This window comes from Panicum virgatum, chromosome 2K, assembly GCF_016808335.1.
Source record: "Panicum virgatum strain AP13 chromosome 2K, P.virgatum_v5, whole genome shotgun sequence".
In the NCBI taxonomy this organism is placed as follows: domain Eukaryota; kingdom Viridiplantae; phylum Streptophyta; class Magnoliopsida; order Poales; family Poaceae; genus Panicum; species Panicum virgatum.
Genome location: NC_053137.1, coordinates 2,519,753 through 2,661,816, shown reverse-complemented (window position 1 = coordinate 2,661,816; position 142,064 = coordinate 2,519,753). Strand labels below are relative to the sequence as shown.

The 142,064-nt window shown below is 46.5% G+C and overlaps 11 protein-coding genes, 2 long non-coding RNA genes, 1 other non-coding gene and 4 pseudogenes across 14 annotated transcripts; 8 read left to right on the top strand and 10 right to left on the bottom strand.

Annotated features, from left to right (window-relative positions):
- Nucleotides 1-1,586: 1,586 nt before the first annotated feature.
- LOC120661012 (bisdemethoxycurcumin synthase-like) lies at nt 1,587-3,077 on the bottom strand. The gene is made up of 2 exons (XM_039939698.1): nt 2,833-3,077; nt 1,587-2,658 (listed from the first exon to the last, which is right to left on the bottom strand). Exons 1-2 carry the CDS (start codon nt 3,011-3,013, stop codon nt 1,664-1,666), a joined length of 1,176 nt encoding a protein of 391 aa, XP_039795632.1. The 5' UTR covers nt 3,014-3,077; the 3' UTR covers nt 1,587-1,663.
- A 1,018-nt stretch (nt 3,078-4,095) lies between these two features.
- LOC120661002 (probable carboxylesterase 5) lies at nt 4,096-5,624 on the top strand. Its single transcript, XM_039939685.1, has one exon. The coding sequence runs from the start codon at nt 4,191-4,193 to the stop codon at nt 5,445-5,447; it is 1,257 nt and encodes a 418-aa protein (XP_039795619.1). The 5' UTR covers nt 4,096-4,190; the 3' UTR covers nt 5,448-5,624.
- Nucleotides 5,625-10,115: 4,491 nt separating this feature from the next.
- On the bottom strand, nt 10,116-11,606 carry LOC120660997 (bisdemethoxycurcumin synthase-like). The gene is made up of 2 exons (XM_039939675.1): nt 11,362-11,606; nt 10,116-11,187 (listed from the first exon to the last, which is right to left on the bottom strand). Exons 1-2 carry the CDS (start codon nt 11,540-11,542, stop codon nt 10,193-10,195), a joined length of 1,176 nt encoding a protein of 391 aa, XP_039795609.1. The 5' UTR covers nt 11,543-11,606; the 3' UTR covers nt 10,116-10,192.
- A 10,995-nt stretch (nt 11,607-22,601) lies between these two features.
- Nucleotides 22,602-24,137, top strand: LOC120695836 (annotated as a pseudogene).
- Nucleotides 24,138-29,401: 5,264 nt separating this feature from the next.
- On the bottom strand, nt 29,402-30,923 carry LOC120660974 (bisdemethoxycurcumin synthase-like). The gene is made up of 2 exons (XM_039939646.1): nt 30,678-30,923; nt 29,402-30,502 (listed from the first exon to the last, which is right to left on the bottom strand). Exons 1-2 carry the CDS (start codon nt 30,859-30,861, stop codon nt 29,508-29,510), a joined length of 1,179 nt encoding a protein of 392 aa, XP_039795580.1. The 5' UTR covers nt 30,862-30,923; the 3' UTR covers nt 29,402-29,507.
- A 996-nt stretch (nt 30,924-31,919) lies between these two features.
- LOC120660967 (probable carboxylesterase 5) lies at nt 31,920-33,716 on the top strand. Its single transcript, XM_039939635.1, has one exon. It carries the CDS (start codon nt 32,015-32,017, stop codon nt 33,269-33,271), a length of 1,257 nt encoding a protein of 418 aa, XP_039795569.1. The 5' UTR covers nt 31,920-32,014; the 3' UTR covers nt 33,272-33,716.
- A 3,744-nt stretch (nt 33,717-37,460) lies between these two features.
- Nucleotides 37,461-38,966, bottom strand: LOC120660990 (bisdemethoxycurcumin synthase-like). Its single transcript, XM_039939665.1, has 2 exons — nt 38,704-38,966; nt 37,461-38,529 (listed from the first exon to the last, which is right to left on the bottom strand). Exons 1-2 carry the CDS (start codon nt 38,882-38,884, stop codon nt 37,535-37,537), a joined length of 1,176 nt encoding a protein of 391 aa, XP_039795599.1. The 5' UTR covers nt 38,885-38,966; the 3' UTR covers nt 37,461-37,534.
- A 2,450-nt stretch (nt 38,967-41,416) lies between these two features.
- Nucleotides 41,417-42,876, top strand: LOC120660950 (probable carboxylesterase 5). The gene has a single exon (XM_039939613.1). The coding sequence runs from the start codon at nt 41,508-41,510 to the stop codon at nt 42,762-42,764; it is 1,257 nt and encodes a 418-aa protein (XP_039795547.1). The 5' UTR covers nt 41,417-41,507; the 3' UTR covers nt 42,765-42,876.
- A 6,437-nt stretch (nt 42,877-49,313) lies between these two features.
- On the bottom strand, nt 49,314-50,831 carry LOC120660982 (bisdemethoxycurcumin synthase-like). Its single transcript, XM_039939655.1, has 2 exons — nt 50,570-50,831; nt 49,314-50,395 (listed from the first exon to the last, which is right to left on the bottom strand). The coding sequence occupies exons 1-2, from the start codon at nt 50,748-50,750 to the stop codon at nt 49,401-49,403; spliced, it is 1,176 nt and encodes a 391-aa protein (XP_039795589.1). The 5' UTR covers nt 50,751-50,831; the 3' UTR covers nt 49,314-49,400.
- A 1,584-nt stretch (nt 50,832-52,415) lies between these two features.
- On the top strand, nt 52,416-53,876 carry LOC120660959 (probable carboxylesterase 5). Its single transcript, XM_039939624.1, has one exon. It carries the CDS (start codon nt 52,508-52,510, stop codon nt 53,762-53,764), a length of 1,257 nt encoding a protein of 418 aa, XP_039795558.1. The 5' UTR covers nt 52,416-52,507; the 3' UTR covers nt 53,765-53,876.
- Nucleotides 53,877-62,134: 8,258 nt separating this feature from the next.
- On the bottom strand, nt 62,135-62,635 carry LOC120695835. The gene is made up of 3 exons (XR_005683916.1): nt 62,531-62,635; nt 62,339-62,449; nt 62,135-62,254 (listed from the first exon to the last, which is right to left on the bottom strand). It is a non-coding gene; the product is annotated as an uncharacterized LOC120695835 (long non-coding RNA).
- An 8,269-nt stretch (nt 62,636-70,904) lies between these two features.
- LOC120696323 lies at nt 70,905-71,011 on the bottom strand. The gene has a single exon (XR_005684100.1). It is a non-coding gene; the product is annotated as a small nucleolar RNA R71 (small nucleolar RNA).
- Nucleotides 71,012-76,574: 5,563 nt separating this feature from the next.
- LOC120695834 lies at nt 76,575-77,635 on the top strand. The gene is made up of 2 exons (XR_005683915.1): nt 76,575-77,261; nt 77,347-77,635. It is a non-coding gene; the product is annotated as an uncharacterized LOC120695834 (long non-coding RNA).
- Nucleotides 77,636-82,538: 4,903 nt separating this feature from the next.
- On the top strand, nt 82,539-84,112 carry LOC120695833 (annotated as a pseudogene).
- A 4,456-nt stretch (nt 84,113-88,568) lies between these two features.
- On the bottom strand, nt 88,569-107,279 carry LOC120659505 (annotated as a pseudogene).
- A 508-nt stretch (nt 107,280-107,787) lies between these two features.
- Nucleotides 107,788-109,012, top strand: LOC120660941 (noroxomaritidine/norcraugsodine reductase-like). The gene is made up of 2 exons (XM_039939606.1): nt 107,788-107,932; nt 108,061-109,012. The coding sequence occupies exons 1-2, from the start codon at nt 107,847-107,849 to the stop codon at nt 108,803-108,805; spliced, it is 831 nt and encodes a 276-aa protein (XP_039795540.1). The 5' UTR covers nt 107,788-107,846; the 3' UTR covers nt 108,806-109,012.
- Nucleotides 109,013-111,795: 2,783 nt separating this feature from the next.
- On the bottom strand, nt 111,796-113,203 carry LOC120695832 (probable carboxylesterase 5). Its single transcript, XM_039979061.1, has one exon. It carries the CDS (start codon nt 113,131-113,133, stop codon nt 111,880-111,882), a length of 1,254 nt encoding a protein of 417 aa, XP_039834995.1. The 5' UTR covers nt 113,134-113,203; the 3' UTR covers nt 111,796-111,879.
- Nucleotides 113,204-124,810: 11,607 nt separating this feature from the next.
- Nucleotides 124,811-126,355, bottom strand: LOC120660931 (annotated as a pseudogene).
- Nucleotides 126,356-142,064: the final 15,709 nt, after the last annotated feature.

Below are 142,064 nucleotides of genomic sequence, written 5' to 3'. Positions count from 1 at the left end.
GGACCGTCCAGTCCAGAGGGGCGGACCGTCCGCCGTACAAGCTCGGGATGAGTTCCAAAAACGACTCGGTTCTGTGGGAATTTCGAATTGAATTGCGGACCGTACGGGTGTGGATAGCAGATTGTCCGCCATACAAATTCTGGGGACGTGTTTTTGGGCAGAGGCTCGGTGTTGGAGGCCACGACTCGCGGACTGTCCGACTGTAGGTTGCGGACCATCCGCTCGTCGGCCGAGGGTCACCAGTGAGGTCGCTGGCGGAGGCTGTAGCAACGGTTTCGAGTGCGGTTTGTTTCTATGGATTCCTAAGGACATCAAGAACTTGTTCTGGCTAGAAGATTTGACATGCATGGAGTCTACAAAGATCTATGTCATCAATGGAGAGATGCCATGAATGAGCTAGGGATCTTGGATGAGGGCACAAGAGTGAAAGGGAACAGTGAGAGGAGCTCACAGTGATGAGTAGAGCACAAGCGAAGGGCCACTTGTTGGAGTAGAGCGGCGTCGGTGTATATCGAGTCGAGTTCATACTTGAGAGCTTGGGGAAGATGATGGAGAAGCTTGGGGATGGCCTTCTCCTAGGTCTTCAACACGGAAGAGATGGTCGAGATGGTGGTGAAGCTCGTCAGCATCGTCCTTGATTGGTCTTCCGTCAAACTCCGATGAGGATGTGTTGGATTTGGTAGGTTTGGATGGGTTTCTCCTCCATGGCTAGGTTGAGGAAGAGCAAAGGGAAGGAACATGGGTGTTCTCTGTGAGGAAGAGCAGCAAGAAGGGGAGGAGAGGCACTGGCTGGGGTGGAGGTTAGATTGGGGCGTGGACGCGTGGTGGGGATACATGGCACAACTTCTGTACAGAGGCAACACGCACACAAGAGCTTCTTGCGGACAATCCGGAGAACAAAATGCCGTAACATGGGTGTTGCGTGCACAAACTCTTCTCTTTGCTCCAATCTTCAAAACTGATCTTCCAAGCCTCCAAAAATCACACCAATTTTTATGTTGATACTTGAAATCAAGAGCAGCCTATTTTGCTTGGAATTGGTAGAAAAGCTTTTGTAGGTTTTGAAATGAAAATTCTTCCCAGAATGCTATTTTTGAGTTTTCAGCTAAGTTGCTGTTTGGCTTCAAGATGGTTTCCTAAAATCCGGAAAAACCCACCTAAATTCAAGTTTTTCAAAGTAGTATTTTATCAAAATAGCTCCCAACATAAGTCATATAATGAAAATGCAAGTTGTTTCTCAAAGCATGAGTTCCAAATGCATCAACAATTCAAAATTAAATTCATATGCGTTCAAGTCAAGCACAATTCTTTTTTGAATGCTAACAAGAATGCCCATTATGCAATGCTTGACATGATACATACATTTGGGTCATTACACTCGCCATCCGTTTCAAATCATGGTCACATTACAATACAAAAGATGATCAACAACTAATTCCTGTACTAATTCAAGTCTAGTCTTGTTTATGGCAATCTTTATCACGTATAGGAGCATGTCAAAGTGTTGTTAATTACCTTATTTTGAGTCTAATAAAGAAGTGCATGCGTCCGGCTAAGTGAGTAGTTCCAAACTTCCAATCAATCACTCACGTGTAAAATGTTCACTTTATTTATTTCTCAATTAAAACATGCAAAATAATCGTACAATTTCCAACTTCAACACCTAGTACTTTGTAGCGTGTAGCACCATGGTCTCAACAGTGAATCCCGGTCCAAAGCCCACCATCATCCCCCACTCTGCAACCTCATCACCTTCCTCGTCCATTCGCCGGCGCAGCTCTTCGAGCACGAATATCACCGTTGCGGAGAGCATGTTCCCGTAGTCTTTCACCACAGTTCGGCTCGCCGCTAGCTTCTTGGGCTCCAGCCCGAGAGCCGACTCGACGCGGTCCAGAATCCCGCGGCTGCCCGGATGGAGTGCCCAGAAGAGGTCGTTCCACTTACACTCGACGCCATTAAGGGCGAGCGCCCCAGACGCATCAAGCAGGCAGCGCTCGAGATTCTGCGCGACAAACTTCGGCAGGTTGAAGGAGATGTCGATGTCGATCCCGACTTCCCCGAGCCGCACGTTGAGCTGCTTCTCCGACCCAGGTATCACGGCCTGCGAGGCGGACACAATCTCGAAGAGCGGGCGCTCGGCGGGTTGCACGGCGTCGGCGCCGACGATGACAGCGCCCGCGCCGTCGCCGAACAGCGCCTGCGGAATGAGGGTGCCGAAGCTATCCCCTTCGTGTGGGGCTCGGAATGTGGTGATGGTGAGCTCGACGCAGACCACGAGCACGCGCGCGCCGCGGTTGTTCTCGGCGTGGTCCTTGGCCAGGCGAAGGGCGGCGCAGCCGGCCGAGCAGCCGTTGAGCTGGAGCACGGTCCGGCAGACGTCGGGGCGGAGGCCTAGGAGTGTGGCCAGCCCGAGGTCCGCACCCGGTGAGCGGGCTTCGGAGTTGGTGCTTACGATGAGGTGGGTGATGTCGGTGGCCGGGCGGCCCCATCTCGCGATGGCCTTGGCGGCGGCCGACGCGGCGAGCTCTGGAGCAGCCTTGGCGACGACGTCGAGCCGCGAGTCTAGAGCCGAGGACGTCCCCTGAAGCAAGCCCGGGTGGGAGTTGAGCACTTGCTCCGTGTGGTGAAAGAAGCGTTTCTCCAGCCCCGCGATCCGACCTAATTAATAATAGTTCAATTAGTTGAAGAATGATCGCCGTTAATGTATCACTTGATCAAATTTGCAAATTTTCCAGAGTTCTAAACAATCAAACTTTGCAAAGAAAAAGAGCTGCGATTTGGAAGAAAATAACAGAGTAATAACAAGTAGCTAGTACGTATTGACATGCTTACATAGTTTCTTGAATGTATCTTTGAGGTCCGTGAGGTGCTCCTTGTTTGTGACACGAAAATAGTAATCGGGGAACTCCTCCTGAGACACGCAGTTGGCTGGATTTGCGGTGCCAATACTGAGCATAGCTGCTGGGCCATCAGAACGCTGCGCACGCCGGATCTCACGTACTGTGGTTGCCATCGTCTCTAACTATGGGAGTATTGTAGTTGTAGCTAGAAAGGCAATACGGTAGGTATTGAGGGAGGACTGGTTGTGAGCATAGTGGAGATGGGTGGTGGACTATATATAGTGTCAGGAGACACATGCTTCGTTGGTGTACCTCAACGATGATGACACATTAGCACCTATACTAATTCAAGTCTTGTCATTTGTTTGGTGCTGCACTTTGTCACGTATAGGAGCTTGGTCAAAGTATTGTCCCCACCAACCACGCACGTACTACACATGCAACAACTAATTATTCAATGAGACCATGCACGATCGTCCAGTCTTCCCTGTCTAGTCTTCACATCCAAGAATTTTCGGCTCATTATTCAAAGTCAACTAAATCGGTCAAGCCTATCTCTTGCAACGAGCAGGTGTAAATGATGATCGATCGAACTACTTCTATATCCATTAAGGTGTGGAACTCGTGATGTAAATATGAACAGTATGATTGATGCCATTTTGTTCTAAAAATCTAGCTCATTTTCGCCTTCCTATTCTATATATAGACATATTTTTTTTATAATAATCTTATTAGGATAAATTTTATATAGCCCACTTGAACCGTATTTGTTGGATCTGCACAAGTACCAATGGTACCGATCGAGTTGGCTGGCGGCTAAGGTCTCAAAAGTGAAAATGCCAACTAATTTGGCACGGTCAGTACGTCATGCGTTCAACTAAGATCAGCTCTCATCAGGGCAAGTTGTGCAAGTTGCTTTTGATTGACAACGGCTCAACACGTGGTCGATCGGTTGGTCATTTGTTTCATTCCAAGTCACGCACATGCATCATGAGGATGCACTGTACCTACGGGTTGTTTCCTGGTGTGTTCCGTTGGTGTTACACCACGCACGTACTACACATGCAACAACTAAGTATTCAATGACACCAAGCATCGATCGTCCAGTCTTCCCTAGCTAGTCTTCATCCAATAATTTTTGGCTAATTATTCAATATATATACTGATCAGTCAACTAAATCGGGTAAGCCTATCTTGCAACGAGCAGGTGTAAATGATGATCGAACTTCTTCTATAAATGCCCAACACGGCCACAAGCAGCAACCCCACAAGCTAGCCTACAACACGTACAGCACAACAAAGAGGTGCAAACACATACAGATACTGAGAATCAAAAGATCACCACGCACTATGCATGCAAGCAAGATCTTTGGGGAGGATGCTGTCGCTGAAGTCGACTTTGACTTCTCCCCGTTCCTAAAACGGTACAAGGATGGCCGAATCGAGCGGTTGCTGAGGAGTCCTCCCGTGGCTGCGTCGGAGAACCCGAGAGCCAACCGCGGGGTGGCAACGAGAGATGTGGTCATCGACCACAGCACCGGTGTGTCGGCACGGCTGTTCCTCCCCTCCCGGGCCGCCAAGGCTGCCGGCAACAGGAGGCTCCCCCTCGTGGTGTACATCCACGGCGGCTCCTTCTGCACGGAGAGCGCCTTCTGCCGGACCTACCACGGCTATGCCACTTCACTCGCCGCGAGCGCCGGGGCGCTCGTCGTCTCGGTGGAGTACCGCCTCGCGCCGGAGCACCCCATACCTGCGGCCTACGACGACGCATGGTCTGCGCTCAAGTGGGTGGCGTCCTTCGCTGACCCCTGGCTCGCCGACTACGCAGATCCCGCGCGCACGTTCCTTGCCGGCGACAGTGCAGGCGGGAACATCGCCTACCACACAGCGGTACGGGCAAGCCAAGACGACGGATTGGAATTGGGCGTCGACATCGAGGGGATGGCCATCGTGCACCCCTACTTCTGGGGAGCCGAGCGGCTGCCTTCCGAGGAGGTCTGGGATGGCGCAGCGGTGTTTCCAGCGTACGGGGTGGACTGGCTCTGGCCGTTCGTGACCGCGGGCCAGGCCAGCAACGATGACCCTCGGCTCAACCCTCCTGAGGAGGAGATCGCGTCGCTGACGTGCCGGCGGGTCCTCGTGGCCGTGGCCGAGAAGGACACCCTGCGGGAACGCGGGTGCCGCCTCCTCGACCGCTTCAGCGACTACTATGCGCGCACTGCCACCGGCGGCGAGGCAACGCTGGTGGAGTCGGAGGGCGAGGACCACGGCTTCCACCTCTACAGCCCGCTGCGCGCCACCAGCAGGAGGCTCATGGAGAACATCGTGCGCTTCATCAACCAGCCTCCAAAGCCTATGATACTAGGTGTCCCTCGCCGGCCGTTTATGGACGTATTTGACTATGGGATGAACATGAAACGTCGTTGCAGTGACTCGACGACGACGACCTGCAGCATGGCGTATGCAACGTCAAAAATTGGAGGACCCAAGAAAAACTACGGGCTCTTTTCGGGCGCCGTGTGGCCTACTAACAAGCAGGCCTACAAGGGGCCAGCAGCAGCAGCCGCCTTCGCCGGAACTCGTCATCTTATCAAGAACATGTGGTAATAATAGCTATAGGGGCTGTCGTCTTCACCAAAATGTGATGTGGATCGTGTTGTGTTGTATAATCTCTCATCATTAACTAATATAGATGTACTATTGGACACATTTTAACACATATTACCCCTTAGCACGAGAAACGTATGTAGTTTTATACATTTATACAAAACACAACCTTGTGAACCTTTGAAAATTTCATTGAGAAATCATTACCTAATTTTCTTTGTGTCCTTTTTACTTATTTATTTATTTACTCTCCTTTAAGTATAGACCATATACAGCTAGGCACTCTACTGTTCCGATTGCCCTAGGCCCCTAGTAGAAGATGGTCATCTCCTGCACAGAGATAGATTAATCACTACTTATCCCAAAGTATGGTAGAACCTGGGCAGTTCAAAAATCCATCAAGCTGAGTTAATTTGCTAACGTTGGTATCTTGCAGGGCTGATGCATTGAAATGTTCAGCATTGAAATTTCGTGTAAGCCACCAACCACCATGCATGCTCAGCTCTCAGGTCGTCGGGTGGCACGAGCTGGACGAGCTATGTTGACCGGGCGCAACTTCACGGGTCTTTCCGCAAGAGGCACTGGAGCGTGCCCTTGGTCCACGCCGCGATTCAAATTATATATTGGTTCCTTTTGGTGCCAATCAAGGGCAGGCTCAGGAAATAGTATAAAAAAAAAATTTGACAGCTCAAAGTACATATTAGTAGCGCATAATTGAGTACCGATTGTACATATATTGTTCATAATTTGACATTGTTCACCATATAGATAATAGAAATATCCAAAGTAAATAGTGGATAAAATTCGAAAACACAAATAGTGAGAGAGAAAAGGCCCGAGTGGGCTGTTTTTGGGGCTGTTTGTCCCATTTCGAGAAATAATGTGGGCTGGGTGATATTTTTCCAATTTTTTCAATATATATACATGTATATGATGGACTATATATATTTGATTTTTTTAAACAAAATTATTGATATTCCATGAATACCCTTGAATACCATGTGCGCCCGCCCCTGGTGCCAATCTTTATCACGTGTAGGAGCCGGCTTTTGCATTATTGTATTGTAGTAGCCTTCCTCTAATAATATTTTTTGGCGCAGCAGCCAGAGGGTACGTATAGCGCCTATAGTAGTAGAATCAAAATTACAATAACTATCTAGTTCATGTACTAATCTTTATCACGTATATATAGGAGCGGGTCAATGTGTTGCTAGTTTGTTTGGAGGAGGACATGTGCATGCGTCCGGCCATTTTTTTTTTGGGCTTTTTCCCCTACACGTGCGTATGCATGCAACAATTATGCAATGAGGCCAATCACCGATCGTCCCAAGCCTTGGTCAAATGTTTGGCTATATATACTGCTAGTGATTAGTCAACTAAATTGGTCAAAGACTATCTCATGCAACGAGCAGGTGTAAATGATGATCGAACTATTTTATATTCGTTATTACGGCGTGGAACTTGTATCGCATAAAAAAGGTGCGGGGCTGGTATCACATCCATTATTTTATTATTTGGCCAACAAAAGAAGCCTCCACATTCACTCTGAAGACATAAAAATTCTCACTTTAATCGAAAAAAAGAAAAGAAATAAAATTACCCACCACTGCCATTACGATAAAATTTGCCCATAATACCCTTATGCCTAATTAAAATTAACCCACCACTACCATTAAAAAAATAATCTAAAATACTCATCGCTGAGTGTTCATCTTGACCAAGTTATAGCTTAGCCGGATATGGGACACCAGAGTCGCAACTAGCAGGAGCAGTAGTCCATGACGGCTGAGTTGGCCCGGAAGAGTAATAAATAGTGTTGTTATCAGGCTTGAAGACGGTAATCACATGTAGTTGAGAGACGGGCGACTGGGCGAAGTAACATGTTGAGCAAGACGATCGAGAGTTCGAGATAGCGTGCGGCGGCAGCGATACAAGATATGATAATGAAGATGGAAAAAATTGCAAATCCTTTATTAAGCAAGCGTTCAGAGGTGCGCCCTGCCTCCCCGAGACCTGGCCCACTTACATCTGGCTACTTACTAGGACATAGACTGCCCTCACAGACCAACACTAGTCTTTTCTGCACACTTTGTCCTCACTCGTGCGCACCCGGGAAGAACTTCTCGGTCGGTCACCCATCCCCAAATTTCTCCGAGCCAAGCACGCTTAACCTCGGAGTTCTTTGGAGATTAGCTTCCAGAAAAGAAGTTGCAACTTGGTGGTATGAGTATCCTATTAATCCTATTATGCCATGGGTCGGGATGTCACATGCCCAATACACAGTGGAGAAGTACTGCGAAAGAGAATCAAGCGAGATAAAAAGTCATTTTCTATTTTCCCAATCTTTATTGCTAACACACTTGCTTCATTATGCATATTCGGTCTCAAGACATATAAATAATCATGCTAATAGAAAATAAATAAAAAATATTGACCACTATAATTATGATAATATTAGCCATAAATATTGCTATGCCTAACGAAAATAACTAATCATTGATGTTATGAAAACATTAATAAAAAATACCTTTAGCTACCTTCTTTGCAAAGATAGCTCAAGTTATGTATAAATTATCAACTTATATTATTGATTAAAAAATAAATCCAACCAAAGTTATTTAGTTAGAATAGGAACAAGTTAAAAGAAAAGAGAGATAGACCAATGGAGATAGTAATAGAGCCCTAACAAAAAAACTTATGACAATATATCTACATTTAAATTACTTTTAAGAACTAGACATATAGTGCGATACTAAAAGAACAACATAAAGGAAAAGTATAAATTTAATAATAATAATGATGATACCAATATATATATATAAACATTTAGATTCTCGATACTAGCCGCGCAAATACGCGGGCCATCTCACTAGTTAAAAAAAGGTGTGAAACTTGTGATGTAAATACTATCATTGTGATGGGACTTATTCTGAAAAACATCTCCCCAAAAGATGATGTACCGTGAACTTCATTATTCAACCAAAGCGTAGGAAAAGTTGTGATGCTGGATTAGCGATAGAGAGCATACAACCTGTTCTGTTATATGAACAGACCAGCCAATCTGTACCTAAACAGTACCCGCGGACCGTCCAGTCCAGAGGGGCGGACCGTCCGCCGTACAAGCTCGGGATGAGTTCCAAAAACTGACTCGGTTCTGTGGGAATTTCGAATTGAATTGCGGACCGTACGGGTGTGGATAGCAGATTGTCCGCCATACAAATTCTGGGGACGTGTTTTTGGGCAGAGGCTCGGTGTTGGAGGCCACGACTCGCGGACTGTCCGACTGTAGGTTGCGGACCATCCGCTCGTCGGCCGAGGGTCACCAGTGAGGTCGCTGGCGGAGGCTGTAGCAACGGTTTCGAGTGCGGTTTGTTTCTATGGATTCCTAAGGACATCAAGAACTTGTTCTGGCTAGAAGATTTGACATGCATGGAGTCTACAAAGATCTATGTCATCAATGGAGAGATGCCATGAATGAGCTAGGGATCTTGGATGAGGGCACAAGAGTGAAAGGGAACAGTGAGAGGAGCTCACAGTGATGAGTAGAGCACAAGCGAAGGGCCACTTGTTGGAGTAGAGCGGCGTCGGTGTATATCGAGTCGAGTTCATACTTGAGAGCTTGGGGAAGATGATGGAGAAGCTTGGGGATGGCCTTCTCCTAGGTCTTCAACACGGAAGAGATGGTCGAGATGGTGGTGAAGCTCGTCAGCATCGTCCTTGATTGGTCTTCCGTCAAACTCCGATGAGGATGTGTTGGATTTGGTAGGTTTGGATGGGTTTCTCCTCCATGGCTAGGTTGAGGAAGAGCAAAGGGAAGGAACATGGGTGTTCTCTGTGAGGAAGAGCAGCAAGAAGGGGAGGAGAGGCACTGGTTGGGGTGGAGGTTAGATGGGGCGTGGACGCGTGGTGGGGATACATGGCACAACTTCTGTACAGAGGCAACACGCACACAAGAGCTTCTTGCGGACAATCCGGAGAACAAAATGCCGTAACATGGGTGTTGCGTGCACAAACTCTTCTCTTTGCTCTAATCTTCAAAACTGATCTTCCAAGCCTCCAAAAATCACACCAATTTTTATGTTGATACTTGAAATCAAGAGCAGCCTATTTTGCTTGGAATTGGTAGAAAAGCTTTTGTAGGTTTTGAAATGAAAATTCTTCCCAGAATGCTATTTTTGAGTTTTCAGCTAAGTTGCTGTTTGGCTTCAAGATGGTTTCCTAAAATCCGGAAAAACCCACCTAAATTCAAGTTTTTCAAAGTAGTATTTTATCAAAATAGCTCCCAACATAAGTCATATAATGAAAATGCAAGTTGTTTCTCAAAGCATGAGTTCCAAATGCATCAACAATTCAAAATTAAATTCATATGCGTTCAAGTCAAGCACAATTCTTTTTTGAATGCTAACAAGAATGCCCATTATGCAATGCTTGACATGATACATACATTTGGGTCATTACACTCGCCATCCGTTTCAAATCATGGTCACATTACAATACAAAAGATGATCAACAACTAATTCCTGTACTAATTCAAGTCTAGTCTTGTTTATGGCAATCTTTATCACGTATAGGAGCAAGTCAAAGTGTTGTTAATTACCTTATTTTGAGTCTAATAAAGAAGTGCATGCGTCCGGCTAAGTGAGTAGTTCCAAACTTCCAATCAATCACTCACGTGTAAAATGTTCACTTTATTTATTTCTCAATTAAAACATGCAAAATAATCGTACAATTTCCAACTTCAACACCTAGTACTTTGTAGCGTGTAGCACCATGGTCTCAACAGTGAATCCCGGTCCAAAGCCCACCATCATCCCCCACTCTGCAACCTCATCACCTTCCTCGTCCATTCGCCGGCGCAGCTCTTCGAGCACGAATATCACCGTTGCGGAGAGCATGTTCCCGTAGTCTTTCACCACAGTTCGGCTCGCCGCTAGCTTCTTTGGCTCCAGCCCGAGAGCCGACTCGACGCGGTCCAGAATCCCGCGGCTGCCCGGATGGAGTGCCCAGAAGAGGTCGTTCCACTTACACTCGACGCCATTAAGGGCGAGCGCCCCAGACGCATCAAGCAGGCAGCGCTCGAGATTCTGCGCGACAAACTTCGGCAGGTTGAAGGAGATGTCGATGTCGATCCCGACTTCCCCGAGCCGCACGTTGAGCTGCTTCTCCGACCCAGGTATCACGGCCTGCGAGGCGGACACAATCTCGAAGAGCGGGCGCTCGGCGGGTTGCACGGCGTCGGCGCCGACGATGACAGCGCCCGCGCCGTCGCCGAACAGCGCCTGCGGAATGAGGGTGCCGAAGCTATCCCCTTCGTGTGGGGCTCGGAATGTGGTGATGGTGAGCTCGACGCAGACCACGAGCACGCGCGCGCCGCGGTTGTTCTCGGCGTGGTCCTTGGCCAGGCGAAGGGCGGCGCAGCCGGCCGAGCAGCCGTTGAGCTGGAGCACGGTCCGGCAGACGTCGGGGCGGAGGCCTAGGAGTGTGGCCAGCCCGAGGTCCGCACCCGGTGAGCGGGCTTCGGAGTTGGTGCTTACGATGAGGTGGGTGATGTCGGTGGCCGGGCGGCCCCATCTCGCGATGGCCTTGGCGGCGGCCGACGCGGCGAGCTCTGGAGCAGCCTTGGCGACGACGTCGAGCCGCGAGTCTAGAGCCGAGGACGTCCCCTGAAGCAAGCCCGGGTGGGAGTTGAGCACTTGCTCCGTGTGGTGAAAGAAGCGTTTCTCCAGCCCCGCGATCCGACCTAATTAATAATAGTTCAATTAGTTGAAGAATGATCGCCGTTAATGTATCACTTGATCAAATTTGCAAATTTTCCAGAGTTCTAAACAATCAAACTTTGCAAAGAAAAAGACCTGCGATTTGGAAGAAAATAACAGAGTAATAACAAGTAGCTAGTACGTATTGACATGCTTACATAGTTTCTTGAATGTATCTTTGAGGTCCGTGAGGTGCTCCTTGTTTGTGACACGAAAATAGTAATCGGGGAACTCCTCCTGAGACACGCAGTTGGCTGGATTTGCGGTGCCAATACTGAGCATAGCTGCTGGGCCATCAGAACGCTGCGCACGCCGGATCTCACGTACTGTGGTTGCCATCGTCTCTAACTATGGGAGTATTGTAGTTGTAGCTAGAAAGGCAATACGGTAGGTATTGAGGGAGGACTGGTTGTGAGCATAGTGGAGATGGGTGGTGGACTATATATAGTGTCAGGAGACACATGCTTCGTTGGTGTACCTCAACGATGATGACACATTAGCACCTATACTAATTCAAGTCTTGTCATTTGTTAGGTGCCGCACTTTGTCACGTAAGGGAGGTTGGTCAAAGTATTGTTACACCGCTACTAGAAAACAGGCCAAAGGTCCTGGCCAAAGGTACCAGCTACTTTTGCAGTCGGTACTGATGCCACATCAGTACCGGCTGCAAAAGGAGCTGGTACCTTTGGCCAGCGGCAATCAAAGGTAAGGGGTTTGGTACCGGGTTAAAGCATCACCCGGTACCAAAACTTCAATATAGGAACCGGTTAGTGCCACCAACCGGTACCAAAAGCACAAAGTGGAATAGGTACCAGTTGGTAGAACCAACCGGTGCCTAAAGGGTGGACAATGGCACCGGGTTTTGCCATGGCCCGGTGCCGCCACGTGCCCACAACAAAGGCACCGGTTGGTAACATCAACCAGTGCCTATGCCTTTTGTTTGGCACCGGTTGTTGAGCACCAACCGGTGCCTTTGAGCCACGCCTATAAATACCCCAACCCCTCCCCCCTCCATATTGCCGTGAACTCACTGTTCATGGCAGCTGAGTGAGGGGAGGGGAGGCGAATTTTTGTTTTTTTTTTCAAAAAAGGTTTGTTATTTTTCTCCATAACTTAGCAATTGGTTTTTAGAAGCAGTTATCATTTAATTTATTTGATAAGTGAATAGTATCTATTTATTATAGTTATATGCATTATCAATTATATATTTGAATTCAAATTTATTATAGTATGAATGAACTATTTGTACACTACAATGATGTATATAAATGTATTGTGGACCTAGATGAGTCGGCAATGGATGTACATGGCCGATCGGCGTTCAAAGGAGTTCATTGATGGCGTGCATGAATTCATAGAAGCGGCCGAGAAACACAAGTATGGCGGTTTCGTTCGTTGTCCATGCAAATTCTGTAAGAATGAGAAGGATTACTCATCATCAAGAACCATCCATAGTCACTTGTTCAATAGTGGTTTCATGCCGAACTACTATGTTTGGACCAAGCATGACGAAAGTGGAATTGTGCTGGATAATAATGTAGAAGAAGAGGACAGGATTCCTGACTTTGCAGCCAATTATAATTCATTTTTCAACGACACTGCAATGGGTGAGGCTGAAGAAGATACTGAAGGATACGTTGTAGAAGATGATCTTGGTCAGATGCTGCGCGAAGCTGAGGAAGGTTGCGAAACATAAAAGGAATCGAGAGATCTGAAGCGTATGTTGGAGGACTATAGAACATTGTTGTACCCTGATTGCAAACAAGACCAAAAGAAATTGGGTACCACATTGGAATTATTGCAATGGAAGGCATCAAATGGTTTGTCTGACAAGGGATTCGAGGAGTTGCTGAAACTTATAAAAAGCTTACTCCCTGAGGGTAACACCTTGCCGGAGACAACATACGAGGCAAAAAAAGTTGTTTGTCCTTTAGGATTAGAGGCACAGAAGATATATGCTTGTCCTAATGACTGCATCCTATATCGAGGTGAGTATGAAAATTTGGATTCATGCCCTGTATGCAACTCATGCCGGTATAAGATCCCTCGAGATGATCCAGACGACGTTGAGGGGATGCGTGTCAAGAAGAGAGTGCCTGCCAAGGTGATGTGGTATTTTCCTCTAATACCACGTCTGAAACGTTTGTTCATGAACAAAACGAATGCTAAATTGATGCGATGGCACAAAGAAAAACGTAAGCAAGACAATATGTTGAGACACCCCGCTGATGGGTCGCAGTGGAGAAAAGTGGACAGAACATTCCCAACATTTGCAAATGAAGCGAGGAATATAAGGTCCGGCTTAAGTATGGATGGCATGAATCCTTTCGGTGAGCAGAGCAGTGGTCATAGTATCTGGCCTGTAACACTCTGTATATACAACCTTCCTCCCTGGTTGTGTATGAAGCGGAAATTCATTATGATGCCGGTGCTTATCCCCGGCCCGAAGCAACCTGGTAACGATATAGATGTGTATCTGAAACCACTGAATGAGGATCTTCTATTGTTGTGGAAAGATGAGGGTGTTCGTATGTGGGATGCGCACGCAGAGGATCATTTTAACCTGCGTGCATTGCTTTTCGTAACGACCAACGATTGGCCAGCACTAAGTAACCTCTCCGGACAATCCAATAAGGGTTATAGGGCAGGCACCCATTGTTTAGAAGAAACCGACAGCATGTACCTCAAGCACTATAGGAAGATCGTGTATATGGGTCATCGTCGATTTCTTCCGATCAAGCACCCATTAAGGAGGAGGCATGCTCACTACGATGGAAAGGCAGATCATTGTACCAAGCCTAGGCACCATTGTGGGAAAATGGTGTTTGAAATGGTCAAAGATATAAAAGTAGTATTCGGAAAAGGACCCAACAGCAAATCAGTGCAGAGTGATGACGGACGTGCACCTATGTGGAAGAAGAAGAGTATTTTTTGGGAGTTACCTTATTGGGAAGTCTTAGACGTCCGCCATGCAATTGATGTGATGCACCTAACAAAAAATCTTTGTGTGAACCTTCTAGGGTTCCTTGGTGTCTACGGTAAGGCAAAGGATACATTGGAAGCGCGGCAAGATCTTCAACGTATGAAACAACGAGCCGCCCTACATCCAGAAAAAAAGGATAAAGGACGTCATTATCTAGGTCCTGCGTGCTACACTCTTAGTAAGGAAGAGAAGCAAAGTATGTTCGACTGTTTGAACAATATCAAGGTCCCATCAGGCTACTCTTCGAATATAAAGAGGCTACTGAACTTGAAAGAGAAGAAACTCACACATGTAAAGTCCCATGACTGTCACGTGTTATTGACGCAATTGATTCCAATTGCACTTAGAGGTATTCTACCAGCTAATGTTCGAGCAACAATCATAAAGCTATGCGCATTTCTCAACACAATTTCTCAGAAGGCAATCGATCCATCGAGTTTAAGCAGGCTACAAGAGGATGTTGTCCAAAGTTTAGTCAGTCTTGAAATGATATTTCCTCCATCATTCTTCAATATTATGATGCATCTTCTAGCTCACCTTGTCAAAGAGATTGGTATTCTCGGTCCTGTTTTCCTTCATAATATGTTCCCTTTTGAATGATACTTTGCAGTACTAAAGAAATACGTTAGTAATCGGGCTCGTCCAGAAGGAAGCATTGCGAAGGGTTACGTCACAGAGGAGGTCATTGAATTTTGTGTTGACTATGTGGAAGAACTCTGCCCAATTGGGATTCCAGTATCACGTCATGAGGGGCGGCTGATTGGAAAGGGCACACTTGGAAGAAAAATCAGTAAATGCCACAGATCATGCCACGTTGAGCAAAGCACATCTCACAGTTCTGCAACAATCAGCCTTGGTGGCTCCATACATGGAGGAGTACATGCAAATTGTGCGAAGTATATACCCTTTGAAGTCTGAGACATGAATTACAAAACATCATAACGATACATTCGCCACCTGGTTGCAGAAGGAAGTCATGGCCAACGATCAAATTCATGAGCAGCTAGCTTGGCTGGCCAGGGGTCCGGCAAATTCAATCCTGATGTACCAAGGATATGAAATTAATGGTTACACATTTTATACAAGAGCCCAAGATAATAAGAGCACCAATCAAAATAGTGGTGTCCGTATAGATGCCACCAACTCTAGTGGCCAAACGAACTCATATTTTGGTTACATTGAAGAGATCTGGGAACTCGACTATGGGCCGTTGAAGATACCTCTATTTCGTTGTCAATGGGTTAAACTCACAGGAAAAGGTGTCGATATCGACGAGTACGGAATGACAACGGTAGACCTCAAAGAGCTTGGCTATCGAGACGAACCATTCGTCCTAGCTAAAGATGTCACTCAAGTTTTCTATGTGCAGGACATGTCTATCAAAACGAGAAAGGACAAGTCCAGGAATAAATCAAGTTTTGTAGGTGCCGGAGATGAGGCAAAGCGTCATATTGTTCTGGCAGGAAAAAGAAAAATTGTGGGAGTCGACGATGTCACAGATGAAGAAGAATACAATAAGGTTGAAGATATGATTCCGTTCGCAGTGGAGGTTGACACAAGTATTCTTTTAGCCGAAGAGGAGGCTCCGGACGCACGTCATGATCATAATGAAGGGACGATTGTAAAGCGAACCATCGTTAATATTCCCTTAGTTGAATGATTATGTCTTGTAATATTTTCTGTGAATATTATTAGATTTCTTATGCAATGAATTGATTTATTGGACAATTAAATGATTTATTATGCAATTATTTGATTTATTATGCAATTAAAATGATTAGGTATGCACCTAAATGATTTATTATGTAGTAATTAGAATTATTTTGCATTTAAATAATTTATTATGCAATTATTTGATTTATTATGTAATTAAAATAATTAGTTATGCACCTAAATGATTTATTATGTAGTAATTAAAATTATTGTACATTTAAATGATTTATTATTGTGCACCTAAAACCATAGTTAATATTTTCTTAGTTGAATGATTTACTAGGCAGTTAATAAATTTATTGAGCAAATAACAAATTTATTAGACAATTATTTTAACTATTAGACAATTATTTAAATTATTAGATAATTATCAGATTTTCTAGGCAATTATCAGATTTATTATGAAAATATCAGATTTATTACGAATTATGAGGCAATTAATAGATTTACAAGAGAAAAAGAAAGGGGAAAAGAAAAGATAACCTTTGGTACCGGTTGGAAAATCCAACCGGTACCTTAGGGTCCTATTTGGGTAAAAAAAAAGTGGGGCGTCGCGCGGGAGTCGAACCGTGGCCGCGAAGCCCAAATTTCCGCGAGTTACCATTGAGATACTGACGAATTCCGTTCAAAGGGGGTCAAAGAAGAGTGAAAAGTGAACTTCAAAAGGCCCAAGGTATCGGTTTTGTTAATCCACCCGGTACCATAGGGGCTTTTCATTTCCCGCCCGTTGGGCCCTAAGGCACCGGGTGTGCGGAGAACCGGTACCTAAGGCCTCGCCTAAGGCACCGGTTGGAGATACAACTGGTACCTAAGGCCTACATAGGTACCGGCTGAATTTTTGACCCGGTACCCTTGGCCAGGGGTATAAAACCGTTGCCTTCTTTCTCCCAATTCTCCACTGCTCCTCAATTCCTCCGGTCGACCGCTGGCGAGCCCCGCCGCCGCCCCGCGCGCCCAGTCGATCCCAGCCGCCCGATCCTCAGCCCACGGACGAGATTAGATCACATCCGGATCTAATCTGAGCCGGGGGATCGTGATCCAACGGATCAGATCCGCGCGTACCCCTTCAGCCTGGACATTTTGCTAAAGAGCCCCTGCACTTTCTGAGTATCAACCCGCGCTCCTGTCCTATTCAAAAGTATTTGCAGTTCAGCCCAAAATCTTGCACGGACCCCCCTGAACTTTCCAGTAATAGAACCCGCCGTCCAGCCCTTGTAGTTTTGCGAGTTATTTACATTTAGGTCCTCGGTTTTTGCAGAAAACCCCAAAAAACTCTGTTTTTCTTACAGTTAAGCCCCTAGATCTTGTTTTAAGCCTAGTTTTCGCGTTCTAGCTCTGTTTTAGGCATTCTTTATGTCCACGTGATCGTTGTAACGCGTAGAATAGTTCTAGCATAGTTTTGGTTGCTGTTTTCATGTATTGTTGTACTGTTTCTTAGTTTTTGCTATTGTTTGCATGTATGTTTATGTTGTGTATTGTTTTTGGCCATGTGTTCGTGAGTAGACGTTGATCCATCTGAGTAGCCCCAGTACCAGTACCCGGAGCAGCTATCTTCTGAGCAGTTTGAGCAGCAGGAGCAGTTTGAGGAAGACAAGTATTTATGTATTTACTGTACGCCTATAAGGACTTTCCTAGCCACTTTATATCCTTTATATATAGTGTATAATTTAGTTATAGAATTTAGTTATTAGAGAGACTTTATTTAATCTTGTATTTAAATAGAGAGTGAATAATGCTTGTATTTATGTATTTATCATGTATTTCTATAACTCATGTATTTATCATGTAACTCGTGTAACGACGACGAGTAACGACGATGAGTAACGACGAGTAACGACGACGAGTAATTTCGTATTCGCTCTCTAACTCGCAACTCCGTTCCTCGACCCGGTTCCTCGACCCCGTTCCACGACACACACACACACACTCACTAACTCTCTATATTTCTCTGTCCCTCTAACATACACACACACACTCTCTCTCAAACATGCATATTCGTTCAAAGAATTGAATTCTCCTGCTTCATTTAAGGATGGACACATACTCTAACACATTTTTACGGTTTCACTTAAGGATGGACCCCTTCGGTGATGAGTAGGCTGCCGGGCAATACATGTTGGACGCAATAAACGATGATACGAGGGCTAACACCACCCAGCCAATCGCTGAAGAAGATGCTCGGACAGCTGATTCGTTCCTGAATATGTCTGGAGATGCCGATGAAGAAGATGATGACTTTGCGCCGCCGTCCAATCAACAGCAGCATGTTCCAGTACGAATCTAAAAACTATATGTATGGTGACTTCGGTAGATTAGTTTTGCGATTAACATATTTTTTCTGTAATTTAGTCGACCTCCGCATCGACTTCATTGAGCCAGTCAAAAGGGAGACGCCGGCCAACCAAGAAAATGGAGGGAAGACAGGTCGTCAGAGAAGTGGACGCAGAGGGCTGTCCAAGTGCTCCAGAGGATGCTAGCACAAAATTTGTCAACCAATGTGGGGTTATTGTTCGGGCAAGAATTCTGATCACCACAAGACTATGGAAAACGACCAAACCCGAAGAACAGCAACACGCCGTGCCTGCACATCAGAAGGAAATGCTATGGGCAGAACTCAAGGATATGTTCACTCTTTCTGAAGGAGTTGACCAAGAACTTGTGAAGAAATGTGCCTTGAGAAAGATGGCCCTTGCCTTTGCAACTTTCAAGAAGAAGTTGTACACCAATTACATCAAGAAGGATAAGGAGCCGAACTGGGACGATCTTCCTCAGGTTAAACCATACTGTGAGGAGTTCAAACAATACAAACTATCAGAGGAAGCCCAAAAAAATCCGAACAAGCCAAGGTGAATGCAGCAAATAAGAAGTACAGCCACCACCTTGGGGCTGGCGGGTACAAGAAGTCAGTTAAAAAATGGCAGAAGATGGAGCAGGACCTTATAGATAGAGGCATCAGGCCGATGACTTGGGATTGGCCGGATAGATCCAAGTGGTGGTTATTTGCTAATGGCGTGATACTAAACAAGTTTGATGGAAGTTTGGTCGTGCCTGAGCATATGCAAGAAGTGTCCCGCGATCTAGTCGCTGCAATAGATGAGAGTCAACAAGGAACATTCCATCCTCAAAGGGAGAATGATGAGCTGACAAGGGCATTAAAGAATCCGGAACACCCTGGACGAGCCCGCGGCATCGGCGTGGTCCCATGAAAAGTTGCTTGGGCCGGAGATCCCTCTTACAAGACTCACCGAAAGAGCAAAGCCGAACAGAAAGAGAAACTTCATGCCATAGAAGAAAAGATGAACAAGAAGGTTGCGTCCTTGGAATCTCAGATGGACGCCAGGGTCAATGAGGCGGTGCAGCTAGCTCTGAGCCAAAGGGGCACTGCTGGGTCGCACCCGGATGTTGTGATAAGCCCGGCCTCTTAGCGACGCAGCAGCTGTGCATCCACGGCGGCGCCCGACGTACAAGCGGAACAGCAACCGTCTCCGCCGGCGCAAAGGGCCACGAGTACTCCAACTCCTCCTACACTAGAAAAGGGAAAGAAAAAGACAGCATCCCTCCCTGCGGCTGGACCCTCAAAGAAGAAGCAGAAAACGGTCGAAAGACAATTAACCTACGAGAAAACCGCTGAGGAGTTGGAAGAGGAGAACGCTCGATATATAAAAGAACAATTGAAGCCTAAAGTCCCCCCGCCGAGGGAAAAGGTACCTCTAGAACTAGGGAAAAAGCTTCTCGCAAACATAGACAACCCACCAAAACCGAAAAGCTTACCCTCGGACTATGATCGTACTCTGACAAAGGCACACAAGGTGAGAAATCTGAAGAAAAAATGTGGCAAGACCATTCCTCAGCTTGGCACACAACAAAAAGAACTCGAGCCCCTCCGGGTGCCAGGGTTGCCACTCCTACACCCGACGGACGTACAACTCCAGGCGGACCTACAGGCCGCAATATTTCTTTCTGAAATTGGATTAACGCTAGAGGCGGCAACAGGGCATGTGGAGGCAAAAATCCCTGTCGCTCGCACTATTACTCCATTCCAGCATGGAAAACCGTTTGTCACTGAGGAAGAGGAGAAAAGTCTAGGCACGTAGATGTTCAATTTGCATAGATGGTACCTGCGAATGGCGAAAGACGAAGGAAAAATGTTTGGAGTCAAGTATCGTGACCATGATTTCTTCCGCGGGGAGGACAACTTCTGGGTGTACTTCCAAAATTTATATCACATTTACCATCGACAAGCCCTCGACGCCTCTATCATCACCATTTGGGTTTTGTAAGTATCACTTACCTCTACATTAATACTTTTTGTTAACAAGAACATAATTATATGTGTGCATTATAAAATTTCTATTGCATCATTTAGACAGGAGATCCAAAGAATCCGAAAACATGGATGGCACCATCAGATCGGCTTCATGTCTCCTTTGCTAGTCAACCAGAAATTGATCAACGAAAGTTACAAGGAAACGTGCGAAAACATGTACGATTCGTTGACTAGGCAAAGTTACAAATCCTATATATTCATACCATACAACTTTGGGTAAACCTTGATCGACTCAAACCTCTGTTATATTACTAAATAAATACTAAGTTGTCTAATATATTTATGTATATATCCTATCTATATCTGCAGTTATCATTGGATTTTACTCATACTTTCCGTAGAGATCGGCAATCTTATAGTCTTTGACTCAATGAGAAATCCAAAGTCCGCAATCCAACATATCATAGACCCCTTGAACAGGTAAGTTCAGTTTGCACAATCAAATCTTTTTTCTGTTAATAACAATTCCTGAATATCAAACTTAACTTTGAGCGCAGGGTTTGGAAAAAATTTGTGAAAAATAACAAAGGACATGGTCAATGGAGGCCCGAACTGAACGTTAACATGGATTATCCGGTATGTTCATTCATAAAGATTTGTCTAGTTAAGTATATAATCCCAAATTGTTCTAAATTGAGTAATTTATTTGTTTCTCCTTAAGTGTGCGAGACAACAACAAGGAACTGATTGGTGCGGGTACTACGTATGCGACTACTTGCACATCATGACTCCATGCGGGAAGGCTACTGATGAAGAAACGAGAGTACGTCCAAACCGTTCACTAGTATATTTTCATAATTGTACTAACGCACATAATGTTAATGCTTTTTTCCTAAATGATAGATGTCTCAAATGGGGGATGAATATTACTCTACTGATCGGATCAACGCCGTGTGCGAGTAGCTCGCCGGATTCATTTTGAACGAGATCTTGGATCCTAGAGGCGAGTTCTACCATGACGGTCACATCTATAGAGGACTTCCATCGACATCCTGAGGGGACTAGTAGTTGGACGGCTAACATGACTTGTACATTTGTAAATATTTTTAAACATTATGCCATGATATTTGTAAATTTGTAAATATATTAGTTCATCTAATTAGCTTAATTATATGCTCGCATTTCACTATTAGTTAGTTTTAAATATTCTATGAAAACGAACACGAACAACCAATGAACGTAGAGTACTATAGAGCTTGAGTGCGTTTAGCAATTATAAAAGAATAAACAGTAATAAATATAACAAACAAAACTGAATTTGGGAAAAAAAGGAAAATGTCATTGGTACCGGTTGGAAATACCAACCGGTACCAAAGGGGCTGCCACCTTACGTCAGCGTGGAAGCCTCTTTGGTACCGGCTGGTATTTCCAACCGGTACCAATGGAAGCCTAAGGCACCGGTTGAAAAACCCGGTGTCTTAAGTAGAGGCCAATGGTCGCGGTTGCAGGGCACCGGTTGGGAAACCGGTGCCTTTGGACTTTCTCAGCCGGTGCACAAGGCCTGTTTTCTAGTAGTGCACCTTGTAGGGAAGTGCATGCATCTGGCCAACTTTGTCCCCACCACGCACGTGCTACACACGCAACATCTAATTATTCAATGAGACCAAGCAAGTCTTCCCTGTCTAGTCTTCACATTCAAGAATTTTCGGCTCATTATTCAAAGTCAACTAAATCGGTCAAGCCTATCTCTTGCAACGAAAAGGTGTAAATGATGATCGATCGAACTACTTCTATATCCATTAAGGTGTGGAACTCGTGATGTAAATATGAACAGTATGATTGTTGCCATTTTGTTCTAAAAATCTAGCTCATTTTCGCCTTCCTATTCTATATATAGACATATTTTTTTTAATAATAATCTTATTAGGATAAATTTTATATAGCCCACTTGAACCGTATTTGTTGGATCTGCACAAGTACCAATGGTACCGATCGAGTTGGGTGGCGGCTAAAGGTCTCAAAAGTGAAAATGCCAACTAATTTGGCACGGTCAGTACGTCATGCGTTCAACTAAGGTCAGCTCTCATCAGGGCAAGTTGTGCAAGTTGCTTTTGATTGACAACGGCTCAACACATGGTCGATCGATTGGTCATTTGTTTCATTCCAAGTCACGCACATGCATCATGAGGATGCACTGTACCTACGGGTTGTTTCCTCGTGTGTTCCATTGGTGTTACACCACGCACGTACTACACATGCAACAACTAAGTATTCAATGACACCAAGCATCGATCGTCCAGTCTTCCCTAGCTAGTCTTCATCCAATATTTTTTGGCTAATTATTCAATATATATACTGATCGGTCAACTAAATCGGGTAAGCCTATCTTGCAACGAGCAGGTGTAAATGATGATCGAACTTCTTCTATAAATGCCCAACACGGCCACAAGCAGCAACCCCACAAGCTAGCCTACAACACGTACAGCACAACAAAGAGGTGCAAACACATACAGATACTGAGAATCAAAATATCACCACGCACTATGCATGCAAGCAAGAACTTTGTGGAGGATGCTGTCGCAGAAGTCGACTTTGACTTCTCCCCGTTCCTAAAACGGTACAAGGATGGCCGAATCGAGTGGTTGCTGAGGAGTCCTCCCGTGGCTGCGTCGGAGATCCCGAGAGCCAACCGCGGGGTGGCAACGAGAGATGTGGTCATTGACCACAGCACCGGTGTGTCGGCACGGCTGTTCCTCCCCTCCCGAGCCGCCAAGGCTGCCGGCAACAGGAGGCTCCCCCGTGTGGTGTACATCCACGGCGGCTCCTTCTGCACGGAGAGCGCATTCTACCGGTCCTACCACGGCTACGCCAGCTCCCTCGCCGCGAGCGCCGGGGCGCTCGTCGTCTCGGTGGAGTACCGCCTCGCGCCGGAGCACCCCATACCTGCGGCCTACGACGACGCATGGTCTGCGCTCAAGTGGGTGGCGTCCTTCGCTGACCATTGGCTCGCCGACTACGCAGACCCCGCGCGCACATTCCTCGCCGGCGACAGCGCAGGCGGGAACATCGCCTACCACACAGCGGTACGTGCCAGCCAAGACGACGGATTGGAATTGGGCGTCGACATCGAGGGGATGGTCATCGTGCATCCCTAATTCTGGGGAGCCAAGCGGCTGCCTTCTGAGGAGGTCTGGGATGGCGCAGTGGTGTTTCCGGCGTACGGGGTGGACTGGCCCTGGCCATTCGTGACCGCGGGCCAGGCCGGCAACGATGACCCTCGTCTCATCCCTCCTGACGAGGAGATCGCGTCGCTGACGTGCCGGCGGGTCCTGGTGGCCGTGGCCGAGAAGGACACCCTGCTGGAACGTGGGTGCCGCCTCCTCGACCGCTTCAGCGACTACTACGAGCGCACTGCCACTGGCGGCGAGGCGACACTGGTGGAGTCGGAGGGCGAGGACCACGTCTTCCACCTGTACAGCCCGCTGCACGCCACCAGCAGGAGTCTCATGGAGAACATCGTGCACTTCATCAACCAGACTCCAAAGCCTATGATACTAGGTGTGCCTCGCCGGCCGTTTATGGACGTATTTGACTATGGGATGAACATGAAACGTCGTTGCAGTGACTCGACGACGACCTGCAGCATAGCGTATGCAACGTCAAAAATTGGAGGACCCAAGAAAAACTACGGGCTCTTTTCGGGCGCGGAGCGGCCTACTAATAAGCAGGCCTACAAGGGGCCAGCAGCAGCAGCCGCCTTCCCCGGAACTCGTCATCTTATCAAGAACATGTGGTAATAATAGCTATAGGGGATGTCGTCTTCACCAAAATGTGATGTGGATCGTGTTGTGTTGTAATAATATAATCTCTCATCATTAACTAATATACATGTACTATTGGACACATTTTAACACATATTACCCCTTAGAAGGTAGCACGAGAAATGTATGTAGTTTTATACATTCATACAAAACACAACCTTGTGAACCTTTGAAAATTTCATTGAGAAATCATTACCTAATTTTCTTTGTGTCCTTTTTAGTTTTTTCATTTATTTACTCTCCTTTAAGTATAGACCATATACAGCTAGGCACTCTACTGTTCCGATTGCCCTAGCAGAAGATGGTCATCTCCAGCACAGAGATAGATTAATCACTACTTGTAACACCCCAGGTGTTAATCCCTTGTAATTAAGGATAAGCCCGCGATTAACATGATTATTAGCCTTAAAGACGCATGAACAAGATCGCTAAATAAAATTTTTGCTAGCAAGTTAACTTATGCGAGAAGGAAATAACTTTTAAAATGATTTTCAATAACGGTTCGAGCCACGTTTGAAATCCAAATCGACCCAATATCAATTTTTCTCCTTGGAATCAACCTGTGCCCGGATAGTCCGAGTATTAGCCCGAATAGTCCGGACTAACGTCCGGATACTCCAAACACCCGTCCGGATACTCCGGATCAGCCGATCGGATGTCCGATTGTCTTCTCCGGGGACAGTCCGCTAGGGGGCGCGGACAGTCCGTCATCTATTTGAAAACGGTCTGTCCGGTATTGTCCGGATACTCCGGACGGTCATCCGGATACTCCAGACCTGAATTTTTCTATTTCATTTTATTTTATCCTCTGATCCCCACAACCGTTAAATATCTCACTCTCTCACTCATAGTTCACTCTCTCACTCTCTCCCTCTCGTTTCCTCCTCCTCCTCCTCGACTCAAGCTGAGCTGAGCTCGCTCACGCCGGCGCCACGGCCATCTCCGGCCGCCGTTCGTCGACCCCTTCCATGAGAGCCCTCCCAACCACACCTCGCACCTTCTCCACACCTCCATGAGAGCACCGTCTGAGCTCTGCCCTTTTTCGTCGATCCGCTTCCTCGGTCCTCCTCCGCCCAAATCGACCGCACAAATGGGTTCGTGGTGAGTTCCTCCACCTTCCCCACCCTTTCCCCGGCCCTTTTTCCCTGCCGTGCGTCGCTCGCGTCGCCGGCCACCATGGCGTGCACAGTCGTTGGCCTTTTGTTTAGGTTTGCCCGGAAACTCTGGATATAAGTCCGGAATCTCCGGATTAGGGGTTCCGGAAACTCCGGATGAGCGTCCGGAAATTCCGGACATTGTGTCTGGAGAATCTGGGGTAAAACCCGGAGTCTCCGGTGGTTGGTTTTTTTTATTTTTATTATTTCATCGAAAACTTGCAGGTTGCCTAATAAATCAAGGAAAAATGGTAAAAATACAAAGTTAGTTTGGTTAGATTGGTTACGTCTGTATCTACAAGGGAAAAATGTTTGTTCTTGCAAAATGTTCTTTTTGCCCATAGTAGAGTTTAAGTGGTGTTTAGACTCATTTAATTAGTTTCAGCAAAATCTACAAGGGAATATATATATATATATATATATATATATATATATATATATATATATATATATATATATATATATTACTTGTGCATTAGGTTTATGAATTGTTTGGAACCCTAGTTGCATGATCCCTAGGTTTTCTTGAGTTTATACTAGCATGTATAGGACGATAGAAATGCTATGCTTAATAATTCTCAGTAGAAGCCGAGTGATTTCTTGTCACTCGCGAGATATAGGATATTTAGAAGTCAAGTAATTTCCGGTTACTCGCGAGAATTATGATATATTTATATTCCAGTACATGAGATATTGAAGTTGATATGGAAATTGAAAACCGGACGGGAATGGTGATGATATATAGGTATGGCAGCAGGACAGGGTTCCTAGTTGTCTTAGTCCCGTCTGTGTCGATTAAGGACCGGCCGTTGTCGGCAGTGCTGATCGGGGATTGAATTGTACTAACCGCATGCCGGGAGTAGGAGGTAGTCGAAACCGGTAAGCCTAATGCTGCCTTTCTTCGAAAGTACAGGACTCCATCTCACCTACTGGGGTAGTCGAGTAGTCGCAGAGAAAAGGGGATGCATGTATTACTTTTGGTGGTCTCATGTTGAGCTCGGCTGACCATATGATGGCGGGGAGGGGAAGGGTTGGTGCGTGTGGTCCGACAGGTCTTATACGTGCCGTGTTGGTTAGGTCCACCTTGCAAGGTTAAATCGAATCGATTTGCCGTGTCTCGCAGTTATGAGAGCCCGGATCTCTTTGTCACATCGTAGTCTTATGATGGAAATGATAATTATAGATGATGAATACAATGAATTATTATTGATTGCACCACCAAGTTTGCTATAGTTGGTTCATGCAAATATTATGGTAGAGTTAATTTATATAGAACCTGAATAAAAGTAAGGAATTACTTTAGTCGCTTTTCTGCAAAATAACCACCAGCCAAATGCCTTGCATGTCTAGGTATGTGGGCTAAGTTATATCCACTGGTCGGGTAAGTCTTGCTGAGTATTAGTTGCTCAGGGTTTGTTGTTTACCCTATTTCAGGTGTAGGAACTAACTAGGTTTCACATCGGTGGGCTCGATGTGGCGCCTTGTCTTCACGTCTTAGTAGTTCTCAACTTATTTAGTTTGTTTTATTTATTCTCTAGTAAAAATGTTCTGTAAGTTAGATTCTCTTCCGCTGCTATCTTTTCTTTCGTAAGTTTTAAATTTGAAGCTATTTTGTAAAAGCCTTAATATTATTTAATATTTTTGTAATATTTTATCATGCTTCATGCTGATACCTTCTGCGCTCGCCTTCGTACGAGATTTCTGGTGTGTTTCGATCGGCCTGTGGGTTGGAAACAGCCTGTCAAGTTACACTTAATTAAGCTAATGCGCCTGATGTGTTCAAATAATGGCGGTTACGCTTAATTAAGCATTTTAACTCGACGGTTCTGTCACACTACTTATCCCAAAGTATGGTAGAACCTGGCAATTCAAAAATCCATCACGCTGAGTTTGCTAACGTTGGTATCTTGCAGGGCCGATGCATTGAAATGTTCAGCATTGAAATTTCGTGTAAGCCACCAACCACCATGCATGCTCAGCTGTAGACCTTCGCCGACCTCTCTGCACGGGTGTGGACGTGTCGTCGTCTTTGACATCGACAGCCCTCAGGTCGTCGGGTGGCACGACCTGGACGAGCTATGTTGACCGGGCGCAACTTCACGGGTCTTTCCGCCAGAGGCACTGGAGCGAACCCTTGGTCCACGCCGCGATTCAAATTATATATTAGTTCCGTTTGGTGCCAATCAAGTGCAGGCCCACGAAGTAGTATAAGAAAAAATTGACAGCTCAAAGTACATATTATTAGTAGCGCATAATTGAGTACCGATTGTACATATTGTTCATAATTTGACATTGTTCACCATATAGATAACAGAAATATCCCAAATAAATAGTGGATAAAATTCTAAAACACAAATAGTGAGAGAGAAGAGGCCCGAGTGGGCTGTCTTTGGGGGCTGTTTGTCCCATTTCGAGAAATAATGTGGGCTGGGTGATATTTTTCCAATTTTTTCAATATATATACATGTATATGATGGACTATATATATTTGATTTTTTTAAACAAAATTATTGATATTCCATGAATACCCTTGAATACCATGTGCGCCCGTCCCTGGTGCCAATCTTTATCACGTGTAGGAGCCGGCTTTTGCATTATTGTATTGTAGTAGCCTTCCTCTAATAATATTTTTTTGGCGCAGCAGCCAGAGGGTACGTATAGCGCCTATAGTAGTAGAATCAGAATTACAATAACTAGCTAGTTCATGTACTAATCCAAGTCTTGTCTTTGGTTTGGTGCCAATCTTTATCACGTATATATAGGAGCAGGTCAAAGTGTTGCTAGCTTGTTTGGAGGAGTACATGTGCATGCGTCAGGCCAACTTTTTTTTTCTTGGCTTTTAATTTTCCCCTACACGTGCGTATGCATGCAACAATTATTCAATCAGGCCAATCACCGATCGTCCCAAGCCTTGGTCAAATGTTTGGCTAATTAATATATATACTAGTCATTAGTCAGATCAACTAATCGGTCAAAGCCTATCACATGCAAAGAGCAGGTGTAAATGATGATCGAATTATTTTATATTCGTTATTAAGGCGTGGAACTTGTATCGCATAAAAAAGGTGCGGGACTTGTATCGCATTAAAAAAAGGTGTGGAACTTGTGATGTAAATACTATCATTGTGATGGGACTTATTCTGAAAACATCTCCCCAAAAGATGATGTACCGGGAACTGCATTATTCAACCAAAGCGCAGGAAAACTTGTTATGCTGGATTACCGACAGAGAGCATGGAACCTGTTCTGTTTTATATGAATTATGCAAGATGCATGCTATGCACAAACCAGCCAATCTGTACATATACAGTACCTGTGGACCGTCCGGTCCGGAGGGACAGACCGTCCGCCGTACAAGCTCGGGATGAGCTCCAGAAACGACCCGGTTCTATGTAGAATTTGGAATTAAACTGCGGACCATACAGTTGTGGATAGCGGACTGTCCGCCATATAAAATTCTAGGGTCATGTTTTTAGGCAGTGGCTCGATGTTAGAGGCCACGACTCACGGACTCTAAGACAGTGTTGGTGGGGATACATGGCACAACATCTGTACAGAGGCAACACGCACACAAGAGCTTCTTGCGGACAATCCGGAGAACAAAATCACGTAACATGGGTGTTGTTTACACAAACTCTTCTCTTTGCTCCAATCTTCAAAACTGTTCTTCCAAGCCTCCAAAAATCACACCAATTTTTATGTTGATACTAGAAATCAAGAGCAGCCTATTTTGCTTGGAATTGGTAGAAAAGCTTTTGTAGGTTTGAAATGAAAATTCTTCCCAGAATGCTATTTTTGGGTTTTCAGCTAAGTTGTTGTTTGGCTTCAAGATGGTTTCCTAAAATAGGGGAAAAACCACGTAATTTCAAGTTTTTCAAAGTAGTATTTTATCAAAATAGCTCCCAACATAAGTCATATATTGAAAATGCAAGTTGTTTCTCAAAGCATGAGTTCCAAATGCATCAACAATTCAAAATTAAATTCATATGGGTTCAAGTCAAGCACAATTTTTTTTTTGAATGCTAACAAGAATGCCCATTATGCAATGCTTAACATGATACATACATTTGGGTCGTTACACTCGCCATCCGTTTCAAATCATGGTCACATTACAATACAAAAGATGATCAACAACTAATTCCTGCACTAATTCAAGTCTAGTCTTGTTTATTCCAAACTTTATCACGTATAGGAGCATGTCAAAGTGTTGTTAATTACCTTATTTTGAGTCTAATAAAGAAGTGCATGCGGCCGGCTAAGTGAGTAGTTCCAAACTTCCAATCAATCACTCACGAATAAAATGTTCACTTTATTTGTTTCTGAATCAAAACATGCAAATTAATCGTACAGTTTCTAACTTCAACAGCTAGTACTTTGTAGCGTGTAGCACCATGGTCTCAACAGTGAATCCCGGTCCAAAGCCCACCATCATCCCCCACTCTGCAACCTCATCACCTTCCTCGTCCATTCGCCGGCGCAGCTCTTCGAGCACGAATATCACCGTTGCGGAGAGCATGTTCCCGTAGTCTTTCACCACAGTTCGGCTCGCCGCTAGCTTCTTGGGCTCCAGCCCGAGAGCCGACTCGACGCGGTCCAGAATCCCGCGGCTGCCCGGATGGAGTGCCCAGAAGAGGTCGTTCCACTTAAACTCGACGCCATTAAGGGCGAGCGCCCCAGACGCATCAAGCAGGCAGCGCTCGAGATTCTGCGCGACAAACTTCGGCAGGTTGAAGGAGATGTCGATGTCGATCCCGACTTCCCCGAGCCGCACGTTGAGCTGCTTCTCCGACCCAGGTATCACGGCCTGCGAGGCGGACACAATCTCGAAGAGCGGGCGCTCGGCGGGTTGCACGGCGTCGGCGCCGACGATGACAGCGCCCGCGCCGTCGCCGAACAGCGCCTGCGGAATGAGGGTGCCGAAGCTATCCCCTTCGTGTGGGGCTCGGAATGTGGTGATGGTGAGCTCGACGCAGACCACGAGCACGCGCGCGCCGCGGTTGTTCTCGGCGTGGTCCTTGGCCAGGCGAAGGGCGGCGCAGCCGGCCGAGCAGCCGTTGAGCTGGAGCACGGTCCGGCAGACGTCGGGGCGGAGGCCTAGGAGTGTGGCCAGCCCGAGGTCCGCACCCGGTGAGCGGGCTTCGGAGTTGGTGCTTACGATGAGGTGGGTGATGTCGGTGGCCGGGCGGCCCCATCTCGCGATGGCCTTGGCGGCGGCCGACGCGGCGAGCTCGGGAGCAGCCTTGGCGACGACGTCGAGCCGCGAGTCTAGAGCCGAGGACGTCCCCTGAAGCAAGCCCGGGTGGGAGTTGAGCACTTGTTCCGTGTGGTGAAAGAAACGTTTCTCCAGCCCCGCAATCCGACCTAATTAATAATAGTTCAATTAGTTGAAGAATGATCGAAGTTAATGTGTCACTCGATCAAATTTGCAAATTTTCCAGAGTTCTAAATAAATCAAACTCTGCAAAGAAAAAGACCTGCGATTTGGAAGGAAAAAACAGAGTAATAACAAGTAGCTAGTACGTATTGACAAACTTACATAGTTTCTTGAATGTATCTTTGAGGTCCGTGAGGTGCTCCTTGTTTGTGACACGAAAATAGTAATCGGGGAACTCCTCCTGAGACACGCAGTTGGCTGGATTTGCGGTGCCAATACTGAGCATAGCTGCTGGGCCATCAGAACGCTGCGCACGCCGGATCTCACGTACTGTGGTTGCCATCATCTCTAACTATGGGAGTATTGTAGTTGTAGCTAGAAAGGCAATACGGTAGGTATTGAGGGAGGACTGATTGTGAGCATAGTGGAGATGGGTGGTGGACTATATATAGTGTCAGGAGACACATGCTTCGTTGGTGTACCTCAACGATGATGACACATTAGCACCTATACTAATTCAAGTCTTGTCATTTGTTAGACGCCGCACTTTGTCACGTAAGGGAGCTTGGTCAAAGTATTGTTACACCTTGTAGGGAAGTGCATGCATCTGGCCAACTTTGTCCCCACCACGCACGTGCTACACACGCAACAACTAATTATTCAATGAGACCAAGCAAGTCTTCCCTGTCTAGTCTTCACATCCAAGAATTTTCGTCTCATTATTCAAAGTCAACTAAATCGGTCAAGCCTATCTCTTGCAACGAGCAGGTGTAAATGATGATCGATCGAACTACTTCTATATCCATTAAGGTGTGGAACTCGTGATGTAAATATGAACAGTATGATTGATGCCATTTTGTTCTAAAAATCTAGCTAATTTTCGCCTTCCTATTCTATATATAGACATTTTTTTATAATAATCTTATTAGGATTGTTGGATCTGCACAAGTACCAATGGTACCGATCGAGTTGGGTGGCGGCTAAGGTCTCAAAAGTGAAAATGCCAACTAATTTGGCACGGTCAGTACGTCATGCGTTCAACTAAGGTCAGCTCTCATCAGGGCAAGTTGTGCAAGTTGATTTTGATTGACAACGGCTCAACACATGGTCGATCGGTTGGTCATTTGTTTCATTCCAAGTCACGCACATGCATCATGAGGATGCACTGTACCTACGGGTTGTTTCCTGGTGTGTTCCGTTGGTGTTACACCACGCACGTACTAAGTATTCAATGACACCAAGCATCGATCGTCCAGTCCTCCCTAGCTAGTCTTCATCCAATAATTTTTGGCTAATTATTCAATATATATACTGATCAGTCAACTAAATCGGGTAAGCCTTTCTTGCAACGAGCAGGTGTAAATGATGATCGAACTTCTTCTATAAATGCCCAACACGGCCACAAGCAGCAACCCCACAAGCTAGCCTACAACACGTACAGCACAACAAAGAGGTGCAAACACATACAGATACTGAGAATCAAAAGATCACCACGCACTATGCATGCAAGCAAGAACTTTGTGGAGGATGCTGTCGCTGAAGTCGATTTTGACTTCTCCCCGTTCCTAAAACGGTACAAGGATGGCCGAATCGAGCGGTTGCTGAGGAGTCCTCCCGTGGCTGTGTCGGAGAACCCGAGAGCCAACCGCGGGGTGGCAACGAGAGATGTGGTCATCGACCACAGCACCGGTGTGTCGGCACGGCTGTTCCTCCCCTCCCGGGCCGCCAAGGCTGCCGGCAACAGGAGGCTCCCCATCGTGGTGTACATCCACGGCGGCTCCTTCTGCACGGAGAGCGCCTTCTGCCGGACCTACCACGGCTACGCCACCTCCCTCGCTGCGAGCGCCGGGGCGCTCGTCGTCTCGGTGGAGTACCGCCTCGCGCCGGAGCACCCCATACCTGCGGCCTACGACGACGCATGGTCTGCGCTCAAGTGGGTGGCATCCTTCGCTGACCCCTGGCTCGCCGACTACGCAGATCCCGCGCGCACGTTCCTTGCCGGCGACAGTGCAGGCGGGAACATCGCCTACCACACAGCGGTACGGGCCAGCCAAGACGACGGATTGGAATTGGGCATCGACATCGAGGGGATGGCCATCGTGCACCCCTACTTCTGGGGAGCCGAGCGGCTGCCTTCCGAGGAGGTCTGGGATGGCGCAGCGGTGTTTCCAGCCTACGGGGTGGACTGGCTCTGGCCGTTCGTGACCGCGGGCCAGGCCAGCAACGATGACCCTCGGCTCAACCCTCCTGAGGAGGAGATCGCGTCGCTGACGTGCCGGCGGGTCCTCGTGGCTGTGGCCGAGAAGGACACCCTGCGGGAACGCGGGTGCCGCCTCCTCGACCGCTTCAGCGACTACTACGCGCGCACTGCCACCAGCGGCGAGGCAACGCTGGTGGAGTCGGAGGGCGAGGACCACGGCTTCCACCTCTACAGCCCGCTGCGCGCCACCAGCAGGAGGCTCATGGAGAACATCGTGCGCTTCATCAACCAGCCTCCAAAGCCTATGATACTAGGTGTCCCTCGCCGGCCGTTTATGGACGTATTTGACTATGGGATGAACATGAAACGTCGTTGCAGTGACTCGACGACGACGACCTGCAGCATGGCGTATGCAACGTCAAAAATTGGAGGACCCAAGAAAAACTACGGGCTCTTTTCGGGCGCCGTGTGGCCTACTAACAAGCAGGCCTACAAGGGGCCAGCAGCAGCAGCCGCCTTCGCCGGAACTCGTCATCTTATCAAGAACATGTGGTAATAATAGCTATAGGGGCTGTGGTCTTCACCAAAATGTGATGTGGATCGTGTTGTGTTGTATAATCTCTCATCATTAACTAATATAGATGTACTATTGGACACATTTTAACACATATTACCCCTTAGCACGAGAAACGTATGTAGTTTTATACATTTATACAAAACACAACCTTGTGAACCTTTGAAAATTTCATTGAGAAATCATTACCTAATTTTCTTTGTGTCCTTTTTACTTATTTATTTATTTACTCTCCTTTAAGTATAGACCATATACAGCTAGGCACTCTACTGTTCCGATTGCCCTAGGCCCCTAGTAGAAGATGGTCATCTCCAGCACAGAGATAGATTAATCACTACTTATCCCAAATTAGTATGGTAGAACCTGGGCAGTTCAAAAATCCATCAAGCTGAGTTAATTTGCTAACGTTGGTATCTTGCAGGGCTGATGCATTGAAATGTTCAGCATTGAAATTTCGTGTAAGCCACCAACCACCATGCATGCTCAGCTGTATACCTTCGCCGACCTCTCTGCACGGGCGTGGACGTGTGGTCGTACTTCTTTGACATACATCGTCGGGTGGCACGAGCTATGTTGACCGGGCGCAACTTCACGGGTCTTTCCGCAAGAGGCACTGGAGCGTGCCCTTGGTCCACGCCGCGATTCAAATTATATATTGGTTCCTTTTGGTGCCAATCAAGGGCAGGCTCAGGAAATAGTATAAAAAAAAATTTGACAGCTCAAAGTACATATTAGTAGCGCATAATTGAGTACCGATTCTACATATATTGTTCATAATTTGACATTGTTCACCATATAGATAATAGAAATATCCGAAGTAAATAGTGGATAAAATTCGAAAACACAAATAGTGAGAGAGAAAAGGCCCGAGTGGGCTGTTTTTGGGGCTGTTTGTCCCATTTCGAGAAATAATGTGGGCTGGGTGATATTTTTCCAATTTTTTCAATATATATACATGTATATGATGGACTATATATATTTGATTTTTTTAAACAAAATTATTGATATTCCATGAATACCCTTGAATACCATGTGCGCCCGCCCCTGGTGCCAATCTTTATCACGTGTAGGAGCCGGCTTTTGCATTATTGTATTGTAGTAGCCTTCCTCTAATAATATTTTTTGGCGCAGCAGCCAGAGGGTACGTATAGCGCCTATAGTAGTAGAATCAAAATTACAATAACTATCTAGTTCATGTACTAATCTTTATCACGTATATATAGGAGCGGGTCAATGTGTTGCTAGTTTGTTTGGAGGAGGACATGTGCATGCGTCCGGCCATTTTTTTTTTGGGCTTTTTCCCCTACACGTGCGTATGCATGCAACAATTATGCAATGAGGCCAATCACCGATCGTCCCAAGCCTTGGTCAAATGTTTGGCTATATATACTGCTAGTGATTAGTCAACTAAATTGGTCAAAGACTATCTCATGCAACGAGCAGGTGTAAATGATGATCGAACTATTTTATATTCGTTATTAAGGCGTGGAACTTGTATCGCATAAAAAAGGCGCGGGGCTTGTATCACATGCATTATCTTATTATTTGGCCAACAAAAGGAGCCTCCATTTCTTCTGCGGAGTGTGGCTGCACTAGCCGCTTTATCAAAATCACCGACACTAATTTTAAATAGCAACTTTTTTATCCATTTCTTCTGCTCATATTTTAATGATTTTCTTTTATTTGCAGGAACAGATCTGCCATTACAAATTATTTCGCACACACCAGAGACGTCCGCCGAGGGCACCTGTGCGTTTGCTCCGGCGTCAGGGTGGTCCAGCGCCGCAACCCGTGCCCCTCGATTCAGCGTCGCCGCTCATGTTGTTGGTGAGTTCGCTCTGCGTTTGTGTCTTTTTGCGCCGTTTCATTTCATTCTTCTGCTGACTCCTCCATCCTGTCTACTTTTGCATCGCCCCCTCTGTGGACCCAGATCTTTGTGGATGTTCTCTTCCGTGCTGTCTCTACGTCGGCAGAATTCGGGCGAGGATTTGGGCTGCTTGCTTCGGAGGACCTGTTTCTTGCTGCCTGTGCTCAGGTGTGCTCTGCTGCTCATGTCCTTTTCCCCTTTATTTCTCTCACCCTGAAATTCTGTCCACTATTCCTTTGTTGGTTCTCGATTCACTTTTGGCAACCATGATAACTGTTGAAGTTTTGTTCGTTCCATCTCCCCATCTAGGATAATTGGTTGATCTATTTACTGTAGGTTAAGCATCCCACTGCTGTCCAATGGCTGGGTGATAGTAACCGAGAAGAATGACACTTGAATGCTTTTAGCACAAGCACGGTAGTATAAATTTAATAATAATAATAATGATACCAATATATATAAACATTTAGATTCTCGATACTAGCCGCGCAAATGCGTGGGCCATCTCACTAGTTAAAAAAAGGTGTGAAACTTGTGATATAAATACTATCATTGTGATGGGACTTATTCTGAAAAACATCTCCCCAAAAGATGATGTACGGTGAACTGCATTATTCAACCAAAGCGTAGGAAAAGTTGTGATGCTGGATTAGCGATAGAGAGCATACAACCTGTTCTGTTATATAAACAGACCAGCCAATCTGTACCTAAACAGTACCCGCGGACCGTCTAGTCCAGAGGGGCGGACCGTCCGCCGTACAAGCTCGGGATGAGTTCCAAAAACGACTCGGTTCTGTGTGGAATTTTGAATTGAATTGCGGATCGTATGAGTGTGGATAGCAGATTGTCTGCCATACAAATTCTGGGGACGTGTTTTTGGGCAGAGGCTCGGTGTTGGAGGCCACGACTCGCGGACTGTCCGACTGTAGGTTGCGGACCATCCGCTCGTTGGTCGAGGGTCACCAGTGAGGTCACTGGCGGAGGCTGTAGCAACGGTTTCGAGTGCGGTTTGTTTCTATGGATTCCTAAGGACATCAAGAACTTGTTTTGGCTAGTAGATTTGACATGTATGGAGTCTACAAAGATCTAGGTCATCAATGGCGAGATGCCATGAATGAGCTAGGGATCTTGGATGAGGGCACAAGAGTGAAAGGGAACAGTGAGAGGAGCTCACAGCGATGAGTAGAGCACAAGCGAAGGGCCACTTGTTGGAGTAGAGCGGTGTCGGTGTAGATCCAGTCGAGTTCATGCTTGAAAGCTTGGGGAAGATAAAGGAGAAGCTTGGGGATGGCCTTCTCCTAGGTCTTCGGCAAGGAAGAGATGGTCGAGATGCTGGTGAAGCTCGTCAGCATCGTCCTTGATTGGTCTTCCGTCAAACTCCGACGAGGATGTGGTGGATTTGGTAGGTTTGGATGGGTTTCTCCTCCATGGCTTGGTTGAGGAAGAGCAAAGGGAAGGAACATGAGTGTTCTCTATGAAGAAGAGCAGCGGGAAGGGGAGGAGAGGCACTGGTTGGGGTGGAGGTCAGATGGGGCATGGACGCGTGGTGGGGATACATGGCACAATTTTTGTACAGAGGCAACATGCGCACAAGAGCTTCTCGCGGACAGTCCAGAGAACAAAATGACATAACATGAGTGTTGCGTACACAAACTCTTCTCTTTGCTCCAATCTTCAAAACTGATCTTTCAAGCCTCCAAAAATCACACCAATTTTTGTGTTGATACTAGAAGTCCAGCCTATTTTCTTGGAATTGTTAGAAAAGCTTGTGTAGATTTGAAATGAAAATTCTTCCCGGAATGCTATTTTTAGGTTTTCAGCTAAGTTTTTGTTTGGCTTTAAGATGGTTTTCTAAAATCCGGGAAAAATCACCTAAATTCAAGGTTTTCAATGTAGTATTTTATCAAAAGAGCTCCCAACATAAGTCATATAATGAAAATGCAAGTTGTTTCTCAAAGCATGAGTTCCAAATGCATCAACAATTCAAAATTAAATTCATATGCATTCAAGTCAAGCAAAAAAATTTTATGAATGCAAACAAGAATGCCCATTATGCAAGGTTTAACATGATACATACATTTGGGTCGTTACACTCGCCATCCGTGTCAAATCATGGTCACATTACAATACAAAAGATGATCAACAACTAATTCCTGCACTAATTCAAGTCTAGTCTTGTTTATGCCAAACTTTCTCACGTATAGGAGCATGTCAAAGTGTTGTTAATTACCTTATTTTGAGTCTAATAAAGAAGTGCATGCGGCCGGCTAAGTGAGTAGTTCCAAACTTCCAATCAGTCACTCACGAATAAAATGTTCACTTTATTTATTTCTGAATCAAAACACGCAAATGAATAGTACAATTTCCAACTTCAACAGCTAGTACTTTGTAGCATGTAGCACCATGGTCTCGACAGTGAATCCCGGGCCAAATCCCACCATCATCCCCCACTCTGCAGCCTCATCACCTTCCTCGTCCATTCGCCGGCGCAGCTCTTCGAGCACGAATATCACCGTTGCGGAGAGCATGTTCCCGTAGTCTTTCACCACAGTTCGGCTCGCCGCTAGCTTCTTGGGCTCCAGCCCGAGAGCCGACTCGATGCGGTCCAGAATCCCGCGGCTGCCCGGATGGAGTGCCCAGAAGAGGTCGTTCCACTTACACTCGACGCCATTAAGGGCGAGCGCCCCAGACGCATCAAGCAGGCAGCGCTCGAGATTCTGCGCGACAAACTTCGGCAGGTTGAAGGAGATGTCGATGTCGATCCCGACTTCCCCGAGCCGCACGTTGAGCTGCTTCTCCGACCCAGGTATCACGGCCTGCGAGGCGGACACAATCTCGAAGAGCGGGCGCTCGGCGGGTTGCACGGCGTCGGCGCCGACGATGACAGCGCCCGCGCCGTCGCCGAACAACGCCTGCGGAATGAGGGTGCCGAAGTTATCGCCTTCGTGTGGGGCCCGAAAGGTGGTGATGGTGAGCTCGACGCAGACCACGAGCACGCGCGCGCCGCGGTTGTTCTCGGCATGGTCCTTGGCCAGGCGAAGGGCGGCGCAGCCGGCCGAGCAGCCGTTGAGCTGGAGCACGGTCCGGCAGACGTCGGGGCGGAGGCCTAGGAGTGTGGCCAGCCCGAGGTCCGCACCCGGTGAGCGGGCTTCGGAGTTGGTGCTTACGATGAGGTGGGTGATGTCGGTGGCCGGGCGGCCCCATCTCGCGATGGCCTTGGCGGCGGCCGACGCGGCGAGCTCTGGAGCAGCCTTGGCGACGACGTGGAGCCGCGAGTCCAGAGCCGAGGACGTCCCCTGAAGCAAGCCCGGGTGGGAGTTGAGCACTTGCTCCGTGTGGTGAAAGAAGCGTTTCTCCAGCCCCGCGATCCGACCTAATTAATAATAGTTCAATTAGTTGAAGAATGATCGCCGTTAATGTATCACTCGATCAAATTTGCAAATTTTCCAGAGTTCTAAACAATCAAACTTTGCAAAGAAAAAGACCTGCGATTTGGAAGAAAATAACAGAGTAATAACAAGTAGCTAGTACGTATTGACAAACTTACATAGTTTCTTGAATGTATCTTTGAGGTCCGTGAGGTGCTCCTTGTTTGTGACACGAAAATAGTAATCGGGGAACTCCTCCTGAGACACGCAGTTGGCTGGATTTGCGGTGCCAATACTGAGCATAGCTGCTGGGCCATCAGAACGCTGCGCACGCCGGATCTCACGTACTGTGGTTGCCATCGTCTCTAACTATGGGAGTATTGTAGTTGTAGAAGGCAACGGTAGGTATTGAGGGAGGACTGATTGTGAGCATAGGTGGAGATGGGTGGTGGACTATATATAGTGTCAGGAGACACATGCTTCGTTGGTGTACCTTAACGATGATGATTGATGCGATTTTATTCCAAAAATCTTGTCCCCACAATATGATGCAGTGTGAACTATTGATTTCAATAAAAGCATAGCGAAATTCGTTAACAAAATAAAAGAGGTTGTCAAGAAGTGAATTTATTTTCCTTTTGGCGTTGCAAAACTTTGGAAACATCCCCTTAGATTAATTCATTACTAGATTCACTTTGAGGAGGCAAATATTGTCAAAATTAAAGGTCATATATCATACCATCTAATTTTTCGTAGGTTTGTAGGATGGTAACTTGATACATATTTGTTGTTCTTTAAACAAACTGCGAGTCTATCTCACATGAGTTTAAACGTAGAAATAATTTATCATAGTTATTTCTCATATTTTCCATATATATTCATCATAGACTTTTTACTAAACAAAGTACAGACACAGGAATTAACAAACACGTAGGCACACTTTCCCCCTGAATACAGACACAACCCTACCGCTATCATGCCGTGTTTAGTTTGTTTGGCGTAAATTTTTTGAAAGAGAATCTTGCTATTTGGAGTACTAAATAAAATATATTTATAAAACTTTTTGTACGGATGGGTTGTAAATCGCGAGATGAATTTAATGAGCCTAATTAATCTATAATTAGTGAATAGTTATTGTAGCATCACTGTTGCAAATCATAAATTAAGTAGACTCATTAGATTCGTCTCGCGATTTATAACTCATCTGTGTAAAAAGTTTCGTAATCAGATTTTATTTAATACTCCATGCATGTGTCAAAATATTCGATGTGACGGGTTTTAGGATAAATTTTTTGGATCTAAACACGGCCTAGTGCAGCTATTAGATATGCAGTGCCATTATTAATTGCTCTGTAACATGCACATGCAGTGAAGCGTATTCGCGGGCTGTGTCTGTGTGTAATATAAAGTTCACTTACAAACTTTGTCTGTTAGACTTTGGTAAGTAATTGAAGTACTGCAAATTAAACCCAGTTGTGTCTGCCCACTTGAACCGTATTTGTTGGATCTGCACAAGTATCAATGGTACCGATCGAGTTGGGTGGCGGCCAAGGGCGGGCCGCATTGAATTCAATGGTATTCAGTTGAATACCAATTATTTTTAAACAAAAATTTTATACATTTAGTGTGTACTATGTATATAACTCAAAGAAATGAAAAATACAACAAAACTAGACTACTCATCTTTATTTTGGGCCAAAATCCCCAGCAGCCCAACTACCTTCCCCCACCGGCGGCCCACGCACCCCCACATGGCCCAAAATGTGTAATTAGCCCAACTCCCCCCAACGGCCCAGCGCCCGCCCAGCCCTCACACTCTCCCCACCTCTGGAACCCCGCGCTGCCAGGCCTGTGCGACGCCCCGAGCCCCCGATGGTGCCCTGCCGGTCGCCGCCGCCGCCGCCCGCCTGGTGCTGCCTCGCCGCCGGGCGCCGCCGGGACTTGCGCGCGCAGATCCGCAGGGCGTGGGGCCGCAGGCAGCAGCGCAGCGCCCAACCGACCGCCGCAACGGCAAGGGCAGGGGCCAGGGGCTACCTCCGCGCGCCCTGTTGTGCGCAGGCAGGCCGGCCGGCGCCCGGCGGCCGCGCCCCTGCGCCTGCGCGGCTCCGCGCGCCCCGCACAACGCGCTGCTGCCTGCCGCAGTGGGCAGGGGGCAATCAGGCCTGGGGGGCAGCCGGTCCGCGGTCCAGCACGGCGCCACTGCGCACAGGCGCACGCCAGTCGACCGAGGCAAGCCAAGTGTGAATCAATCAACCAAGGTGAGCAGTAGAGCACATGATTGAAATTATGAACAATTTGTGTGGTCGGTACTTAATTATGCGCTACTAATATATATGTCGTGCTGTTAATTTTTTTTTGCACTACTTTGAGTTTTGAATACCAACGTTCCAAATCCTGGGCCCGCCCCTGTGGCGGATAAGGTCTCAAGTAAAAATGCCAACGAATTTGGCACGGTCAGTACGTCATGCGTTCAACTAATTTGGCAAGTTGTGCAAGTTGCTTTTGATTGACAACGGCTCAAAACATGGTCGATCGGTTGGTGATTTGTTTCATTCATAGTCACGCACATGCATCATGAGGATGCACTGTACCTACGGGATGTTTCCTGGTGTCTTCCGTTGGTGTACTAATAGGAGCTTGGTCAAAGTATTGTTACACACCTTGCACGGAGAGGTGCATGCATCTGGCCAACTTTGTCCCCTCCACACACGTACTACACATGCAACAAATAATTATTCAATGAGACCAAGCATCGATCGTCCAGTCTTCCCTAGCTAGTCTTCATCCAATAATTTTTGGCTAATTATTCAATATATATACTAATCAGTCAACTAAATTTGATGTAAATGATGATCGAACTTCTTCTATAAATGCCCAACACGGCCACAAGCAGCAACCCCACAAGCTAGCCTACAACACGTACAGCACAACAAAGAGGTGCAAACACATACAGATACTGAGAATCAAAACATCACCACGCACTATGCATGCAAGCAAGAACTTTGTGGAGGATGCTGTCGCTGAAGTCGACTTTGACTTCTCCCCATTCCTAAAACGGTACAAGGATGGCCGAATCGAGCGGTTGCTGAGGAGTCCTCCCGTGCCTGCGTCGGAGAACCCGAGAGCCAACCGCGGGGTGGCAACGAGAGATGTGGTCATCGACCACAGCACCGGTGTGTCGGCACGGCTGTTCCTCCCCTCCCGGGCCGCCAAGGCTGCCGGCAGCAGGAGGCTCCCCCTCGTGGTGTACAACCACGGCGGCTCCTTCTGCACGGAGAGCGCCTTCTGCCGGACCTACCACGGCTACGCCACCTCCCTCGCTGCGAGCGCCGGGGCGCTCGTCGTCTCGGTGGAGTACCGCCTCGCGCCGGAGCACCCCATACCTGCGGCCTACGACGACGCATGGTCTGCGCTCAAGTGGGTGGCGTCCTTCGCTGACCCCTGGCTCGCCGACTACGCAGATCCCGCGCGCACGTTCCTTGCCGGCGACAGTGCAGGCGGGAACATCGCCTACCACACAGCGGTACGGGCCAGCCAAGACGACGGATTGGAATTGGGCGTCGACATCGAGGGGATGGCCATCGTGCACCCCTACTTCTGGGGAGCCGAGCGGCTGCCTTCCGAGGAGGTCTGGGATGGCGCAGCGGTGTTTCCAGCGTACGGGGTGGACTGGCTCTGGCCGTTCGTGACCGCGGGCCAGGCCAGCAACGATGACCCTCGGCTCAACCCTCCTGAGGAGGAGATCGCGTCGCTGACGTGCCGGCGGGTCCTCGTGGCCGTGGCCGAGAAGGACACCCTGCGGGAACGCGGGTGCCGCCTCCTCGACCGCTTCAGCGACTACAACGCGCGCACTGCCACCGGCGGCGAGGCAACGCTGGTGGAGTCGGAGGGCGAGGACCACGGCTTCCACCTCTACAGCCCACTGCGCGCCACCAGCAGGAGGCTCATGGAGAACATCGTGCGCTTCATCAACCAGCCTCCAAAGCCTATGATACTAGGTGTCCCTCGCCGGCCGTTTATGGACGTATTTGACTATGGGATGAACATGAAACGTCGTTGCAGTGACTCGACGACGACGACCTGCAGCATGGCGTATGCAACGTCAAAAATTGGAGGACCCAAGAAAAACTACGGGCTCTTTTCGGGCGCCGTGTGGCCTACTAACAAGCAGGCCTACAAGGGGCCAGCAGCAGCAGCCGCCTTCGCCGGAACTCGTCATCTTATCAAGAACATGTGGTAATAATAGCTATAGGGGCTGTCGTCTTCACCAAAATGTGATGTGGATCGTGTTGTGTTGTATAATCTCTCATCATTAACTAATATAGATGTACTATTGGACACATTTTAACACATGTTACCCCTTAGCACGAGAAACGTATGTAGTTTTATACATTCAGACAAAACACAACCTTGTGAACCTTTGAAAATTTCATTAGCTAATTTTCTTTGTGTCCTTTTTTCTTTTTTATTTATTTACTCTCCTTTAAGTATAGACCATATACAGCTAGGCACTCTACTGTTCCGATTGCCCTAGGCCCCTAGTAGAAGATGGTCATCTCCAGCACAGAGATAGATTAATCACTACTTATCCCAAATTAGTATGGTAGAACCTGGGCAGTTCAAAAATCCATCAAGCTGAGTTAATTTGCTAACGTTGGTATCTTGCAGGGCTGATGCATTGAAATGTTCAGCATTGAAATTTCGTGTAAGCCACCAACCACCATGCATGCTCAGCTGTAGACCTTCGCCGACCTCTCTGCACGGGTGTGGACGTGTCGTCGTCTTTGACATCGACAGCCCTCAGGTCGTCGGGTGGCACGACCTGGACGAGCTATGTTGACCGCCAGAGGCACTGGAGCGAGCCCTTGGTCCACGCCTCGATTCAAATTATATATTGGTTCCGTTTGGTGCCAATCAAGTGCAGGCCCAGGAAGTAGTATAAGAAAAAATTGACAGCTCAAAGTACATATTATTAGTAGCGCATAATTGAGTACCGATTGTACATATATTGTTCATAATTTGACATTGTTCACCATATAGATAATAGAAATATCCGAAGTAAATAGTGGATAAAATTCGAAAGCACAAATAGTGAGAGAGAAAAGGCCCGAGTGGGCTGTTTTTGGGGCTGTTTGTCCCATTTCGAGAAATAATGTGGGCTGGGTGATATTTTTCCAATTTTTTCAATATATATACATGTATATGATGGACTATATATATTTGATTTTTTTAAACAAAATTATTGATATTCCTTGAATACCCTTGAATACCATGTGCGCCCGCCCCTGGTGCCAATCTTTATCACGTGTAGGAGCCGGCTTTTGCATTATTGTATTGTAGTAGCCTTCCTCTAATAATATTTTTTGGCGCAGCAGCCTGAGGGTACGTATAGCGCCTATAGTAGTAGAATCAAAATTACAATAACTAGCTAGTTCATGTACTAATCCAAGTCTTGTCTTTGGTTTGGTGCCAATCTTTATCACGTATATATAGGAGCAGGTCAAAGTGTTGCTAGCTTGTTTGGAGGAGTACATGTGCATGCGTCAGACCAACTTTTTTTTTCTTGGCTTTTAATTTCCCCCTGCACGTGCGTATGCATGCAACAATTATGCAATGAGGCCAATCACCGATCGTCCCAAGCCTTGGTCAAATGTTTGGCTATATATACTGCTAGTCATTAGTCAACTAAATTGGTCAAAGACTATCTCATGCAACGAGCAGGTGTAAATGATGATCGAACTATTTTATATTCGTTATTAAGGCGTGGAACTTGTATCGCATAAAAAAGGCGCTGGGCTTGTATCACATCCATTATCTTATTATTTGGCCAACAAAAAGAGCCTCCACATTCACTCTCAAGGCATAAAAATTCTCACGTTAATAAAAAAAAGAAATAAAATTACACACCACTGCCATTACGATAAAATTTGCCCAAAATACCCTTATGCCTAATTAAAATTAACCCACCACTGCCATTAAAAAAATAATCTAAAATACTCATCGTTGAGTGTTCATCTTGACCAAGTTATAGCTTAGCCGGATATGGGACACCAGAGTCGCAACTAGCAGGAGCAGTAGTCCATGACGGCTGAGTTGGCCCGGAAGACTAATAAATAGTGTTGTTATCAGGCTTGAAGACGGTAATCACATGTAGTTGAGAGACGGGCGACTGGGCGAAGTAACATGTTGAGCAAGACGATCGAGAGTTCGAGACAGCGTGCGGCGGCAGCGATACAAGATATGATAACGAAGATGGAAAAAATCACAAATCCTTTATTAAGCAAGCGTTCAGAGGTGCGCTGTAACGTCCCGCCACCCCGAGGCCAGGCCCGCTTACATCTGGCTAATTTCTAGGACATAGACTGCCCTCACAGACCAACACCGGTCTTTTCTGCACACTTTGTCCTCACTCGTGCGCACCCGGGAAGAACTTCCTGGTCGGTCACCCATCCCCAAATTTCTCCAAGCCAAGCACGCTTAACCTCGGAGTTCTTTGAAAATAGTAATCGGGGAACTCCTCCTGAGACACGCAGTTGGCTGGATTTGCGGTGCCAATACTGAGCATAGCTGCTGGGCCATCAGAACGCTGCGCACGCCGGATCTCACGTACTGTGGTTGCCATCGTCTCTAACTATGGGAGTATTGTAGTTGTAGAAGGCAACGGTAGGTATTGATGGAGGACTGATTGTGAGCATAGGTGGAGATGGGTGGTGGACTATATATAGTGTCAGGAGACACATGCTTCGTTGGTGTACCTCAACGATGATGACACATTAGCACCTATACTAATTCAAGTCTTGTCATTTGTTAGGGGCCGCACTTTGTCACGTAAGGGAGCTTGGTCAAAGTATTGTTACACCTTGTAGGGAAGTGGAGGCATCTGGCCAACTTTGTCCCCACCACGCACGTGCTACACACGCAACAACTAATTATTCAATGAGACCAAGCAAGTCTTCCCTGTCTAGTCTTCACATCCAAGAATTTTCGTCTCATTATTCAAAGTCAAGTAAATCGGTCAAGCCTATCTCTTGCAACGAGCAGGTGTAAATGATGAACGAACTACTTCTGTAGCCATTAATGTGTGGATTGATGCGATTTTGTCTTGTCCCCACAATATGATGCAGTGTGAACTATTGATTTCAATAAAAGCATAGGGAAACTCGTCACCAAAATATATAAGAGGTTGTAAATAAAGAGGTGAATTCATTTTCCTTTTGGCATTTTCCTTGCAAAACTTTGGAAAACTAAAAAGGGTGGTTATCTTTAATTGGTATCTAAAAAACTCCCTCTTTATAGAAATGGACCATCGATAGAAATGGATTTACACTACCAGAGACCACATTGTTGCTGAGTGTCAACGGGTTTGGCGAGCGCAGTATCTCGCGCACTCGGCAAACAAGCAATATACCGTGTGTAATAAAAAAGACACTCGGCAAAATAAAAACACTCGGCAAATATCCTATTTGCCGAGTGCACCACAGAAGGCACACGGCAAAACTGTATTTTGCCGAGTGTTGACCGCCGGGCACTCTGCAAAGATGGCACGTGCCCCCCATGTGACCCCTGCCGCGCTCGATGCCGTAACGGAGATTAGCTTTGCCGTGAGCCTGCTGTGGAGCACTCGGCAAATATTCTATTTGCCGAGTGTTAGAATTCTGACACTCGGCAAAGTATTCATTTGCCGAGTGTTATATAGTGGCACTCGGCAAAGTACAAAAAAAAAATTCTTCTTCTGCCCTCGAAACTTTTTTGTCTGTACTTATAATACAAGATGCCTAATTAAAATTAACCCACCACTGCCATTAAAAAAATAATCTAAAATACTCATCGTTGAGTGTTCATCTTGACCAAGTTATAGCTTAGCCGGATATGGGACACCAGAGTCGCAACTAGCAGGAGCAGTAGTCCATGACGGCTGAGTTGGCCCGGAAGACTAATAAATAGTGTTGTTATCAGGCTTGAAGACGGTAATCACATGTAGTTGAGAGACGGGCGACTGGGCGAAGTAACATGTTGAGCAAGACGATCGAGAGTTCGAGACAGCGTGCGGCGGCAGCGATACAAGATATGATAACGAAGATGGAAAAAATCACAAATCCTTTATTAAGCAAGCGTTCAGAGGTGCGCTGTAACGTCCCGCCACCCCGAGGCCAGGCCCGCTCACATCTGGCTAATTTCTAGGACATAGACTGCCCTCACAGACCAACACCGGTCTTTTCTGCACACTTTGTCCTCACTCGTGCGCACCCGGGAAGAACTTCCCGGTCGGTCACCCATTCCCAAATTTCTCCAAGCCAAGCACGCTTAACCTCGGAGTTCTTTGGAGATCAGCTTCCAGAAAAGAAGTTGCAACTTGTTGGTATGAGTATCCTATTAATCTTATTATGGCATGGGTCGGGATGTCACATGCGTAATACACGGTGGAGAAGTTCTGCAAAAGAGAATCAAGTGAGATAAAAAGTCATTTTCTATTTTCCCAATCTCTATTGCTAACACACTTGCTTCATTATGTATATTCGGTCTCAAGACATATAAATAATCATGCTAACAGAAAATAAATAAAAAATATTGACCACTATAATTATGATAATATTAGCTATAAATATTGCTATGCCTAACGAAAATAACTAATCATTGCTGTTATGAAAACATTAATAAAAAATACCTTTAGCTACCTTCTTTGCAAAGATACCTCAAGTTATGTATAAATTATCAACTTATATTATTGATTAAAAAATAAATCCAGCAAAAGTTATTTAGTTAGAATAGGAACAAGTTAAAAGAAATGAGAGATCGGCCAATGGAGATAGTAATAGAGCCCTAACAAAAAAAACTTATGACAATATATCTACATTTAAATTACTTTTAAGAACTAGACATAGAGTGCGATACTAAAACAACAACATAAAGGAAAAGTATAAATTTTATAATAATAATAATAATGATACCAATATATATAAACATTTAGATTCTCGATACTAGCCGCGCAAATGCGTGGGCCATCTCACTAGTTAAAAAAAGGTGTGAAACTTGTGACGTAAATACTATCATTGTGATGGGACTTATTCTGAAAAACATCTCCCCAAAAGATGATGTACGGTGAACTGCATTATTCAACCAAAGCGTAGGAAAAGTTGTGATGCTGGATTAGCGATAGAAAGCATACGACCTGTTCTGTTATATGAACAGACCAGCCAATCTGTACCTAAACAGTACCCGCGGACCGTCTAGTCCAGAGGGGCGGACCGTCCGCCGTACAAGCTCGGGATGTGTTCCAAAAACGACTCGGTTCTGTGTGGAATTTTGAATTGAATTGCGGATCGTACGAGTGTGGATAGCAGATTGTCTGCCATACAAATTCTGGGGACGTGTTTTGGGGCAGAGGCTCAGTGTTGGAGGCCACGACTCGCGTACTGTCCGACTGTAGGTTGCGGACCATCCGCTCGTTGACCGAGGGTCACCAGTGAGGTCACTGGTGGAGGCTGTAGTAACGGTTTCGAGTGCGGTTTGTTTCTCTGGATTCCTAAGGACATCAAGAACTTGTTTTGGCTAGTAGATTTGACATGCATGGAGTCTACAAAGATCTAGGTCATCAATGGAGAGATGCCATGAATGAGCTAGGGATCTTGGATGAGGGCACAAGAGTGAAAGGGAACAGTGAGAGGAGCTCACAGCGATGAGTAGAGCACAAGCGAAGGGCCACTTGTTGGAGTAGAGCGGTGTGAGTGTAGATCGAGTCGAGTTCATACTTCAAAGCTTGGGGAAGATAAAGGAGAAGCTTGGGGATGGCCTTCTCCTAGGTCTTCGGCAAGGAAGAGATGGTCGAGATGGTGCTGAAGCTCGTCAGCATCGTCCTTGATTGGTCTTCCGTCAAACTCCGATGAGGATGTGGTGGATTTGGTAGGTTTGGATGGGTTTCTCCTCCATGGCTTGGTTGAGGAAGAGCAAAGGGAAGGAACATGAGTGTTCACTGTGAGGTAGAGCAGCAGGAAGGGGAGGAGAGGCACTGGTTGGGGTGGAGGTCAGACGGGGCATGGACGCGTGGTGGTGATACATGGCACAACTTTTGTACAGAGGCAACACGCGCACAAGAGCTTCTCGCGGACAGTCCGGAGAACAAAATGACGTAACATGGGTGTTGCGTACACAAAGTCTTCTCTTTGCTCCAATCTTCAAAACTGATCTTTCAAGCCTCCAAAAATCACACCAATTTTTGTGTTTATACTAGAAGTCCACCCTATTTTCTTGGAATTGTTAGAAAAGCTTGTGTAGGTTTGAAATGAAAATTCTTCCCGGAATGCTATTTTTAGGTTTTCAGCTAAGTTTTTGTTTGGCTTTAAGATGGTTTTCTAAAATCCGGGAAAAATCACCTAAATTCAAGGTTTTCAAAGTAGTATTTTATCAAAAGAGCTCCCAACATAAGTCATATAATGAAAATGCAAGTTGTTTCTCAAAGCATGAGTTCCAAATGCATCAACAATTCAAAATTAAATTCATATGCATTCAAGTCAAGCAAAAAAATTTTATGAATGCAAACAAGAATGCCCATTATGCAAGGCTTAACATGATACATACATTTGGGTCGTTACACTCGCCATCCGTGTCAAATCATGGTCACATTACAATACAAAAGATGATCAACAACTAATTCCTGCACTAATTCAAGTCTAGTCTTGTTTATGCCAAACTTTCTCAAGTATAGGAGCATGTCAAAGTGTTGTTAATTACCTTATTTTGAGTCTAATAAAGAAGTGCATGCGGCCGGCTAAGTGAGTAGTTCCAAACTTCCAATCAGTCACTCACGAATAAAATGTTCACTTTATTTATTTCTGAATCAAAACATGCAAATTAATTGTACAGTTTCTAACTTCAACAGCTAGTACTTTGTAGCGTGTAGCACCATGGTCTCAACAGTGAATCCCGGTCCAAAGCCCACCATCATCCCCCACTCTGCAGCCTCATTACCTTCCTCATCCATTCGCCGGCGCAGCTCTTCGAGCACGAATATCACCGTTGCGGATAGCATGTTCCCGTAGTCTTTCACCACAGTTCGGCTTGCCGCTAGCTTCTTGGCCTCCAGCCCGAGAGCCGACTCAACGCGGTCCAGAATCCCGCGGCTGCCCGGATGGAGTGCCCAGAAGAGGTCGTTCCACTTACACTCAACGCCATTAAGGGCGAGCGCCCCAGACGCATCAAGCAGGCAGCGCTCGAGATTCTGCGCGACAAACTTCGGCAGGTTGAAGGAGATGTCGATGTCGATCCCGACTTCCCCGAGCCGCACGTTGAGCTGCTTCTCCGACCCAGGTATCACGGCCTGCGAGGCGGACACAATCTCGAAGAGCGGGCGCTCGGCGGGTTGCACGGCGTCGGCGCCGACGATGACAGCGCCCGCGCCGTCGCCGAACAACGCCTGCGGAATGAGGGTGCCGAAGTTATCGCCTTCGTGTGGGGCCCGAAAGGTGGTGATGGTGAGCTCGACGCAGACCACGAGCACGCGCGCGCCGCGGTTGTTCTCGGCATGGTCCTTGGCCAGGCGAAGGGCGGCGCAGCCGGCTGAGCAGCCGTTGAGCTGGAGCACGGTCCGGCAGACGTCGGGGCGGAGGCCGAGGAGCGTGGCCAGCCCGAGGTCCGCACCCGGTGAGCGGGCTTCGGAGTTGGTGCTTACGATGAGGTGGGTGATGTCGGTGGCCGGGCGGCCCCATCTCGCGATGGCCTTGGCGGCGGCCGACGCGGCGAGCTCTGGAGCAGCCTTGGCGACGACGTGGAGCCGCGAGTCCAGAGCCGAGGACGTCCCCTGAAGCAAGCCCGGGTGGGAGTTGAGCACTTGCTCCGTGTGGTGAAAGAAGCGTTTCTCCAGCCCCGCGATCCGACCTAATTAATAATAGTTCAATTAGTTGAAGAATGATCGCCGTTAATGTATCACTCGATCAAATTTGCAAATTTTCCAGAGTTCTAAACAATCAAACTTTGCAAAGAAAAAGACCTGCGATTTGGAAGAAAATAACAGAGTAATAACAAGTAGCTAGTACGTATTGACAAACTTACATAGTTTCTTGAATGTATCTTTGAGGTCCGTGAGGTGCTCCTTGTTTGTGACACGAAAATAGTAATCGGGGAACTCCTCCTGAGACACGCAGTTGGCTGGATTTGCGGTGCCAATACTGAGCATAGCTGCTGGGCCATCAGAACGCTGCGCACGCCGGATCTCACGTACTGTGGTTGCCATCGTCTCTAACTATGGGAGTATTGTAGTTGTAGAAGGCAACGGTAGGTATTGAGGGAGGACTGATTGTGAGCATAGGTGGAGATGGGTGGTGGACTATATATAGTGTCAGGAGACACATGCTTCGTTGGTGTACCTTAACGATGATGATTGATGCGATTTTATTCCAAAAATCTTGTCCCCACAATATGATGCAGTGTGAACTATTGATTTCAATAAAAGCATAGCGAAATTCGTTAACAAAATAAAAGAGGTTGTCAAGAAGTGAATTTATTTTCCTTTTGGCGTTGCAAAACTTTGGAAACATCCCCTTAGATTAATTCATTACTAGATTCACTTTGAGGAGGCAAATATTGTCAAAATTAAAGGTCATATATCATACCATCTAATTTTTCGTAGGTTTGTAGGATGGTAACTTGATACATATTTGTTGTTCTTTAAACAAACTGCGAGTCTATCTCACATGAGTTTAAACGTAGAAATAATTTATCATAGATATTTCTCATATTTTCCGTATATATTCATCATAGACTTTTTACTAAACAAAGTACAGACACAGGAATTAACAAACACGCAGGCACACTTTCCCCATGAATACACAGACACAACCCTACCGCTATCATGCTGTGTTTAGTTTGTTTGGCGTAAATTTTTTGAAAGAGAATCTTGCTATTTGGAGTACTAAATAAAATCTATTTATAAAACTTTTTGTACGGATGGGTTGTAAATCACGAGATGAATTTAATGAGCCTAATTAATCTATAATTAGTGAATAGTTATTGTAGCATGACTGTTGCAAATCATGAATTAAGTAGACTCATTAGATTCGTCTCGCGATTTATAACTCATTTGTGTAAAAAGTTTCGTAATCAGATTTTATTTAATACTCCATGCATTTGTCCAAATATTCGATGTGACGGGTTTTAGGGTAAATTTTTTGGATCTAAACACGGCCTAGTGCAGCTATTAGATATGCAGTGCCATTATTAATTGCTCTGTAACATGCACATGCAGTGAAGCGTATTCGCGGGCTGTGTCTGTGTGTAATATAATGTTCACTTACAAACTTTGTCTGTTAGACTTTGGTAAGTAATTGAAGTACTGCAAATTAAACCCAGTTGTGTCTGCCCACTTGAACCGTATTTGTTGGATCTGCACAAGTATCAATGGTACCGATCGAGTTGGGTGGCGGCTAAGGTCTCAAGTAAAAATGCCAACGAATTTGGCACGGTCAGTACGTCATGCGTTCAACTAATTTGGCAAGTTGTGCAAGTTGCTTTTGATTGACAACGGCTCAACACATGGTCGATCGGTTGGTGATTTGTTTCATTCATAGTCACGCACATGCATCATGAGGATGCACTGTACCTACGGGGTGTTTCCTGGTGTCTTCCGTTGGTGTACTAATAGGAGCTTGGTCAAAGTATTGTTACACACCTTGCACGGAGAGGTGCATGCATCTGGCCAACTTTGTCCCCTCCACGCACGTACTACACATGCAACAAATAATTATTCAATGAGACCAAGCATCGATCGTCCAGTCTTCCCTAGCTAGTCTTCATCCAATAATTTTTGGCTAATTATTCAATATATATACTAATCAGTCAACTAAATTGGATGTAAATGATGATCGAACTTCTTCTATAAATGCCCAACACGGCCACAAGCAGCAACCCCACAAGCTAGCCTACAACACGTACAGCACAACAAAGAGGTGCAAACACATACAGATACTGAGAATCAAAACATCACCACGCACTATGCATGCAAGCAAGAACTTTGTGGAGGATGCTGTCGCTGAAGTCGACTTTGACTTCTCCCCATTCCTAAAACGGTACAAGGATGGCCGAATCGAGCGGTTGCTGAGGAGTCCTCCCTTGCCTGCGTCGGAGAACCCGAGAGCCAACCGCGGGGTGGCAACGAGAGATGTGGTCATCGACCACAGCACCGGTGTGTCGGCACGGCTGTTCCTCCCCTCCCGGGCCGCCAAGGCTGCCGGCAGCAAGAGACTCCCCCTCGTGGTGTACATCCACGGCGGCTCCTTCTGCACGGAGAGCGCCTTCTGCCGGACCTACCACGGCTACGCCACCTCCCTTGCTGCGAGCGCCGGGGCGCTCGTAGTCTCGGTGGAGTACCGCCTCGCGCCGGAGCACCCCATACCTACGGCCTACGACGACGCATGGTCTGCGCTCAAGTGGGTGGCATCCTTCGCTGACCCCTGGCTCGCCGACTATGCAGATCCCGCGCGCATGTTCCTTGCCGGCGACAGTGCAGGCGGGAACATCGCCTACCACACAGCGGTACGGGCCAGCCAAGACGACGGATTGGAATTGGGCGTCGACATCGAGGGGATGGCCATCGTGCACCCCTACTTCTGGGGAGCCGAGCGGCTGCCTTCCGAGGAGGTCTGGGATGGCGCAGCGGTGTTTCCAGTGTACGGGGTGGACTGGCTCTGGCCGTTCGTGACCGCGGGCCAGGCCAGCAACGATGACCCTCGGCTCAACCCTCCTGAGGAGGAGATCGCGTCGCTGACGTGCCGGCGGGTCCTCGTGGCCGTGGCCGAGAAGGACACCCTGCGGGAACGCGGGTGCCGCCTCCTCGACCGCTTCAGCGACTACAACGCGCGCACTGCCACCGGCGGCGAGGCAACGCTGGTGGAGTCGGAGGGCGAGGACCACGGCTTCCACCTCTACAGCCCACTGCGCGCCACCAGCAGGAGGCTCATGGAGAACATCGTGCGCTTCATCAACCAGCCTCCAAAGCCTATGATACTAGGTGTCCCTCGCCGGCCGTTTATGGACGTATTTGACTATGGGATGAACATGAAACGTCGTTGCAGTGACTCGACGACGACGACCTGCAGCATGGCGTATGCAACGTCAAAAATTGGAGGACCCAAGAAAAACTACGGGCTCTTTTCGGGCGCCGTGTGGCCTACTAACAAGCAGGCCTACAAGGGGCCAGCAGCAGCAGCCGCCTTCGCCGGAACTCGTCATCTTATCAAGAACATGTGGTAATAATAGCTATAGGGGCTGTCGTCTTCACCAAAATGTGATGTGGATCGTGTTGTGTTGTATAATCTCTCATCATTAACTAATATAGATGTACTATTGGACACATTTTAACACATGTTACCCCTTAGCACGAGAAACGTATGTAGTTTTATACATTCAGACAAAACACAACCTTGTGAACCTTTGAAAATTTCATTAGCTAATTTTCTTTGTGTCCTTTTTTCTTTTTTATTTATTTACTCTCCTTTAAGTATAGACCATATACAGCTAGGCACTCTACTGTTCCGATTGCCCTAGGCCCCTAGTAGAAGATGGTCATCTCCAGCACAGAGATAGATTAATCACTACTTATCCCAAATTAGTATGGTAGAACCTGGGCAGTTCAAAAATCCATCAAGCTGAGTTAATTTGCTAACGTTGGTATCTTGCAGGGCTGATGCATTGAAATGTTCAGCATTGAAATTTCGTGTAAGCCACCAACCACCATGCATGCTCAGCTGTAGACCTTCGCCGACCTCTCTGCACGGGTGTGGACGTGTCGTCGTCTTTGACATCGACAGCCCTCAGGTCGTCGGGTGGCACGACCTGGACGAGCTATGTTGACCGCCAGAGGCACTGGAGCGAGCCCTTGGTCCACGCCTCGATTCAAATTATATATTGGTTCCGTTTGGTGCCAATCAAGTGCAGGCCCAGGAAGTAGTATAAGAAAAAATTGACAGCTCAAAGTACATATTATTAGTAGCGCATAATTGAGTACCGATTGTACATATATTGTTCATAATTTGACATTGTTCACCATATAGATAATAGAAATATCCGAAGTAAATAGTGGATAAAATTCGAAAGCACAAATAGTGAGAGAGAAAAGGCCCGAGTGGGCTGTTTTTGGGGCTGTTTGTCCCATTTCGAGAAATAATGTGGGCTGGGTGATATTTTTCCAATTTTTTCAATATATATACATGTATATGATGGACTATATATATTTGATTTTTTTAAACAAAATTATTGATATTCCTTGAATACCCTTGAATACCATGTGCGCCCGCCCCTGGTGCCAATCTTTATCACGTGTAGGAGCCGGCTTTTGCATTATTGTATTGTAGTAGCCTTCCTCTAATAATATTTTTTGGCGCAGCAGCCTGAGGGTACGTATAGCGCCTATAGTAGTAGAATCAAAATTACAATAACTAGCTAGTTCATGTACTAATCCAAGTCTTGTCTTTGGTTTGGTGCCAATCTTTATCACGTATATATAGGAGCAGGTCAAAGTGTTGCTAGCTTGTTTGGAGGAGTACATGTGCATGCGTCAGACCAACTTTTTTTTTCTTGGCTTTTAATTTCCCCCTGCACGTGCGTATGCATGCAACAATTATGCAATGAGGCCAATCACCGATCGTCCCAAGCCTTGGTCAAATGTTTGGCTATATATACTGCTAGTCATTAGTCAACTAAATTGGTCAAAGACTATCTCATGCAACGAGCAGGTGTAAATGATGATCGAACTATTTTATATTCGTTATTAAGGCGTGGAACTTGTATCGCATAAAAAAGGCGCTGGGCTTGTATCACATCCATTATCTTATTATTTGGCCAACAAAAAGAGCCTCCACATTCACTCTCAAGGCATAAAAATTCTCACGTTAATAAAAAAAAGAAATAAAATTACACACCACTGCCATTACGATAAAATTTGCCCAAAATACCCTTATGCCTAATTAAAATTAACCCACCACTGCCATTAAAAAAATAATCTAAAATACTCATCGTTGAGTGTTCATCTTGACCAAGTTATAGCTTAGCCGGATATGGGACACCAGAGTCGCAACTAGCAGGAGCAGTAGTCCATGACGGCTGAGTTGGCCCGGAAGACTAATAAATAGTGTTGTTATCAGGCTTGAAGACGGTAATCACATGTAGTTGAGAGACGGGCGACTGGGCGAAGTAACATGTTGAGCAAGACGATCGAGAGTTCGAGACAGCGTGCGGCGGCAGCGATACAAGATATGATAACGAAGATGGAAAAAATCACAAATCCTTTATTAAGCAAGCGTTCAGAGGTGCGCTCTAACGTCCCGCCACCCCGAGGCCAGGCCCGCTTACATCTGGCTAATTTCTAGGACATAGACTGCCCTCACAGACCAACACCGGTCTTTTCTGCACACTTTGTCCTCACTCGTGCGCACCCGGGAAGAACTTCCCGGTCGGTCACCCATCCCCAAATTTCTCCAAGCCAAGCACGCTTAACCTCGGAGTTCTTTGAAAATAGTAATCGGGGAACTCCTCCTGAGACACGCAGTTGGCTGGATTTGCGGTGCCAATACTGAGCATAGCTGCTGGGCCATCAGAACGCTGCGCACGCCGGATCTCACGTACTGTGGTTGCCATCGTCTCTAACTATGGGAGTATTGTAGTTGTAGAAGGCAACGGTAGGTATTGATGGAGGACTGATTGTGAGCATAGGTGGAGATGGGTGGTGGACTATATATAGTGTCAGGAGACACATGCTTCGTTGGTGTACCTCAACGATGATGACACATTAGCACCTATACTAATTCAAGTCTTGTCATTTGTTAGGGGCCGCACTTTGTCACGTAAGGGAGCTTGGTCAAAGTATTGTTACACCTTGTAGGGAAGTGGAGGCATCTGGCCAACTTTGTCCCCACCACGCACGTGCTACACACGCAACAACTAATTATTCAATGAGACCAAGCAAGTCTTCCCTGTCTAGTCTTCACATCCAAGAATTTTCGTCTCATTATTCAAAGTCAAGTAAATCGGTCAAGCCTATCTCTTGCAACGAGCAGGTGTAAATGATGAACGAACTACTTCTGTAGCCATTAATGTGTGGATTGATGCGATTTTGTCTTGTCCCCACAATATGATGCAGTGTGAACTATTGATTTCAATAAAAGCATAGGGAAACTCGTCACCAAAATATATAAGAGGTTGTAAATAAAGAGGTGAATTCATTTTCCTTTTGGCATTTTCCTTGCAAAACTTTGGAAAACTAAAAAGGGTGGTTATCTTTAATTGGTATCTAAAAAACTCCCTCTTTATAGAAATGGACCATCGATAGAAATGGATTTACACTACCAGAGACCACATTGTTGCTGAGTGTCAACGGGTTTGGCGAGCGCAGTATCTCGCGCACTCGGCAAACAAGCAATATACCGTGTGTAATAAAAAAGACACTCGGCAAAATAAAAACACTCGGCAAATATCCTATTTGCCGAGTGCACCACAGAAGGCACACGGCAAAACTGTATTTTGCCGAGTGTTGACCGCCGGGCACTCTGCAAAGATGGCACGTGCCCCCCATGTGACCCCTGCCGCGCTCGATGCCGTAACGGAGATTAGCTTTGCCGTGAGCCTGCTGTGGAGCACTCGGCAAATATTCTATTTGCCGAGTGTTAGAATTCTGACACTCGGCAAAGTATTCATTTGCCGAGTGTTATATAGTGGCACTCGGCAAAGTACAAAAAAAAAATTCTTCTTCTGCCCTCGAAACTTTTTTGTCTGTACTTATAATACAAGATGTACTACATATTGAAATTTGGTATTATTCTCAATAAGTTTGGTATATGTTGTTAATTTGGTTCCTTAAAATGATATTTTAGATAATTCAATTTGGAGCCGCAAGAGATTCGAAGAATGTAGTATAATGCATGAAAAAGTTATATTCATGTTGTTTAGTCCAATTTGAGACATTATCTAGTAATTGAAAGGAAAATTCGAACTTGTTAATCAAGGAACGAGTTAGAATGAGGTGTGCCCGAGTAGGTTTTAAATTCTAAAAAAATGAAAAGTGTTCAGAAATCTATAAAATTTGTCATCATATCATGATATTATACGGGGAGTCTGTGAAAAAAATTTGACAAGGATTTGCAAAAGTTGTCAGTTATGTTACTTACGAAACGAAGCATCTCCAAAGAAGTTTCATAGAAGTGAGAAGGATTCTTTGAGCTTTTGAGTCAGAGTAATTTTCGAATTGGATTCACTTCATAATTTTTTTTATAGACAGTACTCATGATGGATTGTCTAATGTTAAATTTTGGTTTTTGTTTTAATCCATTTGATAATTTTTTCGCAACTATAGTATTTAAATCCGTGTAAATTGATTTTGAACTAATAGTGCATGAAATAATGCAATTTTTTTCGTTGAAGCCTGTTAATTTTTTTGTATACACAGTATACAGCATAAATTGGTTGACGTTAAATTTTGATTATTTTTCGGATTCATTTCGTAATTTTTAATTTTTTTGGAAATATATAGAAGTAGTTCCTATATGAATTGAAATTTAGCTAATAGTGATTGAAATAATGGAAGGATTTTCATTGTAGCATCAAGTAAGAATTGTTGGTTGAATTTGGTAATGAAATTTTGAATTATATTTAAATAAATTTGCGAAATCAAATTTTGAATTGAAAGGAACTGAATTGTAATTGGAAAACAGAAAATACTTTGTCGAGTGCCCTGGTATAGCACTCGGCAAACACATCCTATGCCGAGTGCCAGATCCTGTCACTCGGAAAGTCCCCTCCCCCAGCACTTATCCGTTGGCACCGCACAGTCACACACTCACACCACCCACACACACACGCCATGCCGCCCTGCCACATCTGCACGCTTCGCCGCCGCACCGCCGCCGCCGCACTGCTGCCGTGCTGCCCCGCCTCCGCGCCCCGCCTGCGAAGCGCCGCGCCGCCGCCGGCCCCCTCCACAGCGCCGGCGCTCTCCCTGCGCGGCGGCGGCCAACCTTCGCCGTCGGCCATGCCGGACCTGCGGGCCGGGCGCCGCGCTGCCGCTGGACCCCTCCGCAGCCTTGCGCCGCAGGCCAGGCCGCGCCGCCGCGCCGCAGGAGCTTCCGGGCGCGCCCCACGGGCTGGAGCTTCCTGCCGTGCGGGCCCCGCACCAACGTCCATGCCAGAGCTGCCACGCCGCCGGACCCGCTGGTTCCACCGGTGGCCTCCCTCCGCTGCGCCGCTGCAGCGCCTCCTCGCCGCGGAGTCGCAGGTTCGCCTCCAACCCGACGCCCCTGCACCTTTTTTTTCTTTATTATCTGTTGATTAATTAGTGAATTGGCATATAAACTGTATCTAGTTAGTTTCAGGAAAAAAAAGAAATTAGTTAAATTATATGAATGCAAGCAGTAGTAGCGATGCAGGGTTACGTTTGAGTTCACCTCACAGTAACAAGCATTGTGTTTAGGTTCGTGCAAATACGTCGTTGAGGGAGGTTGATTCACCGTCCTCGACTCGTTCAGTGCATGATTTCTTTTCTTGACATTATTTTGACACCACTTTTTCTTTTGTTGACAAGGGAGGTTGATTCACCGTCCTTGACTCCTTCACTTCGCCGCACGCCGTCGTCTAGCAGCACCGGTCGTCGAGCCTGTAGGTGAGCACGTGTAGAAGACTCTGTTTTCGTATTCTGTTCATAGTTAATGTAACCCGGTTAGGCCTCTCCCATTCGAAACAGATACGGTTCGAAATATGCAGATCTTTGCATATCTATGGCGGTATCTATTTCGAATTGTCCACGTTATTTGGACAGCCCGAGGATGCGTAGATGGGGTTAGTTTCCATGGTCCACTCCCATCCGAGACAGAGTCTTGGCACCATCTCCCCGTTGTTCTCCGGATACATAATCTCCCTTGCGGGACGTGTATCTCGAGAACAGCGGGGAGGTATTGTCGAAATTCTGTCTCGGATAGGAGGGGATCATGGAAACTGACCACATCTACGCATCCTCGGGTGGGATTAGGACATATCTTGACCTATTAGAATGTAGGGACAACGTGCAGTTGCATTTAATTTTGTTAGTACTTGCTGCCATTATAGAGTATGGATAACCGTCAGTGGATGTACACGGGACGGCAAAGTAAGAGTGTTGTCACCATGGAATGGATTGAAAAGACCAACAATTTCTTGGAAACCGCATGGGGTCAGGCTGAAGGAGTGAGTGTCATGTGGTGTCCCTGCAGCCGTTATGCAAACAACAAATGGAAAATAAAGACGGTTATGGGCCAACATCTTTTCAATTATGGATTTATGCCAAACTATACTCGGTGAACCTTGCATGGTGAAGGCCATCGTATGAGGGACAAGGTGTTGAGGCAACGAATCGAAGATTGTGATGCTGATGGTGGGGTTGGAGACATGTTACATGACTATCACGAGGCACATTTCGGTGAAGGACCGCAGGAGGAGGAGCCAGAGGCAACCGCAAAGGCGTATTATGAGATGTTGGAGGCGGCACAGAAACCACTTCATGGCCAACACAAAGGTGTCTCAACTGGACGGCATTGGACGTCTAATGGCCTTAAAGTCTCAGTTCAGCCTGAAGTCAAGACGTCTTCGACAGTATGTTGACCGTTTTTGGAAGCATGCTTCCGGAACATCACATTCTACCAAAGACAATGTCTTAGGCTCAGAAAATCCTTGGTGCACTTAAGATGCCATATGAGAAGATACATTCTTGTCCGAATGGGTGCGTCTTATTTAGAAAAGAGTACGAGGCTGACGCTTCCTGTCCAAAGTGCAAAGCCTCTAGGTTCCTGGAGGTTGACTCCGGTGATGGTCAGCCTAAGAGGCAGCTCACAATCCACCTGAAAATCGTTCAGTACCTTCCGTTCAAACCGAGGATCCAATGACTGTACATGACCGAGGAATCCGTGCAACAGATGACATGGCACAAAAACGGTGTTCGATATAACCCTAACAAGATGGTGCATCCTTCCGATGGTGAATCATGGAAAATTTTTGATGCGATTCATCATGAGAAAGCTAGAGAAGCTCGTAATGTACGTGTTGTGCTTGCAACAGATGGGTTCAATCCTTATGGAATGGTGGCCGCTTCGTACTCATGTTGGCCCATGTTCATTATCCCTCTGAATCCCCCCCCCCGGGTCCTATTTCAATGACAGAACATATTCATGTCATTGATTATTCCAGAGCACCCGGGGAATAAAATGAGTGTTTACATGGAGCCTTTGATCGATGATTTGGTCAAGGCATGGGAAGAAGGGGTTTGGACCTACGACCGAGCGACAAAGACAAACTTCAAAATGTATGTCTGGTACCACTACTCCCTGCATGACCTCCCAGCGTATGGGATATTTTGTGGCTGGTGTACTCAAAGAAAGTTCCCATGCCCAACATGTAAGGCAGCTCTGAAGTTCATTTAGTTGAGGAAAGGGGGTAAGTATTCGTCGTTCGACAAACATCGACAATTCCTCCATACTGACCATCCGTTTAGGCAAGACATTAGGAGCTTCACAAAAGGTGTCGTAGTTACAGATTCCGCACTGCATATAATGACGGGTGCAGCGGTTCATGCTCAGATAGATGCTCTCCGAGAAAATTCCGAAGGTGGTTTTGTGGGATATGGTGAGGAACACGCCTGGACTCAGAAGTCGGGCTTGTGGAGGCTCCCCTATATTGATGACCTCCTCCTTCCACACAACATTTATGTGATGCACACAGAAAAAAATTGGGGTGAGTGTTGACGCTCACTAACGATCATTTCTAGGCGTCAACTTGATCAGAAAATCATGAGAGTTTGCATTTGTTACACGCAGTCTTATCCAATAAAGTCCCTAAACCACACTTTACCTTTTAGAATATGCAAGTTGTGTTTTCAAGCTAATATGCAGGTTACAAGCACACTTTGGCCCGACATAAAATCACAGAAATTATTACACTACTCCAATGCCCCCCATCACCGCCGGTTCGTAATGAGTACCACCAACAGTTTGGGAGGCGTTGGATTTATGTCGTTGGTGATGAGAGGGGCTATCACCGCCGGTTCTAGAACTGCGGTGATGGGAGGGGCTATCACCGCCGGTTCTTGTAGAACCGGCGGTGATGACTATTTTCCCAGTAAAAAAAATATATTCGGATATCAATATTACAACATTTGTATAGCATATACAATATATAATTATTGCAGCAGAATTGAACCATAAGATATTATACATTGAAATCAAATGAGAGAGTTCATACATCATAATAAAAAATATAGAGTCCACGCATCAAGATTAAGAACATCTAGTCCATACACCAAATATGTTACAATGCTTGACAAGAACGATGCAATCTATGCATTACACCTAGATTATGCTGTACTCAGATCCTGGCTTCACCACATAGTACGCAAGCCATCCGACTAGTTCTTCTTGAAGTGCTACTAGCTCACCCATGAGCAATTCACCTGAATCCAACTCAGTGTTCTGAAAAAAAATGACACAACAACAAGATATTAGACAAGATAGATAATTCAAGACACAAAAACATATATCAATTAACCATTTCATACAAACCATTTCGGCGCTTCTGCAATCGCCGGTGTAGCAGTGCATGTAATGCATTATATAGAACCCACAGTGATCGTTGCCCGGAGGCTGCTTGAGGATGTATTTAGCCTCTTCTATAGTGAAGTCTCCCCAAAAAGGTCTATGGATTTTGCTTTTCTTACGGTACTTAGCGAAGGCCCTATATATGAGCGAAATTATGAAAGAGAAATTGCATGAATAAGATACATGACATTCAAATATCGTATAAATTCACTTGCTTTACTTGTTGAGGACATCAATGACGGGCTGGATTAGTGATAATGGCCTCTTTCGTGAGTCAGAAACCTTGATTCGACTATCGCTAAGGCTGATATCGAGTAGGACATGATGATAACTGTATATAAGACACGACAAAGCAAATTAATAATAACCGTGGTGAGAATAACTTTGATATGGAATTAAAAAACAAACTTACAAGCAATTGTATGAAAGAAGTATGGATCTTTTATCCTGCATGGAGAGGAAAGCTTTGTACAAGTAGTCAACGGTACTTGGTAAGTGGACTGAGTTTTCATGTACGGTGCTAGGGTCCAAGAAGCCTATATTGTTAATCCCACTCCGTCTACATTTGTGTGACTCCATTCTATAAAAGAATGATGAAAAGTTAAACATGCTAATGAGTGATAAATGACGACAGATGATCAGTAGTTAGGATACTTACATAGTCCACAAGTTCATAATTGAGACGTCGAGAGCAACCTGTTGGTAGAAATGATACAAGTGCTCGAATTCAACCCACGCTCTACCTTCCCCCTTATGAAGATCTTCATCAAGATAACTTGCCCCAAACAGCTTACCTTTTTGCATCTTGTACCAAGAATGCAACTGTCGCATTCTTGTGGGTAGCTTTGGGATTTGTTCTGGGGCCACCAGATCTTTCCCCATTTCAAATTGCCAGGTAAACGGTGGTAGTGGCAATGGTTGTTTCCACCAATCTTCTCCATACTCAATTTGAAGAAGTTCTAACTCTGTCATGTTGTTTTGTTCTAACTCTGCACATATGTTGAACAATTATTTCCTACAATTGACCAATTAGAAGAGCACACATACATGCGACACTGAATTACCTCATCATTTTGGTTGAGGTTTAAGTACTCAGAAGGGCTTCCATCCCCTCCACCCTTACTATTACTACGGGCCCCTCCATCATCATTCTCCGCATTATTCTCAGCTTCAGCTTGTTTCCCACGACGAGACTTGAATCGCGAAAATCGCCCCATTATACCTGCATATGAGTAAAGAAGCATATGGTTTGCTCAAATTATATTCTGATAACCTGGCGAACATAGATTAATGGCGGGCTTCTCTGTGTGCAGCAAGACAGGTAATTGACATTCAGGGGTTCAATCAGCCATTAAGAAAGAAAAGGCAGGCACTGAATCACACAAGTTCAGATTCCAAGCAAATGACTTATCAGTATGCCATTCCGGGTTATTTTCTGCATTTCTTCTTAGTGAACCAGAACAAAAGTACTCGCCTGTACCATATCAAGGTATGCAAGGGTAAACAAATTAAGGGTACTGAATCACACAAGTTCAGATTCCAAGCAAATCATTCTAATTCATTGTTGGGTGAAATCATAAGGAAAAACACTGATAGGATGCAGTGTAAAAGCACCATATCGAACTACTGCAATGCCAGATCATTTCCGGCAAGATTTCAGCACTAATTACCAAACCTAATTAAGTGGCTGCACGTAGGAGAAACAAAATTCGATAGAATAGCTTTTTAGCTTCTGTAAGACAGGTACCTGGTAGGCAATGATCAGGGTGCCCTCCGTGACGGGGCTTCGGGGACCCCTGCATGGATGGCCCGGCGGAGATGGCAGACGCCGCAGGGATGAGGCAAGTGCTGCAGAGCTTCGAGGACGGCAGCCGCTCGCCCCGCTCGTGGGGGATCCGCGCCGGGAGTGCAGCCGCGTGGCGACGCCGTCGAGAGCGGCCGCAGCGGATCTGTCGGCCCCTGCAGGGGCAGGGCCGAGGGACGGGGGCGAGCGCGGTCGCGGCATGGATGGCCTCGGGGACGGCGGCACCGGGATTGGGGCGCGCGGCGCTGGGGCTCGGGGACAGGGCGCCGGTGCTCGGTGACGGCGGCGCGTCTGAAGCCCGGAGCGGGGGACGGCGCAGGGGCGAGGGACGGGCCTCGGGGACGGCGGCGCCGGGGACTGGGGTGCGCGACGCAGGGGATTGGGGATTGGGTGCGCGGCGCCGCATCTGAAGTCAGGACTGAGATTTGTGGCACGGACTAGGGAAAAAAAAGGGAAAACAGGGGCTCCACCGTCGGGCCCAGCCCTCACCCTGCGGTGTTGATGCTCTACACCGCCGGGCCTATCCCCAACCCGGCGGTGTTGAGTGTCTATACCACCGGGTCTATCCCCAACCTGGTGGTGTAGAGGCCGTCACTGCAATCAGCTTCGCATGTCTACTTCATCAAGACAAATATGGCAATACTCCATTCAAGACAAATATGTCTACTTCGCATGTATATAATAGTTCTAATAAGACATATAATTAATAAGTTTTACAACATACGAAGTGGAGGCATATAATTAATAAAAATACTTTAATTCTTTCTAAATATTACATGGTTAAATTAGTACATAAATAGTGAAAATATAGCTTCAATTGACGATGAGGGCCTCGTTATGATCAAGTCGCACGTAAGCTAGTTCTTCTCCCTCTTCCAACACAGGTAGGTCGAGATCGGGTCCAAGTGGAGGCATGTCCTGAAATCCCTTCTCTTCATCCTCGGTCATATTTTCGACACCGACGATCTTCCTTTTCCCTTGCAGCACCACATGTTTTCCCTCATTCGCTAGGACCTTTGCATAGAAGACTTGGACTACATCTTTAGCCCATATGAATGGTTCATCCCTATACCCTATGTTGGTGAGGTCAACGACCGTCATGCCGTACTTGTCCGTGAACACACCCTTAGGAAGCTTGATCCACTGGCACCAAAAAATAGGGATTTTTATTGTTCCGAACTCTAGCTCCCATATCTCTTATATGAACCCATAATATGTATCCAATTGACGATTGTCGTTGTAAACATCGATACGGACACCACTATTTTGGTTGGTGCTTTTCTCATCTTGTTTTCTAGTGTAAAATGTGTATGCATTTATCTCATATCCTTGGAACTTTAGGACCGTACTAGATGGACCGATGGCCAAAAGATCTAGTTGAGCATTGCCGGTATCGACACCTGCTAATTTAAGTCGTAACCAGCTTCCAAACTCCTCTTTATGTTGTTTTGTGAGCCATGCTTCTGACCTACCGTGATATTTACCTTGTAATTCTCTCTTGTGCATTTCAATATAAGGTGAGTCTACAGATGCCTGCTGCAGAACGGTGAAATGTGCCTGATTAAAAGTAGCCAGGTCATCGATACGAACTGATTGCTCACCAATCATACCTCTGCCCCCCAGCCTTCCCTCATGACGAGATACTGGAACTCCAATTCTATTAAGATCCAGGTAGTATGTGCAGAACTCAACTGCCTCCTCTATAGACCATCCATGAACCATGCACCCTTCTGGACGATATCTATTCCGAACATATTTTCTTAGAACACTCATCAACCTCCCGAAAGGAAACATCTGATGCAAGAAGATTGGACCAAGAGCTTTTATCTGGGCAACAAGGTGAGTGATAAGATGCACCGATATATCAAAGAAAGTTGGTGGAAAATGCATCTCGAGCCGAGTAATTGTGTGAATCAGGTCTGCTTGCAGCTTGTCAAGTGTGTTTGGGTCTATGACCTTGTGTGAGATTGCGTTGAAGAATGAGCACAACTTTATGATCGGATCTCTGACCTTCACGGGAAGCACGCCCCTCAGAGCAACTGGGAGCAACTGTGTCATAATGACATGGCAGTCATGGGCCTTCATGCAGCTCATGTTGAAATTTAACTCCTTCATGTTCGCAAGCCTTCTGATGTTTGATGAGTAGCCCGTTGGCACTTTGAGTTCGTGGAAGAAGCTACAAATTTTCCTTTTCTCAATTTTATCCAAGGTCCAAGATGCAACCGGAAGCTTCGTCTTCCCATCATGTTGAGTAATTGGATGCAGCTCACTTCTGACATTCATATCTTGCAGGTCCTGTCGAGTTTCAAGTGAGTCTTTTCCTTTACCTTTCATGGCCATTAATGTTCCGAGCGTGCTCTCGGTAACATTTTTAGTTAGATGCATGCCGTCAAGTGCGTGATGAACAATCAAGTCCTGCCAAAAAGGGAGTCTCCAGAACAAGGATTTTTTTTCCAAAACGAATCAGCTAGAGCGGGTACACTTCCTTTGCCCTTTCCTAGTACAACTCTTAGTTTACTAACCTTCTTGTATATCTCCTTCCCATCTAGAAACTTGGGAGGTAAATGTTCATCCCTTGTACCATCAAAGGATTTCTTGTTCCGGCGATATGGGTGAGCCTTTGGAAGGAACCTACGATGACCCATGTAAAACATTTTGTTGCTATTCTTCAACTATCTTGCATCAGTATCATCCAAACAAACCACACATCCCTTGTAACCCTTCGTTACTTGGCCTGCTAAGCTACCAAGGCCGGGAAGGTCTGTGATTGTTACAAACAACATTGCCTTCAAAGTGAAGTGTTCTCGCTTGTACTCATCCCACACCCTAACACCATTGTTCCACAGCTTCATTAGATCATCCACTAGTGGTTCCAAATACACATCAATATCATTTCCAGGTTGTTTTGTCCCTTAGATTAGTAATGGCATCATGATGTAGGTCCGCTTCATACACAACCAAGGAGGAAGGTTATATATGCAAAGGGTTACAGGCCACATACTGTGTTTGATGCTCACCATGTTAAAAGGACACATCCCATCCGTACTCAAACCGAATCTTATGTTTGCAAACCGATTCTTGTATTTGTAGTTGATAGCTCTCCACTGTGAACCATCTGCAGGGTGTCTGAGATTCCCATCAACGAGTCGATCTTCAGCATGCCACCTCATCAGCTTGGCAGTCTTCGCGTTTGCAAACAACCGTTTCAAACGAGGAATGATATGAAAATACCAGACGACCTTGGCAGGTGGTCGTTTGTTGCGGTCACCTTTCATTGACAATGCCAATTCAGGACATTTGTACCGTGAAGCTGAGCACACTGGACATCCATCCAAGTCTTCATATTTGCCGTGATACAAGATGCAATCCTTAGGGCATGCATGGATCTTTTGTACCTCCAGTCCCATTGGGCAAATCATTTGCTTTACCTGGTATGTGTTTTCAGGCAACCCGTTAGGGCTTGGCAGCAACTTCTGCAATAACCTTAACAAATCATCAAATCCCTTGTCTGACAAATCATTACTAGACTTCATCTCCAATAGCATCAGGTTTGCTTCAAGTTTAGACACGCTGCAACTTGGGTAAAGTGGTGTTCTTGCATCTATCCTCATCTGCTCCAACTTCTTCAGATTCTTTTCATCAAGAAAATCCAGTTCCCTATCACGTATCATCTGGTCTAGTGCATCCACAACATCATCAGCAACTAATGTTTCCTGCATGGTTTCATTTACGCTTTCATGTCCGGTTTCCTCTACTATTTTTGGGTTAGTTGTTTCCTCCACTGTTTCATGCCTGTTCTCATGGACGGAGTGCATTAAGACTTGGGTAGGTTCGTTCTCACCATCCTCACCGTGTTTGTTCCAAACTTGATAGTTGGGCATAAAACCCCTAAACAGCAAATGGAAGCGGATCTGCTCAACATTGCCAAATTGCTTCTGATTTTTGCAATCAATGCACGGACAATACACGTAGCCATCATCTCTAAGGTTTTTGTATGCCTTGGCGGTCCGCACAAACGAGTCAACACCATCGACAAATTCCAAATTTCCAGCCTTCATACCATACATCCATCCTCGATTCATCTATGCACGAAAAACATGTAATAATATCAATTTAATAAAAATATTATCACAATTAAAAAATACCCTCTAAAGTGAAGAAAAAGAGACTCTTGATGATCCATTCATCACAAAATTCACAATCCTAAGATGAATGGTATGAATCTAATGGATTGCTTACCACTAAATTGTTGCATTCAAACAACGAAAAAGAGAAACCCTCATGATGAGCATTCAAGAAAAAAGATACTATCCATGATCAATTCATCAAAAAATGGAAGGTTAATCCTAAGATAAAAGAGCTAGCCACGAATAATGATGAGCCTTGTACAATGGATTGCTAGCTACTAACCTAGCACAAGTTGGTGCACTTACACAACAAAAAAAGGAGCCCCCATGATGACAAATGGTTCTAAAATGGAGAAAAAAGCTCTCCATGATTAATTCATCACGAAATGCAAGTGTAATAAAAAAATGGGTACAAAGGCAATGAGTTGATGACTACTAACCTCAGAACAAGTTGGTAGAGTCAATACATCAAGAATGGCAAGGTTTCATGAGAATTTTGGCAAAATCCGGCCGCAACAATGGAAGAGAAAGGTGTGGCCGTCGGGTTGGAGAAGAAGACTGGTGGGAGGAAGAAGGGGTTGGGGTTTTATACTGTACAGACTCATCACCGCCGGTTGGTAATACGAGCCGGCGGTGATGACCATCATCACCGCCGGCTCGTGTTACCAACCGGCGGTGATGGTCGGCGACATCATCACCGCCGGTTCTTGTAACCAACTGGCGATGATGACTGACATCACCGCCGGTTCCAACGGCCACTACGGCCACCAACTTTGGACCCGGTGGTGATGAGGCATCACCAACGGTTCGGAATGAACCGGCGGTGATAGCCCGTTTGCTATGGCCAGTTCTGTAGTAGTGTTAGAGCACCGATTCAGGCTCAGATGGACCAAAAGTAATGCAAGAACCCAATTCAGACAAGCCAAGACAGGCCAAGACCACCGTGGAGCAGATAAGGAGGCCCAAGATAGCCTGCTAGACGAAGCTGGGGTCGGTTGGCCCACCTGGCAGGTCGACTGACCTACAGGTCAGCCGACCTGGCCCATGGGCCCCACCGCCTCAACTTCACCACGTGTCGCCTCTCCACTGGTTACTGAAGTCGGTTGTAGTAGTCTCACCCTGTGGCTCCCTGCTATAAATACAAGGGGGGTAGAGATTAGAACACACACATACACCACACACATCACATCTCTCCTCTCTTGCATTCCTTGCATAGTCTTTAGGCTTAGTGGAGTTTAGGAGAAGTCTAGGAGTCATCGAGTCGCCGGAGTTGCTCGAGAATTTTGGTATGGGTTCACCTCTAGCTCTCTCTTGTAATATTCGATCGTTTGTAATAGAATTAGACTATTATTACCGATATCTGCTTGAAGTATATTCTGAGTTATCGGGTATATGCTTCTTGTCATGGTTGCGTTATTATTCAATACTTGTATTGTATGATCGCCCTGTGCAGGAGATGGTTAGTCTTTTGTTCTTAGAACTCTATCAACTGCTCCAGTATTCATATGATTGCTCTAGTGTGATGTCTGTCCATCCGGAGGGTAGGGGCTCCGCACGGGACACTAGAGTATCCCTTACTAGTGTAGACATGGTGTCTAGATTAGCTAAGTGTTGCTAGATGTCAACTATACCCACGGTTTGTAGAGGCAGCCGGCAGGTGGTGACAGCCCTGTCCGAGCCCAAGTAATCCACCATGTTCGGTATGGGGGCTAGGAGGTATATAAAGTCGCCGGGGTATACGGGCTCCTCCTATTGCTTCGATAGCGATCTCCCTGTTGTGTAGTTTAATCTCTAACGAGCTAACCAATAAGAAAGTGTAGATATAGTTAGCCTAGCACAGTTGACTCGAGCTCTGACTTCTACCTTGCTCCCAGCTTGAAGCATCTTTTATCTTTCTTTTATCTTTTATTTATCCGAGAGGGTAGTTTGTGTGTGTGTCACACTACCTCCAACCATGTTATTATCTTACCCCTGTTTATGCATGAGAATATCCAATCTAGATAGAGTTCACCAACTAATCTATATATCTTCTCACTCACCGCCTTCCCTGCGGAAATATAAATGACACCCCGGTATACTCCCGGGTAAAATGCTACAGCGGTATTCCGTGCGCTTGCGGATTTATTCGTGGTTCATGAAATACTGCCACCCCAAATTGGCATCTGCGGGCGTCATCGCTGGTGACATTGGTAGGTGCCAACAAGCATTTTGGGCACCGTTGCCGGGCAAGGCACAGTGTGAAATATATAGATAAAGTTGTGAACAAAATCGAAATTGGTATTCGCTTGCTAAACAGGCTAACTTGGCTTTATTTTCTTGTCTTTGTTGATATGAAAACATGGTAGTGTATGACCGGTTTCGACTTGCTGCTAAACTTTCATTCCAATCCAGAGTCACTTTTGAGAAGGAGACGAGTTCGTCTCGTATCACCTCGGAGATCACTCTCGGCAGTCGATCCAGTCATCGCATCGTCGTCAGCTCCTAGAGCTATGGCCCAAAAGACACTCCGTGATTACTCTGCTCCATCTGCTAACCAGGTCCCTACCGGGCCCGAGGTTAACACCGGAGGGGAAAATTTTGAGATCAAGATGGGTCTCATTACGATGGTGCAGGCCAGCCCTTTCTGTGGCAAGGCCAATGAGGATGCCAGTGCTCATCTTCAGCAGTTCCTGGAGCTCTGCAGTACTTTTGTTATCAAGAGTGTATCATAAGATGCAACCCGGCTCCGTCTGTTTCCGTTCTCTCTTTTGGGGTGAGCGAAGCAATGGTTTTATGCTAACAAGGCTGCTGTGGATACTCGGGACAAATGTGCCAAGGCGTTCCTCTTGAAGTTCTTCCCGACGGGCAAAACCAATGCTCTTCGTGGTCGGATTTCGAACTTCCAGCAGGCATCAAATGAGTCAATTCTGGAAGCTTGGGAGAGGCTTCAGGAGTACATTCTGGCGTGTCCGCACCATGGAATGGATAATGGGCTCATTCTACAGAACTTCTACAATGGGTTGACACAGTCATCCCGTGATCATGTGGATGCCGCTGCAGGTGGAGCTTTCTTCTCGCTAACCATTGAAAGAGCTACATCATTGATCGAGAAGATGGTTTCCAACTAAGGTTGGAGCGATGGTCGCCTCCAACCGCGCCAGCGAGGTATGCACTACGTCAAGGAGGCCTACATGCTCGCTATGAAGATTGATCTCATCCTCAGGAAATTTGAGGATTATTCCGAAGATAAGGCTCAGATGCAAAGACTTCAAGCCTTGGAAACTAGCATGAAGTGCGAGGTCTGCGGGATTGTTGGACATTCGGGCGACAATTGCCTAGAAACCCAAGAAGAAGCTCTATTCCTCAATGGTAGCAATGGGTTTCGTCCACAAGGAGGTCAGGGGTGGAATAAACCACGCCCATACTACCAATGAGGTAATGGGAATTCGAATTCTTTCGGTCCTAACTAGCCTACCTTGAGAGATCTTGTCTACGGCCAAGCGAAGATCAATGAGTCCCTTCAAAAGAAGTTGGCCGCTACAGACAAATCTATGGAGACCGTCCATGCCAAGACGGACGGATTCTCCACCGCTATGAAGAACCATTTGAGTTTCAATAAGGCGCTAGAGACTCAATTAGCTGCTGCTACACCTGCTGCTGAACTAGGGAAGATTTCGGAGCAACCCGAGTCAACTCTAGAAAGCGTGAATGTCATCAATGCTATGTGGAAAGAGCCACTTAGCAGGATACCCCTCAGCTATGCAGAGAAGCTCACACGCCCAAGAACAGGTGCGTGGGGCGAGTTAGTAGCCACAATAAGAGAAGATCCCGGAACCCCAGTGATCAGTTGCTCAATCTTTGATTATGACTTTGATCAAGCCCTTTGTGACCTTGGAGCTAGCGTCAACATCATGCCCAAGGTAACTTTCGAGAAACTAGGCTATCCATCAATTTCCCCGACCACTATGTGTGTACAGCTGGCGGATTCCATGATAAGATATCCAGAAGGAGTTGTGAAAAGGTTAATGGTAAAAGTCAAGAATACCTACATATTGGTGGACTTCGTAGTCCTTGATATGGAAGGAGATCTTGGAATTCCGCTCATACTTGGACGACCATTCCTCAAGGATACAAACGCCAGAACTGATGTGGGGATAGGAAGAATTAGCCTCCGTATCATGGGAAAGACCATGAAATTCAAGTTCCAGAACAAAATGGAGGTATTCCTAATTCATGAGGATAGTGAGAAACAAGGGCTATGGGCAGAACCCGGTTGGGATGATCAAGACTATCACCCCCCTTCCAAGCCAGCTTGGGAGGATTGGGAGATTCATTCTCCACCAACCGAGCCAGTGGGAGACGACCAGAAGATCCCTGACTTCATCACCAATATAGTATGGGAAGATCTGGAAATTGTCTATCCTACATCCGAGGATCCTGTTCCTGCGCCACACATGCCATCAAAGAAGACCAAGAAGGCGTGGCGCAAGAAGAACAAGACGTCATCGACCGCTACTACTTCTCCAGGTATGGACGAAATGACCTCAATCTGATCAGGTATTGAGAAAGGTCCTGCTTTTCGGAACCTAAACCAAGAGCTAGCTTGGGGGAGGTTCCCTCCCCTAAGTCAACTGTATCCCTTTATTTGCTTTTAATAAAATTTGATATAAACTTTCAAAAAAACAAAATAAAGATTTACTGCTTTATTTCCTTTTTTTCATGATACGCGGTAAGAATGTTTTAACTCCATATGATAAGTTGAAAGGATGAGTTTTGCTTTGCTCTATCATGTCTGTTGTGTCTAGTTTGAAAATAAGAGTTCTTTTGAGTTTAAATTCGTTGGTTATACAAATGTCTTGTCAATGAACCTGAAAGTTCCGTGGGTTGCATATGCTTGATCCAAGTCTAAGTTGTTGTGAGTTCGGATATGGTAAATAAAGTTGTGCAAGTTTGTTCTAGTGATGCTTGAAGTCTGGAGTTGTTTTTTTTAAAAAAATAAAGAGGCAAATTCCCTAGTGATATGCAATGTCCTACCAGAGCCATATGTCGTATTCCATAAAAAACCTTTATGCATATGCTACTTGATGTTCTGTTGAGTTTTGTCAAATTGTATGACCCTAGTGAGATACTCTTCATGCTTTCTCGATCATAAGCACGTACACGTCCCCTCCATTTGTTATATTCCTACACTGGGATTTGGCATCACCATCCATCCATTCCACATAGTAAATGCTCCATGTCTTGGTGATCTCTCTCGTAGAACATCCCTGAAAAAAAATAAAGTCGGATTTTGGTTGCCCCAAAAAGAGATAAGATGGCATGCCAAAGAAGCATGGCCCAAAAAAAAAGAAAGAGAAAAGGGGTAACCATGTCTAAAAAAAAGAGATAGGGATGATTCGAGAGAGAAAAGTCATTACCTCAAGGAGTAAGCCGTATCCATCCATTCATCCATCCACTCATACACCTGCACCTTTTGATCGAGATTGTATGACTTGTTTCTCCATAGATCCTCTCTTTGACTTTACAATAAATAGAATACAAGCGTGCCCTATTCTTATCCTACCTTGAGCTCCACAAAGGCTTGTAGTAGTAGGAAAGATCAAAGGCAGATACTGCCCTGGTAAGAAAATACAAGATGAGAGACTCAAGAGAGAGTTATCCTGGGAGCTTTGCCATGTTTTCAAAAATCTTTCAAAAAGTACCTCCAGATGGATTGCAGATCTATGAACAAGTAAGTACTACTCTATGCACCATTCTAACTCTCAACAGCCCAAGACAAGGAGATAGCTAAAAAAGCCCCATGAAGGAGTAAGGTAATTGAGCAAAGGTATGCTAACCGACTTATTTAGACTTATAGATGAATCTCTTTCCTTTAGACTATGACATGACAGGTAAGGTACGAGTCAAAGTGATTATCTGATCAAGAACCTAATTTGTCCTACTTTGCTCGGGATGAGCAAAGGACAGCTTGGGGGATCATGTTGACGCTCACTAACGATCATTTCCTGGCGTCAACTTGATCGAAAAATCATGAGAGTTTGCATTTCTTACACGCATCCTTATTCAATAAAGTCCCTAAACCACACTTTACCTTTTAGAATATGCAAGTTGTGTTTTCAAGCTAATATGCAGGTTACAAGCACACTTTGGCCTGGCATAAAATCATAGAAATTATCAAAGCACCGATTCAGGCTCAGATGGACCAAAAGTGATGCAAGAACCCAATTCAGACAAGCCAAGACAGGCCAAGACCACCGTGGACCAGACAAGGAGGCCCAAGACAACCTGCTGGACGAAGCTGGGATCGGTTGGCCCACCTAGCAGGTCGACCGACCTACAGGTCGGCCAACCTGGCTCATGGGCCCCAGCTCCTCAACTTCGCCACGTGCCGCCTCTCCACTGGTTGCTGAAGTCGGTTGCAGTAGTCTCACCCCGTGGCTCCCTGCTATAAATACAAGGGGGGGGGGTAGAGATTAGAACACACACACACACACACCTCACATCTCTCCTCTCTTCCATTCCTTGCATATTCTTTAGGCTTAGTGGAGTTTAGGAGAAGTCTAGGAGTCATCGAGTCGCCGGAGTTGCTCGAGAGTTCTGGTATGGGTTCATCTCTAGCTCTCTCTTGTAATATTCGGTCGTTTGTAATAGAATTAGACTATGGTTACCGGTATTTGCTTGAAGTATATTCTGAGTTATCGAGTATATGCTTCTTGTCATGGTTGCGTTATTATTCAATGCTTGCATTATATGATCGCCCTGTGCTGGAGATGGTTAGTGTTTTGTTCTTAGAACTCTATCAACTGCTCCAGTATTTGTATGATTGCTCTAGTGTGATGTCTGTCCATCCGGAGGGTGGGAGCTCCACGCGGGACACTAGAGTATCCCTTACTAGTGTAGACATGGTGTCTAGATTAGTTAAATGTTGCTGGATGTCAACTATACCCACGGTTTGTAGAGGTAGCCGACAGGTGGTGACAGCCCTGTCCGAGCCCGAGTAATCCTCCATGTTTGGTATGGGGGTAGGAGGTACATAAAGTCACCGGGGTATATGGGCTCCTCCCGTTGCTTCGATAGCGATCTCCCTGTTGTGTAGTTTAATCTCTGACGAGCTAACCAATGAGAAAGTGTAGATATAGTTAGCCTAGCATAGTTGACTCGAGCTTTGGCTTCTACCTTGCTCCCGGCCTGAAGCATCTTTTATCTTTCTTTTATCTTTTATTTATCCGAGAGGGTAGTTTGTGTGTGTCACACTACCTCCTATCATGTTATTATCTTACCCCTGTTTATGCATGAGAATATCCAATCTAGATAGAGTTCACCAACTAATCTATATATCTTCTCACTCACCGCCTTCCTTGTGGAAATATATATGACACCCCGGTATACTCCCGGGTAAAATGCTACAACGGTATTCCGTGCGCTTGCGGATTTATTCGTAGTTCATGAAATACTGCCACCCCCCAAATTGGCATCTGCAGGCATCATCACTAGTGACGTTGGTAGGGGCCAACAGTGAGGCTCTTTTTGGAACAATAATGGACATAGATAAGATGAAGGACAATGTTAAGGCTAGAGTGGATCTGGCAACGTTGTGCGATAGACCAAGATACAAAATGATGACTCCTGGACCCGGGAGACAATGGAAGAAGACACGTGCCGACTTCGTCCTAATGAGGGCCCAAAAGAAGGAAGCACTAGAGTGGATCCAAAAGTTACAATTTCCCGATGGGTATGCTGCGAATCTGAGGAGGGGAGTGAACCTAACTACTATGCGAATCAATGGGCTCAAGAGTCATGACTACCACATATGGATTGAGCGGCTTCTTCTGGTGCTGGTTCGAGGATACCTCCCTGATCATGTCTGGCAAGTGTTGGCAGAGTTGAGCAATTTCTTCTGGTAGCTTTGTGCTAAGGAGTTATCTCGGGCTGTAATTGCGGACATGGAAAAAATGACTCCTGTGTTGCTATGTAAGCTTGAGAAGATATTTCCACCTGCCTTCTTCAATCCGATGCAGCATTTGCTTCTGCACCTCCCGTATGAGGCACGATTGAGGGGGGGGCCTGTGCAGAATTGTTGGTGCTATTCAATCGAGAGAAGTCTGAAGGTTCTTCGAACGAAATGTAAAAATAAATGCAAAATCGAAGCTTCCATTGTAGAGGCATATATTCTCGAGGAGGTGTCAAACCTCACAACTAAATAATATGGTGAGAAGCTTCCAAGCGTGCATAATCCACCCCCTCGTTACAATGCTAGCAATAATGAATCGAGCCTCAGCATTTTTCGAGGGCAACTTGGAAGTGCAAGTGATGCGAGGTAAAAGACTCTGAATTATAAAGAGTGGCGCCATATCATGTTTTATTTGTTGACCAACCTTTCCGAGGTGGAGCCATACATAGGGTAAGTTCTCATCTAACCTGATCACAAGTTTCCATTGTTCAGCCACCCGCCGCATATGGTGCATAATCCACCCCCTCATTATTTCTAACGCTAAATTCTGCATGCTTACTAATCATCTTGTTTTTTCTTTGCAGTCGGCACAACGTGAAGGGCATCCTTGCAACGAGTTCACGGCATACGTTATGGCTCACATGGGCAAGGCGACGTCCGACATCGCCTTCGACCCGGCGGCTCCGCCCGAGGCCTATAGCAACCCGAACATCCACACCCGCGTGACTCGGTACACAGAGATAGGAAAGGTGCTCCACAGGGACACATGGGATCCGGCCACCGCACCCCTTTCTGGAGAAGCCATCATGAGGGCGGGAGGAGGGAAGAAGCATGGTCGGTACTGGCTCGGCGACAGCATAGTCGACACGGCCAGTACGCCCACTCTCTCCCAGCTTCGGGCAAGGACCACTGACTCGACCTCGCCCATACTTCCACGGCCCGAGATTTCAGTGGCCAGCATGTATGCATTCCAGGTTATTTCTGATTCATTCGTCGGTTGTTTACGTACCTTTGTTTCGCATTTTGACTTTGGGGTGAAATCTTGTAGGCCCGGCTTGACGAAGAGAAGAGACTGCGGCAGGAGTTGGAAGAGAGGTTGGAGCAGGAGCGGAAGCAGAGGGAGGAGAAGGACCAAAGGTACGCCGCCATGTTCGCCTACATGCAAGGTCTAGGTGCATCGATAAACTATCAACCACCGCCAACAATGCCGTGGCCAACGCCAACTGCACCTCCACCACAGTTGCTCGGCGCACCGATGGTATTTCCTAGTGCAGTCACCCATGTGAGTATGAATATATTTGCTTGCAACCGCCGCCTAAATTAAATACTGACTTGGAATGTAATCTTGTATGTCATCTTTTTTGCAGAATCTATCGGGGGTGGCATCGAATGAGCCTCCAGATCAGCACTCCCCGGTGCCACAGTGGCCAGGTTCAAGATCGGAGCAGAGATGATTAAGGTATCGTTCGGTTGTCATGTGTGCGCTGTACTATGGACTATGATATTAGATTTGTGGTTGTTAGACTGCCGGATGTTGGACTTGTAGCTGTTGGACTTGTCGATGTTGGAATAATGCTTGTACTATGGACTATGAATGCTTTGTGGACTAAATTTGAACATTATGTGATATAAATGTGATGTTTGTGATGGAAGTCACATGAGAATGTGATATTAATTGCCTGGGATGTATATATATATATATATATATATAATGTTATGTTTGATTTATGCAAGAAAACAGAGAAAAACAAAAAAAATTACCTTTGCCGAGTATTTTTACCTTGGCACTCGGCAAAGCGTGCATTCGGCAAAGGCACCAGCTTTGCCGAGTGCATTTCTCTTGGCACTCGGCAAAGACGGCCGCTTTGCCGAGTGCCAGATCTTAGACACTCGGCAAAGCTTGGACCTTTGCCGACTGCCTGTGATCTGGCACTCGGCAAAGACGGCTGCTTTACCGAGTGCCAGATCACCGTCTTTGCCGAGTGCCTTCCGTTTGGCACTCGGCAAAGCTAGCGCAAAAAGTCCGTGGGCCGGCCGTTTCACTTAATGTTGCCGAGTGCGTGTTGGTACACAGCAAAGATTTGCCGAGTGCCCGAGAAAAGGCACTCGGCAAAGCTGGCTTCGCCGTCAGATTGGTGGCCGAGTGACTTTTGCCGAGTGTTATACTCAGCAAACTCTTCGCCGAGTGCATTATGGCCTTTGCCGAGTGTTCCTAACACTCGGCAATGCGCCTGTCTCCCGTAGTACAACTTATTTTTGCATATGTGGAAATAATCGCCTATTTCTAGAGACTGACTAGATTTACATTGAAATACGTAAGCTACCACCACTATGCCAGAACCCCTCATTGGAGACGCGGCAATACAAGCATCGGAGACGAAAAAAACTAGCATCACTAAATTTTCATCACCGATATGAATCACATTGGTGACGTGAATTTCTCGCGTCACCAATGATCTCATATCGGAGACGCGATTTTTATGTAACCGCCTCGCCCATACCGGTAAACAGTGACGCTACTTTATCAATCCGAGTCTCCTATATGTGTGTATAGAAATGGATTTCCACATACAACTTATTTTTGCATATGTGGAAATAATCTCCTATTTCTAGAGACTGACTAAACCTATGTTGAAACACATACGCTACCACCCACCTATAAAAATGATATTTATTCTAGTATGAAACAGTACGGCAACCACGGCATTATGCATCCATTGCAATATTGAAAAGCATCATACATTTCTGATCAGTAAAACTTTGGCTGTGTGCGAATGTAGAGGCTAGAACATCTCCCTTTTCTAATAAACATGATATGTGCTCACTACCGAAATTCCTATATTAAGTTTTCAGCTTGTACATGCTTCAGATCAGATCAATAAAATAAGATGCTCATATGTAACATGCAGCTTTCGGACACATGTAGTTTTATTTGCTAATGATGTGGTACAACCCTAGGATGATTTAGCCCATTTAAGAATGCAAGAATTATTGTAGACTTTTTACTAAACAAAGTACAGATGCAGGAATTAACAAACACGCTGGCACACTTTCCCATGAATACACAGACACAATCCTACCACTACGAGCACATTCGAGAGACTAAACTAGCAGATCTCGAGATTGATAAAGTCATCATAGCCACCTCGCTGTCGACAAATATGTCGCCTACCACTGATAGAATAATACTAGTTAAATTATGGAATAAATCCAAAAAATATGAGCACCCGTGCCGAGTCAAACACTCGAACCGGGAATCGATAGGAACCTGCTACGCTCAGCTTGTAATAATTCTTGTTTACAACAGTGTAACAATGGTAATTTTTGTTTTCATTCACAAGGTTATACTTCGATCATCATAATGGAAACATACAGTTTTAGCCTTCCTATTCTATAGACATATATCTTTTATAATACTCTTATGAGGATAAATTTTATTCATACGTCACTAATATTTTTTCAGTAGGGGGATGGGTAGGGGCTACACCAGCACAAAAATAAATTTTCTACTACACTATGCGAGTAAGAGATCATAAATTATTGCCCCTAGGACGCTGCAGCTTAAGAAGAGTTCATGTCAGCGTTGCATGCCTTGGTATAGAGAAATTGTCCCACGAATTGAACATCCTCTCCTCCTCATGTCCTGGCACCAATGGCCCCGCTGATTGCCGATCAACACTGTTACACTACTGCAGCAACAGCAGCATATCTATTGAGGGAATTGATATATTTTCAGGAATCACCGAGATTGTCCCTTAATTCATAACTTGGTTTCTCGCCACATTGTACTATTTTCTTTTGTCCATAAGGTTTTCTCCTTCAAAGTTTTTGAGGAGGCAAATATTGTCAAAACTAAAGGTCTTATTTTCCCTTCAAATCCTATCGTATTTGTTTTCAAATAAAACCTTGCATTGTAGGAGTTGTTTTTTTTTTCATGGAGTAGCGGTCTTGGAAATTGTAAAATGAAGATTGGTAACTGAGAATAACTATAGAAGCAAGAAAGGCTTTTCTTATGGTTATTAGTAATGTGTCTAACATTTGCTACAAATATACTTATTTTGCAAGTTGTTATCGTACTCATTTGTTCATTCAAATATATACCTCGGTGAATCTTCGACAATATACTTATTTTGCAAGTACGTAACATCTTTCTAAAGAAGCTTGATTGCGCGAATCGATACCTGAAAGAATACCTCGGTGAATCTTTGACAATATCCAGGCATCCTAAGAATCTGGTAATTTTAGATGCACGTCCTGAGTGCGGCTATTAGGGCACGTACAATGCACCGTAGGCAGTCGTAGACATGCAACGAATATTTGCAAAAAAAAAAACCAACGACGTGCAGTTACTTCCCATCCGTCGACTTGTTCGTCTATGGGTTCTTCTTGTGCTCCCAGGCGAATCGACGAGGAACCCAATCGTTGTACAACGCGATGCGGGAAGACTGTGATCCGCTGCACAGTGGAGGGCGATTTGTTTGGCATCACGAACTGCGTGCATCGAACTCCATCGCCCCTCAACTCATCTGAACCAGTGACATCTCACCGCTGCTCGCCTGTTCATCGGCGTCTTCTCCCCCGTGAGATTCCGGCCGTCATGATGAATCCCCGATGCAAGTAAAAGATAAAATGGAACCATCTCGTCGTCCTCTTTCTTTCTCTCCAAATTTCAAGCTCCCTCATGCCCGAAATCATCATCAATTTGACTCACACTAAGCTTCTGTCCGCTAGCCATGGATGAGCTCGACTACCATGATGCATCCTCGGTGCAAATAAGAGGTAAAACGGAACCTCCTCCTCGTCCTCTTTCTTTCTCCCAAATTCCAAACCCTCTCATGCCCTAAATCATCGGTAATTTAACTCATAGCGAGCTTCTGTCCGCCAGCTATGGAGAAGCTCGACCACCATGATGCATCCCGGTGCAAATAAGAGGTACAATGGAACTCCCTTGCCGTCCTCTCTATTTTCCCTAAAATTTCAAGCGTTCTCATGCGCTGAATCATCAGCAATTTGACTCGGAGCGAGCTTCGGTCTGCCAACCATGGAGGAGCTCGAGTTTTTCAGTCGGCAAGAGTCACACGAATTATTTCAATATATTGTGCATTCTCTCATGTATGCAACAAAACGTCAACAAGGATCAAGTATGCACTAGATCACCATAATTTTTGTGTCAAAGGATGAATTAAACACCTTGTAGACAACCAAACAGACAACCTATTATACAAGCTGTCTGTTTATGCCAAAAAGATGATAGCTGCCTACACTGTTGTACTTGCCCTTAGATATGCAGTGCCATTATTAATTGCTCTGTAACATGCACATGCAGTGAAGCGTATTCACGGGCTGTGTAATATAGAAAGTTCACTATAAGCTTTGTCTTTTAGACTTTGGTAAGTAATTGAAGTACTGCAAATTAAACCCAGTTGTGTCTGCCCACCACTTGAACCGTATTTGTTGGATCTACACAAGTATCAATGGTACCCATCGACTTGGGTGGTCTCAAGTAAATGCCAACTAATTGGCACGGTCTGCACGTCATGCGTTCGAGAAGGTCAGCTCTCGTCAGGGCTAGTTATGCATGTTGCTTTAATATAATTTTGACTGACAACGGGTGAACACATGGTCGATCGGTTGGTAATTTGTTTCACGCACATGCATCATGAGGATGCCCTGTACCTACGGGTTGTTTCCTGGTGTCTTCCGTTGGTGTACCTCAATTAGCTACTATAGGAGTTTGGTCAAAGTATTGTTACACCTTGTACGGAGATGTGCATGCATCTGGCCAACTTTGTCCCCTCCACGCACGTACTACACATGCACAGTATGATTGATGCGATTTTGTTCTAAAAATCTTGTCTCCAAAATTAAATATAATAGCTGCACTGGTTGACAAAAATCTTGTCCCCATTAAGATGCGATTTTTTCTTCTATATCCATTAAGGCTTAAGAGCCTGGGTTTACAAAAAGGGACGGCATAAACTTCAACTTCTCTGAATTGAAATAAGAGTTGCACAGCTTCTTGTTGATGCATTAGGGTTCATCCATCCCAATGAAAAATGCATTATAAGGAGCCAAATATCCAATAATAAATTGTCAACGAAAGATGAAGTAAACTTATAAAGCACTATATTCTAAGTTTTTCTGATATATATAATAGCATGGAAAGCTTATACTTTCTTGCAGAAACAATCACATAGCACATACTTTTCTGCTATAATTGAAGCTTATTGGCTGAATTAGTCACTGCATGCAACTTATTAGTCTGTTGTTGTTTAAAATAATTACATAATCTATGGGATATAGAAGCAGGTCGAATTTCGCAGCCGGCCAAAGCTAATAAAGAGACCATGCAACACTGCAAGAGCAAGAGGCAAGATCAGATCGATTTTTAAAAAAAAAATTCTTCCCACAAATTAAAGTGTGTACGTAAGCATTCCAATGGATCCAATTTGTAATATGATGGTACGCAATGGACTGAAATGAAATAATGATCTAGCTAGCTAGCTATAAATACCCAAACAGGGCCACAAGCAGCAACCCCACAAGCCTCCAACTAACACGTACGTACAGCACAACAAAGAGCTAGGCACAAACACATACATAGTCACACAGAGATAGACAGAGAAGAATCAAAAGCTAGACCACCACCACGCACGCACTATGCATGCAAGCAAGAACTCTGTGGAGGATGCTGTCGCTGAAGTCGACTTTGACTACTCCCCGTTCCTAAAACGGTACAAGGATGGCCGAATCGAGCGGCTGCTGAGGAGTCCTCTAGTGGCTGCGTCGGAGAACCCGAGAGCCAACCGCGGGGTGGCAACGAGAGATGTGGTGATCGACCACGACACCGGTGTGTCGGCACGGCTGTTCCTCCCCTCCCGAGCCGCCATGGCCGCCAGCAGCAAGAGGCTCCCCCTCATAGTGTACTTCCACGGCGGCTCTTTCTGCACGGAGAGCGCCTTTTGCCGGACATACCACGGCTACGCCACCTCCCTCGCCGCGAGTGCCGGGGCGCTCGTCGTCTCGGTGGAGTACCGCCTCGCGCCGGAGCACCCCATACCTGCGGCCTACGACGATGCATGGTCTGCGCTCAAGTGGGTGGCGTCCTTCGCCGACCCCTGGCTTGCCGACTATGCAGACCCCGCGCGCACGTTCCTCGCTGGCGACAGTGCAGGCGGGAACATTGCCTACCACACAGCAGTACGGGCCAGCCAAGACGATGGTTTGGAATTGGGCGTCGACATCGAGGGGATGGTCATCGTGCACCGCTACTTTTGGGGAGCCGAGCGGCTGCCTTCCGAGGAGGTTTGGGATGGCGCAGTAGTGTTTCCGGCATACGGGGTGGACTGGCTGTGTTCGTGACCGCGGGCCAAGCCAGCAATGATGACCCTCGGCTCAACCCTCCCGACGAGGAGATCGCATCGCTAACGTGCCGGCGGGTCCTAGTGGCCGTGGCCGAGAAGGACACCCTGCGGGATCGCAGGTGCAACCTCTTCGACCGCTTCAGCGACTACTACGCGCGCACTGCCACCGGCGGCGAGGCGACGCTGGTGGAGTTGGAGGGCGAGGACCACGGCTTCCACCTCTACAGCCCGCTGCGCGCCAGCAGCAGGAGGCTCATGGAGAGCATCGTGCGCTTCATCAACCAGCAGGAGGCTCATGGAGAGCATCGTGCGCAGGTGCAACCTCTTCGACCGCTTCAGCGACTACTACGCGCGCACTGCCACCGGCGGCGAGGCGACGCTGGTGGAGTTGGAGGGCGAGGACCACGGCTTCCACCTCTACAGCCCGCTGCGCGCCAGCAGCAGGAGGCTCATGGAGAGCATCGTGCGCTTCATCAACCAGCCTCCAAAACCTATGATACTTGGTGTGCCTCGCCGGCCATTTATGGACGTATTTGACTATGGGATGAACATGAAACATCGTTGCAGTGACTCGACGACGACCTGCAGCATGGCGTATGCAACGTTAAAAATTGGAGGACCCAAGAAAAACTACAGGCTCTTTTCGGGCGCCGTGTGGCCTACTAATAAGCAGGCCTACAAGGGGCCAGCAGCAGCAGCAACCTTCCCCGGAACTCGTCATCTTATCAAGAACATGTGGTAATAATAACTATAGGGGCTGTCGTCTTCACCAAAATGTGACGTGGGTCGTGTTGTGTTGTAATAATATCTCATCATTAACTAATATACATGTACTATTGTATATTATAATGATAAAAATTAATTAGGGTGAAGGATTATTGTAATTGTAATAGGCTTAGCTTGCCCCAATAATCAATGATATAATGGAGTCTCCAAAACGATTGCATTGATTTTGGACACATTTAACAGATATTACCCCTTAGAAATGTATGTAGTTTTATACATTTATACAAAACACAACCATGTGAACCTTTGAAAATTTCATTGAGAAATCATTACCTAATTTTCTTTGTGTCCTTTTTAGTTTTTTCATTTATTTACTCTACTTTAAGTATAGACCATATACAGCTAGGCACTCTACTGTTTCATCTTAAGATTGTATATAGAGTTTCAAACAACTTTAAATTGTGTGCTTGGTACGTTTTGGTTTTCCGATTGCCCTAGCAGAAGATGGTCATCTCCAGCACAGAGATATATTAATCACTACTTATCCCAAAGTATGGTATAACCTGGGCAGTTCAAAAATCCATCAAGCTGAGTTTGCTAACGTTGGTATCTTGCAGGGCTGATGCATTGAAATGTTCAGCATTGAAATTTCGTATGTAAGCCGCCAACCACCTTGCATGCTCAGCTGTAGACCTTCGCCGACCTCTCTGCACGGGTGTGGACGTGTGGTCGTCTTTGACATCGACAGCCTCGAGACGAACGACGTCAGGTGGCACGAGCTGGACGAGCTCTGCTGACCGGGCGCAACTTCACGGGTCTTTCCGCCAGAGGCACTGGAGCGAGCCCTTGGTCCACGCGCTGCGATTCAAATTATATATTTGTTCCGTTTGGTGCCAATCAAGTGCAGGCCCAGGAAGTAGTATAAGAAAAAATTGACAGCTCAAAGTACGTACCGATTGTGCATATTGTTTAGGTTTCTTTTGCGCTTCTGCTCATGTATTCAACTATGCTCGTGTTTGTTTCTATTTAGTATATTATTTAGCTCATTTAATATATGTACCAAGCTCCTAAATGGTATCACTAGTTTGTATCAATATATTAAATTTTTTAGCTTAATAGTGCATATAATCAAACATATCAAAAACAGTGAGGGTGAATTTTTCAATATTGAATATCAAATTAAATAGTTTAAATCAAAATTAAATCATTATACAAAAATAAATAATATAAATACATAACATTAATTTCTAAACACTCAGCATTCTTATCTTGGTCAAATACATTGCCACGCATGCGCATCACAAAAATCAATTGTCAAATAATACTTAATAATTTGTCCCAACTTGAATATACTCTTTATTGAGACTAGTTATATAACCGTGTAATGTTTGGACTGTGAATGCACCTATTTGCCAATTTATTGTATTAAATTGGATATTTTACAAGTTGTTGGACCGATCTGCACCCTCCTGTCAAGTTATTGCACTAAATTGAGCATTTTACATGTTGTTGGACCAATTTGCAATCACCTGACAAGTTATTATATGGTTGGTGCAATTTACTCTTAAAAATAGGTGTGGAACTTGTGGTGTAAATACCATCATTGTGATGGTACTTATTCTGGAAATCATGTCCCCAAAAGATGATGTACTGTGAACTATTGCATTATTCAACCAAAGCCTAGGAAAACTTGTGATGATGGATTAGCGATAGAGAGGATAGAACCTGTTCTGTTTTATATGAATTATGCAAGATGCATGCTATGCACAAGCCAGCCAATCTGTACCTATACAGTACCTGAGGACTGTCCGGTCCGGAGTGGCGGACCGTACGTCGTACAAGCTCGGGATGAGTTCCAAAAATGACTCGGTTCTGTGTGGAATTTGTAATTGAACTGCGGACTATCCTCCATACAAATTCTTGAGATGTGTTTTTGGGTAGAGGTTCAGTGTTGGAGGCCACGACACGCGGACTGTCCGACCGTACGTTGAGGACCGTCCGCTCGTCAGCCGAGAGGCTCACCAGCAAGGTCGCCGGCGGAGGCTCCAGCCATGGCTTCGAGCGCGGTTTGTTTCTATGGGTTCCTAAGGACATCGAGAACTTGTTTTGGCTAATAGATTTGACATGCATGGAGTCTACAAAGATCTAGGTCATCAATGGTGAGATGCCATGAATGAGCTAGGGACCTTGGATGAGGGCACAAGAGTGAAAGTGAATGCCGAGAGGAGCTCACCAGTGATGATAGAGCACGAGCGAAGGGCCACTTGTTGGAGTAGTGTGGCGTCGGTGTAGATCGAGCCGAGTTCATACTTGAGAGCTTGGGGAAGATGAAGGAGAAGCTTGGGGATGGCCTTCTCCTAGGTCTCCAGCAAGGAAGAGATAGTCGAGGTGGTGGAGAAGCTCATCAGCATCGTCTTTGATTGGTCTTCTGTCGAACTCCGATGAGGATATGGTGGATTTGGTCGGTTTGGATGGGTTCACGACTACAATAAATATTTACCGAGGAGGTCAAAAACTATTAACCGAGGCGGGCAACCCCAACCGCCTCGGAGCAAAGGTCACGGAAAATGACCTATTTTCCGAGGCAGTTGTGCTGCCCGCCTCGGTTAATCAAATAAAAAATTAAAAGAAAGGGAGAAAAGCCCGGCGAGACCATCACGGGCCCACCGAGCCCATCGGCTGCAGCTGCCGTTGTGCCGCCCCGGTGCAGATCCAGCGCCGCTCTTACTCTACCACTCCTGCGCTACCCCGCCTCTCGGCCGGATCTAGAGTGAGCAGGGAGGGAGGGCGCGAGCAGGGAAGCGGCCAGACGATCCGGAGGAGCGAGCAGGAGCCCGCTGCCGCACACCGTGGTGGAGAGAGCCTGCCGCCGCGCTCCATCGTGGAGGGAGCCCGCCGCTGCCGTGGCACAAATCTAGCACTGCTCCCGCCCCACCACTCCAGCGCCACCCCGCGCCTCGCGGATAGATCCAAAGGGAGCAGGGAGGGACGGCGCGAGCAGGGAGGCGACCAGATCTGGAGGAGCGAGTAGGAGCCCGCCACCGCCCACCATCGTGGAGGGAGCCCGTCGCCACCATCGCGCCGCCATGGTGTAGATCCAGCGCCGCTCTCACCCCGCCGCTCCAACGTCGCCCCGCCTCGTGGCCGGATCCAGCGGGAGCAGGGAGGGAGGGCGCGAGCAGCGAGCGGCTAGATCCGGAGGAGCGAGCAGGAGCCCGCTGGCGCACGCCGCGGTGGAGAGAGCCCGCCGCCACGCGCCATCGTGGAGGAAGCCCGCTGCCGCCGTGGCATAGATCTAGCGCCGCTCTCGCCCCGCCGCTCCAGCGCTACCCCGCCTCGCTGCTATGTCCAGAGGGAGCAGGGAGGGAGGGCGCGAGCAGGGATGTGGCCGAATCCGAAAGAGTGAGCAGGAGCCTGCCACCGCCCGCCGTTGGGGAGGGAGCCTGCCGCCATGGCACAGATCCAGCGCCACTCTCGCCCTGCCACTCCAGCACCGCCCCGCCTCACGGCCAGATCCGGAGGGAGCAGGGAGGGAGGGCATGACCAGGGAGGTGGCCAGATCCGGAGGAGCGAGCAGGAGCTCACTGCTGCAAGCTGCGGTTGAGAGAGCCTGCCGCCACCGTGGCACAGATCCAGCGCCGCCCTCGCCCCGCTGCTCCAGCGTCGCCCCGTCTTGCAGCTAGATCCAGAGGGAGAAGGGAGTGAGGGAGCGAGCAGGGAGGCGGTTGTCGTAACTGCCTCGGTTAATATATTTTGCGAGGCGGTTGTCGTAACTGCCATGGTTAATAACAAATGACCGCCTTGGTTAATCAAAGGCATTAACCGAGGCGGTTTTTTAATGTGCCCGCTGCCGAGGAAATTTCAAAGCGCCTCAGTTAATGAAATTTTGTAGTAGTGGTTTCTCCTCCATGCCGGTTGAGGAAGAGCTAAGGGAAGGAAATGAGTGTTTTGTGCGAGGAAGAGCAGTAGGAAGGGGAGGAGAGGCGCTGGTTGGGGTGGAGGTCAGATGGGGCGTGGACGCATGGTGAGGATACGTGGCACAACTTCTGTAGAGAGGCAACACACACATGAGCTTCTCACGGACAGTCCGGAGAACAAAATCACGTAACTTGGGTGTTGTGTACACAAACTCTTCTCTTTGCTCCAATCTTCAAAAGTGATCTTCCCAGCCTCCAAAAATCACACCAATTTTTGTGTTGATACTAGAAATCAAGAGCAGCCTATTTTGCTTGGAATTGGTAGAAAAACTTTTGTAGATTTGAAAAGAAAATTCTTCCCGTAATGCAATTTTATTTTTGGGTTTTCAGCTAAGTTGCTGTTTGGCTTCAAGATGGTTTCCTAGAATCCGGGAAAAATCACCTAAATTCAAGTTTTTCAAATTAGTATTTTATCAAAATAGCTCCCAACATAATTCATATAATGAAAATGCAAGTTGCTTCTCAAAGCATGAGTTCCAAATGCATCAACAATTCAAAATTAGATTCATATGCATTCAACAGCTAGTACTTTGTAGCATGTAGCATCATGGTCTCGACAGTGAATCCCGGTCCAAAGCCCACTATCATCCCCCACTCTGCAGCCTCATCACCTTCCTCATCCATTCGCCGGCGCAGCTCTTCGAGCACGAATATCACTGTTGCAGAGAGCATGTTCCCGTAGTCTTTCACAACAGTTCGGCTCGCAGCTAGCTTCTTGGGCTCCAGCCCGTGAGCCAACTCGACGCGGTCTAGAATCCCGGGGCTGCCCCGATGGAGTGCCCAGAAGAGGTCATTCCACTAACACTCGACGCCATTAAGGGCGAGCGCCCCAGACGCATCAAGCAGGCAGCGTTCGAGATTCTGTGTGACGAACTTCGGCAAGTTGAAGGAGATATGTCGATGTCGATCCCGAGTTCCCCGAGCCGCACGTTGAGCTGCTTCTCCGACCCAGGTATCACGGCCTGCGAGGCGGACACAATCTCGAAGAGCAGGCGCTCGACGGGGTGCACGGCGTCGGCGCCGACCGACCTCAGAGCAACCCTAGATCCACAAGCTCCGACAGGGTCCCTGCCGAGCTCGAGGTTTTAGGTTTTCGCGGCGTTCTCTGTAGAACCGGTCTGACTGGTCGCCACTACCGGTCTGACCGGTCTTCGCGCAGGGAGCCCGTTGGTGAAGATCGTGTCGACGATCCGTGCGTTCTAGCGCATTCGAGTGTGTTGGCGCGATTCTGTGTCAACACACTTTTTGGCGACTCCGCTGGGGACAGATTAATCTGGTTTTTAAACCGATCTAATCTAGTTCTCAAAGAAGATGGGCATCATCACCGACCTCGACGAAGACAACATCTCCACATCTATTGAGGAACTCAACGAGGAGGAGCGCCAAGAGTACTTGGTGGTCAGGGAGCACTTCAAAGTACAATTCTTGAAGGGATTCAAAAAAAATCAGCAAGGCCAGGTCACGAGGGTTCAAGACTTTGTGATGCCCTCCTTCACGCTCAAGAATAAGCAAGTCGAGCTAATAAGCAATGTAAGCACTTCATCTTCCGACTTGTTTAGCCAATTAGCATCTATTATGGATAAGAAAATTGCTGATATATATAAGCCCATGAATGATTTAAAAGATCAAATAGATATCATGAAAAAAGGCAAATCCGTAGATGATAATTGTGCTTTCCAAACTGCTGATTCATCGGCTACGCCAGCATCTGTTCAAGAACCACTATATGGCATGCCGACGAACTATTTTGCAGGGCAAACATCACCATTCCAGCTGGTACAGCTGAATGCGGCTGGACCGGTCAGACCGGTCCAACAGACCGGTCAGACCGGGGCGATTGTGGTCAGCCCAGTAACATCTACACCGAACACGTCTACTCTTTGCTCGGCAATCCTTAGCCGAACCAATGAGATGACAAATTGTGTGCAGCCTTCTCCTTCACAAGAATCTGGTTCTCCACATGAACCTATTCTTGTTAATGTACATGGAAATTCTATGGGGCATGCACCGATAAGTTCGGTTCAGATGATGGTGCAAGATAATTCTATAGAACATCGTCTTACTTCTGTAGCACAAGCATCCACGAGTGGTAGATGCAAAGCCGATCCCGCTAGGTTAAAAGAGGATCCGGCTAGTGCGATGAAAACTAAATTCGGTGTGGATATAGGTAATTCTACATTATACCAAAAGCCATATCCTGCTGAATTTGATTTAGTTTCTTTTCCTGCTGGTTGGTGTGTTCCTAATTTTGTGAAATTTAGTGGTGATGATAATAGAGCACCTTGGGAGCACATTGACCAATACATCTTACAACTGGGAAAAGCTGGTTTCCATGAGGCTTTGCGCATTCGCTTATTTTCATTATCTTTGACTGGAACCGCTTTTTCTTGGTTTTCTTCATTGGCCCAGAATTCTATTCAATCTTGGAATCAGTTGGAACGTAAGTTTCATGATCGTTTTTATAATGGGCACAATGAAGCTAAACTGTCAGATTTGGCATCGGTTAGGCAAGGCCAAGATGAGCCTACTTCAGATTACTTCCGAAGGTTTAAAGATATCAAAAACTGATGTTTAAATTTAACAGTTTCTGAAAAGGAATTGGCTGATTTGGCTTTTTATGGTTTGCGTTCTTATTTGAAAAAAGAACTCGAAGGCTTTGAGTACTACACTATTAATTATTTGCACATGAAAGTTTTGGGTTTAGAATTTAGACTCCAGAGCGCAAAAGATGCCCATAATACTCATCGGTCCATACATGTCGATTGTAAATCTGATTCGGACGATGAGAAAAAGGAAGCTTATGTTGCTGAATTCATATGGCCATCAGATGCAAAGCCATGTTCTTGTTCATCGCTTAAGCCGATTCCAAAGAATCGGCAAGAACAAGCTAGTTTCACTTTTGATGTTTCTAAGTGTGATCGTATATTTGATGAATTGCTTAGAAGCGGAAACATCAAGTTGTCACATGTCATACCGCCACTTGAGGAGCTAAAGCAGCATGCATATTGCAAGTGGCATAATAGTTTTTCTCATGCAACTAATGATTGCAATATCTTTCGTCGAAAAATCCAATCGGCCGTTAATGAAGGACGATTGGTAATGCATGAGGTAAAAAATGACAAGGCATCATTCCCTGTCCATACGATTGATTTGGATAATGTCAAGGTACTCATTCGGCCGGAACAAGCCGAAGGAGCAAAAGAAAAAAATGTTATCATTGGTGAGCCAAGGCCGAAAAATATCAATGACAAGATTCAGGTTAGGGAAGTGACGATGGTGAAAACTCCTAATGGAAAGGAGTCATTGCAGATCACTGTCAAAACTTCAAGGCCTGGGGGGAAAGAAAGTTCCTCTCAAAAGACGAATCGGCCTGCAACTCAGGCACGACCGGTCAGACTGGTCGCCTCAACCGGTCAGACAAAAGGCCGGCCCAGAACTTTCAAGCCTAAGCGGCCGGAAGGAGGTACTCAGAAGGTTAATGAGTCAAAGGTGCAGGAGAGTTTTACAAAGCAGAAGCTCACCTTCGCTCAGTTACTACACAAATACACAAAGGCCGTTCTAAAAGATCGGCCACTAAAAAAAGAACCAAGTTCACCTCCGCGTCAAGGAGAGCATTCTTCTCCTAGGGGAGAATCCAGCAAGCGTAGGGGTGATAGCACTACAGTATTGCCTCCTCAGAAGGTGTATGCTGCTACGTCATGGGCGTCACCGGCATCGGGTTTTTCTTGTCCTACATGGGGACATGAAGGAATTTGGATGTATTGTTATCCGATGCTATACCCACCATCTCACCACAGGGAGGAGGATCACAGAAGGTCTGTGTTCGGCAAGGTTGCATTACCATTGCATGACCGATTGAGATCCAACCAATCAGGTCAGAGGCGACAGCCTGCACCGGTCAGACCGGTCGCCGCTGACCGGTCAGACCGGTCTCTTCAGAGGCCGGGCAAAGCTCATTCTCCGAGACAGGTTTACCGTGTCAAGGAGAAGAAAGAAGAGGTACAACCCACTATTGATCCAGAGAAAGCTAAAGCCGATGATGTTGTGCAAATCGGCAATATCAAAGTGGTTGTCAATGATGCGGGTACAAGGCCGATGGTTTTTGGTAAATCGGTCAATCCTTCTATCCAAAGGCCGATCATGGCCAATGATCATGAGGCCAGCAGCAGTAACTCGATATCAAAGTACTTTCAACCAAGATGGTGTCCTTCAGGGTTGACTCGTACTCAAAGAAGGAAACTGCAACGTCTATGTGCTCAGGAGAAGAAGGAAAAAGAGTTCAAGAGGCTGAGGGACAAACAATCCAACCACTACAGACCAATGGCCCCTCAAGGTAAGGTATGGAGGGTCAAAGCAGTTGACCAGCCAGCACGACCGGTCGAACCACCTCAGGAGACCGGTCTGACCGGTACAAGCGACCGGTCCGACCGCCCAGAGCAACCGGTCAGACCAGTTGAGGTTTCAGCAGAACAGAAAGCCGAATTGGCAATGCCCGTTTCGGTTCCTTGCGATGGAGAAACACCGCTAGCATTCTCGGTACAAGGCAATGAGGAGCACTTGGATCATGAGGCTACACCAAAAGAGCAGCAATATGGAGCTCGACGACATTTAAGTGCTCGGGGGCAAAATATTGGCAAATGATAATTTACCTCATGAAGTTTCTATGCAACAGATCTGTTTGCAAGGGGCTCTCAAGACTTTGATCAAGTATTTTAGGTCTTGAGCTAGTTGAAAATTGCAACATCAGCGGATAATAGCCGAATTAGAAGTTTTACAATTCGAGCTAGAAAATTGGCAAACTATTTGTAATAAGGCATATTGATGCTCTTACTTCTATTCTTCGGTTAAAGTATGAAACCGAATTTACATGGGGGGCAGAACAGCAAGAGGCTTTTGAAAAGATCAAGGTTTATTTGTCTTCAACACCTGTGCTCAAGGCGCCTAGGAGAGGGGTTCCTTTCAGGCTTTATGTGGCTGTTGAAGATAATGTCATTGGGACTGTTTTGACTCAAGAACCGAAGACAAGGAATATGTCATCACTTATATAAGCCGACGACTTATTAATGCGGAGACAAGGTATACTCTTACTGAGAAGTTATGTTTGTCTCTCTATTATGCTTGTACCAAATTGAAGCATTATCTACTATCTAGTACTTGCATAGTAGTATGTCAAACCGATGTGCTCAATCGCATGTTACAAAAGACGATTTTAAGTGATAGAATCAGCGAGTGAGCTTATGCTTTAGTTGAATATGATTTGGCTTGTGAATCCTTGGAATCTATGAGAGGCCAAATCATAACGGATTTCAATGTTGAGCATCGGATTAATGATAAGCATGCTTTGGAAATCGGCTATGTTACTTGCACACCACGGAATTATATTTCGATAGATCGGTTTGTGATGATGATCAAAGAATTGGTGCTGTCTTGATTTCTCCAAGTGGTGGTATTCTGAGTTCTCAAACCGATCAAAGGAGGATTGTATAAATAATCAAGTTGAGTATGAAGCCCTCTTATTTGGCTTGGAATTTTTGCAATTTATGGGCGTGAAATGTGTTGAAGCCTTTGGTGGTTCACTTCTGATGGTGCAGCAAGTATTTGAGGTATGCTAATGATATAATGGATATTTAAATGCATATCTTGGCAAATACCTCGATATTATTTCTTCCTTCAATGAATTTGTTATAAGATATATACCAAGGGAAGAGAATGGGCAGGCTATTGCTATGGCTAAGCAAGCATCTGGCTAATAAATTATGAAAAAATATTTTGATATTCGAAAGCCGATGTAAGCAAAAGCCAAGTTGCAGGATTTGGACGAACCGGTCCGACCGGTCGATGCAACTAGTCTGACCGCCTAGACCGGTCTGACCGGTCATGAGACCGGTCTGACCGTCCAGACTACTGGAGACACCAATTCGGCTATGAAAGGTGATTCATCACTAAAGCCGAAGATCAGGACTAGAGGGTTCATGTAATCTCCTATCTAAAAATCTTGGTCGTGGTGCAGAAAAGGATATTTGGCGGATAACACTTAAAAATGTTTTAGTCAACGATAAGCTCTATCGTTGAATAGCCGAATATTTATTTCTTAAATATTTGAGCTCAGATCAGGCCAAAGTTGCCATGAGGAACGTTCATGAAGATATTTGTGGTATACATCAATCGGCTCCAAAGATGAAGTAGTTGTTTAAAAGAGCCGATTTGTACGAGCTTGCCATGATGTCTGATTCTTTCAAGCAGTATAAGGGGTGTGAAGAATGTCAGCGGTTTGTCTACTGTGTTGATACATCCTATTATCAAATCATGGTCATTCCGAGGTTGAGGATTGGATTTTGTTGTTAAAATTAGTCCTCTATCTTCAAAAAGACATTGCTTCGTGGTAGTTGCTATAGATTATTCTACTAAATGGACCGAAACGATTCTTTTGAAGAACATGATTCACAGCCGAGATAATTTATACTCAGGCTTATTCTACTTGCACCAGATGACATGGCCATATACACTATCGTCATTGAAAGCAAGACATGATTGGTGCGTAGGTGCTTCTCGTTGTTCAAGTGCATTTTTGGGCTTGGAGATATGTTTCTTGGTACGCAAGCTTTACCAAGAAACAGGGGCATATGTTGACACTCAAAATTGGCACGATGAAGGTTTTCTGGACAATCTGGGCAGGACCGGTCAGACCTCTCCCTTGAACCGGTCAGACCGGTCTAGACAAGTTTGTCAAATTGCAAATTGGACTGCACCATTGCGTAGATCTCGTCGTGAAGATCGAAATGCATATATAGAACGTCTAATTCGGAGTCCGGATGAGGGAGTTATGCCTCCCAGAAGACCTGCACCCCAGTCAGACCGGTCCAGAGCGGTCAGACCGGTCCAGAGACCGGTCCGAAACGCCCAGTCCGAGTTAGGAGTTGTATTTTGACACGGGATTTGATAGGGTTCCGACTCCTAACGGGTACAGACCTCCCCACCTTATATATATGAAGGGCCACGGCCGATTGAGGGTAATCCCAATCGATTCACACAATTACCTTTACCTTTTATTCTCCAAACCCTAACTTTTCCAACCCTATTTGCTGTTCTTTGCTCGTCTCCACGACGTTCGATGGCGTTCTGAGTGGCCTGCAGACCTCAGAGCAACCCTAGATCCACGAGCTCCGACGGGGTCCCTCCCGAGCTCGAGGTTTTAGGTTTTCGCGGCGTTCTCTGTAGAACCGGTCTGACCGGTCGCCACTACCGGTCTGACCGGTCTGTGCGCAGGGAGCCCGTTGGTGAAGATCGTGTCGATGATCCGCGCGTTCTAGCGCATTCGAGTGTGTTGGCGCGATTCTGTGTCAACACTCTCGTCAGGGCAAGTTGTGCATGTTGCTTTTGATTGACAACGAACGGCTCAACACATGGTCGATCGGTTGGTCATTTGTTTCATTCATAGTCACGCACATGCATCATGAGGATGCACTACTGTACCTCGCTACGGGTATGTCCAGTATGTATGAACAGGTTATTTCCTGGTGCTCCGTTGGTGTACCTCAATGATGATGACATTAGCACCTATATTATATTAATTCAAGTCTTGCTCGTTTGATAGGTGACGTACTTTGTCACGTATATAGGAGCTTGGTCAAAGTATTGTTACACGTTGTACAGAGAATGGTTCTTGTAATGTGTCTAAAATTTGCTACAAATATAGTTATTTTGAAAGTTGATATCGTATTCATTTGTCCATTCAAATATATATGTCACATCTTTGTGTAGAAATTTGATCGCGTGAATTGATACCTCGGAGAATACCTCAGTGAATCTTTGACAATATTCGGGCATCATAAGAATCTGGAAAGTTTAGATGCATATTGTAGTATCTGCAGACAATCTCTGAGTGCAGCTACTCCCTCCGTCCTGTTACTTAGGGCATTGTAGTTTTTTGCCAACAAAATATTCCCTTTATTTTTATTGACATATCATATTAGGTTTGTTCTAAGTCAAACTTGACAAACTTTGACCAAACTTATAGAAAGAAATAATAATATTTACAATACCAAATTTGTTTCATTGAATCCACCATGAAGTATATCACTACCCCAAATTGGAATTACCTTGGCGGCCAGATATTTTCTTGTCGGCCAAAATACAACCGCCAAGGAAACTATATTTTACTTGGCGTGATATTGTATCCGCCAAGTAAAATGCATATTTGCTTGCCAGTTTCAATTGACCGCCAAGAAAATGGGTATTTTCCTTGGCTGTTTGGCTAAACCACCAAGAAAACAGCACATTTCCTTGGCAGCTGACAGCCAAGGAAATTGCATAACTGCGAAGAAAATGCCTGTTATGTATATAATATGATATGATTTGTTTTCCTTAAAGTTATTTAACATATATATGTTTAAATTTTGTATCTTGTTAAGGCAAAGTGATAATTGGTGGGTTAAGTTAACTAACACTTGTTACGATCACTTGACACGTACCACAGTTAAACACATATGACATACTTATTCTCACTTAAACATAAATGGCACACATGTGTTTCCCTTTTTGTATCTTGTAAGGTTCACTTACAAATATGCTTGAATTTACTAAGTTCATTTAAACCCATGTGTCATTTAAACTTGTTCACCTAAACATATATAACACATCAATTCAACAAATAAAGTTCACTTAAATATACATGGCACTTGAACTTAGCCTCACATAGACACATGTGATACTTAAAAGTATGACATGCTTGTTAAGTTCCCTTACACATATATCACACTCAAATATTTTGATACTTTAGAATCTAATTTTTTCAATAACATAATAGTTTCTTATACCCATATTTATTAATGGAATATTGAAATTTTGCAGGACCAAACTAGATGTTGTCAAGTTCATGTATAATATATATGACGTACTTCTTAAGTGCACTTGCACATATATGACATTTTTATTTAGTTCATATTGTTCCACTGTTCATAATTTGGTGAAAAAAATATTTTGTTGTGATAATAAATAGAAATGCATGTAGTTGTCCATCTTACAATATTTATTTAGCCTACAGATAAAAGCCTACCTTGTTATTGGGCCCATCTCAGCCCAAACAAGCCCCAGCATTATCCTACACCGTCAGATCGGAACGCACGGCGAAGATGCACCCTGACTGGAATAAAAACCCCCAAGAAACCCTAACTCGTCACCCTCCCCCGCCCCCTCTGCGCCTGCACCTCCTCTTCCTCCCCATGACCCCATGCCGATGCAGAGGTGCTGCACGGTCCTGCCTCGCGCCCTCGCCCATCCCTATCGGGTGCTTGCCTCTAGGGAGCAGAGCGCTCGTCGTTCTATCCTTCTCCCTGTTGTTTTTCTCAAAATCCCTAAATTGCAAAATTGAAATTCCCCAAGTCAAGAAACCTAGGGCTGGCAAATCCATCATCAAGCCGTGCGCCCGCGGGGAGACCGGCTACGGGTCGCCGGCGGCTGGCCGTAGCCAGGAGGGCCTGAGGGCAAGGCGCCGAGGCCACGAGGGTGCACTGCTAGAAAATGGGTCATTCGTCCATGCACGTTAGTACCGGTCGAACTTTCGACCGGTACTAACGGCTCCATTTTGTACCGGTCAAAAAATCGGAGCCTATTAGTACCGGCTCGTGGCTCCAGCCGGTACTAAAGAGCCAGCACCGACACCGGTGCGCAACGGCTAGGAGCCATTTAGTACCGGCTGGAGACACGGGCCGGTACTAAATGGCTCCGAGGAAATTGAGTACTGGCTGGAGACACCAGCCGGTACTAAATGAGAGATTTAGTACCGGCTGGTGTCTCTAGCCGGTACTAACATGCCCACTATAAATCAGCTCGCCTTCTTCATCCCCGAGCCCGAGCCAACCATTTCTTCACTGAGCTCGGGGTGCTTCCATGGCATGAGAGAGGAGGTGCTGCCCATTTTTTCAATTTTTGTGGGGATTTCACTCATCCAAGTGTGTTAAAGGTTTGCAACTTCATTCTCTCTTGTTTGATGGTCTTTATTCTTTGTTTAACGCTCCATATTTAGAGAAACTTAGAATTTTTAGAAAGAGTGAGTATGAGCTTGATTTTTTTTATTTATACATTGTTTTGAGATGTATAGAATTGATAAATTGGACATAGAGAAGATTTATTAGATAGTTTGAATATGCTTAATTTCTAATGATTTTTTTTCAATTATTTTGAAATGTCATGGTTAGTGTGTTAGTTTGTTTCCTTTTAGGTAGATAATTTTTTTGTTTTGTAAATTAGTTTTATTCAGTACTTTTACATGTATAATGATGACATTAGTTTTATTTGTTAATTAATTTAGTTTAGCATTTGAACTGACATTAGAAACAAATGTTTATTTCTTAATGCGACTTTTACGTTGATTATTTTGACACTCTATTGATGTATTTATTCGGGCTCATATTGGAAACCATCGAGAAGTTTAAAAAATCTTTGTTTTCATTATGGTTTACAATTTATGTTTTCATTTTAATTCTAATAATTTGTTCATTTTTTACATTTATTTGATTAGTGTACTGAAATTAGTTTTGTTTCTTAATGAGACATATAATTGACCTATTATTAATATTACTTCTTAGAAATGTCTTTGCAACATGATACCTTTGAGCGTCGAGCTGCGGCTCGGGCGGCAGTACGCAATCAATTGGAGTGCACCGGTCATTCGCTTGAGTTCCACCCTGCAGAGCGTGTTGATCTTGTTAGCGGTCGTATTCGTCGTTCGATTAAGAAAGCTTTTCATATATTCTCCCTTGGCAAAGAAAGCCGTAAATTTTATCGTGAATTTAACGTCGAGTTGCATGGTACTGATGATGATCGTGAGTTGATGGCTCGATATAATGCAAGACGTGAAGAGTCAGGGCTGGCGGAATATGACCGTTCAGTGTCAAGACTTCGCGAGGCAGTTCACGAGGCATCGGTCAAAAGATCTCATGATGAGTAGTTTGTATTAGGTAGCTAGCATGTAGTGTAATCTATATTTATTAATTTGGACTTTTATTTATCATGTTGTTTAATTTAAGCATGTTATGTGATGGATATTCGGACCTTTTATATTTTATTGTTAAATTCGCAAAAATGGCAATTGTATCTCATTATGTTATGTGCCAAATGATATGAATACAAGTAAAATAATGCTGTTACTTCATACAAAATTGTAGATCGATGGACCGACAATGGATGTACGGCGACTAGTGCACCATGGCGTGGATTAATGGTCTAAAGTCTTTTCTCGATGCGGCAGAGGCCCACAAGTCATCGAAAGGTTTCATGTGTTGTTCATGCCACCTTTGCCAAAATAAAAAAGAATACTCTAAGAGAAGCACTCTACATGCCCACATTTATGAAAAGGGTTTCATGGATAACTATACTCTTTGGACCAAGCACGGTGAATCTGGAGTTGTGATGCACGATGGTGAAGAAGATGATGATCATAATATTGCAGACTGGGCTCATCTATATGAAGCGGGAGCCTTTGAAGATGAACCCATGGACGATGCTGAAGAAATGGACGAGGCTAGCAGAAGACCAACCACCTGATGAATTAGATTAGGTTCTAGTGGATTCACAAAGAGACTGTGACACTTTAAAGGAGTCAAAAAAGTTCGAGGAGATGTTGGAGGATCACAAAAAAATATTGTATCCAGATTGCAAGCAGGGGCTTAAAAAGTTGGGTACCACACTTGAAATGCTGCAGTGGAAGGCAGACCGATAAGGGATTTGATGAGCTACATGGAATCGTGAAGAACATGCTTCCAGAGGGGAATGAACTGCCCTCTACAACATACGAAGCAAAGAAGGTTGTTTGCCCTCTTGGATTGGAGGTATAGAAAAATCATGCATGTCCTAACGATTGTATTCTCTATTGAGGCGAAGAATATGAGAAACTGGATGCTTATCCTGTCTGTGATGCAAAACGGTACAAGATCTGGCAAAATGATCCTGGTGAGGTCGATGGGGAGCCCGTCAAGAAAAAAGTTCCCGCTAAGGTGATGTGGTATTTCCTAGTAATACCACATTTGAAGCGCTTTTTCAGAAATAAATCCAATGCTAAATTGATGCGGTAGCTCAAAGAAGAGCGTAAGAAAGATCAGATGCTGAGACACCCTGCGGATGGGTCCCAGTGGAGAAACGTGGATAGAGATTTCCGAGATTTTGATAAGGACCCAAGGAACATAAGGTTCGGTTTAAGTACAGACGGAATGAATCCATTCGGCGAGTGGGGCCGCAGTCAAAGTACATGGCCTGTGATCCTCTGTACGTTCAATATTCCTTCTTGGCTATGCATGAAGCGGAAGTACATGATGATGCTGGTGCTTATCCAAGGCCCAAAACAACCGGGCAATGATATTGACGTGTACCTAAGACCGTTGGTTAATGAACTTTTGCTGCTGTGGAAGGAGGAAGGTGTACGTGTTTGGGACGAGTACAAATAGGAGAATTTTGACCTGTGAGCATTACTTTTCATTACCATCAACGATTGACCTGCACTTAGCAATCTGTCAGGACAATCGCATAAGGGATACTAGGCATGCACTCATTGTCTAGAAGAAACCGACAGCTTGTATCTAAAAAATTATAGGAAGGTCGTGTACATGGGTCATCGTCGATTCCTTCCCCTCAACCACCCCTTAAGAAGAAAAGGAAAACATTTCAAAGGGGAACCAGAAACTCGTGCTAAGCCTATGTTCCGAAATGGGAAGCGTGTTTTCTCGATGGTGAAGGATGTCCATGTCGTGTTTGGAAAGGGCCGTGGAAGCCAACAAGTTCCGAATGATGAAAACGGCAATGCCCCAATGTGGAAGAAGAAGTCCATACTATGGGAACTCCCATATTGGGAAGTCCTGGAGGTCCACAACGCAATCGATGTGATGCACTTGACAAAGAATCTTTGCGTGAACCTGCTAGAATTCCTTGGTATGTATGGGCAGTCAAAAGATACACTGGAAGCAAGACATGATTTGAAAGAAACAAAAGAAGGCAATCGATCCAAATAAGCTCACAAGGCTACAGAATGATGTGGTCCAATGTCTTGTCAGTTTTGAGATGGTATTTTCACCTTCGTTCTTTAATATTATGACCCATCTCCTAGTTCATATTGTGAAAGAGATAAAGATTTTAGGCCCTATATTCCTACACAATATGTTCCCTTTCAAGAGATACATGGCAGTCTTAAAGAAGTACGTTCAGAATCGTTCTCGGCCAGAAGGATGTAACGCCAAGGGCTATGGAACATAGGAGGTCATTGAGTTTTGTATTGATTTCATTAATGAACTTAGTCCGATTGGGGTCCCCATGTCACGCTATGATGGGCGACTGAAAGGAAAGGGCACACTAGGTAAGAAATCTAATATGCACATCCCTGAAAGTGAAATCCGCAAAGCAAATTTCACCGTTCTACAGAATTCATCCCTCGTGGCCCCTTGGGTGCAAGAAGACGTGCGCAAGCAGTTGAAGCCAAAGAAGCCTCCGCCAAAGGAACTAGTGGATCTAGCAGGGAAGAAATTCTATCTATCCATGATGTGCCAACCAAAGCCTCCATTGATGTCGGACTACGACCGCTCGATTACAAAATCATGGGAGAAGAAGAGTAATCGGAGGTACAACCAAGTCCCCCGGCTCGGCGAACAACCCAAACAAAGCGTACCCCCTCTAGTAGTGCTTTCAAAAGAGGATGAAGCTACTGCTGAGTTTGTCAAGGAAATGAACCTCACAAAAGCTCAGCTCCTAGGTCATGAAAAAATCCCGGTTCACCAAGGGGCAGGAAGAAAGCCATTTGTACTGGGGGAACCTCTGATGTGGCCAGAGTTGATTGACACCCTACTACCAAGAATGCGTGAGTTCCATCAGAGGTACTTGAAAGCATGTGCAGAGGGGTATATAATGCTAGCTACTCGAATTAAACATACCCATTTCTATCGGGGAATGGATGACATTTGGATCGATTTTGACCATTTTTGGTTTCTATTCCATCAAGACACCCTAGACAATTCCGTCGTCAGTGTATGATCTATGTAAGTGTTTCTTGTCAATTGTATACTCTAGCTCTACTAAGTCATTTAGATTTCTCATTCCCTCCTTATATTTGTAATCGTGAGGGATGAAAATGCAAGAATTCCGGAATAGCAGGATTTACAACGTTGGCTTCATCGATCCGAATGTTATACATGAGGAGAGTGTACGCCAATATCCTAATCGGACCGAGAATAATTTAGTCATGTCCTTGGAAGGGCAGCACGATCGCACATTCATTCTGTTTCCGTACAACTTTAAGTGAGTCCTTTCATTTTTTGAGTCACTTCAACTAGCCAATACGTGTATATATCTAACATTTCTTGTATCCATATGTATGTATCAACAGTTTCCATTGGATCCTACTTGTGATCGAAATTGATCGGTCCCGAGTTACTGTGTGGAACTCCTTGAAGAAGCCACCAGAATTTTATCAAAATCTCGTAGACATCATGCAAAGGGCATGGTCTCGGTTCCTCAAAACACAATTAGGAGTCACGTCAACACTGACTGAACTTGAATTCAACCATAACAAGCCGGTACGAATATCGCACATCTACTTTCATTTATTCAAACAGCATGAATATTTCATAACATGTGTGTGTGTGTGTGTATATATATATATATATAGTGTTTGAGATAGAACCAAGGAACCAACCTCTGCGGATACTACGTATGTGAGCACATGCTCTTTTTTTTCATAGATACCAAGAGGGTGACACAAGAAAACTTCAAAGTACGTATAACATTAGTAATAATTTCTTGTATCTAATTCCATGCAGGTACTAAATTAAACTATCGGTGTTTATTTGTTGTTGACAGATTTGGAATATGAAAGAGAACCTCATCGAACTGGAAAGAATCAGGGCAATTCAAGAAGCACTCTGTGAATTCCTTTTGGATGAGGTGATAAATCCAAAAGGTGAATTTCATTCCGATCCAAGGATATGTGTGGCTCGAGCTGATCAACTCAACAAACGCCGCAAGAAGGATGCCGGTGCCGATGACGATGCAGATCATTAGAATTATTGAAGAATTTGTCGGAAAAAACTTATGAGAATTTATAATTGTAAATATTGTTGTCTTTTATCCATGTATGTATATAATTTCTAACATTTCTTTTATCCATGTATGTATATAATTTTTTTATTTGCTTTGCTCCATATACAAATATGAATTCTAGATACAAGTACGAGTACGAATACACAAACCGATGCGAGTACGACTACTAATACTAATTAATTGAAATTGAAAGGAAAAGAGAACAAATATGAAGGATCAAAAAGAAAAAAAATCGTTTAGTACCAGTTGGTATTACTAACCGGTACTAAACTGCTCGGCCTAGCTGCTGGTGTGGCCAGCAGTTTAGTACCAGTTGGTGTTACCAACCGGTACTAAACAGGCCGTTTAGTACCGGGCCAGCTGACCGGTACTAAGTGCGTGTGCACTTAGTACCGGAGGAGCGATACCGGTCGAAAAACCGGTACAAACCGGGGGTTCCCGACCAGTACTAATGATAGATTTTCTAACAGTGGTGGAGGGGCTGACCGGCGGAGGGCCGACACCTAGGTGAGCGAGGTGAGCACTAAGCATAATAATCCTCTATGCCATGAAGTCTACTGTGGCAGCAACAGCATCCACCACGAGCTCCACCGAGACGGCAGCGGCAGCCCCACAAGGCATTGGTAGTCCGGGGATGCTGCAGTCGAGGACGCCGGCCACAATGCACAGCTAGGTGAGCGTATAATGAGATCTGCAACGTTTATTTTTCCTGTATATTATGCTTTGGTGCATCTCGAGATTAGACTATGTGGTTGTGCTTGCAATTTCTACCTTTTTAATCTAAAATGGGCTGGTGAGCTTTTAATTTCTCACCGCAGCTCACTTGTCATGTGTTTGATGAAACACACCTGTCAGATTTGTTTCTATTGATGCCCTCTTGTGCCTGAATTGATTAGATGAGATATGGATAAGTTTGTACAACGGATGCCCTTTTATTTTTCAGGATGAATGTGCATGGGGAGAAGGGGGAGCCGTGGACAGAGCTGCTATTGTGGGAGCCATTCTGAAAAATATACATGTATGAAAGCATTTGAGGTTAGAATGTTATGTAGATAATTTTTCTGAATCATGTTTCCTATCTAGATTCAGATAGGTTTACATATTTCTGATCCCAGACTTTACATTTCAAACATGAAAGCCTTTTAGCAAATATTGGGTATGATTTAAATCTTTTTATACCAAGTTAAAGAAACGATTCACAATGCAGATTGATAGATAGAACATGCTACCCTGCGTTCCTTTCTGTTTGTGGTTCACTGCCTAGGACACTCAGATACATGGTAGCTGGCATAGTTCCACTTGTATTACAATGAGTACATAAATACATAAATTGAGCAGCAAGTTCCATCTTTCAATCTCTGAAAACTAGCAAGAGCAGCAGATGCTTATCACTCACAAGAGATATGCATTTTAATTTCTTCTTTCCGTTTTACACATTTGGTAAAACATAGTATTACAATGTTACATGCTTTGTCAGCTGATATACTAATTATTTCCTCATTATTTTCAGATGGTGATGAAGATGATGGCTGTTATTGTAGTGATGTGAGGTTAAGTCAGTCTATGGGTATTATTGTTAACTGATAGAGCTATGTATTGTGATGCATGATGTTTAACCGAGGCTTGTAGGGTAAATAGATATGTAATGATCTTGAGAATATGTGAATTTTGAGGCCAATGCGTGTATGCTTTCCAAATTGTACTTTCTAAATCAATGACAGCTATATTAAGAATTCTAGTTGTGGCTAGATTTTCAAAATTTATATTTTTTATGTTGGTGGTATGTGTTTATTGGCGGTTGGTAGCCAAGGAAATTATAATTTCGGTGCCAAGTAAATACCCTTCCTTGGCGGCCATCAACTGCCAAGTTTTCTTGGCGGTTGAGAGCTGCCAAGTTAATACATTTTCTTAGCGGCCATCAACCGCCAAGTAAAGTTATATCCTTGGCGGGTGGTACATTTTCTTGGCGCTTTGGTAATTTTAGTAGGGATCTACATTTTTTTGGCGGCCAAACCGCCGAGTAAATGATTCTTGGCGGCTAGCCGTCAAGTTGATGGAATTTTCTTGGCGCTCTAATCTTGGCGGATTTTGCTTTTGGCGGCTGGCCGCCAAGGATCATTTCCTTGACGGTTTTGGTATATTCCTTGGCGATTTTTGGCCGCCAAGGCAAATCCTTGGCGGTTTTACATGTACGAAGACATATATGTTGATTGTGCATATGTTGGATAGTATAATTATTGCTATATTTTTCTATAACCTCGGTCAAATTTAGTCAAATTTGACTTAGAACAATCCTAATACGACATGTAAAATAAAATGGAGGGAGTAAAGAGAGGAAAAAGACGCAATTATCCCTCATTAGTTCTATGCTTGGTTAATTAATTGCAAGATTATTGATCGACTATTGGTTGCCGCACCAAAATTTAGGAGATATTCGTTACTTTTATTACTTCCTGGCCCACCGAAATTTTCTGGACGGAGCGAGTATTAGATATGCAGTGCCATTATTTATTACTCTGTAACATGCACATGCAGTGAACCGTATACGCGGGTTGTGTAATATAGAAAGTTCACTTAGTCCAGTCTCACTGGGAGTTTCATGGACACAGTTACCTAGGCTGAGAATTAGATAACTGTGCCAGATGAGTTTCATGGTGATGAAACTCTCCTCACATCTCATGAAACTCCACCATTCTCTCTCCTTGCCATGTCAGCAAAAATGGTGATATTTAATATTATGAAACCCTCCATGAAACTCCCATTGAGACTGGTCTTACAAACTTTGTCTGTTAGACTTTGGTAAGTAATTGAAGTACTGCAAATTAACTCAGTTGTCTGCCCACTTGAACCGTATTTGTTGGATCTACACACGCATCAATGGTACGGTACCGATCAATTTGGGTGGCGGCTAAGGTCTCAAGCAGTGGCCGAGTGCCCGGTAGGACAAGGTATGGCATCTAACCAACTTTCTCCCCTCCACTCACGTACTACACATGCAAAAACTAATTATTCAACGTATAGTCTTCCCTAGCTAGTCTTCATTCAATAATGTTTGGCTCATTATTCAATATACTAGTCAGTCAACTAAATCGGTCAAACCCATCTCTTACAACCAGCACATGCATCATGAGGATGGACCTTGTTGATGCATTAGGGTTCATCCATATCCCAATGAAAAATTATAGGTCATTTACAAAACACGTGCGTGCGGCACATACATTTTACTTGTACTCCTTTCGTTTCAAATTATAGATCATTTGACTTTTATAATCCCAAGTTTGACCACCTGTTTTATTAAAATATTTATAAAAAATATCACTTCTTTTGTTATGACTTGCTTTATCAATACAAATTCTTCAAAAATGACTTAAATTTGACTATATTTGTACAAAAATTATGAATAAGACGAGTGATCAAACTTGAAATTAAAAAAGTCAAACGACCTATAATTTGGAACAGAGGGAGTACGTGATAAAGATTGGCACGAAGCCAAAGACAAAACTTGGATTAGTATACTGGAACTATAGTTATTGTAATTTTGATTCTACAATGCAACTAGGTCATATTAGTAGTACGTACCTACTATTTGTAAGGCGCTATACGTACCCTCTGGCTGCTACAGCAAACAATATGATTAGACGAAGGCTACCACAATAATGCAAACGCCTGCTCCTACACGTGATAAAGATTGGCACCAAACGGAATGTGACCAAGATATAATGAGTCGCGGCGTGGTGGACCAAGGACTCGCTCCAGTGCCTCTGGCGGAAGGACCCGTGAAGTTGCGCCCGGGTCACACAGCAGAGCTCGTGCAGCTCGTGCCATACTGACCTGAGGTAGTTCCTGTCCAGGCTGTCAACGTCAGAGATCACACCCTTGTTTGGATCCCAGACCGTGAAGAATCTTCCCCACCCCACCCGTCCTGATTTGATAGTTCAACTGTGAAGAAACTAGCACGCACTATTCCTCACAAAAATAACATCTGGACGACCCTCCTCACAACCAACTACGCGTGCTCAAGGTGCCAAGCTCTCAAAATGACGTACCGCATCGTTCCCATCCAGCACCTACCTCCATATTGACATTCCTCAACCACAAGCATAGCTGTGACTGTGAACCACTAATGTCGGCAAACCCTGGCGAACCATCCTCCATTTGGCATGACTGTGAACCCCTAATGTCGGCAAACCCTGGTGAACCCCTAATATAGAAAGTTCACTTATAAACGTTGTCTGTTAGACTTTGGTAAGTAATTGAAGTACTGCAAATTAACTCAGTTGTCTGCCCACTTGAACCGTATTTGTTGGATCTACACACGTATCAATGGTACGGTACCGATCGATTTGGATGGCGGCTAAGGTCTCAAGCAGTGGCGGAGCGCCCGGTAGGGCATAGGTATGGCATCTGACCAACTTTCTCCCCTCCGCACACATACTACACATGCAACAACTAATTATTCAAGTATAGTCATCCCTGGCTAGTCTTCATTCAATAATGTTTGGCTCATTATTCAATATACTAGTCAGTCAACTAAATCGGTCAAGCCCATCTCTTACAACCAGCACATGCATCATGAGGATACACTATTGGACTGAAATGAAATAATGATCTAGCTAGCTAGCTATAAATACCCGTCGGAACCGCGACTACCATGGACAACGTCGATCCATTCATCTGCTTGTGCCCCGCCCTCGGCCCAGACCAAAAACAAGCTAGCTGGCTATGGCGGCGAGCGGCAAGAGCAGGGAGGAGCGCTGGAGCCTGGCCGGCAAGACGGCCCTCGTCACCGGAGGAAGCAAGGGGATCGGGTGAGTTCACACACACACACACACACACACACACACACACACACACACACACTTGTTACGTCGTTGCGTGCATGTTCGCCGATCGCCGGATTGTATTATTGATGATGCTTCGGCCTGCCGTCCTGCAGGCGCGCAATCGTGGAGGAGCTCGCGGGGCTCGGGGTGCGCGTGCACACCTGCGCCCGCGGCGACGCCGACCTGCAGGAGTGCCTGCGCCAGTGGGGCGCTAACGGCCGCCTCGCGCGCGTCACTGGGACCGCCTGCGACGTCGCGGTGCGCGCCGACCGGGAGCGGCTCGTGGCCGCGGCTCGTGAGGAGCTGGGCGGCCGGCTGGACATCCTCGTCAACAACGCCGGGCAGACCATGTTCGGGTTCGCCGCTGACACCACGGCGGAGGACTACGCGCGCCTCATGGCCACCAACGTCGAGTCCTGCTTCCACCTCGCGCAGCTCGCGCATCCACTCCTCGTCGCGGCGGCGTCAGGCGGCGGCGGCGCCAGCAGCGTGGTCAACGTCTCCTCCATCAATGGGATTCTCTCCTACCCGGGGATGTCCATGTACGCGACCACCAAGGCCGCCATGAACCAGGTCACCCGGAGCCTCGCCGTCGAGTGGGCCAAGGACAACGTCCGCGTCAACTCCGTCGCGCCGGGTGGCGTCGTCGGGACCGACATCGCCAGCAGCAGCCACCTGAGTCTGGCCCCGGAGCTGCTGCAGAATTTGTGGGAGGCGGAGATGGCGCGGGTCCCCATGCTCCGCATGGCCGAGCCGGAGGAGGTCGTGTCAGTGGTCGCTTTCCTCTGCATGCCGGCCGCCTCCTACATCACCGGCCAGGTCATCTGCGTCGACGGTGGCCGCACCATTACCGCCTAGCTAATAGGCCTTGCTAGCTGCTTTTAGCTGCATCGCCCGCGCTTAGGGATGCAAGTGGATATCCATCTATGTTTTTTTTTTTGTTTTTGAGTATGTCGTTTAAGTTTCATTTCTCTTCCAAAATAATTACGTAGCATGTTATTCCAGTTTATCTTATAAAATTTTGGGTCGATATAATGACAAAAAAACATGGAACTTGCACCCCTACCCGCGCTTGAATTGGCTTGCATGATTAAACAACTCGAGTTATTTGGAGTCTACCACCGCTCGAGTGTTTCTGACGCTCAAATTACTAAAAACTACAATAAAAAAATCGAGCTTAACAGAGGCAGCCATCACCAAATTTTTATAAACATAAATTCATGACAAAAATTGTCAAAAATGGAAACCGTACACATGAAATTTTTATGGATTACAAAAATCAGAAATTTGATGGAATCTTTGAAAATTCCTCGTGCAAATGCAAAGTTGACTGAGAATAAGAAATTACAGGAAAGTTGAGCATAAGTATGTAAACGGTTGTCTGAAATTTGCAAGAGGTAAGCTTACAGTTGACTTTGCAACCTATGAAGTGTTAGAGCATCACAAACGGAAATTAATTAACAACTTCTTCCTTGCTCAATGATTCAGATTCATAACATCTACCAGTAATTCAATTATATATATATATATATATATATATATATATATATATATATATATATATCAGGTTTAATCTTGAGGTAGGTGAACTCACAAGCTCTCTCTCTAGATCTCTCTCTTGAAAAAAAGAGACCAAATGCATGAACCTAGCAAGAGGCGATTTATCTTCATTTTTTTTATCGAACGCTTAATTAGAGCACCTCCACAAGATTACTCATCCCTCTCCCTCATACTAAAAATATATTCTTTTGGTAATGAGAGGTGCTTTAGCTGATTATCATTTCCATCGCCAATATTTTTGGTGATCGCAAAAGACAACCCCCCCCCCACCCATCTTGCTCAAATGTAGGAGATTCCCCCCTTCACCCTATCATTTGAGTAATCTGCTACATCACCTAGCTTACTACCAAAAACGTAAGAAGTATTATTGGTTTTGGAGATTATAGACCGACTATTGGTAGCCGCACCAAAATCTAGGAGATCTTGTATCCTTTTAATACTTCCTGGCCTATTGGAATTTTCAAAACGGAGAGAGTATTAGGCATGATTTAGATGCAAAATTCAAAATTCCAAAACTATCACATCAAATGTTCGCGGCACATGCATGCATGGACCAGCCACGAGCCTCCGATGTGTACACTAGTATCTGCAATCGCCGTCCCAGTATCTATAAAACCTATAAAGTTAGTCCCACTAATAGTCATTAACTCTATTTCTCTCAACATGCAAGTTATCCATGTCATCATCCACTAAGACCTTCTATTTATGCCTTTTACCGATTTTCTGTGCACAGCCACAAGTCACTATTGTAAGCCATCAATTTTAGCATAAATGATTCCTCCACCACAACAAACACACATGAAAGGAGCTAAAGAAAATCAAAGGCCATCACTGCAATACAAAGAAACCCAAAGATTGTCCCTTCAATCGAGTTTAAATAACTCCACTCCACCTCCAGCATGCCTTGCCCTACTCAGCACGGCTGTAGTTAAGGGCACCGTCGACTTCATCTTCGGCAACGTTGCCGCCGTGCTGCAGGACTGCAACCTCCATGCCCGTCGTCCGCTCCCCAACCAGAGCAGCATCTAGGAAAAAGGAGATGAAAGGCTTTTGGTGGTGTTTACGCTCATCTTAAGGTGTTTGGTTTTCAATCTCCCTTTTTATGGTTTTCTGATGGGAGGAAAACAGATGGGAAAAGAATAATGTAATAATAAGAATACAAGGATAAGGATTAGAGGGAGAAAAAGGAAAAGAAGAAACAAAGAAAGCAGAAAAGGAAAAGGTAGAGAAAATAAACAGTAAAAAATAAAATGAGAGAGAAAAAGAAAAAAAACATAAAGAAATAAAAATAAAATTTTGTCTCATACTTTACAAGTGCTATTTTGTCATTAATCTTCTATTTAGCTAAAATAATCTTCCTTCTATGTCTCAAGTCCCGCAGCAACGCGCGGAGAATCACCTAGTTAATAACATTCCAAGGCCGCCAGCACCACAAGGAATGGCCTGCCATGGCAGTGGAGGTGGTCGCATCAGCCCGTGGCAATGCAGAGCACCGCCATGGTTTATCTTCCCCACCCGTCCTGATTTGATAGTTCAACTGTGAGGAATCTAGCACCATTCCTCACAAAAGTAACATCTGGACGACCCTCCTCAGAACCAACTACACGTGCCTGGTTATAGGAAGATTCCAGGATCAAGGTGCCAATCAATGACACCGCATCGTTCAAATCCAGCACCTACGAATTCAAGGCTGCCAGCACCACGAGGAACGGGCCGCCGTGGCAGTCGACGTGGTCGCATCCGCTCGTGACGGTGCTCTGCTCCCCCGGCGCAGGACCACCACCCTTCGCGCCTGCGGCGTTTTTGCCAGACGGTCTTTGCTTCTCTAACGTGCATGTTGATCGCTTATATGCTGCAGGGTAGAATCTTGTTGGTTGTACACGATCAAAACCTTGATTGTGGAGACCGGTTTTTTGTCCTTATTAATCTAAAAAAAAGAAGTTCACACCGCTGGCTAGTCGTATCCGGGGGCGGTGCAGAGCACCGCCGCGCCGTAGAGCGGGCGGGTGATGATGACGGGGGCTCCGGCAGCATGTGGCAGCCGCTAGTGACGGGTCACAGACGTTGAGACTGACATTGTTGCCGTGGACGTTGAAGAGGATGCGGTCGTGGCGGCAGTCGATGACGGACCAGTCGCGCGGTAACCTAGCTAGTAGCGTCTGCTGGGGGACTGGGGATGGCGAGGCAGCGCGGATCGGATGACGAAGCGGGGTACTGTGACTTTGTGACGTCGACGGCGCATGGAGGCACGGAATGGTGGTGGCATGGTGGCCGGAAGCAGGATCAGGGAACAAAAGAATGTATAGCTATTAAAACAAAACACGACCCACATCACATTTTGGTGAAGATGACGACAACCCCTACAGTTATTATTACCACATGTTCTTGATAAGATGACGAGTTCCGGGGAAGGCGGCTGTTGCTGGCCCCTTGTAGGCCTGCTTATTAGTAGGCCACACGGTGCCTGAAAAGAGCCCGTAGTTTTTCTTGGGTCCTCCAATTTTTGACGTTGCATACGCCATGCTGCAGGTCGTCGTCGTCGAGTCACTGCAACGACGTTTCATGTTCATGCCATAGTCAAATACGTCCATAAACGGCCAGCGAGGCACACCTAGTATCATAGGCTTTGGAGGTTGGTTGATGAAGCGCACGATGCTCTCCATGAGCCTCCTGCTTGTGGCGCGCAGCGGGCTGTAGAGGTGGAAGCCGTGGTCCTCGCCCTCCGACTCCACCAGCGTCGCCTCGCCGCCGGTGCCAGTGCGCACGTAGTAGTCGCGGAAGCGGTTGAGGAGGTGGCACCCGCGTTCCCGCAGGGTGTCCTTCTCAGCCACGGCCACCAGGACTCGCTGGCACATCAGTGATACGATCTCCTCGTCGGGAGGGTTGAGCCGAGGGTCATCGTTGCTGGCTTGGCCCGCGGTCACGAACGGCCAGAGCCAGTCCACCCCGTACGCCGGAAACACCGCTGCGCCATCCCAGACCTCCTTGGAAGGCAGCCGCTCGGCTCCCCAGAAGTAGGGGTGCACCATGACCATCCCCTCGATGTCGACACCCAATTCCAATCCGTCGTCTTGGCTGGCCCGTACCGCTGTGTGGTAGGCGATGTTCCCGCCTGCACTGTCGCCGGCGAGGAACGTGCGCGCGGGGTCTGCATAGTCGGCGAGCCAGGGGTCGGCGAAGGATGCCACCCACTTGAGCGCAGACCATGCATCGTCATAGGCCGCAGGTATGGGGTGCTCCGGCGCAAGGCGGTACTCCACTGAGACGACGAGCGCCGGGGCGCTCGTGGCGAGGGAGGTGGCGTAGCCGTGGTACGTCCGGCAGAAGGCGCTCTCTGTGCAGAAGGAGCCGCCGTGGATGTACACCATGAGGGGGAGCCTCCTGCTGCCGGCGGCCATGGCGGCTCGGGACGGGAGGAAAAGCCGTGCCGACACACCGGTGCTGTGGTCGATCACCACATCTCTCGTTGCCACTCCGCGGTTGGCTCTCGGGTTCTCCGACGCAGCCACCAGAGGACTCCTCAGCAAACGCTCGATTCGGCCATCCTTGTACCGTTTTAGGAACGGGGAGAAGTCAAAGTCGACTTCAGCGACAGCATCCTCCACAAAGTTCTTGCTTGCATGCATTGTGCGTGGTGGTCTGTTGATTCTCAGTTTATATCTGTATGTGTTTGCACCTCTTTGTTGTGCTGTAGGGGTTGTAGGCTAGCTTGTGGGGTTGCTGCTTGTGGCCGTGGGCATTTATAGAAGAAGTTCGATCATCATTTACAGCCAATTTAGTTGGCTGACTAGTATATATATTGAATAATGAGCCAAACATTATTGAATGAAGACTAGCTAGGGAAGACTGGACGATCGATGTTTGGTCTCGTTGAATAATTAGTTGTTGCATGTGTAGTACGCGAGTGGAGGGGAGAAAGTTGGCCAGATGCATGCACTTCTCCGAGCAAGGTGTAACAATACTTTGACCAAGCTCCTATACGTGACAAAGTACGTCACCTAGAGAATGACAAGACTTTATATAAATATAAGTGCTAATTGATGTCATCATAATTGAGGTACACCAACGGAACACACGAGGAAACAACCCGTAGGTACAGTGCATCCTCATGATGCATGTGCGTGACTTGGAATGAAACAAATGACCAACCGATCGACCATGTGTTGAGCCGTTGTCAATCAAAAGCAACATGCACAACTTGCCCTGATTAGAGCTGATCTTAGTTGAACGCATGACGTACTGACCGTGCCAAATTATAAGTTGACATTTACTTGAGACCTTAGCCACCACCCAAGTCGATCGGTACCATTGATACGTGTGTAGATCCAACAAATACGGTTCAAGTGGGCAGACAACTGAGTTTGCAGTACTTCAATATTAATTACCTACAAAAGTCTAACAGACAAAGGTTATAAGTGAACTTACACAGCCCGCCAATAATGGCACCGCATATTTAGGTCTTGTTTAGTTACTTCGTGTAATTTGTGTAATTTTTAAAAGGGAATCTTTTCACATTTGAAGTATTAAATATATACTAATCACAAAAATAGCTAATTACAGAACTCGTGTGTAAACTACGAGATGAATTTATTAAGACTAATTAATCTATCATTAGCACATTTATTGTAGCAATTTATTATCTAATTATGACCAAATTAGACTCATTAGATTCGTCTCGTAATTTACAAGCAAACTATACAATTAGTTTTTTATTTCATCAAGCTTTAATAAACATATCGGCACATCAAGATCTGCATCACCACACGCTTGGAGGCGGAGTACGCTTTTTGGAGATGCTATCAACTTCGGCTTCATTCTTCTAGCACAACTCTTCTCACTTCTCAGGTATGACCTTAAGCTTGGCAATAATCGGCTATCCATCCACCACCATGAACGCGCTAGCATCACACGTGTATGGGGGTTTTGCAATCATGCCAAATGGAGGATGGTTCGCCAGGGTTCGCCGACATTAGGGGTTCACAGTCACAGCTATGCTTGTGGTTGAGGAATGTCAATATGGAGGTAGGTGCTGGATGGGAACGATGCGGTACGTCATTTTGAGAGCTTGGCACCTTGATCCTGGAATCTTCCTGTAAACAAGCACGCGTAGTTAGTTGGTTGTGAGGAGGGTCGTCCAGATGTTATTTTTGTGAGGAATAGTGCGTGCTAGTTTCTTCACAGTTGAACTATCAAATCAGGACGGGTGGGGTGGGGAAGATTCTTCACGGTCTGGGATCCAAACAAGGGTGTGGTTTCTTACGTTGACAGCCTGGACAGGAACTACCTCAGGTCAGTATGGCACGAGCTCTGCTGTGTGACCCGGGCGCAACTTCACGGGTCCTTCATTCCGCCAGACGGCCAGAGGCACTGGTGGTCCACGCCGCGACTCGAATTATATATTGGTCACATTCAGTTTGGTGCCAATCTTTATCACGTGTAGGAGCAGGCGTTTGCATTATTGCGGTAGCCTTCTTCTAATCATATTGTTTGCTGTAGCAGCCAGAGGGTACGTATAGCGCCTTACAAATAGTAGGTACGTACTACTAGTATAACCTAGTTGCATTGTAGAATCAAAACTACAATAACTATAGTTCCTGTACTAAACCAAGTTTTGTCTTTGGCTTCGTGCCAATCTTTATCACCTACTCCCTCTGTTACAAATTATAAGTTGTTTGACTTTTTTAACCTCAAGTTTGACTACTCGTCTTATACAAAACATTTGCGCAAATATAGTCAAATTTATGTCATTCTTGAAAAACTTGTATTGATAAAGCAAACCACAATAAAAGAAGTGATATTTTTCATAAATGTTTAATAAAATGGGTGGTCAAACTTGGGATTATAAAAGTCAAACGACCTATAATTTGAAACGGAGGGAGTACTAGTAAAATGTATGTGCCGCACGCATGTGTTTCGGAAAACCTTCAAGACTTATTACTCTCACACAAAAAAAGGTGTGGAACTTGTATCACACAAAAAAAATGTGGAACTTCATTCTGATGTAAATACTATCATTGTGATGGGACTTATTACTCTCAAAATCATGTCCCCAAAAGATCATGTACTGAGAACTATTGCATTCAACCAAAGCATAGGAAAACTGCTTGTTAAAAACATGTCTCAATATGACTTGTATCTTCTGATGACGAATTAGCGATAGAGAGCCTGGAACCTGTTCTGTTTCATTACTATTATTATACTAGAATAGTGTCCGTGCGTTGCTATCGGTAGTATAAATTTTATCAATTCCTAAGTGGGAATCACTAATTTTTTATGAGAACTCCATGTACAACCCGTGCTGTAACCGAGCGAGGTATTAATTGTCCGGTTTTCGATTGGGATTCGGGACTGATTTGTTCGGGTTCCGAATAGGATTATGATTGTGTTTTATATTTTTGAGTGGACCTTAGCTTAGAACTCTTGGGGATCTCGGCTATAGTTTGCAAACTCTAGAAGTCCACTAGAACACAAGTGGGATTGTCCACAAGCCAAATAAGGACATTTTAGGGGGTTTCCATGAATAACAACTATTTATGGGCTCACGGACGCGAAAGGGCCTCCAGCTAATTTGATTAGATGTCTTCAGTGTAGCACTCCTCAGGTCCTGGGTTCGACTCCAAGTGGGAGCGAATTTCAGGCTAAGGTTAAAAGAATCCCCTTCGCTGGCCCTCTTAATGAAAAACGGTGGGGCTGTCAGACTCCCACCGGTTGAGTTTTTTATGGGCTCACAAACAATCCACTCGCGTCCCGTCAATGTATGTTTAGCGAATCTCCAACCATCAAATTAACTTGGCAGCAGTTCCACAACCACTAGGATCTAGGATGCATAATGGATATTGCCGTATGAAATGCAGAAACACGTGGTTTAGCGCAATATGTTCACCAAAACAGGGGGTTCAATTATCACTCTCATGATAAACCTTAAGGAACAAGGGCTTCAAATGAGTATGAGAGTATGAGACCATAACCGGTAGCCGTAATACAACTCACAGTACTCTATGTGGCGCATGCTGGCCACTTTGGATGGGGTCCCAAAAAAAGGCTATACGGACTCTGCTACTGCTAGTTAACTGGGAAGTCTTGAAGGAGCGACATGCAAGAACGTTTGCAAGGAAGAGATCCCGGCGTTTGAGTTTGTTCCAAAAGATCAAAGAGGAGGCCCGCTCGTGGGGGTTAGCGGGAGCCAAGCACCTTGCAGCACTGTTGGACCCCCTGTGATCCTCTTTATGACGTACAGTTCTTGTTGGTTGTTGTTTTTGCTTGTTCCCCTGTCCTGAAGCCTCCCAGGGTTTCAGTTCAGTTTTTTTTACTCCTATATTAATAGAAACAGTGCACAGTCTGTGCACGTTCATTCAAAAAAAAAAAACTCACAGTACTCTATATACTTGATGTCGTGAACCAAAAATATTACCAATTCCCTGCTGAGTCAAAAAAAAACAGCTAGCTGTTCACGATTCACAGTTTCACACTACTGGTTAGTCAACTAGTAGCTAGTATTAGAAAGAAACTCACAATCAGGCCATCAGCTGAAGCCTTTCAGATTTCATGACATGCAGATGTGCATCTGTATGCTACCTACATACATCGTTCCTCTTCAGATGAACTTTGAGGAGCTAACTCTGAGACGTGCTGGAATAGTCAGGTCTTTCAGAACAAAGCAAGCGACCACTAGGTGATGCATTCTAGTGTTGTATGAACAAAGAATGGAGGAGCAACAAAGCTCCCCCAGTGCAAAAATATGAAGCTTACTTTGAGAGCTACTGATGCGTAACCTTGCTTACAGAAACTGATTTCATCAGTTTCAGTTCCAAGAGCATTTGTGAAGGCTGAACCAACCATCCTGGTTCTGGAAGTAAAAACTAAGCTGAAGCAATCATCAATTGGATTAAATTTAGTTCTGAGTGGACCCATCAACCATCAATATAACACCGACCGTAGTAAGAAACTAAGAATAGATTTAATCCTCAAACATTGTCTTCACAATAATGATCTCAAACAACTAATAAGGAAGAACATAGGAGCTGGTGACGCTGGCTTACACTACTACTACTGCAACAACAACCCTTTTAGAGCCAAGCAAGTTGGGGTAGGCTCTGACCATGGTGGCTAGTCCTAGAAGAAATCAATCTATGAAACAGAATACCAATAAACATTTTAAAGCATTAACCCTCCAAAGTGCCAACAGTGGCAAATTCAGCTTCTTGGATTTGTAAACTGGCCAAGCATCTCAGTAATGATTAATTTGTCTATGCTGGTAATGGCAATGTGTTGCAAGCACAACCTGGAAGAGTACAATAACATATAAACAAAATATTGGATCACCAACTTGTGGTTAATTTTTTTAAAAAAAATCAACTGCTTCCTAGGCGCATGTTGCCAAAGAACTAGATTAGATGTTATATAGCATTGCCAGATATACAGTTCTCAAAAAGCAAAGGTACCATTATTCCTAGAACTAATATGTACATATCAGAATAACTAAATTTTCACATACAAATAACATGTCCCCAATGGGGTTGGAAACTTGCTGCTACTAGAATCTGGAGATGGTCATGCCTACAAATTGGAAAAAGTCCAAATCACTACCCTCATCTTTCAACAATGTTCGGATAACCCCCTAATCAATTTTATAGTTTACTTAACCCCCACTTTTTCCTAAACCAGTTCACTATACACCTTCCGCACGTCCAAAACCTGGTTTTGCTGACTGGATGGCTGTTTCACGAATTAATCATGCCACGCGAGTAGTCCAACGTGGCAAAAAGATCGCAGGTCCCTCGAACAGGTGTGTTCCTTCCTCTCTCTCGCCTGTCCCTCGAGTTTGGCGGCTCCGCCTCTCTCTCGGCGCCCCCCAACAGATTGATCGAGGTGATGATCGCAGCCTAGACAAGTTGATCGCTGACAACGACTTCAACCAGGTGTGTTCCCTTGCCCCTGGGTGGAAAAAAATGTAGAGAACCATGTACATTGGACGGCTAGGGTTAGACTGTTTGGAAGTTGAGCGATCCAATCTTAGTTGGAATTGGGAGTTTTTTTTTCATTCAGATGGGTTTCAAATTAGTAATTGTACGCTCCCTCATCTTTAAGTTATCGGAAAGCTGCAAACCTGCAACTAGGGGCTAATGAAATTGGTTAAAAGTTGATATTTTAATTGGTTCAGATAGGGCAACATGAGTTAGTGCTCTTCTCCATTAGATGGGATTTTAGGTTTAAAGTTGTTCCTTATTAATCTATGAGATATACACTGTTTTGACATGGGATTGTACTGTGTTCGGTGCTTTCAGGGATATGGATCCACAAGATACTCTTCCTGTTAGATTTCACTTTGGTGGAAATTTTGATTTTGATGGATATTCAGTGAACTATGTTGGTGGTGGAGTTGAGTTGTCACATATAGAGAAGGAAAAAATGTCTTTGCCAGAACTAAGAGGCTTTTTGTCAGATCATGTTCAACTAATTGAAGAAGACATTGTTGATTTTTACTGGTTATTCACTGGAGCTGAATTGAGCAATGGGTTGAGGAGACTTTCTGATGACAAGACGTGCCTCTATATGTCTGACTGTATCGCAGAGGGTGCAGTTGCTGAAATTTATGTGGAGTCCTACAAGATTGATGGTGCTGATCAAGGAGGGGTCCACGGAGTGGATCAAGGAGGGGGTTGAGGTGGGTGGTCAAGGATGGGCTGCTCAAGATCAGACCACAAAAGACCTTGAGAAGGTCGAGGAATTTTACAGTTCACCTCATAAGGACAATGAGAATATGTGTATTGTTTACTCCTCTCCTTCTGAAAATGATGATGAAGAATATGTCCAGGACGAAGAGGATGCATCAGAAGATGAAGAAGAATATGGTCTAGGAGATGATACATCTGAGTACGATGAAGAGGCAAATCAGTTTAGGTCCAATGCTAGGAAACAAAGGAGGAATCCAGCCAGCACTAATGGATTTTCTAATCTTGAAATTCAAAAAATTACTGAAGAAGCACATGCTTTGGAAGATGATGATGATCCCCCACTGATGGACAGTAGTGAAGAATGCAGTTATGATGATGACGAGGGTGAAGCAATTAGACGAAAGGGCAGATTTCCAAGATATGACAATGATGCTACCTTTCCTATTTTCTCACTTGGGATGATTTTTAGTGGTAGAATACAGTTTAAAGAGGCATTGATCAAGTATGGGCTGGCTACTAGGAGGCACATAAGATTTCCAAAAGATGAGGCAAATAGGATCAGAGCCAAGTGTTCATGGAGGGGCTGCCCTTGGATGATATTTGCCTCCAAATACAATAACAAGTTCAAGGTGAAAACCTTCCATAATGTACACATTTGCCATCAAAGAAAGGATAATAGGTTGGTCACAGGACGAAGGATAGATGACAAACATGAGCACATCATTAGGGCAAACCCTTCTTGGAAGCTGCAAAATATCAAGGAGACTGTGTTGCTTGAGATGGGTGTCGATGTGTCACTGTCCAAGATTAAGAGAGAAAATTGTCATAAGAAGGATCTATGAGTCATGCAAAGGTGAGTATGCTAAGATCTTTGAGTACCAGGCTGAAATTCTTAGAAGCAACCCTGGTAGTACATGTGCAATTTGCTTGGACCCTGACATAGCTATCCAGTATTCCAAAGGATATATGTGTGTTTTGATGCATGCAAAAGGGGTTTCCTTGCTGGTTGTAGAAGAGTTGTTGGTGTAGATGGCTGTTTTTTTAATGGAGCTTGCAATGGTGAATTCATTTGTGCTTTAGGTAGAGATCCAAATTAGCAAATTTATCCAATAGCTTGGGCAGTAGTGGAAAAAGAGACTGAGGATTCTTGGACTTGGTTCTTGGGGCTCTTACAAAAGGATTTGCTGATTCCCATACATGGAATTGGCTGGGTTTTGATATCCGATCAGCAAAAGGTAACAATTATGATCTTTTTATTTTCTTATTCCCGAGTTAAAATCTGACCAGTTCCTAATTATAAATGGAGATTTCCATAACAATTTTAATATGCTTGTGTATGCAGGGGCTTCTCAATGCTGTTGCTGAACTGTTTCCAAACATTGAGCACAGAATGTGTACAAGACACATTTATGCCAACTGGAGGAAGAAATATAGAGATGAAGATTTTCAGAAGCCCTTCTGGATGTGTGCAAAGGCATCGAGCATTCCATTCTTCAACTACTGCAGAGCAAAGCTTGCTCAGTTGACCCCTGATGGTGCTAAGGACATGATGAAAACCAACCCCAAGCACTGGAGCCGAGCTTGGTTCAATATTGGATCCAATTGTGACAGTGTGGATAACAATATGTGTGAGAGCTTTAACAACTGGATAGTTGATGTCAGAGCTCATCCCATCATTTCCATGCTTGAGGGCATTAGGACCAATGTCTTTGTTAGGATACAACAAAACAGAACAAAAGCAAGCAAATGGAATACAAGGATATGTCCAAACATTTTGAAGAAGGTGAACAAATACATTGATCTAGCCCAATCATGCTCAGGAATTTTGAATGGCAAAGATGGCTACGAGGTCAGACAAAAGGACAAGAGGTACATAGTTGACATAGAGAAGAGGACATGTTCATGCAGGTATTGGCAACTGGCAGGTATCCCTTGTGCCCATGCCATCACTGCACTTTTCTATAGCTCTCAACCAGCAGAAGATTACATAGCTCAGTGCTATTCAGTGGAGGTGTACAACAAGATATATGGTGAACTTATAAGTCTGTCAATTTTGGTTATGTCAAATTTAGCACATCGATATCAATTATGGTACAATTCATTTTGCCACTTTCCGGTTACATGCAAGCATTAAAAATAGCTTTATTAGGAATCTGATTATCTGTTACAGTTCTGAGAATATGATGAAAATCACTACATTAGATGAATTTTCTCTGAAATTGATAGATGTGGAAATATCAATTCACATAATTATATTGATCCAAATTTCAAATTGATAAAGTCTTCACTACTATATGAAGTTGAAGCTTAGTTCGTCACTACATATGGCCGCCCTTCCTCCCGTCCAGTCCTAGCGCAGGCTTGGTGGCCAGAGATCCGCCAGAATAGCAAGGGCCAAGCTCGGCATCCAGCGGCAAGTGGGTCACCAACAGCGAGGAACCACACCAGGCAGCGATGGATGGCAGCGACCAAGGCCTGGATGACGACGAGCAAGCTAGGGCGCAATGGGAGTCAGTCGATGCCGGCACACTAGACGGCAGTCGACGCCGGCGCCGCAGTGGCGGTAGGGAGATGCGCATTCGGGAGGCAGGAGACATTCTGGAGGGGGTTAAGTGGGCCTGCAATCTTTTTGCCACGTCGGACTGCTCGCGGGGCATGATTAGTTTGTGACACAGCCATCCAATCAGCAAAAATAGGTTTAGGACGTGCAGAAGGTGTATAGTGAACTGGTTTAGGAAAAAGTGGGGGTTAAGTAAACTATAAAATTGATTAGGGGTTATCCGGACATTGTTGAAAGATGAGGGTAGTGATTTGAACTTTTTTCTAAATTAAAATATATAGTCTGTACAATGCAGGATTACAAACAAGCAGTTAAAGGGCTGGAACCGTACCCTGTGTGTAGAAAATGGAAAAGGGTATGACAGGATAGTAGCGCCCAGGTCCGGCAACCTTCCTCGCCCGCCCTGTCTTGAGCTCAATAGCGAAGGCACCAATCTCTGTGCTCGTGAAAATGACGCAGGCATCCTCAGCAAAACCGGTCACAATAGTTCGCTTGAAAGGGTTATCAACCGGCAACAATTTCTTCAGCTCAATCACGCTGCACTGTACCCATCTTTCACTCCCTGTGCATTCGTTCCTCGAGCACAGGTGAAGGTTGAAACCCCTAATGCCGGAGAGACCGAGCAAGCCGTCCTCGGTAAGCATGTGGACACTGCCCTTGTCGTACGAGTCAGGTGGATCAATCAGAGATAGGCGATGCTTGGCAAAGTTGTAGCTGAGAATTTTACCACGCAGCCCAAGTAGCATGTACATTTCATCCCCGGCCGACAAGAAACCGTGCTGCCCCAATGCCCCGAGAACCAGCTGCTTGCGACGAGTAGACGCACGCGTGCATGATGCCGATTGCCGACCATGTTGTCGGTGCCCACACAGAGCACATGGTAGGGGCCGCGGCCGTGGCAGCCGCGGTGGTCGCAGCCGGCCGTGGCGCCAAACCAGACGATGCCGGGCTCGGGCACCGCCTCCCGGTGACCGTTGACGGGGTCCTAGTCTCCTAGCTAGACGACGAAGTGGAGGGCCTCGGTCGTGCGGGGGGGAACGTGGATTGGAACGGGGAGTCGAAAAGGGGCCCCTACTGGGCCCAGTACGTATCGTCGCAGACGCAGCTCGACTGTCGCCACAGGCCCAGGACTTTGGGCCTCACCACACAGGCCGACGCCCTCCTCAGCCTTGGCGCTCTGCTGCCTGCCTGCATCACTAGCTACTTGCCTGATCTACTTTGACTGCATCATGTAATTCACGCTCGCCTCTTGGCTACTTTGACTGCTCGAGTAGTAGCACTGCAGTACTATACTCGAACCTTTATTTACAAAATCAACTTGGGAAAGGTACCCTAGACTTGTGCATATAAAAAAACATACTCGGCCATACTCGGTGTCATGCACCATGTTCCATCACCGGCTTGTCGGCATCCGCGGATCAATGCATTCAGGTGGAAGCCAAGAAAAGGAGAACGCGGTAGGAAACACTATTAGAAAACATATCAAAGATACTTTTGGGGTGGATAGAAAAAGTCCTAAACCTTTAGGTATCGGGTGGAAACACCAACCCGTATCTATGTGGACAGAAGCCTTAGTAGGTACCGGTTGGTATTACTAACCCGGTACCTAAGGGTTCTTCACGGGTTACTTCAAAAGGAAAATATGTTTCTTCTCATCACAAGTGCTATGTAGGTGAGATGGTAAGGGAGGTACGTGCGAGGCAAGAGGTCTCGAGTTCGAATCTTGGCCACTCACACATTTTATTGACGTTCTCCAGTAGTGAAACTCAAACACCCGTACCAGTACAAGATATGAAACAAATAAGATGAGCACTCATGGTTAAAGTAACAATCAGACAAATAACAAGTCTCCGGGAAAGCAGAGTAGCTTTTGGGTTATGGTGATTGCCGGGTAGGGACAAACCCCGAGAATAATGTAAACCAGTCTGTAATATTGCATTGATTGATAGGGTCAGCTCAGAAGGTGATGGAACTAGCTCAAGACCACATCTCGTTTAGCTAAGCTTCAATTTTGCTCGAGAGAGCGTGCAAAACGGTCGGTGGTGGGAAGGCTGTGACGGTGCTACAGGCTGGAAGCCATGGCGCACTACCATGCATCACATTGCCCCCACACTGGCCACCGCCGAGCCACATATCCTTCCTGGCGTACTCTCAAAATGTCTTTTCAGATCCTCAAACTTTTCTTGGTATGTCATTCACATCCCCGAACTCTCAATATGCATATTGAAATCATTACACAGGGAGGACTCTTAAAACATATGGGTCTGCTCAGAAGAGATTCTCTTTTTGCCTCCTCTTTTGCTGTGGCTGCCGGCTAGACAGAAAAGCAAAGCCCCCAGCTTTTGGCAGCAACAGCCACAACCGAAGTAGAAGTTTTCCCGAGCGGGCCCTATATTTTTAGCTTCCAAACATGTTCATTTAGTTTCCAAACTTGTAATGATGAATGTGATGAGTTTGCGGATCTGATAATAATGTATTTTGAGACTTTATATATAGCTCTAATAAATAACTCTCTAGGACAAATTTAGGAACACATAAAGATGCATTTCAACAGTTCAGGGACTTGGATGATAGCTCAGGACAAGTTCGAGGGCTTGAAAAATGAATGCTGAGAGTTTGAGATCTAGATGACACGTGTGGACAAGTTTATGGACCACCCATATAATTTACTCCTTTTAGTCTAGTGGTTAAGAGCCTCAGTAGCACCTCAGGTCCTGGGTTCGACTTTCTGTGGGAGAAAATATTCTAAAATATAATTGTGTTGTGCTTTTAGTGGTAGACGATGTTCTCATCGACAGAGAGACGTCTGTGGTGACTTTGCCAATCTCGAGAGTTTGCGTATGTGTGTTCATGGTGTAAGTGTGCGTGCATTTTGTGAGTGTTTAAGTTATACTGTGTAATCTCAAAAATAATATTAATTGCGTGGAATAGTGGGAACCCACACAACGTCCAGTCCTGTGCATCCGGTATCTCCGGCTGCACTTGCTTGCACTGCGTTTTCAGTACTACCCACTGGATGTGTTAGTTGCTAGCGCTCACATGTCTGTGTGAGTAATTCCAATCAATCAGTAACGAGTAAAATGTTCGCTTTATTTATTTCTGAATTGAAAATTACAAACTATTATTCCCGCATATCCCAATTTCAAACAGCAAACTAAAATGCAAATTATTATTCCTGCAAATCCCAATTTCAAACAGCAAACTAGTACTTTGTAGCGTGCAGCACCATGGTCTCGACAGTGAAGCCCGGTCCAAAGCCCACCATCATCCCCAACTCTGCAGCCTTATCTCCTTCCTCGTCCATTCGCCGGCGTAGCTCCTCAAGCACAAATATCACAGTTGCGGAGAGCATATTCCCATAGTTCCTCACAACAGTTCGGCTCGCCGCCAGCTTCCTGGGCTCCAGCTTGAGAGCCGCGTCGATGTGGTCCAAGATCCCAAGGCTGCCAGGATGGACTGCCCAGAAGAGATCGTTCCACTTGCACTCAACGCCACTGACGGCGAGCGTCCTAAACGCATCAAGCAGGCAGCCCTCGAGATTCTGCGCGGCGAACCTCGGTAGGTTGAAGGAGATGTCACCTTGAATCCCGCCTTCCCCGAGCCTTATGTTGAGCAGCTTCTCCGACCCAGGTATCAGGGCCTGCGAGGCAAACACCATCTCGAAGAGCGAGTGCTCGACAGGGTGCACGACGTCGGCGCCGATGACGACCGCTCCCGCTCCGTCTCCAAACAGCGCTTGCGGGATGAGGGTGTCAAAAGTGTCCCCTTCATGGGGGCTGCGGAAGGAGGTGATGGTGAGCTCTACGCAGACCACGAGCACGCGCGCGCCGCGGTTGTTCTCAGCGAGGTCCTTGGCCAGGCGCAGGGCAGCGCAGCCGGCCGAGCAGCCATTGAGCTGGAGCACGGTGCGGCGGACGTCGGGGCGGAGGCCAAGGAGCATAGCCAGCCCGAGATCTGCACCGGGGGAGCGGGCTTCGGCGTTGGTGCTGACAACGAGGTGGGTGATGTCGGTGGCCGGGCGGCCCCACCCCACGATGGCCTTGGCGGCGGCTGATGCGGCGAGCCCTGGAGCAGCCTTGGCGACGATGTCCAGCCGCGCATCCAGGGCCGAGGGCGTCCCGTGAAGCAACAAGCCGGGTGGGAGTTGAGGACTTGCTCGCTGTGGTGAAAGAAACGTTTCTCGACCCCCGTGGTCCGACCTATTTAGTTCAATTATTGGAAGGATGATCGTCATTAATGTATCAGTTGATGAAATTTACCACTTTAAAAATTCATGGTTGTTAAAGAAATTTAACATGTGGTAAAGTTAAAAAATGACATGCAATTTGGAAGAAAAAACACAACCAGTACCGTATGGACATGCTTACAAACATAGTTTCTTGAATGTATCTTTGAGGTTCGTGAGATGCTCCTTGTTTGTGACACGAAAATAGTAGTCGGGGAACTTCTCCTGAAGCACGTAGTTTTGTTGGATTTGCGGTGCCAATACCGAGCATGGCTGCTGGGCCATCAGCACGCTGCTCACGCCGGATCTCACTTACTGTGGCTAGTATGCTTGCCATCATCTGTCGCCTCTAATAACAATGGGATCAGAAGGCAACGGTATCGGGAGAGATGACAGATGACTGTGATGAGCATAAGTGGAGATGGGCCGTGGACTATATATAGTGTCAGGAGTCACATGCTTCAGATCAATAAAATATATATTAGTAGTCATTTATATTATATATATATATTAATCAGTTGCCTTTCGTTCAATGTATTTGTTGGTCATTTCGTTTCATGCATAGTCACGCACATGCATCATGAGGATGCCCTGCACCTATGGGTATGTCCAGTACTGTACCAACAGGTTATTTACTGGTGCACCGTCGGTGCACCTCAATGACGACATTAGCACCTGTACTAATATAATTCAAGTCTTATCCTTTGTTACGTGCCGAAGTTTGTTACGTATAGGAGCTTGTCAAATGTTGTTACACCTTGTACGGAGAAGTGCATGCATCTGGCCAACTCTCTGCCCTCCACGCACGTACTACACATGCAACACAACTAATTATGCAATGAGACCAAGCATCGATTTGTCCTGTCTTCCCTAGTCTTCATTCAATGTTATAATAGCATCTCCAAAAGCCTAGCCAAATCCCACTCTCTATATTTCCATTTAGCTATGCATTTAGCTAAGATCCACTCTCTATATTTATTTGGATATACAATTAAACAGACTAGTCAAATCTCACTCTTCATATCCAACTCTCCACTCTCCTCTCCTCTCCAACTAACTAATGTGTGGGCCCCACAACGCCATCACTCCCTTCCTCCTCCTCCCTTCCTCCTTCAACCGCCACCGAGGCCGCCGCCGCCAAGCAGCACATCCTCTGGTGCCACCCCCTGCTTCGTCACGGCCTCTCCGCTGTCGCTCCGAGACTGCAAGAAGTCCCCCGGCACCACCATTAACCAGCGCCAAGAAGGTCATCGTCGTGCGCCTGAGGCGGGTGAGCTCGACGGCGGCATGGGACCTGTGGAAGCCTGTAGCGGCGCAGGAGGAGGAGGATGAGTAGGGTGAGGAGAGCGCGTGTGAGGGTGGGAGCGGCGCGGGAGGGAGGAGTGCGAGCGCGGTATTTGGGAGATGGTGAGTCGTGCGGCTCCGAAAAGATGGATAATGAGCGGTAGGGGATGCCGAGCGAGATGGATTAGCGAGGAGGAAGCAGAGGCTGCTAGATGCCTATTTCACAGCCATTTTTGCTTTTTTTGCCTATCCAGATTGCTTTTGCTAGGCTCTTGGAGTCAGTACTACAGAATCTGCTTCTTGTACCCAGTTCCTGCAAAAATCAACACACTGAAATCCGAGAGCAAGTGTTCGCCGAGTCACGGAAAATCAACCAAGCGTGCCAGTCAATTTGACCTGAAATAGACAAAGGAGAAAACAAAGTCAAATTTGAGAGCGTATCGGTTGGGATAACGAATATCTCTCAGATGGGCGTATCGGCAAGTTTTGCCAATACTATAGACGACAAAAAGATATTAAATGCAAGCGCGTAGTAAAAGAGCGCATCGGCAGGATCAGCCAATGCACTAAAAGACAAAACCGGCTTTGAATAGCCGATTGTGTATGTTTGACAAGCTCTAAGCTACGAATGTGTAACTCAGATGATGTGAGCTAAAAACAGATTTAAACCGGCTCTTGAGATAACAAAAGTGTTACTTCAAAACCTAAAGCCGATCTATTATGTTTTTAGATGTGATAATGGCCAAAAAGCATAGAAAAACCTACAAATCTAGCCTATATAGATAACTGGTGAATAAATCTAGACGAGACGACAGCGATGCGCCCGGAAGTCAAAGCCTAGATAAACTCGATAACTTTTGAATAGATTTGAACGAAGCTACAGCGTTGCGCCCGGTAGCTAAAGCTCAAATATACTCGGTAAAACGAAAACTCACCAGCAAATCAAGTCGCTCGAATGTGAGGCTTCCTTGATCAACTTGAAAGAACTCGCCGAAAAAAAAGGCGAAGTCGACAAAAAAGTGCAAAGGAATTGTAAAGTTTGTTGTATTGGATGTGTATCAAGGTTTTCCGGTCCCTTACAACCCATATTTATAACCTAGTGCTATCAAGTCCTAGCCGATTACGGCGAATATTACTTGACTTAAAAGAAAAGGCTATTTAAAGATAAACTACTTTAAATATTACAACCGAATCATCAAGATTCTCGTAGAGTCCGGATCCTCTCCTCCTTCCTTGACTTCATCGGCAACTATCCATCGGCCGAACACCAAAACGGACAAATCAGCATCTTCATGGCATATTCCTCTGGTCCATCGGACGGACTCCATCAGCCGATTCCAACACTGTGCATCTTTTGGTTTCTTCCAAATCGGCCACCTTCTCTTCACAAAAATCACCTTCTCTGACACGTGTCAAAAAATGGTGTCAACACATGCCCCCCAGTTTTGGAATAATTTATTTTATTCCGAAACTACTCCAACCAGCATTTAAAGCCATTCCTCATACCCCGTGCATACGGCTTAAAGAGCATTGGGCCCGTGGGGTCCTGCTTCTGTGATGTCCCCTAGCCTGAAGGGGGACGGAGACGCCTAATCATGGCGTTGGTGCCAGGTTTGGTGGCTGTTCTTCGCATCGTCCCCCCCCCCCGGCGACAAAGTTGCTCCCGGGGAAATGTGCGGAGGGTGCTGTCCGCCATCTCGACCCCCCGCATGGTCTTTGGTGGAGGAAATGCTAGAAGAAAGCTTGCGAGGAGAGCATCCCGCTGGACCTGTACGGTCTGGGGGCTGTTCCTCGCATCCCTAGCAGCCTGGCCGTCACATCAGCCAGGGGCTTGGTGCTTTTCTTCATCGCTCGGTCCTCCCCAAGATAGGAAAAATTGCCACGCAGGTGGCAACGTGTTTGTACTTTTCGACGGCTTCGCGCCGGTTACCCTTTGTAATCTTTATTTGCATCGAGAAATAAAGTCCCTCGAATATGTGTGAAGTTTCCTCAGTGGGGGCGCGTCAGCGCACCCACGGGTTTAGCCCCTGAGGCCTTGGAGGAGTGTTTGCATTCGTCCAAGGGCTATAAATGTCGCCCCGCTGGGTTGCTTCACTGGGGTGGCCGTCCAGCGTCTTTTTTAGCCGGCATCGGCACTCTTTCAGCCGCCCTCGGCATTCTCAGTGCTAGTACAGCGACCTGGAGTTCAGCTTAACCATCAAGTGGGCGGGCGTTAATAGTAGGGGATTTGGTTAGACACGCGGAACTTCACAACCGACGGTTATCCACTTATTCAAGGGTGCGGCCTAAGCTGTGGTGTGTGAGGAGCCCCCGAGCCCAGGCCCTCATGAAGGCGTTCAGGGGAACCCTCGACTTTGATTACGACCCTCGTCGCCCTTCCGCAGGGAGGAGGGGTGAAGCGCACCATGCTACCCATGCCCGGGCCGCGAGATATGGCTGCTTCTGTGAGCTATTAGTGGGTAGTTCAAGCGGACGTCCGTGCCCCATTCGATAAGGGTCGGCTCGTGGTCCATGGACACGTCACATAAAGCGCTTGCGAAGGTTCGCTAGGCGGGGCTCGGACCCGTTCGATAGGGTCCGAGGGCTCGATGCTCTCCCTCGATGGGATCCCCCTACTAGGCACCCTCGACTGGCCTTGAACTCTGTGTAGGATGTCTCGAACTCCGCGTTCGAGGGTAGCTTGTACGGCACATCCATGTAGTCCCTAACTCTGGCGATCTGGGGTACCTGTCGAACCCTTGACGGGTCAGGCTTCGAACCCCTGATTAGTAAGGCCTCGGAATGCGATTCCTTCGAGGGTAAAGAGCCCCCGGGAGGAGTATTCCGTCACGATTTGCGAACGGCGCGGAGTCGCGGGTCACGCGAGTGGGTTTTTCGCCGGCCATGGGTGACGTGGCCCGGTTCGTGTGGTGTGGTACGGGCGCGCCTTTTCAAGCGTCTACCTCGGGCAGGCGAAGTGGCGTGGGTGGCGACTGATGGATGGAACAACGCAACAGTCGCACCGCGCCCGTCGATTACCGCGCCGTAATTATTGCCGAGTGTGCGCGTGGGAGACCCCGCGGTCATGGGACCCATCCGTCAGCGACAGCCAAATCTACCGCATTCAATGCGGTAGATTCTGGCTGTTGCGGCGAACCCGTCCGCTGCGGTGAATAAAAGCGAGGAGAAGGGGTTGTTTTGGGCTCACCTGGCCATTTGCCTTCGCCTCCCCTGCCTTCTTCGCCTTCCCTGCCTTCTGAGCACGTAGCCGAGAGCGAGAGGAAGTAGAGGAAGGAAAGTGAGAGCGCACCTTAGCCATCGTAGAGCTTGCCTCCCCGCGTCCCCCTTGGTCTAAAGCAATGGCGGATACCCAGGAGCCGTTGCCGTGGGGGAGATCCACCGCCACCGAGGCGGTTTTGGAGTGGCTAGTCGAGGACAGGCTGCTCCCGCTGAACCGCGACTCAGGGCCGCCGGCGTGGATCTCCCCTCGGCCGGAGGAGATAGAGCCGAATCCCCCCGCGGGCTACGTCGTGAGCCTCGTGAGGCTCCACGAGCGGGGATTCGGCGTTCCCGTGGGGCGATTCATGCGGGTGTTGTGCGACCACTATGGAGCGGAGCTGCCTAACTTCAGCCCCAACTCCATCTTGCAGGCAGCGGTCTTCGTCGCCATCTACGAGGGATATTTAGGGATCAAGGCGCACTGGGATCTGTGGATCCACCTCTTCCGCGGCGAGCTCTTCGTCGAGCACGTGCGGAATCAAGCAAAGAGGTACGCGCGAGCAGGCGGCCTGACGCTCCACTTGCACCCCAGCCGGAAGAATTTGTACATCTCCAACAAGATGACAACAAACAATTCCGGGTGGACTCGAGGGTGGTTCTACCTGCGCAACTTCAGCAGCAAGCTCCCGGCGTTCACCAACAGGGTGCTCCGGGAGAGGCCCGAGAAGTGGGACTGGGGGGTATCGCCCCCAGCGCAGCAAGCCAAGCTCAAGGCCCTCACCGACGCGCTGGAGCACCTGGATCGAAGAGGGTTGACGGCGGTTGCCGTCATTGCGAATTTAAACCGGCAGAGGGTGATCTCTCTCATGGAGAGGGTCCTGCCGATCTTCAAGCTTACCACCGGGACCCGGGCCTCGGGCTCGAGGACGTCGGTCGAGCTGCTCCCCCGAGACATCGCTGCCCGGAGGGCGAGGAGCGCGGTGGCGGAGTTCCCCAATGACCCCGAAGATCTTTGGAGGATCAAGATGCGCCCCGAGCCGGGGTACATTTCTCTGGTGAGTCTCGATTCCGGATTCGTTATTGTCTTGTGCTGTTCCTTTCCCCGCCTCCTGACTTCAACTTGGTTGTGTTTTGCACGCAGAGGCGGTGAAGAAGCGGAAAGATGCGGCGGAGGCGACGGCCGAGAGGAAGAGGAAAACGAATGAGCGGCACGACAAGGTGTGCAAGATTGCACGCACGGAGGGGAAACCGCGGCCCGCCACGCCCGAATCCATGGACGACGAGGAGGAGGCCTCGGATGCCGAGGTTAACCCCCCGGGCGACAACGAGGCGGCGGCAGCGGTGGCGGCGGGCGCGAGTTCCCCGCCGGTCTATCAAGGGGATGACGACGAGGCGCCAGCGACGGCAGAGCGGAGATCGCCCACGCTGGCGGGCGGGTCGAGGGTCACCCTCGCCGGCGGTGTGTGGAGAATCTTCTGCGCCCGCGACAGAGCGGAGGTCGCCCCAGCCAGCGACGGGCGAGGGGGTGCCCGCGCCCACGATGTCGACGGGCGACGATGGGTCCGCGGCGAGCACGGAGGCGTCCGCACAGATGGCCCCGAGGCCTCAGCCTGCTCCGAGGGTGACACCCTCGGATCAGGCATCGAGGGGCGTCGGTGTGCCGCAGGCCCGAAGGAGCGGCACGGGCAAGCGCAGCATGAGTGCCCGGTAAGTGCCTCTGGTTCTACTTGTCGTGTTTATTTGATCGCTCCCCCAATCCTGCTAACCTCAACCTTCCTTCCCCGATTTCCAGCTCCGGGGCCGCTGCCAAGGATGCAGCCCCACTCGTGCCGGTCAAAGCCCTGAAGACCGGGCCACGCGCCACGCCACACACGGCGCCGCAACCTCTGCCCGTCGTAGATATCGTGGCGGAGGCCGTGAAGCTGCGGGTGGCGATGGCTCGAGGCACTCAAGCAACGCAACAGGCTCTAGCGCCGGGGAACGGGGGCGACGCTAGACAGAGTGGAGCCGAAGCAACCGCTCCGGTCGACGCCGCGGGGGATGCCGGCCGGGGCGGCGCAGATGACGCCGCCCACCCGGTCGTCAAGGAAGGATCTGGTGGGGGTGCGCAGGAGCATCCCGCTGGCCAGGCAGAGGTGGAGACCCTCGTCCTCGAGCCCCCGAGGGCTGGGGTCGAGGGAGTCGCAGAGGAGTCGGCGCAGAGGGCGCCGATGGTGGAGGAAATCCGCGTCTTGGCGCCCGGAGAGGCCCAGGACGGGGGTGTTGTTGCGGTAACGGCAGCACCGACGGTGATGGCGCAGGCGGCGACGGACATCGCGATCCCGGTGGTGCAGCTGCCGGACAGCAGTGGGGAATACGGGGATTCAAGAGACATCGACCCCACTGCTGCGGCGAGTGCTGCCGACAAGATCGCTGAGTTCACGTCGGCCTGCGCAGAGGTGCTCGACGAGGGGGCATCCGGGGGGCCCCAGCATGGGACAATCGTTCAGTCCGTGGTCCCCCCGGAGGTCCTCCGCAATGAGCGAGAGGAGGCCGTCTGGCAGGCGCAGTACGAGGCAAGTTCTCATATTCAAAACCTCCTCGAACGCGCCCTGGAGCTCCATCGAACAATGGATTACCAGATCAGCCAGGTAAGCAGCTCCTCCCCGAGAATCGTTCATATTTTTAGCCCTGATTTTGCTTGCTTTACCCACGCCTTTCCTTTCACAGCGGCTGAAGGATATCTCATGCAAAAAGCGCGCCGAGATGACCCGGCTGCACTCCCAGATAGGCTGGCTCGGACAGCACAATGCTGAGTTGGTGCTCAAGAACATCGAGGCCAACACCAGGATGACGGATCTGGGGGCGCGTCAGCGGGCGCTGGAGGAGGAGTTAGCGCGGGTTACCGGTGAGCGTGATGTCCAGAGGGTCGCAGCGGAGCAGAAGGCTCGGGAAGTCGAGGAGCAGACTGCCGAGCTGCAACGCCTTAGGACGGCGCTTGAGCAAAAGGAGACCGAACTTCTCTAGAAAGAGGTGACCGTCGTCACGCTCTTCGGGACCCTCCAAGAAAAGGGCGAAGCCCTCGAGGAGAAGGAGGTGGCTATCCAGAACGTGGAGGCCGCCCTCAGGGAGAAGGAAAACTCCTTGTCCTCGCTCGAGGAGGCCGCCCGAATCTAGAGGGTGGAGGCGCAGAAGAGCATCATGGGTAAGTACTCGAAATTTTGCAGTAGTTGGATTTTACTTTTTCGCAGCTGATCTTGATTCCTTTGATCAGAGCTGAGGCAGAGGGTGGTGGACGAGACCGCGGTGAAAGAGGCGGTAGGCACCGCGCTCATGGCGGCTCTAACAGAGTACGCTGACCTCGAGCGGACCGCCGTGAGCGTGTGCCAGGAACTCGAGGGGGATGGCGCTGTATCTGGTAGCTCGGTGATCAGCCGCCTGCGAGCGCTAGGTGGTCGGATCGCTGAGCACGCCAAGAGCACCTTTCGGCTCGGTGTCCTTCACGCCCTCGCCGTGGCCTCGACGCACTACCTCATGGACCTGCAGAGAGTGTCGTCGGGGTACGTGGTTCCGTACGACGCCGATGCCGATGCCGCTTCAGCCATCATGGACGATGCCGACGCAGCCGCCAAGGGATTCGCCGTGGTGCTCGCCGAGAAGCTCGAAGCCGACATCCCCCCGATAGCTGAATTCGACACTGTCGCAGATCCACAGAGGGGAGATGACAACCTGTAGATAGGCTGGGCCTCGAAGCCCATGTAATAGATTAGTGTTCATTATAATCGCACTTTATATTTATGAATAAAGAGATTCGTTATCATTGAAATTGACAGTGTGGCCCATCGAGGCCTTGTGCGTTCGAGCCTTCGTTTTCTTTACTTTATTTCCGTGTTCTCGTATGCGACTTAGATAAACTTCTGCGTGGAATTTTGCATTCATAAGCAACGTAGCCGTGGGGTGGTGAGGGGGTGCCGTATCCCGGAGGCGTAGGCAGCCCCACAACTCGGCCGGCCCCGTACTGTAGTTGCTTACGCCTCGCGTCCATTTTTTCCAAGTATACGAGAAGCTTAGAGACGAGACGGAAATATTTCGAAAAAATGTTGGCGATTTTTAGGGGACGTTCGGGGATTCCCCCCATAGTAGCCCCCGAGGGAGGCTTGGCTTTGCCGAGGGTAAAGCCAAGCATACCTCAGTGTTCGTGCGTGTCCGAGCCCTCGAGGGCCCGGAAGGTTCCCAAAAATAAACAAGTAAAGCGTACTTCTTTATTATTTCGGGAAATCAAAAACGCGAGTACAAACGATGTACAAATAGCTCGGAATTCTAAGGATAGAAGCGACGTAGCTGCTGTATGTTCCAAGCGTTGGTGAGGACTTCACCTTTGTCGTTCGCTAGCTTGTACGTGCCGGGTTTGAGCACCTCGGCGATTATGTACGGGGTCTCCCATGGCGGTGAGAGCTTGTGGCGGCCCCTGCTGTCCTGTCGAAGCCTCAGCACTAAGTCCCCTTTGTTGAGGTCTCGGCGCCGGACCCTCTGCACTTGATATCTTCGTAAAGACTGCTGGTAGCGCGCAGAGTGTAGGAGTGCCACATCTCCAGCCTCGTCCACTTGATCCAGCGAGTCTTCGCGAGCTCGGTGGTTCTGCTGCTCTTGGTATGCCTTGAGCCTTGGCGACCCGTACTCCAAGTCCGTGGGGAGTATGGCCTCGGCGCCATAGACGAGGAAGAACGGGGTAAAGCCCATGGCTCTGCTTGGGGTCGTCCTCAGGCTCCAAATGACCGAGGGTAGCTCCGTGAGCCATCTTCGGCCAAATTTGTTCAGCTTGTTGAAGATCTTTGTCTTCAGTCCTTGGAGGATCATGCCATTGGCACGCTCCACTTGCCCGTTCGTCTGTGGGTGCACCATAGCCGACTAGTCCACATGTATGTGGAAACTGTCGCAGAATGCCAAGAACTTCTTGCCTGTGAACTGGGTGCCGTTGTCGGTGATGATCGAATTCGGGACCCCGAACCTGAAGACGATGTCGGTGAAGAATTGAGCCGCTTGCTCGGATTTGATCCTGCTGATGGGTCGAGCCTCGATCCATTTGGAGAATTTGTCGACCGCCACCAGCAAGTGGGTGAAGCCCCCGGGCGCCTTCTGCAGCGGACCGACGAGGTCCAGTCCCCACACAGCGAAAGGCCATGTGATGGGGATGGTCTGCAGAACGTGCGTGGGGAGGTGTGTTTTTCGAGCATAAAATTGGCAACCCTCGCAGACAGCGTAGTTGGTGGCGGCGTCGAACAACTCGTTGGTGTTGGCGGGTCGGCTTCTCGCAAGCTCGTGCACCAGGTTCCTGCACGTCGTACCCTCGAGGAAGGCGTTGATGACCTCGACGTGGGTGACGCTGGGGAGCTCGGTGCATTGCTTGGAGGCGCCGCACGTAGTCACGCAGGGACTCATTGGGCTTCTGACGACACCCTTTGAGGTCCCATGAGTTCCCAGGGCACACGTATGTGCCCTGGAAGTTGCCCACGAAGATCTTGACTAAGTCGGCCCAGTCGAGGATCTGGTCCGCGGGCAAGTGCTTGAGCCACGTTCGTGTGACGTCAGCAAGGTGAAGAGGAAGGTTGCGGATGATGACCACGTCATGTGTCGCACCGCCCAGCTGGCATGCTAGGCGATAGTCATTGAGCCAGACCGTAGGATCTGCCTCGCCCGAGTACTTGACGAGGGTGGTGGGCTGTCGAAAACGCGGCAGAAAAGATGCAGTACGAATCTCCCGGCTGAACACCCGGGTGCCCGGAGGCTCCGGTGACTTGCCCCTGTCATGCTCGGGATCTGTCACACCCTGAAATTTTTGAATTTCAGGATGTGATTGAAATTAAAAATAAAACAACAATTTTCTTATAATTTTAAAATTCTCCCAACATTTATTTTTCTTCACAGAGAATTTAGTGTAAAAGAAAATAAATATTGGTTGTTTTTCAAATTAAATGATGTTGTTCTTCTGGTGATGCATTCATGTCACATGCATAGTGTTGTTGAGTGTGAAAACCTTTCAAAACGTGTTCTATCATCAAAAGTTCTTCCCGGGAAATTTTCGGATTTTTCTGGATTCTTTTCCCATTTTCCCTAGAGCAAACTCTAATTTTTAGAGGCTCTTCCAAATCTTCTCATGAGCTCCAAATATTTTATTTGAGTTCGTTAGGTCCCAATATATTTCTAGGATTTTTCCTAGAATTTTCGGGCAATTTGGAATATTTTCGGACTTTAAATATGAATTCTAGATTTTTCTAGAATTATTTTAAGTTCGAAAATAATTAATTTCGAATTTTAAATTGGCTAAGTCTATCAAAAGTACATAAATCTCTAATGGACCTCAAGGGCCCATTCGTGTGTTCCCTAATGGGCTAAAGGCACGTAAAGCCCATTAGCATGGGAGCGAGGTTTAGTACCACATTGCTAGTTGATGTGGGATGGTGAGACTTTTCTCCCTATATATTAAACTAACCTCTCATGGCAACTCCACACAAAAATATAGACTACCCATAGGGAGGCTCCTTGTTTGGGAATCCCTAAAATAATCTTTCCCCCAGAATCCCACCATCCTCCGCATCCGAGCATCTCCGGTGAAATCCAACACCACCCTAATGCTCAGCTCGTCGTCCTCTTCGTCGTGGTGTCTTCCTTCTCGCGAGCCGTCGCCATTTTGCCATCGACCTCGTGCCTTCTCCTCGACAAGTTCATCGCCCCAGAGTTTCGCAAGGTAGCAAGGGAGCTCTCCGATGTTTTTTCCCCTCCCCTTCTCGCTCCTGCGCGCGCGCCCGCGCCCGCCGGCTCTGCTCCGCCGTCGCTCGCCACAAAGCCGCCTCCTACCACGCGCAAAACCCTATCCTCCGCCGCCGCGCCGATTGGAGCTCGGAGCCGCCGCCGCGTGGCCGTTTTGTCGCGCCCCCGCCGTCTTCGAACCATCTCGGAGCTCCGCGTCGACGTAGAGGAACTCGCCGGCCCATTTCCCCCTCCCTCGCGCTTGTTTCCGCCCGGTCCTGCTCACCGTCGCCGCCGCCCCACCATGAGCCGCCGCGAGCTCCACTCCGGCCATGAGAGCCTGCGCCGCTGCCCTAGATCACTTTCCCGCCCCCCGCGTTTGCTCCCCATCCTAGTCGCGCTCGATTTCGAGCCCCGGACGGCCGATTCCGATCTGCTACGGTGATCCGCCGCCGCCAGCCTCGCCGCCGGTGCTCTACGCCGCCACCAGCCTACCCCAATCCACTCTAGCCGTCCGATTTAGATCCGGCGGCCCAGATCCAATCTAGCCCGAGTCAAACCAGCCATATACCGGTCAACAGAGGATCTTTTGCACTTAAACCCCTCTGTTTTCCTAAAATCAACCCACGCTCCGGTGTAGTTCAAAAGTACCCTTTTATTTATGTTTTAGACCCCGGTTTCTTCACTCAGAGCCCTTTTTCTTTTAAATCTTTCGCAAATAAGTCCTTAGAGCCTTGTTTTACCCCTATCTTTCTCGTTTTAACTCCGTTTTCAGCGATTCTCGCGCTCACGTGATCCTTGCAATGTGTGCGATAGCTTTATGACCTTGTTATCCTCTGTGAGCATAGTTTGCTGTGTCTTGCAAATCTTTTCCGCTAGTCTTCAACTCTATAGTTAATCGCGACTAGATCCCTGAAGCACCGTTTAGTCTATAGAATCGCCGTTTTAGTTCCGTTTTCTGTGTTTCTTGCACTCCCTAACCTTAGCAGCGACCCCTATCCTTTAGTATGCTCTTTTAAAGCCTTTCTTTTGTTCTGGTGTATTGTTCTTAGATGTATCTTCTTGTTTTCTTTGTATGTTTGCCCGATGATTATTCCGAGTAGAAGAATCATTGTTCGAAGATCGAAGATCAAGTTTTCCAAGTGAGCAAATGCTGAAGAGCAGTAAGAGTAGCTTTTCATTGGAGAAAGGCAAGTGACCCTAACCATCTTTCTATCTATGCTTATATACAAGAGTACTTGATTTAATTGGAACATGGAGAACCACCCAAGAAAACAGTACAACCACAATACTATATGGCTCTGGTCTTGGTTGATTAATTAGAGACTCTAGCTTGTGACAATCTTACCGAAAGGGCAAGAGGGGATGCATCGATGGGGTATAGCTCGGTCCTCTTGGGGCAATTGGTGTTGTTTAATGGTCCTTTGGCAAGGTATCACCTCATTAGGATAGTGTTATGACCACTTTGGCTTGAAACCTTAGCGGATTGTCACGGGTTAGGGAATCTTTGTAAAGGTCTCGTAGCGTCCCTGTGCAATCACACCTTGGAAGTGTGGTATTGTGCCTAGCTAGCACATTGCGTGGTTGGGTTCAAAGTTCTTTGGAACTTTTACGTGAATTGTGGTGAAAGTGTACATCCTCTGCAGAGTTAAAACTAACCGGTTAGCCGTGCTCACGGTCAAGAGCGGCTTGGACCCTCACATGATTAATAAACTTAAAGATGGATTTAAATCACTTTCTGGTTATTTCTTGTGGCCTTGCTGAGTACCAACTATAAGTGTACTCACTCTTGCTTACTGCTACTCAGAAGGAGAAAGTTGTGGTGAAGTCTTTTGAAGATGTTCCTGAGTTCTAGGCGTACGCAGCCCCCAGTCGATTGCCTGTGAAGTTGAAGCCATCGTTTCCAGGATAAGCTGTATAACTCTGATAGTCTTTTAATTGCTTCATTTTCTCTTTTACGTGATACTGTTACTGATTATTCACTTATAATGTCTCTATATGTATGAAACTTGATCCTGGCATACATATAGCTATGCATTCGGTTTTGTCCTTAAAACCGGGTGTGATAGAAGTGGTATCAGAGCTGTATCGACTGTAGGACGTAAGCCTAGATTGCAATGGTCGTTTCCTAAGGTTTCTTTTGATATAAAATCTATTCCTGCTTATTCTTTGACCCCCTCCATTGAATATTCTCCCTACTCAACCACCTTCTTTACTAAGTCCTTGATAACTTTTTTTCCCTACTTGATCCCTTCTCATTTGCACTTTATTGTTTCGCAAATGTTATACCCTCAATTCTGGTCTACTTATTTCACTCTCCGGGATCACTTCTTGATTTTGATTCTCCTTGATGTATGATTTTCCAATTTCATCCAGCTCACCTCTTTTTGATATGCTGGCGATATTGCTGCTTGAATTTCTTTTAGCTTACCTTTTTCGGACTTATCTCCCCTTTGCTTTATTCACAATGTGCTCAGTGTCTCTTCTTTCTTTCCAAATAAATGCCGCTTTGGATTCATCTCTTGATTCTTGATTCCAAAGTATCTCTTCTGGTTTCAAAAATACTTAGATGATCCGTACCACATATCCTAATGCCTGTCCAAGTCATCTGAAGATCCAAGTCATCTGAAGAATGGAGCTGCTAGTTCATCAAGAGGAGTCAAGTCGAAGCAATTGAAAACTGTATCACCTACGCACATTTCTGCTCATGTTGGATGAAGAATTCAGAGCACCACCAAAGAATCAAGCCTAAGCAAGTTGAAGGAGGCACGTGCCATTGATGACGAAGATGGAAGATATAATCAAACTTAGGAGTACCCCTTCTAACTCTATTAACAACGTTTAACATCGTTCTTTGACTGTGTTGACTGGTGGAGTTCAGTGTTTGCATGATGATGCTTGACTTTATGACCTCGTCTGATTTGTTTCTTTGTAATGATTGTTGGTGTATTGTGGGTCTTTTACCTACAATGACATGGCTTGATGTAGGTAGGCCGCAGAGCTTCGGGGCTTTCAAGCGCATATGAGATGCAGAGCTCTCGGCCTACTGCACGGCAGCTTGCTCGATGAGCGCCTGTGCCTCGCGGCACAGGTTGCGACCCGAAGGCGTCGACGGCTCGGGCATGGCTTGATGTAGGTAGGCCGCAGCGACGAGTTTTTCGCCGGCCGTCTTCAGTTCCGGAGGTTTGTCGACGTTGTCGTCGGCCAGGATGCGCTCCCGGGCAACGCGCGCCGCCGCTTGGGCATGTGCACCAGGCGCGGTGCGCTGCTGCTTGAGTGCGGTGCGCAGCTCCTGTGTCTGCCGGCGTTGCTCGTTGAGCTTGGCTTGAAGCTCTTTGAGTTGTGCCAGCTGTGCTTGTCGCGCCGCCGAGCTTGACGAAGAAGAAGGGGCCGCAGGCGGCACCACCGGTTGGTTCGCCTGTGCGTCCGCACCGCCGTCCCCGTCGTCGCCCGAGGCGTTGTCGTTTTGCTCGTCCGTAAGATCGGCCATGATTCACTCCCGAGTGGGATTGTACTCCCCGTCACTGGAGTCTTCAGAGCAGGTTAGGCAATAAGCCGTCGCGAGCTGGAACGAGCGGAAAGCGTCGGGGTCGCGGACCCCGGAGTAGTCCTCGGCCTCCTCGGCCGTGAAGTTGTTCATGAAGCTCGGCGATCGAACTCGCCGTTTCGGGGTAGGATTCATCAGGAGATGACGCGATGAGGTTGCGGATCGACAGAAGATGATGACCCGGCAGATCCTCATACTCGGTGAAGTTAGTGCTGATTGAAGAGGCGTAGATGGCAGTGTTGCACATCCCGAAGGGAAAGGGCGACGGCGAGGTCGAGCCCCCCCTGGGAGGCACTGGTGCTGCAGCAGATGATGATACCGGCGCAGACAACGCCGAGGCTCGTAATGACGAAGCGGTGGCCCCGTTGGCCGTGATGCTGAGTTGCGACATGCCAGCCTCAACCCACATGGGGGAGCTGTGGCGTGCCGCATGGCGCCGCTCCGCGCGTGGTTGTCGCGAATGCTGGCCCGAGCGCCTGTTGCGCCGGGCTGGTGAAGCCGGAGCGACGGGGTTGCGTCTGGGCGAGAGGAGCTCCATGAGGTAACCGTTGCCGGTTGCTCTGAACTCGAGACTCCCGTACCAGATCACGTATCCCGCTGGGAGCGGATCCGAGACGCCCATGGGGTATGGGTTGGATCTTCCCGCCATCCTTGGAGATCAAATGGGAACAAGGGAGAAAATGTCACGCAGCGTTCCCCCTACCTGGCGCGCCAACTGTCGGTGCGAATGGGCTGCATGCTGGGCTTTTTTTGAGTCCTCCCCTTTCTTCCAGGTTGGAAGGAGGCCGTGGGCCTTCGTGGCCCCAGTTGCCTTAACATGTGCTTTGCGTTTTTAGGGTGATCTAAGTACCCCGATTAGGGTGTCCCTAATCGTGGTACCCGACAACATCAATCTATATGAGAATAATAACATATAAACAAAATATTGGATCACCAACTTGTGGTTAATTAAAATAAAATCAACTGCTGTTTGTGAAATGAATGAATGTACTATGTTTGCATTATTTTTTCTTGTACGAAGTACTGCATTGCATTATTGTGTTACCAACCACCTCACTGACTGAATACCATCCTTTTTCGATTTTTTATTTAAAATAAATTACTTATGAATTTTTTAGTTTTAACTTGAATATTTAATTTTTTTTTAAAATGGAATAACACCTTTGAAACCAGTCAAAGGGTTAAATTTGTCCAGTTTCGACAGATTGATGGCTTCTATTATTCAATTTTATAGTTAAAGATTAAAAATTAGATTTTTTTTCTTGATAGATTGAGAGTCTGAACTGGTCTTTTTCCTTACTTAATGTAACGACTTGAGAAATGAAATACTGTACTATTTTTTT

What these genes read in the sequence shown, in the direction of transcription:
- LOC120660982 (XM_039939655.1), bottom strand. Translation starts at nt 50,750, where the DNA reads ATGGCAACCACAGTACGTGAGATCCGGCGTGCGCAGCGTTCTGATGGC. An exon ending in AGATACATTCAAGAAACTAT is followed by an intron (nt 50,396 to 50,569) that starts GTAAGTTTGTCA and finishes ATTATTAATTAG; the next exon opens with GTCGGATCGCGGGGCTGGAG.
- LOC120661002 (XM_039939685.1), top strand. Translation starts at nt 4,191, where the DNA reads ATGCATGCAAGCAAGATCTTTGGGGAGGATGCTGTCGCTGAAGTCGAC.
- LOC120660997 (XM_039939675.1), bottom strand. Translation starts at nt 11,542, where the DNA reads ATGGCAACCACAGTACGTGAGATCCGGCGTGCGCAGCGTTCTGATGGC. An exon ending in AGATACATTCAAGAAACTAT is followed by an intron (nt 11,188 to 11,361) that starts GTAAGCATGTCA and finishes ATTATTAATTAG; the next exon opens with GTCGGATCGCGGGGCTGGAG.
- LOC120660990 (XM_039939665.1), bottom strand. Translation starts at nt 38,884, where the DNA reads ATGGCAACCACAGTACGTGAGATCCGGCGTGCGCAGCGTTCTGATGGC. An exon ending in AGATACATTCAAGAAACTAT is followed by an intron (nt 38,530 to 38,703) that starts GTAAGTTTGTCA and finishes ATTATTAATTAG; the next exon opens with GTCGGATCGCGGGGCTGGAG.
- LOC120660959 (XM_039939624.1), top strand. Translation starts at nt 52,508, where the DNA reads ATGCATGCAAGCAAGAACTTTGTGGAGGATGCTGTCGCTGAAGTCGAC.
- LOC120660941 (XM_039939606.1), top strand. Translation starts at nt 107,847, where the DNA reads ATGGCGGCGAGCGGCAAGAGCAGGGAGGAGCGCTGGAGCCTGGCCGGC. An exon ending in GGAGGAAGCAAGGGGATCGG is followed by an intron (nt 107,933 to 108,060) that starts GTGAGTTCACAC and finishes GCCGTCCTGCAG; the next exon opens with GCGCGCAATCGTGGAGGAGC.
- LOC120695832 (XM_039979061.1), bottom strand. Translation starts at nt 113,133, where the DNA reads ATGCATGCAAGCAAGAACTTTGTGGAGGATGCTGTCGCTGAAGTCGAC.
- LOC120661012 (XM_039939698.1), bottom strand. Translation starts at nt 3,013, where the DNA reads ATGGCAACCACAGTACGTGAGATCCGGCGTGCGCAGCGTTCTGATGGC. An exon ending in AGATACATTCAAGAAACTAT is followed by an intron (nt 2,659 to 2,832) that starts GTAAGCATGTCA and finishes ATTATTAATTAG; the next exon opens with GTCGGATCGCGGGGCTGGAG.
- LOC120660967 (XM_039939635.1), top strand. Translation starts at nt 32,015, where the DNA reads ATGCATGCAAGCAAGAACTTTGTGGAGGATGCTGTCGCTGAAGTCGAT.
- LOC120660950 (XM_039939613.1), top strand. Translation starts at nt 41,508, where the DNA reads ATGCATGCAAGCAAGAACTTTGTGGAGGATGCTGTCGCTGAAGTCGAC.
- LOC120660974 (XM_039939646.1), bottom strand. Translation starts at nt 30,861, where the DNA reads ATGATGGCAACCACAGTACGTGAGATCCGGCGTGCGCAGCGTTCTGAT. An exon ending in AGATACATTCAAGAAACTAT is followed by an intron (nt 30,503 to 30,677) that starts GTAAGTTTGTCA and finishes ATTATTAATTAG; the next exon opens with GTCGGATTGCGGGGCTGGAG.